The sequence below is a fragment of the Peromyscus maniculatus genome, chromosome 4 (genome assembly GCF_049852395.1).
Source record: "Peromyscus maniculatus bairdii isolate BWxNUB_F1_BW_parent chromosome 4, HU_Pman_BW_mat_3.1, whole genome shotgun sequence".
NCBI lineage: Eukaryota > Metazoa > Chordata > Mammalia > Rodentia > Cricetidae > Peromyscus > Peromyscus maniculatus.
Window position 1 is genome coordinate 137,529,576 of NC_134855.1, and position 134,565 is coordinate 137,664,140.

The following is a 134,565-nucleotide window of genomic DNA, read 5'->3' on the forward strand; positions in this document are numbered from 1 at the left end:
AGTCTCTGATGATGCACTTAGCCCTTGGGAGGAAGCTGGGGGTCTGTTAGTCACAAGGGGGTCAGCTCAGAGACAGAGGTAGGCAGAGAACAGCTATGAAGGAGCTAGAAATAGCCCAAGATAACTTGGCTCCAGACCAGCAACATTCCAACTCTGCACAACCATGTAGGTTCTAGCTAGTCAATGAGCCTTGTAGAGTCTCTAACGGTAACACAGCCAGTGAATGGCCTGTGCACACACATTTTCTTGGACCGGTGTACTGTCCAGGAAACCTTGAAGGAGCTTGTACCAATTACATACCGGTCTTCCATATTGTCAACACGGTCTCAAATCACAGATGTTTTAGGAGGTGGGAATTATGCCTGGAGACTGGTCCAAGTCCTTCTTCATGGAGCAGATGTGACAACCGAGGCTCATGAAGAAGGGAGGAACACCCAAGGTCACTTATGGATGCGGCCAGTTTGGTTCCTACCTCTGGTGTCTCTGGTGTCCTCCAGAGAAGGGGGAACAGCATCTGGGGAGAATGAGAACACTGGGTGGGGTCCCCATGGGAGAAGATGAGTCCCATGGGCGCTCTGAGGTTTCTCTCTGCTGCACACCTGCGCCATGGGGGATGTGACAGCTTTTATATTTCCAGACGAAACTTCTGGCTTTTCTCTCCGCTCCCCTCCCTCTTCTTGCCCCCCACCTCCCATCTTTTCCCTTGGAAACAGCCTTAGATTCTGAAAGGTGCTTTCTTCACTTCTGAACCCTGTGTGGGAGGAAGCTGAGGACGTGGGGGTACTGATTGAGAGAGGAGGTTGAGACCTCGAGCTGGTGTGCAGGGAGATTGGCAAATTACCTAAGGACTGGAACCAGACGGGGTGGGGGTGGGGGGTGCAGGCAGCCATTCATCAGTGCCCGTTAACCCTTTCCTGCGGCAAGAACAGGCAGCCCTGGGTACCAGGCCAAGGCTGCTGTGAGGAACACTTCCACAAGATTTTGCTCAAGATTTTGAAGTGAGGAGGGTCTGCTCCCTCTTCCGGCTTTGCAGACAGGCTCTGGCTCAGAGTAAAACTGTAGGAAAAGGTAGCCGAGCTCCTAATGTCGGAGATGATTCCTGTGGGAAATCAGGCCGCTTTTCAGGCATGATTTGAAAAGCCGCCGCCTCCCCAAGTCAGCCGTGGCGGGGTGGGGGTGCCGGTGTGGGGAGAATGCCATTTGTAAAGCAATCAGCGCTTCGCCAGAGTCCCCCATCACTCAGAATTATTTTCTGAAATTTGGCCTCTGTTCCTCACTCTGGAGGAAAGGCAATCCAGGCTCTGGGCTTCCAATCAAGCGGATGAGGAGGAGCGGGGTGAGCCACACAAAGGGAGAGGGGTCCCTGCATTGTTCCGCACAGCTGGAGCTGAGGGAAATCATTTCCAGGGCTCCTCTCACTGCCCGGGATGGAGCCTGAGGAGGCCTCATCAGAGGCCCCATTCATCTCACTCGGTACTTTTAAACTTTAAAGCACATATTTATGTGCCTCAAGTCGCTCGTGAACCACCGCATGTCAAACAGTTCTGGGCTGATGGAAGAGGTACATGTCCTGGGACTTTTAGAAACACAGTTGCATTGCCGGCCTCTCTTTCTTCTCATTTCTTCCTACGCTGCCAGATGAATATTCCTAAAATGCTCTCAATACGTCCTGTTCAAGAACCTTCCGGGACGACCGGGTTGATCCCTCAAGGCTGGGACCAGAGGCTTGGCATTCAAAGCTCTCTGTAGGTGTGGCCTCGGCGTTTCCCCGTCCCCCTCACCACCCCCTCCCAGCAATGTGTTACTGACGGGCTGCAAACTCAGGGTGATAAATGGCTGTCATTTTCCTGCTCCCCACCTCGGCATCTGCAGGCAGCTAAACACAGCTCTTCCTTTAGAGGGAAACTGCACCGCACCCCAATCCTTCCTCACATGGTGGGGTGAGCTGACCTGGACTTGTGCCTCTAGGCCTGTCTGTGAAGATGTAGATCAGGGACTGTCAAATATGGCTGGGGGGGGGGGAGGAAAAGACAACTCATCTCCTTATTTTTACTAAGCCTTGAGCCAAAATGACTTCCCTATTTTCTAAAAGAACTATAGGGGCTAGAACAACAGGGTAGAGTGCTTGCCTTGTAAGCACAAGGACCCAAGTTCATTCCCCAGCACTGATGGAAAAGCCAGGCGTGCTAGTGCACGCTCCCTACCCCGGAGCCGGGGAGGTAGATCCCTGGGGCTCACTGTCCAGCCGGCCATGCTTGCTAGGGGAGCTCCAGGCCAGGTGAGGAGACCCTGTTTGAAAACAAAAGGGGTGGCTCCTAAGGAAGGACCCCACAGTTGACCTCTGTCCTCCACACCACCATACATATGTGCATGTACATGTACACCTGCACACACATGCTTTCCTCCCACACATATATGCACCCACACTTAACACACACACACACAGACACACACACACAAATTAACATTTTAAAAGGGTATTAAAAAAATCAAAGGTGAGCTGGGTGGTGGTGGTGGCGGCGGCGGCGGCGGCGGGGGGCGCACGCCTTTAATCCCAACTCTTGGGAGGCAGAGGCAGGTGGATTTCTGTGAGTTTGAGGCCAGCCTGGTCTATAGAGTGAGTTCCAGGACAGCCAGAGCTGTTACACAGAGAAACCCTGTCTCAACTACCACCCCCCCCAAAAAAAAGAAAAGGTGAAGAGTCTTCTGGCCTTATAGGCCCGAGGGCCTCATTGCCTTTACCTGGGTGGATCCCTGCCACCTACTGTAGGTGGCTGATGGCTGCTGTGGAGTAGGACACCCAACTAAACTGAGGAGCAGGAGCCCTGGGCTGCATCTGGCTCTGGCTGAAGGAGGTGGATGTGAAAGAATGGCCGCCTGAAACGGCTGCGGGTGGCCATCTCTGACTGGACAGAGGTTACAGGAGAATGAAGGTCACGCCAGGGAAACAGGAGTCCGAGGCTGGAGAAGGAACGTGGCCTAGTCTGGCCTCTTGGTGTCCATACTCCTGGACAAGTAGCATGGGTGCAGACACTGGCGGGGATGCCTAGGCCTGCAAGCATAGCTGTCCCCCTTCTGAGAAGTCCTCACATTTCCCAGGCCCTGGCTGGGACCTTTCCCCAGCCTTCCGCTTCAGCTTTCCTCTGTACAGAATCAAAAACAGCCGCCAGCAGCCTTCCCAGTTCAATGCACCCAGGGTATTGCATGTCTTCTTGCAGATCCGGCTGAAGTCCTGGTATTGGCACTCTTGAGTCAGTCTTTTGTCTAGCTCCAACCTGCAGTTCAAACGTGGCTCATGCTGAGGGCTGACCAGGGACTTTCTCAGCCAGAACTGCATAATAAGCCACGGGCAGCAAGTTGGACACTGGTGGAGGCTGAGTCACGGTCACTGACACTAGAGTTTACAGAGCCGATTCCTCCCCACACAGCTGCTGGAAGAGGGAAACTGCAGGAGTGATGGGAAATGAAACTCAAAAGTAACAATGACCAGTCCAAGGTCATACAGTCACTCAGAGGCAGAGGCAGGAATCCACCCCAGCTCCGATGTGCCTAAGCGTCCACATTCTTTCCACAACGTGGCACCTCCAGCCACCTTCACTGGATGCCCTACATCCAGATCTGTATTTCCCTGCCCTCTCCAGAACCTTCTACTCAAATTCTTTTCGTCTTTACCTACTCACTTTTCTTCATGTGTGTTCATGTGTGCAGGTGCAATGTGGAGGCCGGAAGTCAATCTCTGGTGTGTTCCCTCAGGAGCCATCCAGCTTTTTAAAAAATTAAAATTAAATAAATACTTTTGTGTGTTAAGTGTTTTGCCTGCATGTGTGTATGTGCACTATGTGACTCCCATGGGGGTCAAAGGACATGGGGGTCTGGAACTAGTTACCGGTGGTGGTGAGCTGCCACACGCGTCTTCTGCAAGAGAAACAAATGTCCTTCCGTGGTGAGCCTCCACTTCAGCCTCCACCTTGCTGTTTTTGAGACAGGCCTGGTGGAACTTACCTAGCAGGCCAGGCTGGCTGGCCTGTCGCCAACTCCACAGTGCCATCACACCTGGCTTCTCTGTGGGTTCTGGGGATTGAACTCAGGTCCTTACACTCCGAAGGCAAATGTCTTATTAGCTGAGCTGTCTACCCAATCTCTCATTCTCACCCTCCAGTTTATTGTTGTGTGAGTGTATGTGGAGGTGCCAGAGGACAACTCTGTGGTCTGTTCTCTCCTTTTATCTTTACACAAGATCTGGGATTGAATTTAAGTTGTTAGGCTTGTGTGGTGAGCACCTTTACCAGCTGGGCCACCTCACTACTCCTTTTCCTGTTTATTTATTTTATTTTATTTTATTTTATTTTAGATAGGGTCTTATGTGTCTAAAACCTCAGTGTAGCCAAGGATGACCTTGCACTCCTGATCCTGCCCCGCCCCCTGCCTCCTCAGCCCCCCTCCCCTGCGTCCCCTCCCCTGCCCGAAGCCTGGCATCACTCTGTCTGTGCACAGTGTCCCGGTGCTGATATACGATGAAGGAAATGAGCTCTTCCCACCCCAGCAAGCTGGAAGAGGGGAAGGACCACTGTTGGACAGCCATGCTAACAAGGACTACCCTGAGTCAGCTGGGCAGGTTCAAAATTAAAGTTGCCTGAATATACTAACAGCGGCACACTAATTAGTTTTTTTTTTTTAATCAAGTGTAACAATCTGCCCGCTGGAATCAGAAAGCAGCTCAGCCTATTTTAACTCTTTGTGGGGCAGGAGCGAGTTTGGAGCACAGTGCAATCCCTCCTGTGTTCCCTGTCACCCCCCCTGCCCCCCACATTAACAGCTATGTAATGCTCTGTAAGGCACGCCACCTTGCCAACCTGTTTTCTCATCTGCCAGAGGCTAGAGACTGAGTCAGCCAATGTTGCACTTTGTCCTGGCAGAGCTGGGGACAAAGCCATCCCAGAACTTCACGACTAGAAGAGAGACAAATGATACCATGTCCTGCCACGGACTCTTAGCTGCGGGTCCCAGGTGAAATCTCAGGAGTTGTACAGAGTTCTGTAACATCAGCTAAATAACATGTGAGATGATGCAGTCCCCCCCTCCCCCGGGTGGCAGGGGACGAGCAGGGGCTTATCGCTCAGAGCCTTCCTCTGGCCTGAGCCCTCCACCCTTGCGCTGGAGCACTGAGGCCAGAGAGGAAGCCCACGGGGACCCACCTAAAGAGTAGTGGCCATCAAGACCTGAGGGAGCTGGACATTCCACTGCCCTCGCAGAGCAGACAGTGACCAGGGGAACTAGCTGCAGTCCCTCAATCCGGTGTCCCCCTCATGCCAGTGAAGTGCTGGAGCTTGGGGATCATCCACATCATTCGGAGAGTTAGTTGGCTGGTGCCCAGAAGGGTATTTGTCAATCCAACCCCTGACCGCACACTCAAATAAATGTGTACTGTGCTAAATTCCTCAGCTAGGAAGAAAATCAAGCATTCCCCCCCCCCCCCCCCCCGCCTTTTCTAATAAATGGTAGCTGCAGCTACACATACCTGAGAAAGGGTGATTCCTGGCTCACAGATACCCCAGGCAAAGGCAAGTCTGCACGGGAGACTTAGCAAAGCAGCACTTGGCAACCTTAATGAGTGAGTGGTAAGAGGTGGGCACACCGACGGCCGCCGATACAGGGAAAGTTGTAGCTCCTGATTGAGGCACCTACAGGGGATAACGCTAAGCCAGGAATCTGGAAGGAAAACAAAATGCCACACCTGACCCAGGACTCTTGCTGTTTCCCAGTTTACAGAAATTCCAGAAGAGCTTGATGTATGGACGCAATTAGCAAATCCATTTAGCAGGACCAGGAGGCCAGGAATAGACAGCCTATATCCTTCCAGCAAACCTTCCAAGGAAAGAGAGGTGCAGGGGGCAGCTGTAAATTAGCAATATTAGAGTACCCCAATGTATACACTGATTCAAATGTGATGGGAAAATGAAGACACGGAACGGCTAACATCACAGGGTCCCTGCTGGGCTTTTTAGATGCAGCCACACAGGCATCACACTTACACACTGAAAAGCTTGTATAAGACACCTAGGATCTGCTTGAGAATAACCCCCAGGTCAGTGAACCAGACAAGTGGGCAGGGCGGAGTGTGGTGCTAGGATCAAACCCACGGCCTTGGACACGCTTCATGGCTCAGCCACACCTGTCTCAGCCTTTACAAGGGCTAGTATGCCGGCACCAACAGTAAAAATTAGGAAGTCAAGGTGATAGGGCTGGAGAGATGGCTCAGCAGGGAAGAGCACTTGGCTACTATTCCAGAGGACCCAGGTTTGGTTTGCAGTACCCACAGGGTGGCTTAAACTATCCATAACCCTGGTTCTAGGGGATCAGACACTTCTGACATCCTTTAGCACCCAGCACATACATGGTTATATACATACATACATACATACATGAGGCAAAATACTCACACACATCAAACAAACAAATAAATATGAAATTAAGCTGGGTGAGATGGTTCATGTCTGTAATCCCAGTACTCAGGAACTTGAGGAAGGAGAATTGTCATGAGTTCAAGGCCAGCCTGGGCTACCTAGTGAGTTCCAGAAGAGCCAAGGCTACAGTGTTACTCCGTGTCTTAAAGTGGGGTGGGGGAGCTGGGAAGACGGCTCAACAGGTAAAGGTCCATCTGCCAAGCCTGCTGACCTGAGTTTAACCCCTGGGAACCACACAGGAAGGAGAAGCGACTCCTGCAAGTTGTCCTCTGATGAGCGACATGACTGATATGACATGCCCCACATATCCCATAAAGAAATGTGAGGAATAAATCAATCTCTCATTAAAAATTTTTAAAAAAGATTTATTTATGAGTGTTTTGCTCACATGTGTGTCTATGCACCATGTGCAAGTCTGGTGCCAGTGGAGATGAGAAGAGGGTGTTGGATCCCTTGGAACTGGAGCACAGGGTATGTGTGTATGTGTGTGTGTGTGTGTGCGCGCGCGCGCGCGCGTGCGTGCGTGCGCGTGCGCGTGCGTGTGCATGTGTGTGTAGGGACCCGTGAGGCAGATGGGCTGTGCAGACTGTAGACTAAGGAGTTAAGCTCTTCGAGCCGCCAGACAATGTCATCTGAAACATGAAGAGTGAAATATAAACAACAGTCAGCTACTTTCCTTTAATCCAATTTCTAAGCAGTGTGTGATCGATCAATTTATACATCGATCGGCTGTCTAATCCACCTTCACCACCTCTGTGCTGCTGAAACCACCGCCATCGGGGTGCCGCAGCTCAGCTTCTGGCTGGCAGGATCCGTCAGGGTCACTGTAGCTGCTGGAGCAGGTGGAGCACATTGGTGGCATAGGGGTTCTGTTGCTCAGTGGCCCCCCGCAGCTGCACAGGGTGAAGGCTGGGGTGGGGGGCTGTGAACTGCTGCACAGGGCAGTACAGCTCATGCAGGAGAAGCCAGGTAGAGTCGGGGTCTACTTTCGCCAGGTGGAGGAAGACACTGTGGAGAGAGAATGGCATCAGTGGGGAGATGGAGGGGAGGAGGAAGGAGGGTGGGCTACTGCTCATCCCAGAGGCTGTTACTGGGCTCTCGGAGAAGGAACTGATCACAGTATCAAGTCACTTCAAAAAGCAGAGGGAACCCACTTAGATCCTAAGACAGGGCCATTAGGACGGTCCAAAGCCTAACAGAAAGAGCGGAGAACAGCTTCCGATCCATTGACATGAAGCAAAACAGTAATTAGTCCAAGGGAAGCAATATTGACACAAAGAAGCTCTTCTGTGTAGCTGGAGTCTGAAGGGATGCCAGGCCTACCCCTGCATCACCAGCTATGCGGGGGACCTGGGCAAGCCCCTTAACGTCTGTTTTTCTAGGTCCTCCTGTGCCCCTGGATGGACCCACTCTGGCCACTCAGAGCCATGGCTTCTTAGAGGCCCGAGCACAAGGCCAACAGACTAAGTGCTCATTGAAGGCTAGCCCAGGGCTCTAATGTCCTGTACAAACACAACCTGGAGCTCAAGGGCCACGGCCACAGTGTTACCAGGAATGAAATCCTTCACCTTGACCCCAACTTTGACTATTTTATCTGTTCAACTCCTATTTCTGAACCACCAGTCATGTGCCCAGGGCCACCAGACTAGACAGTCCCGTGTCAACCTCCCACACCTGGCTGTTCACTCCCAGGGTAACTGATGCCCTCCCGTCAGCCCACCACTGCATCCCCTGCTGGAGACCGCTTTCCCACTCTGTCCAAGTGGTCCCCCGTCTCCCCCTCTCAGGACTCTCTCTGCACTTAGCCCTCTCACAGTGGCGTGGACTGCGGCTGCTGGGTTTCCCTCGGCTCAGCACACTGTAAGTAGTCAGTGAACTGACCAACAGGCTCCCAACTGACTAAGGACTTTGAGGGATACCCCTTCCTGGAGTCTTTACATTTTAGAAAGGGTCTGGGAAAGGTTACGAGGTCATCATCAAGGAAGAACAGGAACAGGGTGAACAAAATGTGTTATCAATTATCACTAGCTATGGAGCCGTGGAAACTATACACATGGTTTGGCCTCAGTTTCCCCACTGCTCCCCCCCTCCTTTTTTCTTTGAGACAGGGTCTCATGTAACCAGACTGGTTTCAAATTTGCTATATAGCCAAGGTTGCCTTGAACTCTTGATTTTCCTGCCTCTACTTACCAAGTGCTGGTGAATTCCTTTAGTACAACCACACCTGTTTTTCAGTTTTCTCATTTTACAGGTTTTGGCCCAGGTTTAAAACACTGATCAGTCCTTACTAACTCCATTTAAACTTAAATAACAAAAACACAAACACTAATTTACTGTGTGTGTGTTGGACATGGGCACGCCATGTGTGGAGGCAAGGGACAACGTGCAGGTGTAGGTTCTCGGTTTCTACCATGTGGGTCCTGGGATGGGACTCGGCATCAGGCCACAGCAAGTGCCTTTACTGTCTATCTCACCAGCCCCCATGTATATTTTAAATTTATTTTTGAAGTTAGCATACAAAGTAATGGGTTTTGTTACAATTTTCACACACGTGCCATTCTATGTTGTTCTTGCCCATCTCCAAGTGACAACCCCCCCCCATTTACCAGCTAAAAATACCATCAGACCCCAGGATTAGTGGATGAAGTAAAACACTTGGAAGCCAGATTCCACTTGTCCTGAACCTAACACAGGCTTTCCCCTGTCATCACAGTGTAACCAGCACTCAGGGTTTACACCAGGTAAGGTGATCACCACGTGCCCACGTTGTGCAGACATGCTGTCATTTCACAAAGGGACTGGTACCTATGAGGCCTGGAGCCAATCCCTCCTGCGTACCGAGGAACAACTATATAGATAAGAACAAATATCTCAAATATTCTTGCCAATTATTTCTAGGAGCCTCTAGCATACTTTTGAGTGTCAAATGGGAATAAAAGGATTGCTAAATAAAACTTAATTTTTGGTTTTTAATTTCATTAATCTGAAAAACCTGTGTCCTTGGGGGAGCTGGGCCTTATCCTATGAAGCCAGTTTTGCTTTCTTCCTTGTGTGTGATAGACATATCCTGGGGGTGGGAGACTGTGTGTGCGTGCGTGCGTGCGTGCGTGCGTGCGTGCGTGTGTGTGCATCTGTGACTGTGTGTGCATGTGTGTGTGTGCATCTGTGACTGTGTGTGATAGTCATATCCTGGGGGTAGGAGACTGTGTGTGCGTGTGTGTGTTTGTGTGCATCTGTGACTGTGTGTGATAGACATATCCTGGGGGTGGGAGACTGTGTGTGTGTGTGTGTGTGCATGTGTGTGTGTTAGAATAATCTTGTTTATAACCTACACAGTGGTTGCTGAAGAAGTGATTATACTATTCTAATTCATCGTTTCCACTTCACTGCAGAAAAGAGATGGGGCCTGCGTGGGAGACAATTTTTGTTTAAAAACAAAAATATCTTTGATAATTAGAGTGGTGAGGGAAATGATAAAAAACATACCAAAAAAAAAAAAAATACCCGGGAAGCACATTTCTGTTTACACGTGACACTGCTGACAGTTTCCCTTGGTGCCAAAGACTGTTAGAATGCAAATGATTTCATTTGATTTTTTTTCCCCTCTACTTTAAGAACTGGAACAATTTCTCAAGTTGCAGCTGCTCTTCCTTCAAGGAATATTTTTATTTGGGCAGCAGTCAGCAGAAGGTGCCGAGGTCCAGCTCAGCCACAGCTCTGCTCTGCTCACAGGTTGGGAGCACAGCAACACTCATTTCCTGAGACCCCTTTAGCAGGCTGAATAGGATGCTGCACTGACCCTCCAGGATCTCCAAATAATATGCTAACAGGGAAGCAAAGAAAGCATGTGCAGAGTTCACCCGCTTTTATTAAGCAGAGCCAAGCTCTAAGAAATCATTTTAGACGTCGGTGCTTTGCTCCTGAAAGGGTAGATGCTCAAGCAAGCAAGTTCCTCCTCCTGCCTCAGCTGCTGGAAGCAAAGATCCTGCCTCTAGAGCCTGCTTCCACTCCTCCCGAGGATGGTCACAGGCAGTCTAGCCTCCCCAAGCATTGTTCTCAGGGGAAGAGACAGGAGGGGAGGGGCAGGGAAGTACCAAGTGCCTAATGAAAGCACTGTTCCAGAGACAGAGAGAGAGAGAGATACAGAGAGAGATGAGAAGGGTGGTGGTGGTGGGAGACAGAAGGAGGAAGAGAGAGAGAGGCAGACAAAAAGAGAGGGAGAGAAACACGGGGGGTGGGGTGGGAACCATGAGCCTGAGGAATGATTATTACCACCACCTCTAGCAGCATCACCTGCTATGGATAATGCTCAGTCTGAAAAGGGCAAAACATCTGTCTTTTGTCTCATGCAACTCCACAGTGCCTTGGTGGGGCCCAATTCTCAGCCACAGGGCTCTAATTTTGTCTGTTATTTTAGGGACAGCAGAATGCAGTGTATTTCACTGTCTGCATGCCTGAGGTTGGGACTGAACCTGCACCATGAAGGCAGGTGGCTGGCAGGAGCAGCTTCACACTTGCTGGGCAGGAGGCATGCGGTCTGCTGAACCCTAAACACTGACCAATTCTTCGGGGGCCCTGTTGGCTTGGCCCTGCTGGCTGAGCCTGAGGTCTGGCAGGCTGGGTTCCCAGGGCTCCAGAGGCCTGGCTTTGACTCTACTCGGAGCACTTTGCTTGGGGCCACTTCTGGCCCAGCCTTTCTGCATAATCAAGCCAGAAGACAAAGGTAAGTCCTCTGCTTTGAGTGACCAGGGCAGCTGCCTGCAACATGTCCCCAGTCTATCTCCAGACACGGCAGGGATGGTTGTTGAACATGCCAAATGGCCAGTTTCATCTTTTTTCAAACCCAAAGAGAACGTACACTATTTAACTTCTGAACAAAAACTCCTTTCTCCTTCCCCCAGGCCCAAATTGGTGGCTCCGGGGAGCACAGTTATCAAGAGATGACCTGGTCCCCAGAGCACAGGAGGCACTCAGCTGTGTCTCGTGCCTCCACATGTCCCGAGGCAGGTGATTATCTCTCAATAACCTGTAGGGCCGTGTAGCTTAAATGATAACTTGACTTTAAAAAATTTAGAACTCGCCGTTAGGCAGTTTCTAAGCAACCTCTGTTTCCATGGCAAAGAAGCCTGGTGTTTATACTGATTTTTCACTTAAAATGCGGTTTTATTGAATTTCACTTCATGCAGGCAGCCATTTCCCTGCACTTCAGCCCTATCTACAGTTGACGGGTATCAGTAAGTACCTAATAAACTCCAGAGGCCAAACCAACAGGAGAGCATTCCTTCAGGATCAGTGCTGGGCTGCTCCAATGAGCCAGATGGGGTGTGGTGGCCTGGGGAGACAAGAAGTGTGCTAACGGAATCTAGCTAGCAGAATCAGGGCCTCATCTTTGTGGTTCAGACACTCACAAGCGTCCAGTCAGTGCAGACACTGTGCTGGGTCTCTGAGATGCTGCAAAGGTGGTTGATGAAGGCTATGGTTTAGGGACTCATCTGCTGGAAAAGGCAGATATCATAGTGTAGTATGGCTAGGCCGTCCTAGAGGCCCTTTGCGGGTGGTGCAGTCAGGATTCCCAAGGAGTGCGCACGGCCAGTGGAGACTCCAGGGGCAGACAGATGGTTCCAAGGTGCTGTCTGGCTTCCACAGGCTCTGCAGCATGAGCACGGATTAACCCCCACCCCCCACCCCTCCCAGTGGCAAAACCAAAACAAGAGCCCTGTGTTGAAGGAGCAGAGTATGTCTTCACCACCTCTGTCTAGACAGCATCTGCTCAAAGGCCACTCTAGAAAACTCTAAACCAATCAGGGTCTAGCATTGCTAAATAAACTGTAACTGAAGTGCAAGGCTCCCAGCTCTCCTGGGTGACAGGCTATTCTTTTTCTGTCAATTACTTGCTTGAGGGATCTGGTGTTCCTTGTCTCTTTCTGGATTTATAAAATGCTCCCAGGAGCTGTCAGGGCAAATGCCAGAGGTAAAGAACTTGTGTCTTTGTGATCTGTTTGTCTATTTGGAGCATCTAAAGAAGTGGTTCTGGGGTATCTCCCTAGGAGCATGGCACACCCTCTTTCCACAGGGGCCTGAGCAAATGTAACTGAAGGCACATCACTTACTGGGAAGCAGGCCTGTTCCCCTCTCTGGCAGAACAGCCTCCACACACACCCCTTTCTCTGGTTATCTCTCCCTCCATTACTCCGTGCATGCCAATACTGCAAATGAGGCTGTGTGCTGCCTTTTAAACAAATGGATGCCCAGGGTGTTGACTTGTCCCAGCCAGCAAGCAGTGGGGCTATGTTTCCACACTTGGTAATTTACTCTAATGGGTCTCGGTTCATTGGGTGACCAGTATTTCAAGCCTGTCCTTTCTTGCTATTCAATTTAGCTATCTTCCTATGCACTGAGGCTGTTTTTTTGTTTCTAAATGTTGGGAATGGGGGATTATGACTGGAAGCAACAATTTACTCTCCAAATACATGCTACCAATTACCTTTGCTGCTACACTTACTTGTTAGACCTAACTATATTTACCTGTTCAAAACCATTCATCCATCGATCGACCTCCAACATGCACACTCAGACTCGCATTAAAAATATTTAAATGCAGAGAGGACAGGATTTAAAACCATAAACACCAGTAGCAGCGTATGATGCTAATCATGCCCCTAAAGTACCACAAGATAGAGTATCATAAATGCAGTAGAATGCCTCCATTGCTTCATGCATATTTAAAAGGACATGACACGGAGAGGCCCAATCTGTTAGAGATAATTCAAAAGGAAGCCAGAACCTAGCAGGCTGAAGTCCTACTGGGTGGGTTTTAACCGCAGCCCCTTCCATCTGGCTAGCTCTTCTACTTCCAGGCCCCTAGGCTAGGGCTCCATGACAGTGCTGCCTGCCACTGGCTTCAAAGTAGCCTCTGGCCTCGGTGCCGGCTGGTATACTAAGAGGCCATGTGCAGTGCTTCCTGCCCCTACAAGGAAGATGACACTTGTGTGACAATCTAAGTGTCTTGCCCTCTCCTACTCAAAGTCTCTTTCTGTGACCCATGCTTTGGCACTAAGCCAGCAGCTCCCATGATGGGTGCAGTGAGAAGTGTTTCTTAGAAATGTCCTTCTGCTGGGGTATGATGGTGCGTGCTTTTGATCTTGGCAGTTGGCCTCTGCATGCACATGTATAGACAAGCTTACCCCGCCCCCATACACACACCAGCTGCAAACTCTAGCAGGTTAGCAATCCCACAACACACTACAGCCTCAGGAAAATACTGGCAACACATGGTTTAAGTAGTGCCGAGATCTCTGCCTTCATATCCGAAACCCAGAACCTGCTCTGTTTATAATCTGCATGGCAGATGTCTCTTATCTCTGACACCACGAAATCATGCCTCGATGTGCACAGTGAACAGCTTCAGATCTGAGTGTATTTTTAGAACAATGGGCCTTGAAAAGAAAGCAGCAGTGCCTGTCAAAAGATGGATAATAGGAAAGCTAACTACTTGGGTCTGGATTTGTCAACTATTAATCAAATGTCAGAAGGGAAAAGGGGAGGAGTGCCCTCATTTCCACATCAGGTGCAACCCAGGGGAAACAGCTTTGCATCCAGGCCTCAAGCGTGCTGCCCACCCCATTCAGGGGACGGGCTATTCATTCTGAGCTAGCTGAACTAGTGGATCACCTCAGTGGCTCCTGATCTGTTCAAACAGGCAGGCCAGTGGGTGGCGCAGAGAGGAGCCGGGCTCTGGTGGGGATGAAATGAAGGAGCCTGTGCTAGTCTGTGTTGCCCAGGGTTTGAAGGCACCAGCTGGTTCTTTGATGGGCTGGGATCCTACTGCTAGAAAGAGAGCTGGGAAGTCAGTCAATAAATGAACCTTCAAACCTGCTCCTGACTTCCCCCACAAATGGAGATGAAAAGGGGTGCTCCAATTAACATGAAAAAAAAAAAAAAAACCTTTTGAGAAGAAAGCCCTGTTCAGATTTCAGTAACAAGAAGATTTAGAAGGAAGGCTGCATCCAGGTGTCTATACGTATGACAACACATCATTCGGTTAGTGTATGCACACATGCATTTCCTAATGTGTACATACATATAGAAACACATGCACTGTGAGGGCAGAGGCTTCTGTCTTCTCTTCTATTTTCAGTACCCAGAACAGTGCTTGGCACATGGGAGTTCACCACACAATTTTCAGAGTTGACTTTCTGATCACATAAAAACAACTCATCTGTACAAAGACCTTTTGGGGAAGGCATCACCACCATCTCCTCATAGAGGGAGGAACTGAAAAGCAATGGATCTCATGTGGCCACATACCACAGGATGTAGGACCTAAACCTAGTTTGTCCGACTGGTGCTACTTGCTTTTACACAATATCAGGTGAAGGGAGGTAAATGAGACTGTGTGCCCTCAACCCCCCACCTCCAAGACTAAGCAATAACAGCATCAGGACCTGCATGGCCAGAAGGTATGCTAGCTGGTGGCTACCTGCATCCCTAGCTAGGTTCTGGGGTTGGCTGGGGGCAGGAGTTGATAAGAGACCAAGCAGCTTTGGAGCTCTGTTTTTTTTTTTTTTTTCCGAGACAGGGTTTCTCTGTGTAGCTTTGCGCCTTTCCTGGAACTCACTTGGTAGCCCAGGCTGGCCTCGAACTCACAGAGATCCGCCTGGCTCTGCCTCCCGAGTGCTGGGATTAAAGGCATGCGCCACCACCGCCCGGCCTGGATCTCTGTTTTATCATGAAACTCCTTGGGGATGGACTTCATGTTTTACCAGGAGATATTGCCTAGTTTTTATTTGCTTTTGGCCCAGAGTGAAGATGCATATGATAGAAGACCTTGCTGGAGGACAAGCCTCAGAGGCTAGCTGGAGATTGGCCCACTGAGTGCTCGTATTCAAGGAAAAAGGAAATTGGGATGGGGCTACAAGAGTCGGGGAGTTGTTCTCCTCTGGAATTTTTTTCAGGCATGAAATGGCAAGGCCTCAATGGTCAGAAGGGCACAGAACCACATGCTGGGAGATACCCTGGAGGCTCCTGGGTCCCGTGGGAATTGAAACCGTTACACTTGCCTCTGCCTCTGGCTTAGGTGGGCAGGGCTGAGTCAAGGCTTACTGCCTTCTTTGTAGCCCTGGTTTGTTGGCCACTCTTCCCACACCCTGAATATGATTTACTTATCTGTCATCCATTAAAGTTACTTAAATACATGGGATTTGAAGGAGCTCCCCCTGCCCCCATAACCAGTTAACAGTGACACCTTGTGGTAAAAAGCAGCAAGGTTATCTCCTACCCCCACCGCTCCCCCCAAGTTATAAGATTTATCCCCCTCCTCACAAGGCACATTGACCAGATAAAAGCATTAAACTGGAATGGCAGCTCCACTCTTAGCATTTACAGCCTTGGTTATATCAACCACCCCCTGATCAATTTCCATTTCCAGAGTTTACAATCTGGATGTAAAAGCCTACCACGAAGGCTATATTTAACTGGACAAATTAAAAAAGCAAACAGAGGCTTGGACAGTCTTTGGAGCCCGGAAAGGCAAATGGGGGAACGGAATAGCCACGGTGTGGACGAAAGGGATGCTCACCAATTGCCAGCGTTGCCTGTGTTTCACATCATGATGGCTCCGAGGCCCACAGAAGCACCTACTCCCTGGGCATGAGGCTCCCCATCTTGCAGAAAGAAGGCAGGGCCTCGGAGTAGCCCCTGGCCCTCAAAGCTTCCCTTACCAGCTCTCTGGCAGACAGAGGAGCAGGGTGGGGGGAGCTTACCTGCTCTGAAGGGAGCTGGGCCATCTGTGGGCCCTTCTGACTTTCCCAGTTACTTTTGGAGATTATGCTAAGGTTTGTCTTTTGTTTGTTTGTTTTTGAGACAGGATTTCTGTGTAGTTTTGGTGCCAGTCCTAGATCTTGCTCTGTAGACGAGGCTGGCCTTGAACTCACAGAGATCCGCCTGGCTCTGCCTCCCAAGTGCTGGGATTAAAGGCATGCACTGCCACGCCTGGTGAGGTCTGTTTTTTTTTTTTTTTGGTTTTTCAAGACAGGGTTTCTCTGTGTAGCTTTGCGTCTTTCCTGGAGCTCACTTGGTAGCCCAGGCTGGACTCGAACTCACAGAGATCCACCTGCCTCTGCTTCCCAAGTGCTGGGATTAAAGGCGTGAGCCACCACCGCCTGGCCAAGGTCTTTTTTTTTTTTTTTTTATAAAACCTGCTACAAACTTTCCAAACATAAGAGCTTTCCTGTCTCCCATGAGTGTGTGCTGTGTTACTCGGGCTATGTGGTGAATCCTCGGGGGCAGAGGTGGAGGCAGTAGCTGGTACAGAGGCTTCTGTGGTGGCTCATGGGTTACGGTAGCTTGACTATTGGTACTTGGAATGGAAGAGGAGCAGATAATCTTCCAAGTGGCAGATAGGCCTTTTCTTAGGAAGGGATCCAGGGGTTAAGAAAGAGAACTAAGGACAAACAGGCTGGGCCTGGGCCCTGTTCTCTCCTCAGGACTACCATGACTGCTTCAAGGCAATCAGCCTCACCAGGGCCCTCACTCCATGTGGTGGCTCAGGACACCAGGCCCGTCTATTGTCTTGGGTGACTCCTCCCGTTTAGAGAGCTCATTAATTTCTGAATCAAGATGCTAAATCAGCTCCTGATCAAGGACAACACTGATTTCCAACCCCTACCTCTTCCAAATGAGTTTGCAGATGAGGTGTGGGTGAAGCAATCAGCTTTGTACTTCCCCTGGCTCCCTCCCACAAGGCAGACAGTCACGTGACTCAACCCTCTGGTGGAAGGGAAGGTACTGGGGGGCAAAGCAGGGAGCCACAGCCAAGTGGTCTGACTACGCTCTCCTCCCAGCCACCTTCCACACCAACTTAAGATTCAGCAAGGTCCAATTCCGGGCTTAATTACTTTCAGTGGCAACAAAGAATTAGAAATGAAAAGATAAATGTATTGTGACTATTAGCTTGATGGTTCTAAATGTGAAGGATGGGATGCAGTGAATTTAAGAAAAGCAGACTGGGATAGGAAGTGTGAAAATCAGATTTTTATAACTCAAAAGAATTTATCCTAAGATAAAGTCATCATGTCCTTGGGTTGCACCTTAAGTCACAGCACAACCAGCTATAGTTTGGCCCAGGAAGGACCACTTTCACCTTTTGCTGGTTCTTTAAGGAACAGGAATGCCTGAGGATAAGAAGCTCTTTGGGATGTACCCCTGTGCTCCAGAAACCAGGACTGATTTCGGGTCTAAGAGATTTGACAGGAAAGGGACAGAAGGAAACAAAGCTACGAAGGAAATTGAGAGCAAAGAATTGCAAAGACAATAAATCAATTCCAAAAGATATTCCCCTCACTTGTAGGGAATGGGTAAGAGAGCATGTTGCTCTCCTCATTCCACAGTCAGAGCAGCCTTCCCAGCTCCTAGGGGGAATGAGGAGTCGCCTGACTCCCACCCCAGGAAGGATGATGAGGGCTAACTCCAGATGCCCGAGGAGGAGGGGCTATGCCTACAGGAAGTTGGCAGGCCAGGCAGCAGGTGTCCAGGGGCAGGCAGCTGCAGAGTGCTGGGGAAAGGAGGCCAGGGTGCACTCTGGGTCTCAAGTTAAGGATGCTGCTGTGCTCAGTTTCAGCTTATGAGAAAAATCACTCAGTCCTTGTGGAACCGAAATAGCTTGTGTTAGAGGCACAGCTATTTTCTAACAGGCATGGCCAAAACCCTGGGAAATTAGGCTCATGTAATTTTGGAATCAAAAGGTCTATCAAGTTGCTCTTTGGGTCAGCTTACTGCCAGAAGCAGTTGAGTGGCATGAACACTAGAGACAGGCACACATCTGTCTGCACTGCACCCAGTTCTGCACAGAGTCTTCTTCCATCTATGACTTTCTGTAGTTAGTCATGGCACACCTGGTGCTATCCTCTGGCTTCACTATGGAGGGAGCAGAGGCACAGAAAGGTGCCGGATCACTGATCACAAGGAACAGAATAGAGATGGAAACCCTCCAGCCAGGGAGGCTTGGGTTCCCTCCAGCACCCAGTCTTTTCTGCTTTGTGGCCCTCTGGAATTGTTGCTGACATTGCAGCACAGGAAAAGGTCACGTGCAAAAAGCATCTAGTCAAAATACCATCTTTGGAGTTGGCACAGCTAAAGAAATCATCTTAACCTGGCAAGGAGAGAGAAAAGAGAGCAGAGATTGCCTCAACTCTGCTCGCCATTAGCAAATCATCTATAATTTAGAACAAACGTAAAGAGATGCGGGTGATGAAGCAGACGTACCTCCTGGCAGCCTCTTGTAATTTCACGGGCTGTTTGGTGCTGAGGTAAATCAAGCAGGCATCAGCCACTTTATTCAGGTCACCCTCACCTGCAGGGCAGAAAAACAAAACAAGCCTCAGGCCCTCAGACTGCATTTGGGACAAGCAATAACCAATCACTGTCTGGGGACCTAAGATTAGCCATGCAAGATTCCCTGGGTGCTTTACTCTGTCCAGCAAGCCAGGACTACCAAAGGTAAAGATGAGGGAGCCAGGGTAGATTGAAGGAAGTATATAAGAAGGGAGGTGAGGGATGCAAGCACTACTAGGCAGAGGATGCAAAGTAGGGGGCATCAAGTCCCGTGCCAGCTCTGAGGCCAGAAGACCCATGTGATACCTACCTAAGTCCAGACTCTCACAGAGGGGACCCAGGCCCTGCAAAACAGCCAGCTGCAGCTTGAAGGCCAGTGTGTGAGAATAAATTGGTCCAGCCCGGGCACTGATGGGGGCCTGGGTGATTAAGGAGCTGGCCAATTTTGGCAGGACATCTTTGCAGAACCGGCTCCGGAGAAAATCGCCACATCTGCTTCCAAGTGTCTGTAAAACCTGCAGAAACAGCCCCCAGCCTGGTGAATGCACACTGTTAAAGCAGCAAGAAGGCTGGGGCATGGTTGCTAATTCAATTCTATCTAGGGCTCGACTTAGAAAAAAGAATGGAATTATTGCTGTTAATTCCTTGCCCATGGTTTGTGATTCTGACAGTTATGAATTTGGAGGTCTCTGCTTCCAAGGCATGGATGCTTCTATCCATAAATACAGATTACATGGAGAGTAATTCAGAGGGAGCTCGAGTTGGAGGAATAATATGATTAATACCTTGATTTCCTTTCCTGTTTTTGATGAGAGAGAGAGAGAGAGAGAGAGAGAGAGAGAGAGAGAGAGAGAGAGAGAGAGAGAGCTTGAAGCAGTTTACATAGATCATCTCTGGAATCTTTCTAATATCCCTTGAGAAGACTTGGGCTTTTAACTCTTGCTAGCTGAGCAAACACAAACTCTGGGCTCAGCAGCTTCCATGTACAGGTATCAGGATGGTGACCAGGCGATGGTCCCTGGCTAAGCTAAGGCTGGTCCCTGTGGCTGGAGTCATATCTGCATTCCGTCTGTTCGACTGTATAATCTCTCATGTACATCACCCTTCTTCTATCTTTCACAACAGGCAGTCTCTTTGCATGTGTCGTTTCAACTTTCTGCAGCAGAACATATTGAAATGTTTTGCCCCGCTGCACAAGACTGAGTGAACAGGATAGGAATTTCTTTAAGAATTGGTAAGCAAGGCATAATGGGCACACAGTGTCTGTCCGCTCTGCAGAGTAAGGTTCTCATCTCAAGGGCCCTTAGCTGTATCACATGACCTCAGGTAAAGCACTATTAATGTGTCTGCATGTGGAAAAAGCAGCCCCACTTCCAGCTTAAATATCTTAGTATGTTTTCATTTTTCTATACTGGCTGGCTGTCATTTCAAATAACCTATTAATTTTCATAAAGGGAAACAGTACATCTGAATAAGATTTAGTAATACGGCCTTCCCTCTCTGCCTCCCCCCAGGCTCTCTCCTCTTTCTCTATACACATACCTTCTCTCTCTCCTCCTTCCCTCTTAACACACACACACACACACACACACACACACACACACACACACACACACACACACCCATTTCATGCATTTTGCTTTGGAATTAACATTAACAATTATGTCCTTCAAATAAGCTGGTATTCTGGCTTAGTATCTACTGGAGAATCTTTCAGGAAACAAGACTACTTCTCCCAGGCATACTGACTGCATTTCCAGCTCCCATCTGCCACCCCTCCACATCTCTTCCCTCTGCTTCATCTTGCTCATCCACTTCTAATTTATGCTGTCTTGCATGGCAAACGTATCTCTGTAGGACACCGTTAAGTGCTTTTTAGAACAAGGAAGGATATAAATAAATAAGTGAAAATTCATGTGCTAATATAAGCCAAACTAACCAGGGAGAATGACATCTCTACAGGGCTGTAGCTTTTCAAAGGCCTTCACCAGAGTTCTAGTTCATCCTTGACAAAACTGTACCTAAATCCCCCCTGAAAATGGATGACTGTGGGCTTCAGCTGGGCAGAAGTGGCTATCATCTGGACTCTCATATGGTTCACTAAGCGTGAGTCTGACCTGGGTTCTATCCCTTACTAGCTGTAGAGTTTTAAGGTATGTTATCATCTCTGTTTCCTTCTTGGCCAAAACTGGAGGTAAAAAGCACCTTGCAGGTTACTATGACATGAACTTCCATGTGGACAATGTCAAGCTTATTGCCTGGCACACAAGAGATGCTCAGTGAATATTGGTGGCCTTTGCTTTATGAGATCACTCAGCTTTAAATTCTGAAGAAAGTGTCGTTTAGTCTCTTCTGTGATTTTCTTTTTCTTTTTCTGAGACAGGGTTTCTCTGTGTAGCTCTGGCTGTTCTAGAGCTAGCTCTGTAGACCAGGCTGGCCTCGAACTCACAGAGATCTGCCTGCTACTGCCTCCCAAGTGCTGGGATTAAAGGCATGGGCCACCATCACCCGGCTTTTTTCTGTTCTTTTATTTTTCTTTACTTTCTTCAAAGTCTGTGCCCAGAGGTCAGATAATGAGAAGTAATTCAAAAGACTGAGGGGTCAGTACCTTGAAGGCTCTGAGTACTGCCAGAGGGTCATCACAAGTGAGTCGTTGTACAAGTGAAGGCCAGGCCCGATGAGCCAGGGGGAGGAGCTGGTTCTTATGGAATTGTAGAACCACCACACACAAACCCAGCACATCCAAGACCTGAAAGAAAAGACAGAACTTCAATAGGCAGTAGGGGCTTAAAATCAGATGCCTGGGACCAAGTCCTTGTTCAACAGAGTGAGCCTGAGACATACATTAAGATAGTAATAGAAGCCGGGTGGTGGTGGCGGTGGCGGCGGCGGCGGCGGCGGCGGCGGCGGCGGCGGCGGCGCACGCCTTTAATCCCAGCACTCGGGAGGCAGAGCCAGGCGGATCTCTGTGAGTTTGAGGCCAGCCTGGGCTACCAAGTGAGTTCCAGGAAAGGCGCAAAGCTACACAGAGAAACCCTGTCTTGAAAAACCAAAAAAAAAAAAAAGATAGTAATAGAAACTTGATATACCTTTTGGTTCCAAAATAACATTAACCTAATTTCCTGGAGATTTGGCCATTCCTGTTGACTTTCAGTCCACGCCAGGTACTAAGGGCACACAAACACACAAGGACAAAATATATATACTTCCTTGCCTTTATGGAGTACAGGATCATACCACTCAATAGAGAAAAGAATAGTCACTGTGCCAAGAAAGACCGTAAAGTATGTAATGCAAAGAAATGAGACATCTCTAAAGCACAGACTTGGGAAGGTGTCTCTCAAGAATGGCTTCTAAAAGGAGACACAAACCATGAGCAGGCACTAGTTCAGTGCACAGTGAGGGTTCCTACAGCTGGATCACAACAAAGAAGACCCTGAAGCTGAGATGGATCTTGGGGGTAGAGTGCTTGCTGAGCATGTGCAATGTCCTGGGTTCGATCCCTAGCATCAAAAACACCCAAACCAAAACTAAAAAGACCCACAGCTTGCCCTGTTTAAGAAATGAGAGCAGCCAAAATAGCAGACTGAGATGGAGATGGACCATAAAAGGTCATATTAAGAATCTTCCATTTTGCGCTATGTATAATACTGGGGCATTTCCAAGTGTTTTAGCAGGGAAATGACAGGACATATCCATGTTTTTTGAAGGTCATCCTAGTTGCTGAGTGAAGAAGGCATTTGAAGGAGGTTGGGAAGAAGTGATAAGGCCCTTAGGAGTCCACAGCAAAGACATGTGATCACATGATCTCGGAGAAACCATGAAAAGATTTGAACCCTGTCTGACTTCAGCAGGACTGTGTGACTTCAACAGAGCTGCTCAGAGTCAGGTGTTGGAAATCAGCAGCAGTGCCACTGAAGGAAACAGAAAGCAGGGAGGAGGAGCAGGCTGAGAAGTTGGTGGGGTTGAGTCTTATTGCTGCTATCAGGAGAAGCAGGCAGGGAGTTGAGGGCCAGTCAATCTTACCAGCAAGGTTTGGGCTAGCCTAGATGCACAATGACCTTTTACACTACTACTGAACACTGACAGCCTGCATAGGTAGTGGTCAGTACAGCAGCCTACATGGGCTTTGCAAGGACGAGTGCCCCCCAAAGGTCAGGAAGGCAGAGTGAAGCTGGCCAATGGGAGTCTTACTAGGAGTCTTCTACAAGCAGCTGACCCCACACCAAAGGCACAGAATAGCAGAGGCCACACCTCCGGAGAACACAGTCAGCAGGTGGGAAAGAAAGCTTAGTGAGGCAGAAGAGAGCAAGAGCGCAGCACCAACGGCTGTGGTGTCACTGTCTGGACAAGCTGCATCTCATTGCATGGACTCAAAAATACCATTTCCCCTCTCTGCCTGGAAAGTTCTCTTCGCCTTGGCCCCTTTGCATAGCCAGCTCTTCAACCTTTAGAGATGCTGTCACCTCAGCTGGCTAGCTGGAATCAGAAAGCAAGCTCTGCTTCGTGCATGGATTACCCTTCTCTATCATGGTCCCTGTTCATCATCTCGCTAGAACCTCCAAACTTGGATGTGTATATTGCTCCCTCCTCACAATAGAAAGCTCCAGAGAGACAGGGCTCACATCTGTACCACTGTCTTCTGTATGCCCTACACAAGGGCTCAATGAGGGAGGGAATGAATGAATTATACACCATATGCCAGGCTCTTGTATTTTTATATGAATGATCCTGTGAGGGTGACATCCTTGTCCCCATTTTCCTCATGCTGATGTAAAGGCTCAAAGCTGTGAATTAACTCACTCAAGGTCACATGGCCAGTAAAGGGCAGAGGCATCACCTTAACTCGGCTATGTGCGTTCTACACACCAAAAAAAATTATTTAGGGGCTAGAGAGATGGCTCAGTGGTTAAGAGCACTGACTTTTCTTCCAGAGGACCCAGGTTCAATTCCTAGCACCCATATGGCAGCTCACAACTGTCTGTAATTCCAGTTCCAGGGGACCTGACACCCATGGCAAAACACCAATGCACATAAAATAAAAATAAATTTTAAAAAAAGGAAAAAAAAAAGGATTTATTTATTAATATAATGTGTATGGCATGCCTGTGTGTGCATCTGCGTACCAGAGTATGTGTGCATTACTGTAGAGGTCCTGAGAGCTGGTTCTAATGTGTGGCAAGTTTTACCTGCTGAGCCATCTTGCTAGCCCAACTGACACACACACACACACACACACACACACACACACACACACACACACACACACACACACACACACACGTATGTGTGTATATGGCTGTCACAAAGATGAAGAATATTCAGAAGGCTGCCCAATAGTGACTAGGCACTAAACTGAAGCCTTGCATGTCACATGTACCCTCTTCCCCAATGCTGGTGGAATGTGTAATGGGCAGATGTCTCAGAAAGACAGAAAAAGCTCTAAACACAGACTGGGGATAACTTGCAGATCAGGGTTCCCATTCTTTAACAAGGCTACTGATGTGGAACAACTAAGGCAATTGTTCTCCTTCCTGCTTGAGGTGTGGAGAAGTGATGCTTCTCTTTGGCTTAAGAACTTTTTTGGAGTGATTATGAGATCCCCCTCCCCATGATCCTTCTACTGAGTTACTCATGTGGCTCAGTCCTTGTGATGGGGCCTTGCCTGGGAACTGTTGACATATGAGGAGGTGAAATTATAGAAAGTGTTAGATTTTTCTATGATGAAAATAGAAACAGAAACAAAGATAAGGGCTCAGAAGAACCACCACCTTAAAGCATTAAAAGCTGCATCATGCATCAAGTTAGCACAAAAATGACAGCCTTTCAAAGCACATGGGAGTCCTTGTCTTGGAGACTCAGTGAACCCACAGAAAGACTCCTCTTAATGCTTCTTTCTCCTGGACATCACACATGGACCAGGTAAGGAAATCTGCTGGTTTATTCAGTTACCACTGACCACAACACATCTCCAATCTGCTGCTCTATGAATGAAGAAAAGGGCTGCACACTAACCTTCAGGCGGATTTTCAGATTTTTATCTGATGATAAATGAATGCAGCGTTCCATCACATCCTTGGCTATCTGGATGTGCACTGGCAGTGGTGGCTCCACATCTGGAGGGGTGTCATTCTCGTCCACTTTGGAGGGGGATGACTGCTCCTCTGAAAGAACAGAATTAGTTACAATGCTTTAGGAAAACCCAGTGTGACTGCAAGCTTCAGACTCCGCAATAGGACTGTGGTTTGAAAGAAAACAAACCCCATAGGCTCTTAGGGAATGGCACTATCAGGGGGTGTGGCCTTGTTGGAGTAGATATAGTCTTATTAGAGAAAGTGTGTCACTAGGGGCAGGCTTTGAGGTTTCAGATGCTCAAGCCAAGCCCAGTGTGATTCTGTCTTCCTGCTGCCGATCCAGATGTAGAACTCTCAGCTCCCTCTCCAGCACCGTGTCTGCCTGCATATTGCTATGCTTCTCATCATGATAACAGACAAACCTCTGAATTGTAAGCCAGCCCTAATTGTTTTCCTTTATAAGACCTGCCATGGTCATGGCATCTCTTCACAGCAATAGAACCCTAACTGAGACAAGGACTTAGAGGAAAATGTGCAGAGATGCATCATAAGGAATTTAGGCCAAAGTGCACAAGTCAGGAAGGTCACCAGGAGTGGTGGGGCGTGCCTCTAATCCTAGTGCTTGTGAGACAGGCAGGCAGAATTCAGAGTCTGAGGTCAGCCAAGGCTGCACAGTGAGTGGAACCCCGCTTCCCTTCCTGCTCCACTCCCCACATTTGCAGATGCAGCCCAGGCTCTATGGTAGGAATGTTTGCAGGGGAGGAAGAATAACAATGTATTGGGAAGGGTAGGTCATGGGATAATAGGCAACTTAAAACTGTTTTAGGGCACAGTTCGGATTTGGAGCCCCAGGCTGGGCAGTGCCCCGGGAGGCCTTTTCTGTTTTTTCTTCTTTCCTCTCTTTTTGATTCATCCCTTGACCACAGAAGGCCAATGCTTATCATCTCTACTAGCTTGTAAGATGTTGGATGGCCAACACCAAAAACTTCTTTATTGTTTGAGAGCTGACCTTCTAGGGCAGCCTGGTGCAATGCACAGAGGTAGGCCTTGGGCCAGGGAGCCTCTACAACCTGTTAACACCCCTCCCACTGTACACTATGTCACCTGCACCACAGGGATAAGGCATGTCATTTGCTGCTAGGAGAGGGAGTGAGGAGGATGACACAGCTCTCATCATCTCTCCCTGCCTAGGCTGCTTGAGAGGTAGAAAATGGAAACTGAACAACAAAAAGACTTGCCAGCCTCCTGAACCCCAGGCCTCCTCCCTGTCCTGAAGGGCTTTCTTGTCTACAGGCCCCACCCTGTTCAACTGTCCTATCACCAGCTGGGAGTGAGTATTTCTACTGAGCTGGGCACTGCTCCCATAACTTCTTGAGTCCAGATTCTTCTGTTGGAAAACCAGAACCTTATATTATAAGGGGCTGTACTAGTCTCTACTAGATGCTGAGAGGATGAAGGGAGAGGTATTTGCGGAATGTTTGACTTTCTCACAGAAAGGGACCTTGGATGTATAGGTGCCTTTACATAGTTAAACAGAACACTCATGCCAAACCTGTATGAAGCCAAATCATCTTTATCAAGTCAGGGAAGTCAAATGCTCATAAAGAATGACAAATGCAAGAGCATCAGGGCTGGAGCTGCTTCTCCTCAGAGGGTCTGTTGTCTGGACCTGCGTGTTGTGGAGCGCTGTGACAGGGTGTGAGCTTCTGGTTTTGGAAGAAGGTTTGATGCATTCCATCTGATCCCAGCCCTTTCCACTAGAACCAGATCTTTGTGTGTTTGTGTAGATCTGTGTGGGTGTGCACACGTGTATGCATGCGCATATAAAAGCTAGAAGTCAAACTTGTGTTTGTTCCTCAAGCTATTCACCTTATTTTTTGAAACAGCGTTTCTCATTTGGTCTGGCGCTCACTGAGTAGGCTAGGCTGGCTGGCCAGAGATCTTGGGGACCTGTCCATCTTCACAACCTGAGTATTGGGATTACAAGCCTATGCTACCATGCCAGGCTTCTTACGTGACTTCTGGGGATCATACTTGAGTCCTTACGCTTGCACAGCAAGCACTTTATTGACTGAATTACCTCACTAGAACTAGAAGACCTTAGTCACAGAAGAGCAGATTTATTGGTGGGGTTTGGACCAGAGCGGCAACCTTGATCATGAAAGGCCAAGTCACCTGCCTCTTCAGAGGTGTAGGTTTGGGTAGAGTGTGGCTCACAGGAAGGTTTGGGCTGGCTCAGCAGAGAAACAGAAGCCAAAGCCTGAAGGTTATAGCCAGAGCACTGGCTGTGGGAACTGTACCTGCTCAACTCTGCAAGAGCCCTGTTTGGACCCGTGCTGCTTGCCATTGCTCACAAGGAAATCCGTTGCACTCACTGCAGCAAGCTATACTTTCCTGTTACCCTGGACGTGTTGGCTCCAGCAAACCAGAATGAGAGCACAGATGGGAAAAATGAAAACGGAAAAAAAAGAAATCTGCTCATTTCCAACCTAACAAACTAATTTGGGACTCAGTTCGATTTAGGATAGTTCTGGGACCACAAGCTCATTATGACTTGGCATTTTATATTTTCAGAGGCGATTCTAATAATTTATTAATTCTTCCATGACCTAAAGCTCCAGATTGAGTTTGTGAATAAAACAAGAGGCCAGAGCTGCTGTTGGCTTGAACTCTCTTTTTCCTCTATCATATAAATAGGTAAGAAAAACACTGCAATCGTTCTCTATCAGTAAAGAAACAGATGAAGCCCAGGAATAGACAATAAGCCTAAGGAAGAAAAAAAATGATAGGAAGAAGCATAAAGAAATATGTCCAACTTGGGCACTAATCAAAGACATGCAAAGTAAAATAATGAGCCATTTTTAACTTGTTAACATTGGAAAAAAGTGAGTAGGTAATTGTCATTGTTGGGAAGGTACAGATTGATACAACTGTCTGGAAAGCAATCTGGTCAGCACTAGACTTGGACAAGAAACCCTACTTGTGAGAATTTATAGAGATATACACGTAGGAAGAAAAGATCACACACACAGATATCATCCCTTGCCCATTGCATATCACAGCAAGGCTGCAGGCAACCTCAACTTCACATGGGGGATGGACACTTGGTAGCTGCCATTCCAACGAATGAGTCTGAAAACTTGGGGAGTCCTTTATAACTAAGCACAGAAAGTACGTGGTACATTTAGGCTTTGGAGCAGGAGGCACTAGGTATAGCCTAGTAGTAGTGAGTCCTAGTTCAATCTTCATCAGCACAAAACAAAAACTATGGCTGTAACCATGTAAAAACAGTTAAAAAAAAAATAAAAGGAATGGGTAAGTACACACACACACACACACACACACACACACACACACACACACACACACACACACACAGCTGTGAGCACATGAGGTGTTTGGGGCAACGTTTCTTCCACTTTGTGGAATGACATTTTGTTGTTTTCACAATGACCTGTTTGAAAAAGAAGGAACTAGTGAAACCAAATAGCAATTACCTTCCTCAGTTTCCAGGTCGGAAACATTGCCCTCTGCCACATCCTTCTCTTTGAGGTAGCTCAGCACGAACTGCTCGATGTCCTCAGCTGTGCTGCTAGCCCCGTGAGCAGTTGGTATTCGCCTCCCCTCCTCTTCTGCACTGCGCTGCTGGAGCTGCCCAGTAGAATCTGCATCTGGGAACCAGTGGGCTGTAGGAAAACATTATCATGATGACTGGTGATCAGTGAGGGACAGGCACCAGCGTTTTATAAGCAGAGCAAGCTCTTTGGCGAGGCTGGCACAGCCCTCTGAACCATCCAGACACTGTGTCCTGCAACCCTACCTCCTACCAGATGTCAGCTGCCTGGTAACTTGCCATCTTCCAGTGGCTCCAGTATGTGAGACATTTTTCTGCCTCAGAACTCTTACATATGCTGCTCTTGAATGTCCAGAATGCTTTTCCTACTTTACATCTGGTTAATTCCAAATTACTGCACATTTCAGAACAATCACTCTCCCAGTAAAGCCACCCCTTACACAGCACAATGCTCTTTCCTTTTGTATGTTCTGACCGAATTTAGTTTATGTGTACTGATTGGCATGTGAATCTTCATCGGGGAACTCTTCTTTAAAATTATTTTTTATTTGCATTGGTATTTTGCCTGCATGTATATCTGTGTAAGGGTGTCAGGTCTTGGGAGTTAGAGACAGTTGTTAGCTGCCATGTGGGTGCTGAGAGTTGAACCTGGGTCCTCTGGAAGAGCAGCCAGTGCCCTTACCCACTGAGCCATTTCTTCAGTACCAGGGAACTCCTGACTCTAATATGCCCGAAGCTGAGTATGCCATTTCTTCAGTGCTCCATTCCCAGATATGTATTAGGCTCTGGGTACACTCTAAGGTGCTGGTCCCCACATGGGTAAAGCCTAGCCCCAGCATTTCCACTGCTGGGAGTCCACACTGCAGATTATTTCTACATTCAAAGCTAGTGTCAGATTGGAAAATGTCTTTGCTCACAAATGGGTTTTAAACGTATGAAAAGAAGCTCAAACTTACTCTTAATGCAAATTACAACTATAATAAGGTGCGATTTTTCTCCCCTATTGGATTAGTAAAGATCAAAGGCTCAGTAATAAGACAGTATGGGCGAGGGTGTGGCAAAATTGGCACTTTTACATTGCTGATGGAGCTTAAATTGGTACAACCTCTTAGGAAAGCAATTTGATACTCTCAATCAAAAATTTAAATGTAAAACTCTTTGAACAAGCATTTCTGCCAGGAATTTATGCCACTGATATGTTGAAGGCAAAAGATAGTGTGGGAATTTTTAAATTTTTTGTGGTGGTAGCAAAGGATGAGAAAGGACTAAAATGTCAAGCAAGAAAGGTCTGGTTAAAATCAGTGCCGTGACACAGTGGATGTGATGCAGCTTTAAGATCACAGCCCTGTGTGCATGGGGCATACTCCCCCAGTGTGGAGTGTGACAGGACGACTTCCTGCAATTTTCCTTGTGACCAACAATTGGTCAATCAGTGGTTGGTGCTGAGCAGTGATGTGCCTGGTGGTTCTGCCCTCAGTGGGCACCTGTTGCTTCTTGGTCAATGCATATGAAGCATGCATCTTTGGTTAACTTAGTGCCCTAAAACATGTATCTGGTTCTTTCAAGACTTTTCAGAATTTCCTTGAAGGCAAACTTCCACTCTCATCTTGATTTGTCTGGTGTTTTTGATTTTGTTTTGTTTTTTTTTTTTTTTTTGGTTTTTCAAGACAGGGTTTCTCTGTGTTGCTTTGCGCCTTTCCTGGAACTCACTCTGTAGACCAGGCTGGCCTCGAACTCACAGAGATCCGCCTGGCTCTGCCTCCCGAGTGCTGGGATTAAAGGCGTGCGCCACCACCGCCTGGCCGTGTTAGGCAATTTGATGACAACAGAAGGCCAGCTTGAGTGCTGATCTGTGAGTGACCACTAATTTCATTAGTTACTGTTCAAAATGCAATTATACACTGGGTTGTTTCAGAACTTGTGGAAAATCTGTTTCCAGTTTTGCTTTACTTTCCCCACCCCATGTTCCAGTCAGTCTTAATCATCCTTATTTTCCTTTTTGCAATGGCGACTCCACTCCTCTACTTCAGTATTAAAAAGTGGTATGTAGGATGTTTCCTCCTTCAGATGACCAAAGACATCAGAAATCTAAGGAAACTCAATTTTCAAAATCTGAATCAGCTATCTCCTGAAAAGACACGTCTCCTACACATCAATACATTATTTTATGTGTATGAGTGTTGTACAAGTCTTGCATGTATGTGTCTGTGCACCATGTGTGTACCTGGTGCCTGCATTACTCAGAAGAGGGCACTGGATACCCTGGGACTGGAGTTACAGATGTTTGTGACCCACCCTGTTGGTGCTGGGAATTGAAACTGGGCCCCCTGCAGAACAAGTGCTCTTAATCATTGAGCCATCACTCCAGCTCCCTAGGTCTTCTCATAAAATGTTCAAATTTCAAGCTGAAATATAATCTAGTTCCCCAGTATAGCAGAGGTGGGACATCTGGCCACAGAAGCTGGTCCCAGTCTGCAATGTCTAAGCACTTAGCTGTCTTAGTAGGAGGTCCAGGTCAGGCCTGGGTGGGTTTTGTTCACAGCTGCTTTTCCAGCGACTATTAACCACAGATAGGGGTTATGGTTAGGATCTGAAATGCCTCCCAAAGGCCATGTCCCTTAGCTGGTGGTGACTCAAAGAGCTGGGACCTGGGTGGAAGAGGTAATCACTGTAGGTATACCCAGGGTGTATTTTGTTACTTAACCCCTTTTCTCTCTGCCTCTGTGTCCTGACTGCCATGACACGAAAAGCTTTTCTACTTCTTCCCTTGACCTATATGCCCATAAGGATCTGTCCTATTTCCTCATTATTCCTGTTTTACACTCTCTACATTTTTTCCAAACACTTCACTCCCGTTGTGCCCTTGGGGTATTTACACCACTATTCCCTCTGCTGATAGTGCTCTTCCAATCACAGAACAGTGCCACAGCCCTGTACGCTGGCAGCCAGCCTCCTGCTTCTCCTTCCGGTCTCAGCCTTAGTTGAATTTCCCAGAGGGGTCTTCCCTGACAGTGCAACTTTGGGAAGCCTATCCCTGTTTCTCCCTAGCAAGAGGTTTTCACTTCCTTCCAAGGGCTTATCAGTGGCTCCCTGAGCTTGCTTAATGCTCTTGTTACTTGTCTGTCATTTCTCTCTCAGCAGCAGGAACGCTCCCCGAGTTTATCTTGTTCACTGCTGTATCCTCACCACTTAGTGTAGCGTCTGACATACAGCAGGTACTCTTTATGAGTGAAGAAATATTCACGCTGTATGTGAATGGTCATGAAAGAATGAGTGAACACTGCAAGGGTCACCTCAGAGCAGGGCACAGTCCCTGCCCCAGTCTCCTCTCCCGAGAAAGTTTCTCACAGAGTCTTGGCCTTTTCACCTGACAGAACGAGGCCAAGGACCTTTTCCTCTGCCTCAGAGGCTACTGGCAGCACTGGAGAGATATGCTCTTTGGATAAAGGCTCCAAGATATAACTCACTGTTTTTCATTCAATGACTAACTGTTCAGTTTAGGGATTTATTTATTTATTTATTAGACACAGTCTTGCTATGTAGCTCAGACTGGCCTTGAACTCATGTTCCTCCTGCTTGAGTTTCCCAGCAACTGGGATTACAGGTATAATCCTACCAAGCCTGGCTTTTTTTCATAGTACAAAATCGTGCCATGCTAATGGTGGCTAACATCCCTAGCAGGCACCCAACAGGATCAAAATATAAATGAGACAATTAAGTCAACTGGTACAATTGAAAGGTTAAAAGGAAGGGCTGGAGAGATGGCTCAGTGGTTAAGAACACTGGCTGCTCTTCCAGGGGATCGGGGTTCAATTCCCAGCACCGACACAGCAGCTAACAGGTATTTGTAATTCCAGTTGCAGGGGATCTGACACCCTCTTCTGGCCTCCAAGGGCACTGAATGCATGTGGTGCACAGACACACGAGCAGGCACAACGCCATACACATAAAACAAATAAATAAATCTAAAAAAATAAAAGGTTAAAAGGAAGAGCAAGGGGCTGGAGAGATGGTACAGTAGTTAAGAACACTGGTTGTTCTTTCAGAAGGCCCAGTTCTAATTCCCAGTACCCATAAAATGGTGGCTCATAACGAACTGTAACTCCAGTGCTGGGAGATATAGTGCCTTCTTCTGGCCTTTGCAGGCACCAGGCATACACATGTAGGCATATACATGCATACAGGCAAAACACTCATACACATAAAACAAAAATAAGTGTTCTTAAGCTTCTAGATTGCTGCTGTGTATTAGCCAGTATGGTCTATATGGCTAAAGTATGAAACAAAATTAAAACTTCAATTTCCTGCTGGACATAATGGTTCACATCTGTAATCTCAGCACTTGGGAGGCTAAGGCAGAAGGAAGGCTGCAAGTTCAAAGTTTAGGCTATATAGTAAGTTCCAGGGCAGTCTGGGTTACAGAGTGAGACCGTCTCTTAAAAAACAAAACCAAAAAAGCCCCAAACCAAAAAATTCAATTCCCCAGTAGTTTTAGCCACACAGGGCTACTGGCTATTGCACTGGGCAAGACACACACACACACAGAGTATTACTATCATCAGGAAACTCTAGAGGGTTGAGGATGTAGTTCAGAGGTAGAATACCTTAGCATATGTAGGCCTGAGTTCAATTCCCAGAGCCAACCCCAATCAAACAAAGAAAGGTTCTATCTACTGCTCCAGCTCTCTGTGGCCGAGCACTTCCTCTGCTCCAGCTCTCTGTGGCTGAGCACTTCCTCTGCTCCAGCTCTCTGTGGCTGAGCACTTCCTCTGCTCCAGCTCTCTGTGGCTGAGCACTTCCTCTGCTCCAGCTCTCTGTGGCTGAGCATTTCCTGCTGCTCCAGCTCTCTGTGGCTGAGCACTTCCTGCTGCTCCAGCTCTCTGTGGCTGAGCACTTCCTCTGCTCCAGCTCTCTGTGGCTGAGCACTTCCTATTGCTCCAGCTCTCTGTGGCTGAGCACTTCCTCTGCTCCAGCTCTCTGTGGCTGAGCACTTCCTCTGCTCCAGCTCTCTGTGGCTGAGCACTTCTGCTGCTCCTGCTCTCTCCCAGCACAGATACTGCTAGCTCTAGGAAGCACCGGTAACAGCATATTATATTGGGAAGAATAAACTAGCCACAAATCCAACTTTATCCCTTATTAATAGTGTGACCCTGGCTGAGCAGGATATCACTAAGCCTTGGTTTTTCTTATTTGTAAAATAAAAAATGCTGTTTCTACCTAGTCTGTGTGGTTTATATCCCTGCCATAGAGCAGGGCTCAATAAATTGCAGAGATATTTAAAGTATAAAAAATAAACACTGGAGCCTGACAATCCCGTGGGGTTGGAGAGACCACCTTTCCAATGTCCTCCACAGCACATTCCTGAACACGGAATAAAATGAGACTAGGCAGACCGGGATCCTGGCTCCTATCTCCTCAACTAGCATCAAAACAGGCTTTCAATGTACCTAATGCTGCCAGCAGAGCATGCAAAACGCTGACAAAGGAAGCAGCTCTTTTATCATAAAATTGGTCCAGCGTGGCTAAGACATCTTGAACCACATCTGCTACCAAAGGAAGTAGGCTAGCATCTGAGTTCCGAAGCATGACTTCCAAGACTTTTGGGGTATGAGGGTGCAGAGCGAGGTGACGCAGATTTAAAGAGATGCCATTCACCAAATAGTCTGAATTTTGATTGATGAGGTGCTGAACAGAGTCATAGCCACAAGCATGGCAAATGTCTACCATGGTGCTAGTAGCCACTTGACTAATGAGCAAGGTTTGGTCTCCAGCCTTCTCCAGTACTGGATAGAGAGCTGACATCAAAAGCAAGCAAAAGTCTTTTCCTAATGCATAAGCAAACTGGCCAATCCCTTCCAACTGAATGCATATCTGCCAGATGTTACTGTTCATGGAGCAGATAGTGGGGCTCGGCTTTGCCAAGGCTGGAAAAGATACATCGTGGCAGGTGTGTGCACCAGATGTGATGGCCTGGAGGCCATGCTGTTTCACTGTCATCTCCTCTCCCTCCTCAGCTTCAATACAGGTAATCAAGTACCAGTTTTCTTGGCTTGTGTATTCCTCCAGTATAGATTTCACAATCTCTCTCAGTTCCTCTGGGCCTATGCTTGTATGTTTGTTATGAATATCTTCTACATCCAGACCCGCAGCCCCTACAATCAGTTCATTAAGGATCATGGCAGCTTGCTTTCGGTAAACTACAGATGCGTGGTACAGTTCCATAAAGTGATCCACAAGCAAATACAGGTCCCCATAGTAACCAAGGAGCTGACAGATCTGCCGTAGGAGCAGGAAGACCCTCTCATCAGTGAAGCAGCGGAAATATCTCCTCTGGACTCGGTTCCACGGTCGTGCATCGGAGGCCTCTGGAGAAGCACTCAGGGTGTCCGAGTTCCAGCGCCGCTCCTCTACCATCTTGACGTCAGTCACCTCTAGCTCTAGTACTTGGACAAGTGCTCTGGAAAGGCGCTGCACATGGGCCACAGAATTGAGAATCACATGCACTTTGGGGCCCAAAAGTTTTAGATACCCCAATAACAAGGAAAGAGTAGAGAACTTGCCCTGGTCGTCTTGTGTGTTCATTAGGCGGGGAAGAGATGTGGCAAGTGCATGCAGGCTTTCTGACAAGATGTCAGCCAAGGCTCTGCTGCCCACCACTACTTTCTGATCTGCAAAACGCCTTAGCACCGTATTGCACTGCGTCTGGACTTCAGGACTTTCGTCGTTTACTAGGCCAACTAACACCTTCAGGAGGGGTCCTGTACATTCCAGCAGGGACTGACTGCACTTCAGAAGCAGGACCTCCACAAGCTCTATCAGTTCCAGCCTCACCTTCCAGTGCGGGTGAACAGAGACACACTCGATTATCTTTTTAATAAGGATTGCCAACTTGTCACCAGTGCTTTTGACCCAGTCTGCTTCCCTGTGAATCATCAGGGCTGCCACTCTGTGCTCAACTGCAGGCTTTGCTCGGGCCTTTGGGATCCTCGTGAGCTGTTCATCAGCCATGATGAAGCCCACCGTCTTGTAAAAGACCTTTAGGGAACACACAACAATGCTGTGACCCTGTTTAAAGTCTCCTGTGATGACTCTGGTCAGTGCAGTTGAGATTCCAGGTAAGAAAGAGGCCAACAAGTCCCCCAGCTGCTGCTGCTGCTCCAGTTCAGCCACAGGCCTCGGATGGTCCTGACAATCGCACTGAAGGAGGAGAACCTGTAGACACTGTAAGGCAGCAATTTTAATCTGTTTTGACTTCTCCTGCTCTGCCAAGCCCAACAGTAAAGACACAGCAAATCCTAAACGAGGCAGAATGGAGGGCTCATAAAAAGTCAGAATGATGTCCCTGTAAGCTGAGTGCATTAAGGTGCTAAGTCCCTGGATCACAGCCAATTTCAACTCCTCTGACAAAGCTGCAGGTTTTTGGGAGTTGGGAGAATACAGACAGGCTGAAAGTTCTGAGAAGAGTTCCTGGAGAAGCTCTTGCTCTCTCACACATGTTGAAGAGAGGACAAAGGTGAGGCACTCCACCACACTCTGGATCAGGCGCTCTCTTTTGGGCCCTGGGGTCTTCAGGGCAAATCGCAAGGGAAAGAGGACGTACTGCTGTAGTTCCTGAAGGGCAGCATCACTCACGGCCTGTAACTGTGTCTGCAGATGTTCCACATTCTCCACTGTCTGGGCCTTTGTGAGCTGAACACAGATTGGACGTAAGACGCCAAAGGCCGCCTCAGGAGTGTCAAACACTGCCATTGCACAACTGCCTTCCCCTCACCGAGGAGACATCCTGCAGGCTGGAAGAGGGAAGCTTCTCAGTAAAGAGGGTCAAGCTCAAAGCAAATACAAAGTGAAGGTCCGTCCATCCATCCATCCGTCAGTCCGTCCATCCAACATTATGGGGCCCTAAGAGGAGCAAGAAAACTGCAAAGAACTGGCTCCTGTTCTTGGAGTTTCCTCAGTTTGGTGAGGGATGTAAGCACACACCACAGTCTCTAGGTTTTAGGATAGACCTAAGCTTAGGTTCTAAGTGAGCAGGGAGGAGTCGCATCCCTAGGAAAGCCAGAATTGAGTTTCCCAATAACATGCCTGAACCATTACCTAGGGGCAATGCATAAGGTTCTGGGCTAGGCTAGAGTTCAGGTTCTAACTCTTGACTGAGCTGCTAAAAGCAGAGGGACATACAGAGGAAAACAGTCTTGGTGTACAGGTCAGTGAGTTCTCACATAGGTACAGACCTGCATAAGCACTACCCAAAGCAAGACAGAAAATGTTTCTAGCACCCGAGAAGGCTCTCTCATGTTCTTTACAATTGATTCTTCTTCCCCTATAATTCTGACTTCTCGCTCATGATTCCTTTTGCCTGTTCTTGTGGGGGGGTTGGGGGGTTGGGAGGCTATGATCTTTATGTGGATGGTAATATGGAGGAAAGATCAGAGCTGGGTAAGACTGACAGAAACAAAAGGCAGAAGGGTATGCCCAGAGATAGAAAACCAGGAGTGTATACTGCCACAGACATCATGGGGGAAGAGATTTCAGCAGCACAGAAAGCTGGATGGCAGGCAGGAAAACAAAGGAGACAGGTTTAGAGGGAACGAAGAGGCTGAGCAGCTTAATACCTGAAAGCCTTTCTCTTCTGTGAGGAGAAATTCAAACTCAGAGACTGACAGTGAACAAAAAAAGATAAACACAGAGCTTGAGGAGAGAAATAAAGTCTCAAACATTCCCTTTAGGAAAATAGAGTATGCTGGGAAGACACAAAACTGTGGCCTAAGGGCACTGAGGACTGAGTCAAAGCTGGAGATGTAAATGTGTAACATTGTAAAATGCTGGCATTGGATGGAGTGCTCACCCATGGCTGGATTAGTGATCATCCAGTCTGGTGGGCTCGCACTTTTCCTCCTCAGCTGTCCATCTCTATCTCACTGAGTGAGAATTCCTAAATCCAGTGGCCACAGGGCTGGTAGGTCAGAGGAGCCTAGTGTGTGTATGGACCAAGACCTGGCCATTCCAGAGAGTTGTGTTGGATTGTGCCTGCGAACCAAAAGAGGGCTCCAGTGCACAAAAAGATACCCTAGAGAGAGTTTGGCCTCCGGAGCTCCACAGACCCTGTGAGGAAGGGTATTGCTGGCATCTATGGCCCTCAGGAGGCCAAGGAAAGGATTCTAAGCCTCCTCATCTAGGCTAGGAAAAGGCCAAGTGTGAATGGCATAAGCTTGACTGAGGATGAATACTGGGTACTGGTTCACACACTGGCTATCTGTGGCATCTCCTGCCTCAGGTAATGGTTGCTAGATTAATGAATAGGGAAGAAAGCTAACCGGGACCCCACAGTCAGAGGCAGGAAATGTATTTCAGACTCCTGGAGGTGGTGAATCTTACCTGCAGCAGAAGTACTACTAGAGGCAGATGAGAATCAGAATCAAAGAAGTTCAAGTACACAATGAAAGATATTTCTCAGCATTAAAAACGTGACTTTCCATGCCCCCAAAGTCTACTTGATGATGTAATAATGAGTGGATGATGGCTAACTGCTGAGACCAGTGAGTGGCCTGAAAGGTCAAGCAGAGCTAGCTTAAACCTGAGCAAGGGGTTCTGTTGGTAAGGTGCTTGCTGTACAACCACAATGACCTCAGTTCAATCTTCTCTGAGAACCCACATGAAAAAAGCCAGGTGGCATACACTTGGGGTAGTAGTGTATGCCTGGGACTGGCTGACTAGTCAGTCTAGCCTAATCAGTGAGCTTCAGGTCCTAGTGAGAGCTTCTGTTGAAAGCAACAAAACAAGGTAGATGGTTCCTGAGGAACAATACCCAAGGCTACAACCTCTGCCTCCATGCACACGCATGAGCATATATACACAATCTACATGTATACAACATGTTTACATGTATACCCTATACCCATGTATACTCTATCCATGTACACACAATCACAAAACATATATGCACATATAAAAACAAACAAACAAAAAACACAATAGAGACCTATAAGACAGGAAGAGGAGTAAAAGAAAACAATGGCATTTCTTTTTCTTTTAGTGTGGAAAACTTTCTTCAAATAGAACGCTTAAGTTGATGACTAGTATATAACACATAAAACTCAGAAAAGGCTGAGGTGAGGGCAACTGCCTGGGACTTCTGCATCTCTCTTATTCACCTTAGGAATTTCATGAAAATAACTAGGGAGCTGGGAGTCCCTCACAGTAGCAGCTCCAAAGCTCAGATTGTGTATGGACACAGGCTTAATGAAACAGAGGACATGGCGTGTCCAGAATGGCTTTCCTTTGTTCTTTATGACCCTCACTCAGGCTAGAAGCCTTGAGATCTCTGTTTTCTTTCATTTTCCTCTTAATCCTAGACCATTCCTTTAATTTCACCACTCCACTCTATCAATGCCTCCCTAAACCAAGGAAGATGCTCACAAACTTCATGTTGTACCAGTTATAACAGCCCCCCACCCCTTGTCCTGTGTGCTGGCCCTTCTTGAATCCACATTTCAAACTGACACTAAAGCAATCTTTCAAAAACAAAATCTCACCCCTCTTCTCATTGTTTAAAGTTCTCTCACTGTTTTCCACAGCCACCTAAGCTTCTACTAAGTCTTGCAGAGTCCTTCCTAGGCATCTGCTCATTGTATCAACCTCATTGTTCAATGTTGTAACCATACACATTTATACAATTTACACAATTTATACAATTATAAATCTTGCTCCTTCCTAGCTGGGAGGTGGTAGTGCACATCTTTAATTCCAACATTTGGGAGGCAGAAGCAGATGGATCTCTGTGAGTTTGAGGCTAGCTTAGTCTACAGAGTGAATTCCAGGACAGCCAGGTCTACAGAGAAATCCTGTCTCAAAAAGCCAAAAAACGAAAACTTGCAATCTTCTAAACAGATGTATTACTTCATATTTCTCTCCCCTTTCCTACACCTCCAGCACATCCTTCAACTACAGTACCAAAAAGCTACATTTGAACATGTATATCTAACTACTTTAGACCAGGCCTCTGAGAGGGCAGAAGCCATTCTGGACATGCCATGTCCTCTGTTTCATTAAGCCTGTGTCCATACACAATCTGAGCTTTGGAGCTGCTACTGTGAGGGACTCCCAGCTCCCTAGTTATTTTCATGAAATTCCTAAGGTGAATAAGAGAGATGCAGAAGTCCCAGGCAGTTGCCCTCACCTCAGCCTTTTCTGAGTTTTATGTGTTATATACTAGTCATCAACTTAAGCGTTCTATTTGAAGAAAGTTTTCCACACTAAAAGAAAAAGAAATGCCATTGTTTTCTTCTTTTACTCCTCTGCCCTCTCTTTTCTTACTTCTGTACCTAGAAGTAAGAAAAGCCTCTGGTAGACATTCACCATTTCCACAGATCCTTATAAATCCTGCTCTCAAGCAACGTAGAGAAAGAAAGGGCATAAAACAAAGCAAGACTGAAGTATCCAAAACAAAGAAATCAACCATAGACTCAAGAAACTCAGCAAATCCCAAGCTGACTAAGGCGAGAGAGAGGCATACACAAATGTATCACAGTCATTCTGCTAAAAACCAAAGGCAAATAGAGAGAAACTTTTTCTTGTAGTGGGGTGGGGACAAGAGACAGTCTCCCTGTAGAGATTAGTCTGGCCTCAAACTTGTGATACTCCTGCTTCTTCCTCCTAGTGCTGATGTCATACCACTATGCCTAGTCAACGAGGAAAATCTTAAAAGCAGTAGAATCAGATTGACAGATGGTTTCTCAACACCATGACAAAAACTAGAAGTGACTGGGGGCAACCTCTTTTTTTTTTTTTTTTTTCTTTTTTGGTTTTTCGAGACAGGGTTTCTCTGTGTAGCTTTGCGCCTTTCCTGGAGCTCACTTGGTAGCCCAGGCTGGCCTCGAACTCACAGAGATCCGCCTGCCTCTGCCTCCCGAGTGCTGGGATTAAAGGCGTGCGCCACCAACGCCCGGCTGGGGGCAACCTCTTTAATGGGCCAGAAGACAACTACCAACCTTGAATTTTATGCATACAAAAAATGTTTTTAAAAATGAAGGTATGGTTTGGGGTTTAGCTCAGTGGCAGAGTACCTGCTAGGCAGGCTCAAGGCCCTGAGTTTTAGAGCAAAAACTGAGGGAATTAATTGCTGTCAGGGATGCACTAAAGGAAAAAGTAGAGTAAGAACATTAACCTACAAAGAAGCATGGAAAGTAGGTAGAATCTACAAGAGCCAGGAAGTGGTAGATCATTTGTATCAGATGAACTGTATCAAGATGTCAAATGCATGTTAAAATGTGGATGATGTATTCTTTTTTTGGGTGGGGGGGAGGGAAGGGGAAGGGTTTCTCTGTGTAGCTTTGTTTGGAGCCTGTCCTGGAACTTGCTCTGTAGACCAGGCTGGCCTTGAACTCAGAAATCCGCCTGGCTCTGCCTTTCGAGGGCTGGGATTAAAGTCGTGCGCCACCGTCACCTGGCTGGAATGATGTATTCTTCTTTTTTTAATTTTTCCAGAGTTGAGGACAGAACCCAGGGCCTTGAGCTTGCTAGGCAAGTGCTCTACCACTGAGCTAAATCCCCAACAAACCCCTGGATGATGTATTCTTAAAAGAATTGTAAACAAAGATCCTTACAAGGTCAGTAGAAATGGGATAATACATATTTTTGATTAATCTAAAAGAAGGTGAAAATGAAAAAAACAAAAACAAAACAAAACAAAACAAAACCTGACCAATGTACCACTTAGAAAACAAATAGTAAGATGGCAGACAAGGCCAAGACAAGCAGTGCACACTAATTCAGAATGTGAATTTCTTACAGCAGTGCTACCAACATTTTAGCTAGATGATAATTCGTTGATGGAGGGCTGCCCTGAGCATTGCTGGGTACTCAGCAGTTTTCTTGGCCTTTTGATTTAAGATGCCATTAGCATTCTCATTGCTATGACAACCAAAAATGTCTCTAGCTATTGCCAACTGTCCTGTGGAGGCCAAAAAAAAAAAAAATTACGCTTGGATGAGAACCACTGAGAAAGTCCACATGATTCCAATCAAAACTCCAACAGAACTTCTCTTTTTTCTTTTTATTTTTTTAAAGATTTATTTATTTATTATGTATACAGTGTTCTGCTTGCATGTATCCCTTTAGGCCAGAAGAGGGAGCCAGAACTCATTAGAGATGGTTGTGAGCCACCATGTGGTTGCTGGGAATTGAACTCAGGACCTCTGGAAGAACAGCCAATGCTCTTAACCTCTGAGTCATCTCTCTAGCCACTTCCAACAGAACTTTTCTAGAAAGTAATGTCAGTCATGGGGGTGCATGCCTGAATCTGTGTACTAGAGAGGCTGAGGCAACAGTATTTTGAGTTTGAGGCTAGCTTGGATTACACAGTGAGACTCTGCCTTAAAGCAAGTAAACAAACATACACGACCAAACAAGAAAGGAACATGCTTCTAAAATGGCTACAGGAATGCAAAAGACCTAGACTATCAAAGACAATACTGAAGAATGAAACTGGAGAACTCATCTGATTCAAGATAAATGTATCTGGAATGGTACAATTGCTGCATAATGGCATAAAGAAAGACACACACACACACACCTGGAATGGTACAATCTCTGCATAATGGCATAAGACAGACAGACACAGACACAGACACAGACACAGACACACACACACACACACTTGGAAATGAAGTTCAGAATTAGTATCTATATCTTAGGTAGAACACTGCCCAAATTTAGCTATAAATACAAAGGTGATAGTGAAATGCAGTGGAAGAATGATCTTTTCTTTGTTTTTTATTTTTGTTTTTTTCCTTTTTCTTTTCTTTGAAGCTGGGTTTGTGTGTAGCCCTGGCTGTCCTGGAACTTGCTTTGTAGACCAGGCTGGCCTCAAACTCAGAGATCTGCCTGCCTCTGTCTCCCTAGTGCTTAAGAGTGCTGAGGCGCCGGGCGGTGGTGGCGGCGCACGCCTTTAATCCCAGCACTTGGGAGGCAGAGCCAGGCGGATCTCTGTGAGTTCAAGGCCAGCCTGGTCTCCAAAGCGAGTTCCAGGAAAGGCGCAAAGCTACACAGAGAAACCCTGTCTCGAAAAACCAAAAAAAAAAAAAAAAAAAGAGTGCTGAGGCATCACCATGCTTGGCTCAAGAATGGCCTTTTCAATTAAAGATGCCACATCACTTGGCTCTACATATGAAAAAAAAAGTATAGTCATTTCCACTTATCTATGGGGAATTTGTTGTAAGACCCCAATAGGTTCCTAAGACCAAACTTTTACCAAATTCTATACATACTCTGCTTTTTCCTACAAGTATTTACTCTCAGGTTTAATTAGTAAAGTAGGAAAAAAACACCCAAAACCAGATTAATAACAGTAATAATAAAAATGAGAATGTAGTCTATAATAAGTGACTAAGTCTATGAATAAGTGTTCTCTTGTCAAGATCACATTTGTGATCACCAATTTAACACTACCTAGAACCTGGGTAAAGTCTCAACAAGAGATGTTTAGATCAAGTTGGCCTATAGTGTAGGAATGTCTGTGGGGGACAGTCTTGATTGTCTTAAGTGATGTGAGAAAACACAGCCTACAAGTCGGTAGCATAATTCCCTGGTTTTGGGCTCTGGACTTTTTGTTTTTGTTTTTCTAAGACAAGGTTTCCTTATATCCTGCCTCTGAGTGCTAGGATTAAAGGCATGTACCACCACAGTCTAGCTGGGCCCTGAACTTGTTAAGAGTAGAGAGAGCTGGCCGAGCACTAAGTATGCATACATTCATTTAATTTCTACCTGTTCTTTTTTGACTGGAGATGTGATGTGACTAGCTGCTTTAAGTTCCTGCCTCTGTGACTTCTCTGTAGTGATGGACTATAATGTGGAATTGTGAGCTGGAATAAACTCTTTTTTCCCTAAATTGCTTTTTGTCAGGGTATTTTATTGGCAACACAAATGAAACTAAGACATATTTTTGAACCACGGAAGTCAGAACAATACATGAGGGGCTTCCTCCCTCTCATACTAATTTAAATGTAGAATGTAAAACAAGGAAAACTCTCCAAAGACCAACACTTCTGTGACTTTGCAGTGGGTAAACAATGGGGACTCCAACTCTTCCTTACTTACTATGTAGCCTGAACTGGCTTTAGTCTCCCTTTCTCAGCTTCTCGAGTGCTGGGATTATAGGCACAACACCCAACTAGCAAAAATTTCTTAAACAATACCTAAAAGCCTAACATGGTGGCTCACATTTATAATCCCAGTACTTGGGAGGCTGAGGCAGGAAGACTGCACCAAGCTCAATGCCAGTATGAGCTCAATAGTGAGTTTAAGGCTGGCCTGGGCTACAGCATTAAGACAGTCAGTCATATAACAAACAGAACAAGGTGATTCCCCAAACACCAGAATATAAAAGATACATAAAAGAAAAACAAAGCAAAACACCCTGATGTGTTGACCATTACAAGTAAGAAATATTCATCAAGAGATACTATTAAAAGCTGGGAGGTTGGGGAGATAGTGCAGCTTTTGCAAAGGACCTGGGTTCAAGTCCTAGTACCAAATGGTGGTTACCAACCACCTGTAACTCCAGTTCTAGCAACATGCAGTTGAAACTCTCATACACATACCATAAAATGAATAACAATAAAAACTGCTTGAGGTAGTGTACATCTTTAATCCCAGTACTCAGGAGACAGAGGAGAGAATCTCCATGAGTTTGAGGCTAACCTGGTCTACAAAGCAAATTCCAGGCCAGCCAGAACTACACAGTGAGACTGTCTTAAATAACCACAACTACCATTATCACTGCACATCCATCAGGAAAGGAAAATACTAGATGCTGGCAAGGATAGGAAGCAACACAATTACTCAGGAAAACTCTTTGGCCGTAGCTAATTCTGCAGGAGAGCAGGTGTGCTCCATGATCTAGATATTCCACACTGATATACACCCAGCAGAAATGCACATATGTGTTCAGGAATATACCACCCACTGTCATCCTGGCATGGAAGCTACCCAAATGTCCACCTATGGATAAACGGTGTTATCATCTCTCAATGGAATACCATCCGATTAAAGTTTATCACAGCTAGACATCTCAAGAATGGGCTAAGGATCAGAAATATAAAGCACATTTTTGTAAGGAAGATAGTATAACACATTGCTACTTTGATATGACTATAAAAGGCAATCATATAGCTTTATGGGGTGGCCATGAAATTGTGCTTGTGTGACAATATGTCAATTACAGAAGGAATTGTTTAGAGACTTAGAGCCGTAGAGTCCTGGCTTCTACTCCTTTAAACCACAGCCCTGATTATTTAATGTAGTGCTGCTGCTGCAGTTTACATAACAGGGGCCCAAAAAGTGACACTGAGATGGATGGGGCAAGCAGAACAAGTGAACAATAAGGATTCAGATAGTAGCTAATAAACGTAAGCAGGAGTGGACAGCCATGACTGCTAGAGGCCATCTAAAGCTTTCCTAGCTAATGTGTCCTGTGTGGTCTTAGAAGGACCACTGTAGAGGTGGCAGAAGATTTGCAGCTGGAGAGCGTGAATCATGTCCTCCCTCTGCAAGCTTTTCTGCCTCATCTCAGAGATGTGCCATACCAACAGTGGGTGAATCCAAAGGCGCCCTCTGTACAGGATGCCCTGTTATCTTGTTTGTTTGTTTGGTTTTTTTTTTTTTTTTGGTTTTTTGAGACAGGGTTTCTCTGTGTAGCTTTGCACCTTTCCTAGAACTCACTTTGGAGACCAGGCTGGCCTCGAACTCACAGAGATCTGCCTGCCTCTGCCTCCCGAGTGCTGGGATTAAAGGCGTGCGCCACCACCACCCGGCTTGTTTGTTTTGAGACAGGGTCTCTCTACATAGCTCTTGCTGTCCCAGAACCCACTATGTGGACCAGACTGTCCTCAAACTCACAGAGATCCACCTGCCTCTGCCTCCCAAGCACTGGTTAAAGGCGTGCGCCACCACGCCCAGCTTCTTTACTAACACAGGAAGGGTAAGAGGGCAGATCACAAGGCAAGCATTTCCTGTATTATTACAGTAAAGCAAACAATGAAAAGAGAGAGGAAAGCAGGCAAAAGGAACTCAGAAACTGGATGCCAACAGAGAAGTGCTCACAGAGGGGATTTATATTGAGAAGGAGGACCATACCTAAAAATCCTGTCACGAGAACAGACCAGATGGCAGCAGAGACGAACACCTAACAAGAGGCCACAGTGGTGTATGCCAGGCTTCACCCTGTGGTGACACTGATGAGATCACATGCTTAGGCTTTCCACTGACTGTCCCTGAATATGTTACAGCTTGCTCCATCTTGGCCTCTTCCAGGCCTCTGCTAGATGTGACTTCTGAGTGAGGGCTTCTCATTAACCCATCTGAAACTGCAACTCATCCTTACTCCTCAACTTGGTCCTCACAACCTCCTTTCTCTGTCTTTAGTTTTCCTTCACAGCACTTAGCACCACCTGTCAAACCAGATTACCTACCTACTTGTTTACTGTAGTTTTGGATCATACCCAGGATCATCTCCATTCACTCAAATGTAGGTTCTAAGAATTGTGATCTTTGCCCAGCTTGTTTCTCACTCCTGGCACTAAGTAAGTATTTAATGCTGTCAATGGCTGTAACCCAAGGTCTGGTTCTTGCATTGGTGAAATTCTGATGAAGCTGTATGTGAACTAGATTCTGGATAAGAATCATCATATTCTTCTCTTGGGAGGAGTTATCCCTCTAGGCAGTTGATCTTATTAACCCCAGATGACCTTGCTGTACCTGTTTATTTGAGGCAGCCAGTTTTAGATTGTGTCTGTATCTTAGACCACTTTTGGACTTTAAGCCCAAACAGGGCTTTTCTGATGTGGGTTTCAGTCCTGATTCTCCCAGTCCTGGCTATATGGTTTCCATAAGTTTAGCCTACTTAAAAAAAATTAAAGTTTGATGGGTAATATGGTCTGTAACACTTCAATCTCTAATAATTGCTGTTGGAAAGGAAGACTAGGTTTGGACCAAGAGATGGGAGTTCAAACATCAGAAGTTCCAGGCCGGGCGGTGGTGGCTCACGCCTTTATTCCCAGCACTCGGGAGGCAGAGGCAGGTGGATCTCTGTGAGTTCGAGGCCAGCCTGGGCTACCAAGTGAGTTCCAGGAAAGGCGCAAAGCTACACAGAGAAACCCTGTCTCGAAAAACCAAAAAAAAAAAAAAAAAAAAAAAAAAAAAAAAAAGTTCCAATACAATTCCTGAAGAAGAAGAAAATTAGTAGTGTGGTTTTTTTTTTTTTTTTTTTTTTTGAGATTGTCATCATATGGGGACTGGATTAAGTCCTCATTGTTCAAGAGTGCTTGCTGCTCTTGCAGTGGATCTGGGTGTGAGATGCTACATGGTGGCTCACAATATGTGGGACTTTAGTTCCAGGGGATCTGATGCCTTCTTCTGACCTTCACAGGCACTAGACATGCATATGGTACACAGACATACACACAGGCAAACACTCATATCAATAAAAAGAAATAATCTTAAAAAAAAAAAAACCCAACAACCAAAACCTACCCTATGCTAGGCACTGTACTAGGCATTTGTCTGTTGGACTTATAGTGTGGATGTGTACATGTTTATGTGGATGAAGGCCAGAGATCAACATCAGATGTCTTTCCTTAACTGCATTCACTTTTATTTTTTGAAATAGGGCCTCTCACTGTATCTGAAGCTCACCGACTCTGCTACACTGGATGGGCAATGAGTCTGAGGAACCCCTTAGTCTCTCCCCACCCTCACTCAAATTCAGGCTTTAGAAAGTTTGATTTTTGCCTAGCTTGTTTCTTATTCTCGGCACCAAGTGGTTATTTTATGCTGCTGATGGCCACAATCCAAGGCAGGAAGGTAATCTGGTTTGACAGGTGGTGCTAAGTGCTGTGAAAGAAAACAAAATACTCCCAGTGCTAGGACCATAGGTACACACCACTGTTACTGGGTTTTCACGTGGGTGATGGGGATTGGAACCCAGGTCCCTATGCTTCTGTAGCGTGCATCTTACCTACTTAGCCATTTCCCTAGCCCCTATGCTAGGTTTGTTTGCTTGTTTGTTTGAGAAAGGGTCTCACTATGTAGTATGGCTGGCCTAGAACTTACTACGTAGACCAGGCTGGCTTCAATCTCACAGAAATCCACTTGCCTCTGGCTCTCGAGTGCTGGGATTAAAGGCGTGCACCTTTGTACCTGGCCATGCTAGATCCTTTATGTCCATAAATTCCTCATCCACAAACTAAGGAGCCCAAGCTTCAGAAAGATGAAGTGAGGTCCACGCAGGGAACAGGATTTGTCTAAAGACTGATTCCAAAGGCTAGTATATTCTTTGTACTATACTAGGGCTTGCCAGTCTGGCTGCCCATCAGAATTAAGGGGCTACAGTTTAAGTTCAACTTCCTGGGCTCCACACCAGATCTACTGAATTGCAATCTATTCTGAGGGGACTAGAATGCTTAGGAATCTATGGCTTTAAGAGTTCACAAAGTCAGCCAAGAGGAGGAACCCTGCAACATGTAGTCTATGCAGGCTCTCCTGAAAAACAGGAGTTCTGCAATGATAGAGGTTCAACACTCCATTGACAGTCATATTCAAGGTGTTTGGAGGAAGGCTGTGTAGTGGGTAGCTATTCTAGCTATGACCTTGAAGCACCGCCCCTAGTGAGATAACAGGTAACTGTTACATCTACCTATGACCTTGAAGTACATGTCCCTAGTGTGTGGCTGCTGGGGACCCTTAAGACCTGGGATTCACGTATGTGGCTCTCTCTTTGCCTCTTTGTGGTATTGGATGCTTAGATCTTGGACCAGGCAATCACCGTGGGACATAGTTCTGCTTTCCCAGAACCCTTTGATAAATCTCCCATGGTAGTGAGTTCACCCCCAAATAAATTCCTTTGCTCATTAAACAGACTCTGTGGATTTCTCCCATTATCACTGTCTTGAGTTCAAACAACAGCATATTTGTCTGTCTCCCCAGTAAAGGATGTACTCATTTAGAGTTGCAGCTTTGCCTGTGGTCCCTTCACTCAATAAATGAGCAAAAGAAGATAGATATCAAACTCTCAGCACACTGGAGTTCTATTGCTTCCTGCTTGGCCTTCCTCCTACCTGGAACTGGTAAATTACAAACCTATAAGGTACAATAACCATTGAAAAGGATACACACACAGATATAAAAACATCATAAGTAAATCAAATGGAATTCTAAGAGTTTATTCAAGCAACCAGTGGAAAGGATGAAAAAAGATAACAGAAATAAAAAAGAACCAAAGGCATGCTTGAGCTCTTCCATATCAATAATTATGCTAAATGTAAAGGGCCTAAATATACTAATTAAAAGGTAGAGACTGCCAGAATGGATTTAAAATCATGATCTAATTACAAGACTGTTCACAAGAAATTCACTTAATGTAACAATCAGGTAGGATGAGAGTCAAAGGACAGAGACTATATTACCATGCAAATGTTAATTAAAGCAATAGGAGCTGTACTATGTTACCTGACACAGAGAGGAACATCATATAATAGTTAAGGAGTAACTCTACTAAGAAAAAATACTTCCAAATTACATACATAAAACAACAGCTGACAAATGTGTGAAAAATAAAAAGCTACAAAGTAGACAAATCCATAAGCATAGGTGGAGGTATCTCCACACCTCAGTTAACGACTAAAAACCAGGCAGAAAATCGACAAAGACACGGAAGAAGTCACACCACCACCACCCTCAAGATCTGTGCTCTGTATACAACACTCCACCCCACAACAGCATACTATACATTCTTTTCAAGAGCCCACGGAACAATACTAAGATAGGTCATGGGGCTACAGAGAAGCTTTAGCAGTTAAAAGCACTTGTTACTCTTGCAGAGGACCTATGTTCAGTTCCCTGAATCCATATGGTGATTGAGAACCAACCGCAATTCCAGTTTCAAGAAATTCAACACCCTCTTCTGACCTCTGTGGGTACCAGGCACACATGTGATACACATACATACATACATATACGCAGGCAAAACATTCATTCGCATAAAAGTTGAATGGGTGCTTGAGGCAAATCTTTTGTCTAACACCTGTTCTCTGTGTGGGCCTCACTTCATCTTTCTGAGGCTTGGGCTCATTTTGTGGATGAGGAATTTATGGAGTTCAGTGCTGGGAACTGAACTCAGGCCTTCCCCAAGAGCAGTACATCCTATTAGCCACAGAGCCATCTGTCCCGCCTCCAATCTCAACAAATTTAAAAGAACTGAAATCATACAGAGAATGTTCTCCAATCATAATGGAATCAAGTTTGAACTCACTAAGAGGGGTATTGGAAAAATCGTCACAGATGTGACAAGTAAAGAACACATGGAACAAAAGATAAACAAAACCAAAGAAATGCAAGAAACAAAAATATACTATCTTTTTTTTCTTTTCTGGGTGATGACATATGGTTGTAACTCAGCATTTAACAGGCTGAAGCACCTGGGAATGACAGTGAACATTTTTAATTTCTGTACTGAAGAGGCAGATATCTGTGAGTTCCAGACCACCCCAGGCTACATAGTTGCAGCTCAATGGTAGAGTACAAAGGTTCAATTCCAGTACCATGGGGGGAAAAAACCAAACTAGAGAGAGAGAACGAGAACCCAGTTAATAAAAATGAAAATAATACCTATAACCAATGAGAGGTAATTATTTATTTATGTATTTTTGTGGGGCTGGAGAATGAATTCAAGGCTTCACACATGCTAGACAAGTACTCTGCCACTGAACTATATATTCCCACCCCAGAGGTAAATTTATAATACTGTTATATATTAGAAGAAAAGGAAAGGTTTCAAACAACAACAACAAATTTAAACTCTCGTTTCCCAAGAACCTGGGGTGGGGGGTAAAAGTAAACTAACCTTAAAACAAGCAGAAAGAAGAAAACCATAAAGATTCAAAACAAAAACTAATGAGAAGAAAAGAAAATCAACAAAGACTGGTTCTTTGAAAAGATCAACAAAACAAACTTCTAGCAAGACCAAAAGGTAGGACAGTGAGAAAAGGAGAGAGGAACATCACATTAATAATAATGATGAAATGAATAGCAGGGCAGGTGTTGCAGACATCACAAGAATACCACAAGAACACCGAAAATAACTTTTCAAATTAATCAGAATAATTCAGACGGTATTTGTCTGATTTTTGTTACTATAACAAAATCTCAGAAGGCAAAAAACAAAAAAACAAAACAAAAAACAAAAACAAAAAACAACAACAACAAAAAAAAAACCCTCCCAGCTGCAGTTCCAATGAGGCTGTCATCCATGATGGGGTCACCCAGGCTCCTTACCACTGAAGGTTGGCTTTCACCAACACTCTTTACAGAAAGACCTTCTGGAGTCAACAATCCACACAGGTTTGCTCACTGTGGGTCCTGTGCTACCTATGCTTAGGAACAAATGACTCTGACTATCACTAGGGGTGTTCTATCCCTCTCTCACTGTGCACTTTCCAGTGTGGACAGATACAGGGCACCTCTGTATGACCTTCATATTGACAGAGAATTTTGCAGAGAGCTATGGAAGATGGACATGTCTGACATATCCCTGAAGACAAATGATCACAGTACTGGAATTCATTGACCTTATCCATGGGTACCCATAAGGATACATTTACTATGATTTTTGTGCCAGCTGGAGGTTGAACATGGAAAACTCTTATCCAATAGCTAACAGATTCCAGTAATCTCTCCAAACTTTTCCTCTCTCCCTCCCTCTCTTTTTCTCCCCCTCCCCTCCTCCTTCTGTCTGTGTCTGTCTCTCTCTTTCTCTCCTGGGTTTCTGCCCTTGGGGGCCAAGATTCTATTATAGTTACTATGACGAATCCCAGACCCACCCCACGCCCGAACTTACAAAAGTAAAATGGGAGTATTAGAAACAATTTGAATCTGTATCTTTTAGTAATTATTTGAAGAAATACTGTAATACTGTAGGAGGAAGACATCTCACTGGGGCATTCATAGTAAACACTTTCACAGAAGAATGCATGAGTGTAAGTCCCGTTGAGCCAGTGTAGAACCTGGCAAGACAGGACAGTGAGCAATGCAGCCAGAGCACTCAGGGCTCAATGAAGCCCCAATCCTCAGAGATGCCCCTTCAGACTCATTTTCTGTCCAAGGTCCCAGCCCAGCCTTTACCAAGATGATAGTTTGGGTCTGGGGAAAAGCTCAGCCTAATAGAACTCTCTTCTTTTTCAGCCAGTACAGCCCTCTTTAATTTCAACTCATTAAAATGTCACATAGTTTGGGACAGTGGAAGGAAGGCTGGCATAAAAACGTTTTAATTAAAAAAGACAGTGAAGACTGGAGAGATAGTTCAGAAGTTAAGAGCACTTGCTGTTCTTGCAGAGGACCTGAGTTCAGTTCCCAGCACCCACATCAGAGAGCTCCCAAACACCTCTAACTCCAGCTCCAGGGGAGTCAACATTTCTAGCTTCTGCAGACACCTGCACTTATGTATGTATCTCCCCCCTCTCCCAAATACACAGAAAAAAAAATCTCTTTTAAAAAGGTAATAATGTAAAGGTTCAGTCACAGCAGACAGTTTTTTTTTTTCTAATAGTAACTCAGAAAGCATTTACCACACCATAAATTTGTACTCTTTTCAGACTTGTGTACATAAATTCCACTTTCAGGAAAGTTGTGAAAATTGTACACAGACAAAAACAGGCAGAAGCTTTTAAAGAGAAACTGCATTAAGAACAGGGAGACGGCTCCATGAGTAAGGCACTTACTGTGCAAACATGAGACCCTGAGTTTGACTCTCCAGCAGCCATGTAAAGCAGGGTACAGTAGCAGCATCTGTATGTAATCTCAGTACTCCTACAGGGAGACAGGAGGCAGGGACAGGAGACTCTCTGGAACTCTCAGGCCAGCTAGCCTGGTCCATACAGTGGCAAACAACAGACCCTGCTGCAAACCACAAGAGACTCCCATCTCAAGGTGGAAGACAAAGGCTGTCACGTGAGGTGGTCCTCTGACTTCCACATGCATGCTGTGGCACCTGACACCCAAGTTCATTCACAGGTACATCCATATACATCATACACAAAGATTAAAAATTGCATTTATAAATGAACTGTATTAAAATACGGCAAGTCTGCAGTTATAGACAATTAACCATTCATGTTGTTCTACAGAACACACACACACACATACACACAGAGGCAGACTACGTTGCTCTGGCTCATAGTTCTAGAGGTAGAAGGTCTAAGGGCTGTGTTAGGTGATGGTCTTCTTGTTAGAAGAGTCCCTGAAGTGGCACAGGGCATCATATGTGAAGAGACAGGGAGTGCATGTGTGCACTTGTCTGGTATTCTCCTTATCATGTAAAGCTTCTTCAATCAGGGGAGCTCCACTTCAACATCCTTAATTGTTAATCCCAGTTGCTTCCCAAGGGCCATACCTCTCAATGCCAAAGTGCCCACTCTCTCAATGCTCCACAATGGAGATTAACTTTCAATACACGGAGCACTAGAGGACCCTCAAACCATGTCCCAACCACAGCAGAGACAAAGTGGTTTAAATCAAATCACTGCAATTACATATTAGGAAAGATTGCTGAAGAAGCTTTGCAACTTTTGTGGAAAACAAGTTTGTTACTAAAAAATTCACCAAAAGAGGAAAAGAATTCACTGGCAAATTCTAACCAACATTTAGAGATGAATGAACACCAATTCTGCACAATACAGAAAGAGAGGAGAAAGAATCTCCATTTTCTGAAGTCAGTAGGACGCTGGCACACAATTAAAGACTAAGGCCAGGGCCAGGCTTTAATCCCAGTACTTGGGAGGCAGAGGTAGGAGGATTTCTGTGAATCTGAGGCCAGTCTGGTCTACAGAGTGAATTCTGGGACAGCCAAGATTATGTTTCCTCCCTTCCCCCAAAAAAGACTAGAAATGGTAAGACGGCTCAGCAGGCAAAAGCACTTCTGTCAAGCCTGAACACGAGTTCAATCCCTCAGCCCCACATGGTGGAAGGAGCAAGCTTACTCTGAAAAGCTGTCTTCTGACCTCAACATGGACATGCACGTACACACACATACCCATGAACACACAAAATAAACAAACGCTAACAAAAACATTTTAAGGTGTTTAAAGGGGGAGGGGTACTGAAGAGATGGCTCGGTGGGTAAAGGTGCTTACCACCAAGTCTGACAACCTGAATTCCAGCCAGGACCCACACGGTAGAAGGAGAACCAACTCCTGCAAACTGTCCTGACATCGACAGGACTAGGCATGCATGTGTGAACGCGCACACACATACAACTAATTAATGTAAACAACAAAAACCTAAAGACTGATTTCCTTCATGTCTACCAACAAACAAATTCTAAACTAAATAACAGGACATCCACTTTAGCAGTATGTAAAAAGCTATAGGATACAACAAAGTAAAGTTGTTCCGGAGATTCAAGGCTGGCTCAGGACTTGAAAACCCCTCAAATTAATATTAAAAGATTGAAGAGGCTAAATTGCATAATCAAATCACCCCCATCTTCCAGACCTCTCAAAGGTAACATGTCCTAAGCCTCAGCCTCTTTCTGCACCTTCTCCCTTAGGACTCTAACATTTTTAGCTGTAGCCTGGAACTTGCCCTTGAACTCCAGACTGATAAGACCAATTGCCTATGTATTTGTATAGGTTGCCCTCTGTACCTGTGAGCCCTAAACTAGGAATTCAACCAAGCAGACCAAAAATATTTGGTAAAAAAGCCTATGATTGTATTGAACATGTACTCTGCTCCTTAGTGCTATTCATTCTTTAAAAAAAAACTCTGTAATAACTTTTTTGTTTGTTTTTCGAGACAGGGTTTCTCTGTGTAGCTCTGGTTGTCCTGGAACTCACTCTGTAGATCAGGCTGGCATCAAACTCAAAGTTCCACCTGCCTCTGCCTCCCGAGTGTTGCCACCTAGGCCTGTGTAACAACTTTTACAAATCATTTACACTGTACTACATATGAATTAGAGATGATGTGGCACCTGAGTGATGGTGCATGTATCAAAGAGCCAACTCTCCAGACACTGAGTAGTGATTGGTGACTGTTCCTAGATAAGCATTTTCAATCAAACATGTCTACCCTGTAATGTTCAGTCCCCAAAACTGCTTCTCTTTCTCTCTTAAGCTCAGTAAACAGAAATCTCATCCTTCTAGTTGCTTAGGTCAGTATTCCTGGGGCCACCTGGACCCCCTTGTCTTCTTTCCTATCTAAACCCAGCCTATCAGCAAATCCTGTTATCTCTTCCTTTAAAACATCTCCATATTCCATCCTTTTCCTCCTTCTTCCATTGGTACAATCTTGGTCTGAGTCATCCTTTTACCTGGGTTATTGTAACAGCTGACAAGCTGGTCTTCCTGTCTTCCTTGTACTGTGACTGTTTGCTACATAACAGCCTTGCTTATGTAAGCAAATCCTCTATCCAAATGTAATGACAGCACAGTGCAATAAGAATAAAATGCTCTGCCTTCAATTGCTACTGTCCATTCAGAGAAACGATAAATCCTGACTTGTGCCTACATGTGCCCATGGGACATGGTCCCTCCATACTTTTCTGGCTTCATGTCTAGCTACTCTTCTGATTTTTATCACTTTGGTTATACCATCTTTTCTACTCCTCAAAACTGCAAACAAGGGTTTAAAGTTGGTTTTCTCTCTACCTGGAAAGACAGCTTATGGTTAGTTAGTTCTTTGCAAACTGACCAAATATTTACTTATCCTTTCTGAAGGGCATATATAACAGACTCCTATGAGACTAACATAGATTTCTCAACTACCATGGGGTCTCTACTCCCCTTGGCTTCCTGGATTTTTATGCAAAGCCCTGGTCATTGACTCATGTTATACCTGCATGCCTGATTTCCTGTCTTCTCTAGCAGAAGGCAAGCTCTCAAGGACATGGGTGTTTTGTTTGCCTAGGAACAGTGCTTCATACACAGGTGCTCAAAAATTATTCACTGAATGAAAGAATCTTTGGCTAATGTGAAGAATTTGGGATGAGGTGACCATGACTGAATTCTAGTTTTGCCATTTTCTTGCTATGCCCGAGCAACTTCAGATAGGTTACTTACCCACGTTTTATGTGCTCTCATTACCAAATGGTGATGGCAATCCCCACTCCAGAGTAACGTTGTCAAGGATTGAGATTTAGAGTAGTAGTAATGTGCTGGATACATAGACTCAGTACAAGGGTACTTAGTACATGACAGTTTCTAGATACTTAGCCATTGTTTAGATGAGATCTCAAAAGCCCTAGGCCCCCTTTTTTTTTTTTTTTTTTTAAAGGCAGGGTCTCACTTTGTAGTTCTAGCTGGACTGGAACTCACTCTATAGACCAGGCTGGCCTCAAACTCCCAGAGGCAAAGCCAGGCAGATCTCTGGGAGTTCGAGGCCAGCCTGGGCTACAGAGTGAGTTCCAGGAAAACTGCAAAGCTACACAGAGAAACCCTGTCTAGGAAAACAGACAAACAAACAAACAAACAAAAATGCAGACCTAGCTCAAAAGCTCCAACTTATGATTATGAGTAGGTGCTGACTTTTATGTTAACTCAATCAGCTATGACTTCAGCTTTGATCTCAGATGCTGGGACACACTAAGATATACTCTCTTCATGCAGGACTCAGCTATGTGATCTTGAAACTTATGTGATCCTTATACTTCTCTAACCTTCTGTTTCCTCATTTGTGAAACCATGAGACTGTAATAACCTACTTCACAGCTTTGAAAAGTAGCAATTTCTCACCGTGCTAGCTATGATCATGATGTACTCCAAGTGAAGGGTCAAAGATGTGTACGAAGAACAGAACAGTTAAGAAAACCAGGCATCAACTATAGGAATGTCTTCTAGGCTGGGATGGATGGGCCTACAACTAAGAAGTTCAACAACAATCAGGAAAGTTGTAGGTGTGTGTGCACGCGCGCGCGCGTGCGCACGTAAGGCCAGAGGAGAATGTCAGGTGTCCTGCTCACTCTCCATCGTATTCCTTTGACACTGGGTCTTTCACTGAACCTGGAGTTAAGCTGGCAACTAGAAAACTCCAGCGATCCGCCTGCCTCAGCCCCACAGCACCGGAGTTACAGACCTGGCCCACCGACTCGGGCTTTTTGAGGGCTGGGATGGGAACGCAGGCCCTCGTTCTTGCAGGGCAAGCGCTCTAACCCTGAGCCACTTCACACCCCTCAAAAAAAAAAAAAAAAGTCACTACCACAGAGGACGTAACTCCATGATTTAAGCAAGCAACTGAGTCAGAGTCCAGCGCACAAAGCCGAGCTTCGGGAGGTGAAGCCCTGGACGTGAAAAGGTGGTCCTGGGAGGCTGAGCAGTTCCACCACGGGAGGGAAGGGACGTCACTTCTGAAGGCAGAACAAGAGCCAAGGTGTGCAGGCCTTCGAAGGGTACGCGTCTTGATGGACCCCGAGGAGGGCGGGGTGGGGGAGGGTGTGTGTGAGCCCCAGGCACCGAGGGGCAGTGCGGCCTGGGCCGGCCACCTGAGCGACGCGGCCCTTCCCACACCCAGGCCCCGCGCTTGCCGCCTCCGCGCCCCCTCATCTGCTTCGGGACGCTCCTAGGCGGCCGGACGCCCTCTCGCTCCCGCCACTCTTACCTCGTCTTCCAGTCTTTTCCCTCACTCTCCCGCCTCCTGCACCCAGCCGGAAGTGACGAACAAGCAGCGCGCCGCGCCGCGCCAGAAAAGTCCTGCCGGAGCGGGAGAAAGGGTCTCGGTGAGGCTCACTGCGCCGGCGCGCGGGCGCGAGCGGTTAAAGCGCCTTTCGGGGGCCGAGGACCTGGGATTGTTCCTTCGGCCTGCCCCGTTCGAAGTCCCCCTGAGCGAGGCCCGAAGAGGCTGCCGCCTCCCACGGATCGTTTCCCTCCGGCTCCGAGGCCTCCCGGCGCCCGGCTCTGGCCCTTGCCCTTTGACCCCGTGGCGGCGGGGTGAGAGGTCGGGTGGCCATCTTGTGGCGGCGGCGCGGGCGGCTGTTACTGCGGAGACCTGTCCCCTCCCCCAGCCTGGTACCCCTGGCCGTCTGTCAGTCGGCGGAGAGCCCTGCATCCTGTCAGGGGAGGCCTGGGCCGAGTGCGGTCGCCCTCTCCGTCTCACCGGGCGGCCCAGGCCGCTCCTCGCCGTCGCCACCATGTCCTCCTTCTCAGAGTCGGCGCTGGAAAAGAAGCTTTCAGAGCTGAGCAACTCTCAGCAGAGCGTGCAGACCCTGTCCCTGTGGCTCATCCACCACCGCAAGCATGCAGGACCCATCGTCTCCGTGTGGCACCGCGAGCTCCGCAAAGGTGATCACCCCCACCCCCGGGCTCTCCCCTGGGTCTGTCCCCGGGCCCCTCTACCTTCTTAACTAAGCCTTCCTTTGCGGGCCTGGGTCTCTGATGGAGCTTCTACCTTTCTCAGAGAGGGAAACTGAGGCCCAGGGAGGCATACGATGTTCATCTGAGGTTCCAAGGGCTCAGATGCCCAGACGTGGAGTTATTAAGCTGCTGTCCTCCTCAGACTCCCCCTCACACTTGGCGACAGTTGTTGGTTTGTTTTGCTTTTAAATCTTGCCTGTGCTGGGAGCTGTAAGCATTATGCACCAGACCCTGTTTGGGGCATTTGGAGTAAGATCCAGCGGTCCCTGGCCAGACACTCTGCATTGAGACCTGGTGCAATCACTTCCTAGCTAAGTAATATTGGGCATGATTCTTCATATCCCTGTGTCTGTGTATTCTTATCTATCTATAAGACCGACACAAAGTTAGCTGTACTTACAAACTTTACTCCATGTCGGTCACTGTTCATAGACTTCAGAACAGCCCTGTCAGATGGGTAGCCTTCTGCACTTGCCATAAATTCAGACTCTCAGAATCTGACTCATTGAGCCCTGCCTGTTACTTTTCAAGCCCTGTGTTGGACACTTAATAGCAAGTTGTCTCTGGCGTCTGTGTGGAAGTGAAGCCTGTCTTTGCCACTTACCTCAGCAGCTTAACCTCTGTGTCGTTTGTGTTTCCTTGTAGAGAAAATGGAGATGGTGCCAGGCGGTGGTGGCACACGCCTTTAATCCCAGCACTCGGGAGGCAGAGGCAGGTGGATCTCTGTGAGTTCAAGGCCAGCCTGGGCTACAGAGCGAGATCCAGGATAGGCACCAAAAACTATATAGAGAAACCCTGTCTCGAGAAAACAAAAAACAAAAGCAAAACCCAAACAAACAAAAAGAAAATGGAGATGGTGATAACTTATATTGCCTTGGCTTTATCGTGTGTCACTATAGGTAGGTTGCTTTTGTTTTTGTTTTAGGACAGGGCCTCACTATTTAGCTAGCCCTGGCCTGGAACTCCCTCTGTAGCCCAGGCTGGCCTCAGAGAGCCACCTGCTGCTGCCTCCCGAATACTGGGACTAACAGCAGGTGCCACCGTGTTGTTTTGTTTTTATAATTCTCAGAGCCTTTTGAAGTAGGAACTTTGCAGATGGGGGAAACCCAGGGTTCCACGAAGCCGACTGTGGTCAGAAGCCAGGACAGTCCAGTCAACATTTTAGTGTGCTGTAGGCACAGTGCAGCCTTGAGGAGAAGTGGTAAGGTAGGCCTGTTGATTGCCCAGTGTGTGGCTTGGTTTTTGCCTTCAGGCTGCTACACTTGGTGTGGAGCTGTGGGCAGGACACATACAGTGCCAGCTCACACTGTGCTGGGTTCCTTAGCAGAAGGCTGAAGAATTGAAGCGTAGTGGAAAGTAACTCCACGTGTGTCTTGACTCTCTGAGGTATCACCCTTTGTTGTAGATGAGGAAAGTGACGTGGATAATGGTATGTTTGATGTCTTTGAACTGGTGAGGCTATGCAGGCACCAAATTCCAGGAGAGAGAGAGAGATTCTTTTTTTTCAGGAGACTGTACTCTAGGCTTCTCGCAGAGCCTCCCATTTATGATTTGCTGTGCTTCGATAGGAATCCCTTCAGCCCTCTGGGACAGTTAGGTAGAGCCTGGGGTTCCCAGTCTGCTGTGCCAGTCAAATATCTACAACATCTGTGGAGACAAGAGAAAACTGCCAGTGACCTGCTGAATCTACCTGTTTGGTAGAATCTCTTGATCATCTTGAAATTGTCAGCCCGTCTCACACTTCTTTTGTGACACCTTCTCAATTCCTTACCATACCCTATTTGGGTTATGCTAGAGAATAGCAGTGGAGAGGATGCTTTCATGGCTGGAGCTCCCTTATCTCTGATCTTAGCTGATAGAGTCTTATGTAGCAAGTAGGCTGGCATTCTTATCCCCATTTTACAGATACAGCAAGGTCAGTGGCTTGCTCAGGGGGTCCCTAGCTAGGACACGGGCCCAGGGAGGACTGATCTCCAAGACTTGTGCTTTTTCAAGTGCCTCGTGCCTCGGTGATCTTCACCAGTGGAGGTGTGGTCTGAGTGCAGCTGGCTGTCCTCGACTGAATGGTCTCCCCATCCCATCACTCTCAGTAGGTCTTCTTCACTAGGTGTGTTTTGACCAGGGCCCTCTAATGAGCTTAGAATTGTGTCTGTTACCTAGTTAAAAATTAGTTTAGCAGTTTGGTTGTGCTTCTGATAATGTTTTCATGTTTGAGTCAAGATCTATACAGCACTGGCTCAGTTGTCTGCGGCAGTCTCGGGGTTGTGCTGTGTTGTCCACAGGGCAGCCACTTACTCCATGTCACTGCTGGCGATTTAAAATGGTGACAAAGGAACTACACTTTTGAATAAATATGAGTGAAGATTCAGTTCTCCAGTTTTATTAGCTTAGTCACGTGTTGACTGGCCACCCGTGGCTGATGGCTACCGGATTGGATCTTGTAGAGCTAGAGTTCTTCCCCAAGCATTGAGGTGTGTGTTCATCTGCTAGCCAGTTTCTCTTGTGAACTGAAAGTGGCCCCATATTACAGCAGAAAAGGGTTTGTGCTCTGATGTTGAAACCGACTAGCTCCTGGTGTTCTAGCTCCCCCTGAGCCTTTACAAATGGCCGTTTGGGTTTATGGATTGTTTTTCCCGTCTAAGACATTGCCACCATCTTTGAGTTGTCATCAAAGTACCTGTGAGCATTACAAAAATGATTTCCTCTTGCTTAGGAATTGCTTTTGTTTTTAATGTTATTTCCACTTTCTAGGAATTACGAATTGGTCCTTTTAGATTGTAGGTAGAACTTCTCTCCTTTATGGAATATTTTGTCATTATGAGGCTATTTGATGATTTTGGTTTTTTGTTTTATGTTTTTTTTGAGACAGAAAAAAATTATTTTTTTCTCTCTTACTATGTATGTAGCCTTGGCTGGCCTGGAACATGCCATGTGGACCAGGCTGGCTTCAAACTCCCAAAGACCTGCCTGTCTTTGCCTCCCAAGTGCTAGGATTAAAGGTGTGTGTGCTACCACACCTGCCTAAGATGAATTATTTTTATGTTGGTTTTTTTTTTTAATTGTGGCCACAATGTAGGTAAGTAGTTCCTTTTTTCTAGAATACTTTGTAACCTTTCTCTATACATAAAAAATTTTTTGATTAGCCAGTCCTTTAAACTTGACTCAGCAACTAGTTCTACTGGTTTTTAATGGGCTTTGGTAGGAGGTGGGAAGATACATTTTGTCATATTGTCACCTAGAGTTGGAGTAGTGAGATGTGTGTACTGTGTGTTTTGCTGTGTCACAGTGCTGCTACACACAGGGTACTTGTCTTTTAGGGTGGCCCAATGTGATTAAGGCTGAAAGAGGCATTGGGTCCCCTGGAACTGTAGTTATAGGCAGTTTGACCTGCCATGTGGGTTCTGAGAACCAAACTTGGGCCCTCTGGAAGAGTAGTGAGTCTGCCTTTTTTTTTTGAGATGAGGTCTTACTATGTAGCCCTGGCTGCCTAGGAACTTACAGAGATCTGTCTTTCTCTGTCTCTCAGGTGCTATGATCAAAGGCAAAAGTCATACACAGCTTGATTTTTCCCCTTAAATCAAAATAATAGTTTGTTATTATTTCTTAAAACATTATAAAAGGAAAGCTGTGCTAACCCTGATCTGAGTGACCAAAGCATAGATACTGAGTTTTGGGTTATAGAATTAGATGCTTATCAGAACTGAGAACTTCAATATGTTTGAGTAGAGTGTTATATTCCTCTTTTCTATTTTCACTCTTGACTTTATTTTGTTTAACTTATGTGACATTTTAATTGCATCATTTTTTTTTTGTTTTTGTTTTTGTTTTTGTTTTTCGAGACAGGGTTTCTCTGTGTAGCTTTGCGCCTTTCCTGGGACTCACTTGGTAGCCCAGGCTGGCCTGGAACTCACAGAGATCCTCCTGCCTCTGCCTCCCGAGTGCTGGGATTAAAGGCGTGCACCAACACCGCCCGGCCTAATTGCATCATTTTTAAGATTAGTTTTTTTTAATGAGGTTATAATATAATCACATCATTTTCCCCTTCCCTTTCCTCCCTCCAAACCTTCCCACATACCCCTTGCTCTCTCAAATTTATAGCCTCTTTTTTTTTTTTTTTTTTTTTTTTTTGAGACAGGGTTTCTCTGTGTAACAGCTCTGGCTTTCCTGGAACTCCCTTTATAGACTCAACTGGCCTTGAGCTCACAGAGATCCACCTGCATCTGTCTCCCAAGGGCTGGGTTTAAAGGAGTGCACCAGAACACTCACACAGCCTCTTTTTTCTTTTTCTTTCTTAAATTAATTGTTGTTACGTACTTACATGTATATACATATATATTTCTAAATATAACCAGCTCAGTCAGTATAATGTTACTCATATATGTGGTTTCAGGGCTGACTATTTGGTATTGGATAACCAGTTGCTATGTTGTTCACTGAGAAAGACTCTCTCTCCCTCTCAGCATTCCTTAGTTGCCTGTAGTTCTTTGTGTAGGGCTGAGGCCTCAGGGTCTTTCCTCTGTCCGTGTTAGCATGTCTGCTGTTGTCCTTGTTCAGCTCATAAGTTAAGTTTAGGCAGTCACGTTGGTGAGACTTTGTGGGTGTAGCCTCTGACTTGGAATATCTTTCTACCTCCTCTCCTGATCCCTGAGCCTTAGGTGCAGGTTTTTTGTTTTGTTTTGTTTTTTGTAGATGAGACTGGGCTCTGCAACTGCATTTTGATTGGTTGTGGTTTTCTGTCATGGTCTCCATCTATTGCAAAGAAGAGTTTCTTTGATGGGGATTAGGACTAGACTTAGGAGGCCCTGGAGAAGGATGTGCAGCTATAGGAGTGTTCTTAACTGCTGAGCTGTCTCTCCAGTCTTGCTGTAATCCCACCTTTGTATGTAGCAGCAGTGAGACACTGTATCAACTCTGGATACTTTTATCTTGACTTTTTTTTTTTTTTTTATAGTCTCAGTGTGTAGTTCTGACTACCTTGGAATTTGCTAACTCTAGGTAGTCTAGGCTGGCCTCAAACTTATGAAGATTTTTCTGCCTCTCTTTCCCCAGTATTGGGATTAAAGGCATGCACTACTCAATATGCCTGACTTGGCTTTGCTTTTGAATAATCATTATGACAGGTATAGGTTTCCTACAGTCTCCTCAGTTAATTATCTAAATTAGGTTATTACTGGATGGCTAATGTAGTTCAATATCTCCCTATCTAATTCTGTGAGCATTTTAGGATATAATTTAAACTTTAATGTGCAGCCAGGCATATTGAGACCCTGTCTTAAAATAAATAAGGGGCTGGAGAGATGGCTTGGCAGTTGAGAGCACTGGCTGCTCTTCCAGATGACCCAGGTTCAATTCCCAGCACCTCTATGGCAGCTCACGACTGTTTGTAACTCCAGGTTCAAGGTATCTGGCATCCTCACACAGACATACATGCAGGCAAAACACCAATGCACATAAAATAAAAATAAATTATTTTAAAAAAGAAAAAAAACAATCAGAACAACTATAATGTGCTTTTAAAACCCTGTTTTTAATTTACTTATTCTATAGCTGAGTTTTAAAATGTCAGTTCGGCCTACTGTGCTTTTCAGAAGTGTTCTTTGAGAGCACTGGAGTAATGGCTAGGAACACAGTTGTGTAAAAGTTGGCATAAATACTGCTAGAGTTTTCTCTCTAGCATTGAAGAAAACTGTTTTGAAACATCTTATTATATTCATATTTATTTCTTTTAAAAGAAAACCAGGACCAAAATTGGTAGTGATATAACTTTAGGGTTGAGAACTTATGTGCATAGAAGCCAGAAAATTCAGGAATGTTCCCCCAAGCAGCTGTAACTCAGGTGTATTGCATGAAGCTTTTATGGTTTAATATATGATTCCATATAGAGTAATAGAAAATAGTACATTTTGTATGTGTAACAGAGAAGAATTATGGTTTTCGTGGGAGTCATAATTTTGCATATTCAGATTTGAGATGTGTGTAAATTTTCAACAATAATACAGCATTTCTGCATGTTTGTGTTTGAGATTAACGTTCATTGGTGTATCTAGAGAATCTTCTGGACTGTAGAGTCAGTGTCATTGGCTGACTATGGTTATTGGCATCTCAGAAAAATTATCAGTTGAGAGCATCAATTACAAGATTATCTTTCAAAGTTGAGTCGTAACTCAGTGTTTCACTCTAGAACATTTGGTAATGAAGATTGTATTTGAAGTAGACATCCTCACAGTACAGTGAATGAACACCTTGGCTTAGCATTAAGATTGACAGCTTATCTTTAAGAATTTTCCTTGAATTATCTTTATTTTTGCTGCCAGTTAATTACCCTGGTTCAAGTAACACAAAAATGAAGCTGATGTTTTTCATTCTTCTCCCAAAATTGTATTCCCAGATGTGCATGTTAGAGACCTCAAGGGTATTTTATCCCATTGTTTTATCCACTTACTTGACTCTGAGAGGTAGAACTCACCTTAGTGTTTTTTGTATGTGCAGGTGTGTGTGTGTGTGTGTGTAGCCCAGAGGTTGATGTGTCCTCCTTAACCACTACCCACCTTATAGAGTAGAGTAGAATCTCTCACTTAAACCTGGAGCTCACCAATTGGCCTAGCTAGCTGCCAGCCCCAGAGAACCAACCTCCACCTGGCCTTTTATTTGGGTGCTGAGATCCAAATTCCAGTCCTCATGTTTGTGCCACAAGTGCCTTCCCTGGTGAACTATCTCCTCATTTGTAACGTTCTTTAGGAATAGCCTAACAATCATTAATTTGAATTTCTTTGGTATAAGTTAAATTGTCCTTTTTTTTCTTCTTTTTTTTTTCCAGCCAAATCAAATAGAAAGCTTACTTTTCTATACTTAGCAAATGATGTCATCCAGAACAGTAAAAGGAAAGGACCTGAGTTCACGAGAGAATTTGAATCTGTCCTTGTGGATGCTTTTTCTCACGTTGCCAGGTATGTTTTCTACTTGGGGGCTTTTAAATTTCGCACCTTTTTGTTCTATTTTTGTAATATCCTTTGTAAATTGGCAACTTTGTACTTTACAAAGTGTTTCGAAGGGCAAATTATGGTTTTATGTTTTTCTGGGCCCTTAACTATCATCTCAGACATATAAACATTTTGAAACACTGAAGAGATTCATTCTGGTACCAGAAACACATCTTTTCCCCTGAATTCACCTCCTGGATTTCTTTCTTGAGTATGTTTTCCATGGCTAAGTTGTCTCATTTGTTTATGATCAAAACCCAGAGGTAGCAGGATGAAAGAGCCTTTTAGTAATGTCTCTTCAATAGCAGAAATTGGCTCCTGAGACTTCTTTATTTCCTTCTCGATTTCTAGTTTGCTAAAAATAGTAGTCATTACTGTCACTACAAAACTAGTCATTCTAAGTGTGGAAAAGGAGATGCTTGAGCCGATTGTAGTGAGTCTGCTTCTGGAATTGCAGTGAGCGCGGGACTGTGGAGCACTCAGGCAGCTGGGAGGAAGCTCATACCGGTTAACACTTTACATCACTTGTGCTTATTTTCACATCTTGTTGTGGGTATGAGTTAGGTTCCCAGGAGGAAAATTGTGGGTTTTGTTTATTTGGTAGACTGTTGTGTTTGTAAGGGTGCACAAACAATATACAGATCTTTGCAAAAAGAAACCAAGAAGAGTGAAAATAAGACTAGTGGGTGAAACAAAAATGTTCTGGGGTCTAAGAAGGTGTGAGTAAAGGTCTTAAATGGGAATTTCAGTCTGTATTTCTTGAAGGATTTGAAATGTTCAGAGGAATAAAATTAGGAGTCCAGAAATTTAAAAACCACATCTAGCTTTCTAAATCTGGAAAGGATTTTTGCTTCTACCTGTGATGCTGGCTTCTGATGAATGTGGGCATGGAAGTAGCAGAACATCTTAGTAACTTGAAGAAAATTACCGAGTCTTGGAACAGCTGGTAGGCTTACCTTAGACCGCTGGAGCAGCTATCTGGAATTGGAGACAGGGATTTGTTTTGATAAGGTTTAGTTAGGTGCCTTAGATCCTGCTCTGTCTCAGACATCATGTGAGTGGCCTTGGGTATGTCAGTTAAGTTTCTGAGCTCAAGTTTCTTACCTAGTTAAAAGGCATGGAAACTTCTTATCTCTTAGTTACTGTGACTCCTAGTAGAGTGAGAAGTTCTGTGAAACCTGGTCCACATTTTACCCAACCGTTTTCATGCACTACACTCCCAGTAGGGAAGGACTGTTTCTTTTCCTAGCTCCCGGGCTGCACACTTTGTAGTACCTAGCCCACAGCCTCCAGTTCAGGGAATGCATTTACATAGCTTTTCACAGGGCTTTCCAAGACCTAGCAGCACTGGGGTCTGGCCTGGTGCTGAGCAGGGATTTAGTAAATATTCGTTGATTGAATTAGGATAATAGTGACTAATTGGGACAAGATCTGGTTTAAGGAATTACCCCACAAGGGTAGTAAATTAACATTTTTATTTTAAAATAATAATATTTTCTACTATTTTATTTTTTATTTTTTATTTTTTGGATTTCTCTGTGATGTTTTGGTACCTGTCCTGGAACTCACTCTGTAGACCAGGCTGGCCTCAAACTCACAGAGATCTGCCTGGCTCTGCCTCCTGAGTGCTGGGATTAAAGGCGTGCACCACCACCACCACCACCACCTGGCATTATTTTTACTGTCTTAAATAAGGAAAGGACAAGTAGAAAGGACTAGAAGGTGGGTACCAAGATTCAGAGGGCTTGTCTAGTGTGTGGACTCATCTAAAACTATATAGAAGCTAGGTATGGCAACACGTTCCTGTAATTCCAGCACTCAGAAGCCAGGCTGGACTATGTAGTGAGATCTTGTCACAAAGAAATGGAATCAGAAGGTGCTGGAAAAACATCCTGGTATATTCTACCTGACTTTTCCCAGCTCCTGTCTGCACTCCAGTCTGTTTAAGGTCCAGTTTGAACCATGTTTCTAGGCCTATCTCCTTTACCCCATTATTAGAACAGAAAGTACAATAGTTACTTTAGTACTAATGGACATTATCAACCAAAAGTAATTTAGTATGTGCTCATGGTGTGCTTTTGCTGTGGCCAGACGGTGAACAAAAGTGGCTGACCCATTAATCCTCAAATTGATTAGCAATCTTTTTTATGATGCTTCTATCCCTAAGCAAAAAAATATTTGAATTCAGAGAAAACACAGTGTTCATAGGGTAGATTTGATTTAAGTAGCAGTTTAATTAGCCAGACTATGAACATGTATGGTTACAAGTACCCTGTTTTCTTTAAGTTTGAAAGTAGTTACACATTCGTCATTTAACATATATGAGTGTTCTTTATATGTCACATGCTGATCCAGAGCCTGGGGAGTATCAGGGAAGAAGGCAGACAAGGACAGTGAAGAGAACAAAACATCTTGAAATGATATGGACACAGTTAAGTAGAATAGTGTTCTGGGGTGGGATCTCTTCTAGGCATTGTGGGTAAGGAAGTGACATTTGAGAACCTAAGGTAGAACTAATCATGGTATCTTAAAAGGAACAGGATGTAAGCCAGTGGATATGGTGAGCAAAGTGAGATGTAGCCCCAGATGAGATCAGAGAGAGGTAGAAAGGAACTAGTTAAATACTCCCTGAGAGTCTTTTCTGATAGGATGTCAGTCAAGATTTTAAGCCAGGGAATGAAACAATTCCCATAGACATTGTAAATTATCCTTCTTTTAAAAATCTTGTACTTATACACATATGTGTATAACAGCTAAAAAGAGGCTGTGAATTTGAAAGGGGGTTGGAATGGGTATATGGGAGGGTTTGGAGAGAGGGAAGGGAAAAGACGTAATTATCATTTCATAAAATATAAAAATAAGCCGGGCAGTGGTGGCGCACGCCTTTAATCCCAGCACTCGGGAGGCAGAGCCAGGTGGATCTCTGTGAGTTCGAGGCCAGCCTGGGCTACCAAGTGAGCTCCAGGAAAGGCGCAAAGCTACGCAGAGAAACCCTGTCTCGAAAAAACAAAAAACAAACAAACAAAAAAAAACAAAAAATAAAAAGGGGAAATATCTAAAGCCCTGGTAAAATTAAAGAGAAAAAGAAACCTAAGCATATATCTAGGATTTTTTTCCTGTCAATCCATTTGTTAATTGTGTTGCCATTAGTTCATGAAAAGTTTAACCATTTGTAACATAATGAGTAAGGACTTAAGGCAAAAGTTGTACCTAAAAAAATAAAGTTCAGTATACTAGGAGATTTCTCTCTTTTTATTCAGCTACTCATATGTTGATAAGGCATGTGTATACATCTCATTACAATGTAGAGAAAATTCTTTTAAATTTTTAAAGGCTTGTATTGTTTTGAATAGATGAGTCGGGGTAAAAGCCAGCCTAAGCTGAATTGGCAAGCTCTGGGTACAGTTGACCCCATCTCAATATGTAAAGTGGGGAACAATTGAGGGAAGCGCCTAATATCAACCTCAAGCCTCTACATGCGTGTACACACAGATGTGAACACACATACGCACTCAGATTGCTCGCACATGCATGCATGCACACTGTGTGTGTGTGCATGTGTGTATGTAAAAGGCTTGTGTGGAGAATGGGTTATGAAGGGCAAGAAAGCTTGAGTTTGGAAGGTATTGCTGTGGTGTTGGCTAAGGTGAGATCAGTTAAGGCATTTGCAATGAGAAGGCTGTCTCCATTTATTGAATGCTTATTCTGTAGATAGAGTCTTCTCTCCTGTAAAATTTGTACAATGTGTTGGAATTGGGTGGGAGCTGGTGGTGAGGAAAGAGAAAAATGTTTAGTGTAAGTGAATGGTTGATGGTACTGTTTACTGAAGAAGATTTGATGGAGGAAATGTTTTTTGTTTTATTTTGGCCATGTTAAGTTTGAAATGACTAGTTCGGTGTTCCAAGGGGGTAATTATGGATAGACACATGGGTAAAGTAGTTTAAAATTCATAGAGTTTTAAATTTTTTCTTATTTTATATATATGGGCATTTTGTCTTCATGCATGTCTGTGTGCCACATGTGTGCCTAGTACCCACACAGATCACACAGGGCATCATCAGCTCTCTGAAACTGGAGTTATAGGCAGTTGTGAGCTGCCATGTGGGTGCTGAGAATCAAATCTGGGTCCTCTGAAAGAGTAGCAAGTGCTGTTAACTGCTGAACTACTTCTTCAGTCCCATCCCCCCCCCCCCCCCGCCCCGTGCGCCTCCAATTTATTTTTTTTTTAAATTACATTTGTGTGTGTATGTGTATATATACTCATGTGTCTATGCGTGTGCTATAGCAAATGTGGAGGGCAGAGGACAACTTTCAGAAGTCAGTTCACTCCTTCCACTCAATCCCAGGGATTGGACTCCAGTTGTCAGGCTTGGTGGCACATACCTTTACCCACTGAGCCATCTTTTCTGATCCGAGACTTAATTTCTTGAGAGATAAATCAGTAGTTATTGCCAAATACATGAGACTTCTTTGTTGTTTGTGGGTCTCTGTACTTCTCCCAGGTGGGTAACTTCCTAGGAGGGCTCATGGCTCTGATTTACTACACCCAGGGATACAGACGATCAGCAAAGGGGGAAGGTGCATGGGTAATTGTGACAGCAGGTTTGGAATCCATTCTGATGGGGAGAGACTCAGCTGAGATATTGGAAGGCACCTCTTCCATTATTCCTGGAAGTACGCAGTCATTCATGTAGAACCATTTCGTTTACACAGTTGAGACACAAACCACTGAGATCATTAGGAAGTGGAGCATCGCCCTGAAGCCCCAGTCCCCAGGAGTACTCCTGTCTTAGCTTTCTGTCACTGTGGGAAAATGCCAGAGATAAGCATAAGGGACTAAGGATCCCTCTGGCCTCATGAAGTTTCAGTTCCTGCTGCCAGCTCCACTTCTTTTGGAATGGAGGGAGGAGGAACATCCCAGCAGGGAGTGTATGCTGGAGCCCTCAGGATGGCTAGGAAAGAGGGGGAGGGATTGGAGGGGCCCCTCTGAAGCATATCTCCTAATGGTCCAGTCAGCTGTGAACTCATTGATGATATAAGCACCTTCCTGGCCCTCCTTTATCCACAGCATCTGCATGGCCGGAGTCAGAGTCTTCAGTATTGGATACTTCTTGTGGGACCACTTTATACACAAATGATCAGCAGCCACCAGTTGACAGCAGGTCTTTCTAGGACACAGCATTTATATTAATTCTCATTCTCTCTCTCTCTTTCTGGGGGAGGAGCAGGTTTTGAGACAGGGTTTTTCTTCGTAGTTCTGGCTGTCCTGGAACTCACTTTGTAGACCAGAATGATCTTAAACTCAGAGATCCTCCTGCCTCTGCCTCCCAAGTGCTTAATTCTTTTTCTTCAGGTTTATTTTCAGTTTGTGTGTTTATGGGGGTGCATGTGCACATGAGTTCAGGTGCTTATGGAGGCCAGAAGCAACAGATTCTCCCTGGAGCTAGAGTTGGAGCTGGTTGTGACTATGCTCTTAACTGCTGATCCACCTCTCCAGCCCCATCAATTCTTTCTGAACAATTATGAAGGGGTTTTCTGTTCGAGCTTTGCATGAGGTATTGTGGGAAAAGCTGACATCTTAGAAGAAAGGATTCTACTTCTACTGGGTCTACCACAGACTTGTTATATATGGGTAAGACTGATGTACAAATTAAAAACGCATATAAAATACACATATGAAAAGTGTGTGTGCGTGTGTGCGTGTGCATGCGTGTGTGTGTGTGTGTGTGTGTGTGTGTGTGTGTGTGTGTGTGTGTGTGTGTGTTTCCTCAAAGAAATACCATGGAAGCACAGGAAGGAAAGTCCCTAAGGCTAGCTTGGCAAGGGCTTAGGATCCAGCTGACACTTGAAGAAACAGTGCTGTGTGTGTGCTACATACTATGACTTGGTTAGTTTTGGACATCTGTATTAGAAAAGTAAGCATAGGTTGAATTCATAATTAGAATTAAATATATACTAAACATTCAACATACATACTCAGTGTGTAAGTAATTATTTCTTTTTTTCCATAGTTCAATAGCACATATTTTTAAAATATTTTCACTTAGCTATTTCTCATATACAAATCATTTATTTGTTTTGTTTGGAGACAGGTCTTCATGTAGCCCAGGCTGGCCTCAGAGTATTTGTGTAGCCAGAGATGACTTTGAACTGATCCTCCTGCCTTCTCCCCTTGAGTTCTGGGGTTATAGGCACTCATCACCATGCCCAGTTTATGCAGGGGTGGGACTGAACTCAGGTCTTTGTCCATGGTAGGCAAGCAGTGCCAAATGAGCTACGTTTCCAGCCTCAAGAATTCTCAATTTAGAATGAAATCTGTGTAACTTGCAAAGGTAGTGCCCCTTTTTTTGTCAAGCTGCTTTTTTGCTCTAGCTCGATCTGATTCTGGGTGCTACAGTGACTTCTGTTTCGCTGGGATGACTTATTTCAAAACCGGTTAGTTCAGTTAATTTTTGACTTGAATGACTTTGCAGAAAAGTTGGAAATCACATGCTTTATATAGAATTCAAAAAAGGTTTTAAAATTTCAAAAAAGACTGATTCAGCCAATATGGTCCTTGGGCGGGGGGAGACACATACAACCCCCTCTGTCCAGAAATTGCATTTATACAGAACAAGTAAACAACTATTTTGTACAGCATGTGAGAGCTAATTGTATGGGACACAATGAAGGTGGGGCAAGCAGTGGAAGTCACTGGGGGACTAGGGAAGTGCTGCTGAAGAGGGGGGCGGGACTGAGAGCCACCTCAGGAGAGCTGGCTGCAGGGTCTAGGCCTGAGGACCAGAGTAGGTAGGCCAGGTTGAAAAGCCTCGAGGGCTTTGTGAGGACTCTGTCTGCTCTGAGGAGAGTGGAAAGAAACAAGAAGTGCCTTCCCCCAGCAGCTAGAATTACATTATTAAACCCTGAGTAGGCTGGAGGAGGACAAGGCTGGAGGCAGGAAGAGCGGTAATGAGGCTATCGGAGAAGGCCTGCTGGACGGAGATGGCTGCTGCTTGGGCCAGGTTGTTGGCAGAGGAAGGAAGCGGTGAGAGTAACTCTTTTCTGCATATATTTTGAAAATAGATGTCTCGGCATAAACACCAGAGAGCTTGCTTATAGTTGAGCTCTTTAAGATGTAGCAGAAGCATTTCCCTGTTTTCCTAGTGCTTACCTCTGAGTTGAAAAAAATTATAAAACATTATATGTTTCCTGACTTAGTACTTTGATCGCAGTTTAGTTGACTTGCTACTAGTAGTTTGTAAGTAGGCCATCCGACCAGACCAGGCTGAGCATTAGCATAGAGCATTAGCATAGCATCGCAGAAGTGCTGTCAGTGCTGAGGGTGGGTAGAGCTCCCATCTCAGTTGAATTTGGTGTTCTTGAGGTACTTAGTGAAGACAGTTGACTTTGTACCTAAGATGTGGAGGTCTTTTCCCCTCCCTGTTTTGGCATAGTTTCATATATCCGAGTCTGGCCTCAAACTCACTGTGTAGCTGAGGATGGATGGATGACCTTGAACTTCTGATCCTCTTGCCTTCCGCTCCCCAGTGCTGGGATCACAGACATTGCCAACCATGCCAATCAGCTTTTGCAGTGTTGGGTATTGAACCCACGGCTGGACAAGCATGTCAACTGAGCTACATCTCTAACTCAGGGTCTCCCTTTTTTAACAGTTACATTTTAATTAACTAATTAATTTAGAGAGAGGCATGACCCACTCATGAGAGACAAGAAAACTTGCCTGAATTGTTTCTCTTCTTTTAGTATGTAGTCCTGGGTATGGAAATCAGGCTGTCAGGCTTGGAGGCAAGCATACTTACTTGCTGAGCCATCTTGTGAGCCTTACGGTGACCCTTCTTACGGTGCTCAGTGTTAAGATGTGGCTTTTGTGCATTCTCACTGAACAGAGTGCACAGGAACCCAGCGGGCAGGCAGGGCCTGGGTCTTTTCAGAAAATCTCCTGCTTGTCTGCTGCCATCTCAGACGTTGAGTAGGTAAGAGGTTAACACTGTGTCAACATACCAGCAAAAATTACCTAACTTTTTCTTTCAGTTGTAAATTAAAAAGGACTACATTATTTCCAGTGTGTTCCAAGATTATTCACTAGATACATGAGTGTGGACACAGAACTCAGGGTCAGCCCAGTGTTAAAGTCATTATGACGTAGTTAAGGTTGAGATACTTTTAGCACATATGTGTATGTGTGTAGAGATGTTGCTGTGTTAATGTAAATTTAAACATTTGTGCTTTTAAAATCTTAAAAGTTTGGCTAATTTTAATTTCCAGTCTGTGTCTAGGATTTAATTTGAATTGATGTTTTCTGAAAAGGCAAGTTGCCACAATTGATATGGTCAGTTTTATTTTCTGTCTGTTAAAACCAGTCAAATAGGCTTTTTTCCTATTCTCTCTACCTTTCTAAGGGGAAAAAAAAGATTCCTTGGGTTATGGGATGCCTCTTCCCCATCACCATGGGAAGAATGCAGTTTCTGTCAAGATTTGGGAGTCCACGTAGCACAGGGTGTACCACATTCTTGTTTTAAGTATGTAAATCATTTTGGCCGTTGTTGATTTTTTTTTTTTAAGTAGATCTGTCCTAATTAAAAACAAAAACTTAAGCTTATATTTATATCTTTTCATCTTTTCTGGGCAGAGAGGCAGATGAAGGCTGTAAAAAACCTTTAGAAAGATTGCTGAACATCTGGCAAGAACGAAGTGTGTATGGCGGCGAGTTCATACAGCAGCTGAAGCTGTCTATGGAGGACTCCAAGAGCCCTCCCCCCAAAGGTAGACCCATCACCACATGTTTACAGCTCTTGGTCTTTGCTACTCCCAACCCTACATGAAAAGCTGCAGTGGGGGCTGCTGGGGCTGCTGGGATCCACCAGCCGCTTTCTGACTCTTCAGAGCGAGACGATCCTGAGCGATGGTGAGAATTCCTGCAGTGCTGGCCCTGGGCAGGCCTGGCCCTGTGTCCTGCTGCCATGCTTTCCCTCCTCACTCCCGTGTGTTCCTTTGGCCCGCCTTGCTCCTTCAGGAACTGCCCCCACACAGGGAAGGAACAACCACCTTCTTTAGAATTGTGGTTGACTAAGGACTACCTCGTCCTGGCCCTGACATTGTCCACAGCAGGGCCTCCTATAAGTCCCTTGCCCTTTTAGAACTTGGCTTTATTGATAATAAATCTGGTTTTGTATACTTTTATGATTGATAGTTTATTGTCTATGTTGATTTTGATCTTTACTGAGCCCAGGATATCCTTGGGAAGTATGTATGTAAATTTTGAAGTTCTTAAGAGTTTATAAGCTGGGCAGTGGTGGCGCACGCCTTTAATCCTAGCACTTGGGAGGCAGAGGCAGGTGGATCTCTGTGAGTTCAAGGCCAGCCTGGTCTCCAAAGTGAGTTCCAGGAAAGGTGCAAAGCTACACAGAGAAACCCTGTCTTGAAAAACCAAAAAAAAAAAAAAAAAAAAAAAAAAAAGAGTTTATGTTACTTCTTTCTCTAAAGAATAAATTCAGATGTTTGGGTTTTCAGTCTTTGGTTAGTTGTGGGTTACTTCTAGTTGGCATGACAAGCTCCTAAGCAGGAGTCACTCTGATCTGACTCCATTTAAGCTTGCTGCTGAGGGTCAAGTCCAAGTACTCACCACATTGAGGAGGTTTTCTGATGTGGACTGATCCACTTGCAGATTCTTCTTCCATGCCCTCACAGTGCTCCTGGTTCTTTGGGCAGACTGAGTTTCTGAGTGCCCTTTTAAGCTCTGTACCTGCTGCACTTTACAACACATCTTTCCACCCTTTCCCTGTGACAGTGCATTCTCCAGGAATGCCACCCTGGCTCCCATGCCACCATGGCTTCCTTGCTGTGGGCTATGTAGCCATCCCTCCTTGTTCTCTGGTGCCGTGCACACAGCTCTGCCAATGGCATGTGCTTTACAGTAAACTGAAAGAGGCTTTCTAAGAAAGGGCTTTCAGGCTTTGGGCCATTGTGAAAGGATTTACCTAGAACTGTTAAAAAGTGCTGCTGAAAAGCAAGGTGTTTGCTGCCTTGGGCTCCAGTAGTGACAGCATTGTGGCCTTTGGAAGTTTCACTCTAAAGTAGTTTGGGGAAAATATCCAGCGGTTTTTGCCTGTACCCTGCCTTACAGTTCATTCGGTAGATAGTGCCTGGGACAAGCAGGAGAGCTCTTGCCTTAAAGGAAGATTGAAGCCGATGTTGAAGTGGCCATTCAGGCCTGGCTGCACACACGTGTTGGGCTGTGCTAGGTGCTTTGGAAAGGAGTGCCGAGGAGTGAGAAACAATTGTACACCACAGGGAGCAGTCCCAGATGTGGCAGTGTTGGGAATTGTTTTACAGGCTAGCAGTGACAGGTGCTGGTTCATTGTCTGTATACGTTGGTTCCCCTTCTCCTTCATCCTTTAAAGACAGACACTCAGTAGGTTCCCTGGGTGTGTTGGTCATGGCAGCTCACTCTTGTGTTCCCAGGACCTGGATGATCAAAGTCATTTACTACCATCCTTTCAAAACCAAAACACTCCTGTCCTCCCTAGAGGCTCGTTTCCAAATTTGAATAGTTTGTTCATGATGAGTATTGATTCATGGGTAATTCATTATCTTCAGGCAACTTATACAGTTTGCCTTTACAATAAAAGATTTCTTTTGGAACTTTTTTAAAAAGGTTTTTATTGGTTTATTTTAATTATGTATATGTGAACTGGAGTTACAGCTGTGAGCTGCCATGTGGGTAAAGAGAACAGAACTTGGGTCCTCTGCAAGAACAGCCAATGCTCTTAACTACTGAGCCACCTCTTCAGTGCCAACACATTATAATTTTTCTTTTGATCTTATATTCATATTCTGGTGGCCACTCCTTTCACCTGACACTTTTATGCTGTGATGGCTGAGTGTGTGGAGGTCATACCACACTCCATACGTTAAGTAGTTACTGTGCATTGAGTACTATTGGGTATTTCATATGTAAACCATATGCTAGTGTATTTTCCACTTAACAGTGTATCAATCATTGCTTTGCAAGATGTAAACAGAGGCAGAGCTTTTCTGTCCTGACCACCTGGTCCCAGATAAATGCATAAAATCTTATATTAATTACAGAATGCTTGGCCGATAGTTCAGGCATTATTGTTAACTGGCTCTTACATTTAAATTAACCCATTTCTATTAATCTATGTATTGCCACATGACTCGTGGCTTTATCTGTCCTCTAGCATCTTGCTTCTTGGGCAGCTTGCTGGCATCTCCCCCAACTTCACCCTTCATCCCACTCCTCAGTTTGATTGTCCCACCTAACTTTATCCTGCCTTGCTATAGGCCAACCAGCTTTATTATTAACCAGTGAGAGTAATACATATTCATAGTGTACAGAAGGATTATCTTACAGCGGCAAGACTATAAAATGATCATGTAAATTGAAACTATGCAAAAAGAACTTTAATAATATGTGTAGAAAATCACAATTCTGTGCTTTTTTTTTTTTAAACACCGACTACAAATGTATAGTGAAAAGAAAAAGACAGTAGAACTAACAGTTGCTTTCGATAGGCACAGTGACACATTCCTACAGTCCCAGGACTCAGGAGACAGAGGCAGGAGGATTGCTAGTTTGAGACCAGCTTGAAGGCCAGCTTGAGCTGCATAACGAGATCCTGTCTCAGTAAACCATTGTCTAGGATAAAGCTGAACAACAGAGGGCCTGCCTCCAAGGCCAAGACCCTGAGTTCCGTTCCTAGAGCTAGAGAAACACAGAAAGCAGAAATATTGAAATAAAGTAACTTTCATTGTAACTAATGTGTCAAGAGTAGTTTGAACAGTCTTGCTTTCCGTATTTTAAGTGTTTTAAAACGGGGAGACATCCTTTTTAATTTTAATGTTTTTTGAAGGGTGGGGATTAGACAGAGGGCTTCATGTGTGTCGGGTAAGTGTCCTGCCAGTGAATTGATATCCTCTGCCCTTTTTACTTTATTTTGAGACAGGGTCTTGCTGTGTAGTCCTGGCCTTGAACTCTGAATCGATATCTCAGCCTCTATGTGGCTGAGATTGCAGGCATTTGTCACTAGATAGACTCTGAAAGATGCTTTAGTGTGACGTGTTTCTGTGGGGTTACTTCTTCCACCGTCATCCTCTTTCCTCACTTTTGCTGCTAACTTGGCATCACTAGGTCCTTCTGCAGCATTAGCCTCACAGCATCACTAGGTCCCTCTGCAGTGTTAGCCTCACAGCATCACTAGGCCCCTCTGCGGGGTAGAAGTAAGCACTTACTCAAGTGCTTACTTCTCAGCTCCTCTTAGTGCCATTCAGATTCAGTTCCACCATAGCTTTTGTTGCAGCTTCTTTGTTGTGCTTTCATTTTTGTTCTCTACTTATTATTTTTATGGAATGTGATATGGTATCTATCACTGAGAAATGGGATGACACAATTATCTACTCTCCTGTCCTTGTGGGCTGAGGAACCAGTGCGCAGTGACTGTCACTGACAGACATTGCAGAAAGGAAATGATTGGTTATTGATTGTGATTTGGCTGCTGAGCCATTAGAGAAATGACTTCATCCCAGGACTTAGAGACCCGAAGTGCAGTGCTGGGGACTGGTGTCATTTCACTAAACTGTGAGAGCCGTTCTCCATATACTATGCATTGTGTGAAACAGGCACAGCCTCTGTCATTACTGTGGCTGGTTATTTTCTCCCTTCCCTCCCACAAACAAAACTGTAAGAAAACAAAACAAAACAAAACAGTTGATGCTATTGACTGGCCTTCCTGCTAACATAGCCAATTCATGTATAAGATAGAAAACAGGAGCTGCATCCTTAGTTCCAGAAGAGACTTAAGTGGACATGTGCACACCTTCCTTGTGAGTTGCCCTGTACGTGCAACAAGTTCTGAGGCGGGTGCCTGTACTCCCTTTTTGACAGATAAAGGTGCTTGTGCTTAGTTGTTCGCATACAGTGGGAAGAGTATGGACTTGAGTGTTGCGCCAGGGAGTTGTTTAACCTCCCTAGGTCTTTTTCTGCTTGTAATGGAATGTTCTGTCAGAGTTGTTGGAAAGATGAAGGTAAAGAAACCATCGCAATGCTCTGCACATACTTGGTGTCCAATATTTCTTTTCTACGCAGATTTATCATTTAGACTTGTTTCCCCCAGTTGTTTGTGCTTATTTTGTGTTGCCCGATGTGATGCAATAGGAATGATTTTAGAATTAACACATCTATCATAATCATGTAAAAGCACAGGGGACAGATAATAAAGAATGTACCTTGCCAGCCTCAAAAGTAGTTAATTCTAGAATGAGAACTTAAGTAATTTCTTCCAGTAATATCAATCACGTTTCTCAGTAATGGTTGTTTTTTTATTGTACAGTAAAATTAGATTTATTCTGGTTTTAAAGAAAAATTTCAAAGAGTATTTGTACTTGAAATCTTTGACAGTTTTGTCCCTCCTATTTTTTTTCCAAAATGATCCTTGGAAAGAATAAAGCTGTTTAATATGCAGTGTGTTCTCTGTGCCCCTCATACATGTTGGTTTACTTCATTGTATTGCCTCATGCTTCGTACCATTTTACTGTTTACTTTTTTTAAAGAAAGGAAGGAAGGTTCTAACTATGGTAGCTTGGGACATACCAGTTTTAGATGCTTTCCAGTAGCATTTTCTTGGATTCAAAGAGTCAATCTTAGATGACAGACTGGGAACTTTTTGTCTCGTCAATAACGTAAGGAGTTACACCCATTTAAAATAACTATCAAGAAAGTTAGCATGAAGCCATCTCTGAAACTGCACACCCCACCCTCAATTTACCTGTGGTCATTGTACAGAACACTGGATGTTTGGGCAGGATGTGCAGCTCACATGTGTCACATTTTCCTAGCAGCAGAAGAGAAGAAGTCTCTGAAACGAACTTTTCAGCAGATACAAGAGGAAGAAGATGATGACTACCCCGGAAGTTACTCTCCCCAAGATCCTTCCGCAGGCCCCCTCTTGGTATGTGACTCCAGCACAAAGTGACTCCAGGTGACCTCTAAATGAAAGATCATGACCACGAGGTGGCGCTTGTTCCTAGTAGTGTGATTTGTCAAAGGGCTGCAGATACAATAGCCCACCCAGAGCTTCTCAGACATCAGACTTCACCCTGGCTTTCACACCACGACTTCACAATGGGTTTATGTTTGGAATTGGTTTTGTCTCCTAAAATGAAAAATATTCTTTAAAAGCAGATTTATGGGCATGATAAGATATTCTGAAGTACTTTGCTGTGCCTGTTGCTAATAGCATTCTTGTTTAAGCAGACAACTTATTACTATCTAAGGACAGTTTTGTAACTGCCAATAGTGAATTTACTGCATGATAACCTCTGTTATAAGAATTACAACAGGGAGTTAGCATTTAAGGATGCATTTGCCTTAGATAACCTCTCATGAAACAAGTTTGGTTTGGTTCATCTGTTTACCATCAAAGAAAATGAGCCACACAAAAGAGATTAAATAGCATTTAAGTAATTTGCCAAGTATCTTAATTTGAATTCAGATCTGTCACAATTTAGAGTCCATGCTTTTTTAAAGTTTGTTTTGTTTTTAATGTTTTGAGATAAGAGTTTTACTATGTAATGCCTGCTGGCCTTAAACTTGATATCTTCCTGTTATAGCACATTATATCTGTAATACTAGCCCTGAGGAGTCTGAGGCAGGAGGATCACAGGTTTAAGGTCAGCCTGGCTATATAATGAGACCCTATTTAAAAAAAAAAAACAATACTCCTGCCTCAGCTTCCTCAGTACTGGGATGACAAGTGCATGCCATCATACTTGGCTGTCCATGTCCTGTTTGTTGGATGAGACTGCCTCTTGTCATCCTCACTGTATTCTACGTGGATATGGTCAGGACGTGGTAACTAGGAAGTGTGTGTATATGTTGTGTAGTGTTAAAACGATGGATTAGACAGGATTAAGTAATAGCAATGTTAGGCCCTATCTTTGCATCTAAGACCTTTAAAGGGGAGGAATTTGAATTGTCAACTTTCAGGGTGATCTGACTGTCGCCACAGCTGGCTGTTCTTGGGTCACTGTGCTCTGCCACTTAGCAGCACTCTGTGCTTTCTCAGGGTTTGGTGAAGCCCCTTTGATAGACACAGAATATGCTTTTCTTGTTTTAACTCCTAATGAGTTAATTCATTTGACATTTAATATTAGTGGTGATCTTTTCTTTGTAAAGCAAACTCTAGAAAGAATTTAATCAACCAACACCCACCTGTTCAACATCTGGTATTTATGTCTTTTTTCTATATTATAGACTGTTTCATACTGTAACAGTGCTTCACTTGAAATTAAGCAGCATGAACTAGAGTCCATATTTTTAAGGTGCCAAAAATATGCCCTTTAATTAAAAAAAAATAGAGTTCTATAGAGATTTATTTATGTGTATAGACTTAGAACAATTAACTTTTTGTCCTTTAGAATCCATATCATTTCCATCCACAAAGTCCTGCTCCTAACAACAGTTGTTTGTGTGACTTTTGACCTGTTTTTAATATTAAGAATGGCTGTTTTTATAATTTGCCTCTAGCTAATTTTCTTTAACCCCATTATGTCTTAATGGATTATATATTTGTCTTTGCCTTTTATAGACTGAGGAGTTAATCAAAGCGTTGCAGGATCTGGAAAATGCTGCATCGGGGGATGCTACTGTTCGACAGAAGATTGCTTCCCTGCCCCAGGAAGTACAGGATGTGTCACTGCTGGAAAAAATAACAGGTAAGAAAGTTGTTAGGTGAAAGACAGGGAAGAAGGGGCCATTTGTAGTCATGCTCTATCCTAGGCGGAGAGAGACTTTCTGTGTGCTCTGCCATCTTGGCATGTGAAGACATTCAGCATGCTGAACAAGAAGGTTCTTGGAGGGGCTGGACAGGGAGCTCCACAGGAAGAGTCCTTCCTGCTCCTGCAGGGGACCTGGGTTCTATTTCAGACACCGACATTGGGCAGCTAACAAGACCTTCAACTCCAGCTCAGGGAATCTGATGTACTCTTTTGGCCTCCATGGACACTTACACACATATGACGTACTTACATGCACTCATACATATTAGTAAAAATAATACAAATAAATCTTGGGGCTGGAGAGATGGCTCAGTGGTTAAGAGCTCTTACTGCCCTTTCATAGGACCTGAGTATGGTTCCCAGCACCCACATGGTAGCACAACCACCCGTAACTCCAGTTCAGGGGCATCTGATGCTGTCTTCTGACCTCTTTGGGCATCAGACATACAAGTGATGTACTTACATGCATGTAGGCAAGCACTTACATGTAAGCATTTACAAATAAAAAACAAACAAAAATCTTAAATAAATGGATAAAAGTAAACCACAACAAAGGAAGCCTTTGAAACAGAATGAGTAGTGATCTGAATAGTTACAGCAGAAATGCTGGGGTGTCATAATCGGCCACCCTCTAAATAACACAATGTGGTGCAAATTGTATATGTATAGCACACTGGAGGCCAGGAAGGAATGAACCCTTTGCTAAGAGGAAAAAAGGTGTATGGTATACAGGTGTGTTGTTTACTGCACTGCACACTGACAAGCTTGAAGGTGATTCAGTGCTAAGAATTCTAGGTGTGCTGTTGAGCTCATCACAATCACCCTTGGTTAAATAGAGGAATGGACACTGTTCTTGCTTTCTGCATAAACAGTTGAAGAAGGGAGTCAAGTATGAGCAAATTTTTTAAAGAGCGTGTTCTGTGCCTGGCACTCTATGCCTCGTGATAGTCTTTGAAGAAGTGTATTCTCATATATAAGAAAGGATTGAGACGTTGCTAAGTTAGATATCTTGGCCAAGATCCCACATGCAGTGGATTTGGGGATTCCAACCTAGGCTGCATATTGAATGGTCTTCTCACTGCAAAAGCCCAATACTTTCATCCCATTCTCTCCAGGTCATTTTCCCTCCAGCCCCTTGAGCTGGCTACTTCTCTGGCTTTGTCCATGTTCATGTGAAGGAAGTCAAAGTTACTGAAGCCATAACTTCCTTCAGTTGGGATATCTTTGAGGTTCACTGTATAGCAGATGTTCCTGGTGTCAGATCCATAGCCTGTCAAGGATAAAATGTTAAGAAGGAGGAGACAGAGTTAGTGGGCAGTGAATCGCTGAAGGAGATAAAGGTGATCAGGGAAAGCTTTCTGCTATGGGAATCTTTGAGCCTCCCCTCTTTTGGGTCTGTATTTTCCTACCTCCTCTGTGAAGCCTCTCCCAAGCCCTTATTGAAAATGCTGGTCCTCTCACTCCCATTGCCCTACTCCTCTGTAGTTCTGATCTTCAGCTGATGAACAATACAGTACTGTGCATGACTTCCCTTCCTGTAGGAGCCCAGACTTGAAGGCAGAGAGTGTTTCTTGTCTTTTGTCCCCTGCTGTCTGAAAACCAAGGCACATGGGAGGAGCTCAGATATTTTCTAGGTGATTTGTAGTCAGACTTTGCTTTGGGCTGCCAGCTTACAAATAATGATCTGGAGACTTATTATTAGTTGTGAAAGTTCAGCCTTAGCTTAGGCTTGTCCCACTAGCTCTTATAACTTAAATTAACCCATTTATTTTAATCTACGTTCTGTTGCATGCCTTGTTACCTCTTCTCTCCATACTGTTAATGCTGCTTCCTCCAAGTCTCATTGTTGACTCCACCCTTCTTTTTCCCAGAGTCCTTTCTGTCTTCCGGGACTTCCGGAAGTCCCGCCTAACCTCTTCCTAGCTATCGACTGTTCAGCTTTTTATTACACCAATCACAGCAATCTATTTTCACACAGTGACTAGAAGGTTGTGCCCTGAGAATTTGGAAGGCTGATTGCTGATTGGGGTGAACTTGCTGACAAAGGAGAGAGGGACTACAGGGACTGTAAGGGCCTCTTGAGTTTGCTGTTGAGGAGAGCGGGGAAGTGAGGTAATAGCTCGTAGGGAGACAGCTACAGGTTCCCTCCTGTGCTGTTGGTGTGCTTAAGAAAGGAGAGAAATGGAGGAGACAGGGGGAACTTGGGGACTACCAGAAACTGAGTGTTTGAGTGAGTCACCCGGGAATGCAGGATTCCTGAGCCCAGGAGGAGGACTGGCCTCAGGTGGAGGACTGGCCTCAGGAGGAGGACTGGCCTCAGGAGGAGGACTGGCCTCAGGAGGAGGACTGGCCTCAGGAGGAGGACTGGCCTCAGGAGGAGGACTGACCTCAGGAGGAGGACTCCTCAGGAAGCTCACCACGGCATAGGGAGGGCGGGCCAGAGCACAGCCATAGTCAGCTCCAGGCAAGATCTGCTTCTGCATTTGGACTGCAGTTTTTGTGTAACACCCCCTGCCTTTTAATTGAAAATATTTTTTATGATATATTCTGATCACAGTTTCCCCTCTCTCACCCCTTCTCAGATCCTCCCCATTTCTCCACCCATCAATTCCACGCCTTCTTTTTCTCTTCAGAAAGCAAACAGGCAAATAAAAGAGCAAATAAACCACAATTTAAAAAAGAAAAAAGCCTAAGAAACACACATACACACATAAACAAAACATATAAAAACAGAAAATCAGAAACCATGAGCGTATATGTATATATGTATTCCAAACAAAGCATTACAGGACAAAACATCTAAAGTACCATTGCGTTCATCTTGTGTTAGCCTTCTGCTGCTGGGCATGAGTCCTGTCTTTAAATGTGGTTTGTATGTCCAGTGAGACTCTAATTGGAAAAAACTAATCTTTCCTTTTCAAGCATTTGACACTTGGAGATAGTTAGGAATGGGGGCTCCTGTCCACTTCCACTCTCAGCACTGAGACCCCATCTGGCTTGGACCTGTGCAGGTCCAGTGCATGCTACCACAGTCTCTGGGTTCATTTGTGCATCAGTCCTGTTGTGTTTGGAAGACACTGTTTCCTTGGTGTCCTCCATCACCACTGACTCTTATAACCTCAGGGTTCCCTGAGCCCTAAGAGAAGGGGTTTGATGAAGACATCCCATTTAGGCCTGGGTGTTCCAAAGCTCTCTCAGTACACTGTCCAGTTGTGGGTCTCTATTAGTTCTGCAGGAGGAAGCTTCACTGATGATGGTTGAGCAAGACACTGACCTGATTCCCAGCCAGTGTGCCTTTGTGTAACTCTTGAGTGATTAAAAAGCTGTTTCTGGGTTCCAGTTACTTGTGTAAATGACCTGCTTTTCTTATACAAGTTCTTGAGGGTGAGAATTGATTCTTTTTTATCTTAAATCTTAAAAATTAGTATTTCCTTGACATTTTTTGCCCCAGGCACTCTAGCAATTACTGTTGTAAAGCGATCAGTAGTCAAGGACTGACAGCGTCACGCAGTCACTCAGGCTTGTTCCTAGGCCGCATCTCCAGTCGAGACTGCGTTGGTCCCTGCTCTCTGTCGTAGGCCCTCTTCCCACTTGTTTTGCTCACTCTTTCCTAAGTATGTGTTCTCTAACCCAAGGAGGGAGGAAAGCCTGGTCTTGGCCATCAGACCCAGTTGGGGAGCCCTCAGCAGCTCGTTTCCTGGTGTTCACGGAGGCGAGTAAGACCAGATAGCTGTACTGTGCTAGAAATTCCTCAATTCCATTGCCTCGAAGAATGCCGAGAGCCCCAGATTTGTGTCACTGGGTTGTCTATGTAACTGCTGGCTGGCAGCTCTGGTGCCCTTTGCTTCAAAGCATCAACCTGCTATTTTCATCCAAAAGACCTTTTTGCTTTTATTTATTTTTAATATTTTTTATTTATGTGTATGTGTGTGCCTGCATGGATTTATGTGCACCATATATATACAGATGCCGAGATTGCTTTGGATCCTCCAGAAGTGGAGTTAGAGGTGATTGTGAGCTACTTGATATGGGTGTTGGGAACCAAATCAAGTTCTCTATGACAGCAATAAGTGCTCTTAACTACTGAGCCATTTCTCCAGCCCCCAAAAGACCTTTTAAAGCAAGATGCACATGTTTAAACTTATGCCCTCACCACACAGTTGCAGCAGTTCTTTGTGGATCTGAATCCTTTTGTCTCTGCTCATTTGCTACAGCAGCCTTTGTTTAGCACTACTCTCTAAGAATCCCCTTCCTTAGAATTCAGGGCTTACTCTTCTCTCCCCAAAGCATGGGTGACAGGCCATTATTAGGACATGAAATCATGGTCAATGATGACCCACACTTTAAAAATACAACACAAATTTTTTGCACATGTAAGAAAAAGATGTTTCCCTCTTCCTTCCCTTCCTTTTTCTTTTTTCTTTTAGAATCTTGCTGTGTAACCCAGCTTACTTGGAATTTCTTCCAGTCCTCCTACAAGTGTGACCTACCATACATGGCTTCTTATTTGTATTTTTATGAACTTTCCACTGAGGATCATGTTCAGATACATTCGAAAGGCCTTTCCTCCTTTTCAGACCCTGTATTTTGCAAGCGTAGGAGAAAAGCTCATTCTCAGGTGTCAGGCTCTTTCTCTAGTGAACAGAGGCCTGCAGATCAGCTTCTGAGACCACGTCCTGAGCCTCTCAGACAACTTCTGTTTTCTCTCAGTCTCTCCACACCCAAGACGTGAGTGCCTGCTTTGTCACTTCAAAGCAGTGGACAGAGTGTTCTTAATGCGGTAACAGAAGAAAAAGCACGTCGTCTCAGAGGCTAGGGAAATCATTTCACAGATGACCCTAAATACCTGTATGCTGGTTTGGTTTGGAGAGCTTCTCCTGGAAGCGCTTTTCAGGCTGCCAGCTTTCCTGCCCCATCCCGTTGCCTCACTTCAGGCAATTCAGAAATGTGTCTTGTTGACAGAGTTGGCACCTTTGGATTCTTGGCTAGCCAGCATTGTTGGTTCACAGGTTCTGGTTTATTTTTGGACTCTGTGAACCTTCTCTCAGGAATGTTTACAATCATACCTATGTGATTTGTATGTTGTCTGTTTCTGCTCTTATTTGTACTCAGACAAAGAGGCAGCTGAACGTCTTTCAAAAACAGTAGATGAAGCATGTCTGTTACTAGCGGAATATAACGGGCGCCTGGCAGCGGAACTGGAAGACCGGCGCCAGCTGGCTCGGATGCTGGTGGAGTACACCCAGAACCAGAAGGAGGTTTTGTCAGAAAAAGAGAAAAAGCTAGAAGTGAGTACATTGCAGAGCAGACCCCAACTGCCTGGATTGCCCTTCCTACAGCCCATTTTATTCCTGGATTAACCTTTTTTTTTTTTTTAATCTTTTGAAAATGAGATAGCAGCATCCATCAGATAACTGTAATTACTGGAGCCTAGTTAAGGGTTGAAGTCACGTTTTTACATGTCCAGGAAAGAAAAACTCACATTGTGAAAACAGTGGCCTCTGAGTCACAGCATTTAGGACCTTAAGGTTGCTTCAGTTTAGTGTTGCAGTTGAAAAATTGTAAGTTGAGCTGCAGAAGGGTCAGCAAAACTAAAGGGTATTTAATTGGTTTTATTTGGGAATCTGAGTTGTTTTCAAGGTTTATTTCTGACATATACACGTGCTTGCCAGTAAGTCACCTGCCTAGTAGCTCTTCCTGTACATATTCTACAAGTTCAGTCATGTTATGTAGCCTGATTCAGACTGTGGGCAGGAGCCCCTTTTTCCAGCACTGAGAGCATGTGTCTCAGTGTCTCTAGCAAGAAAGGATTTAGAATCATCCCCTCACCATCTGCTTCCTAACTCAGTTTATCTCCTTGTTCCTAGGGAGCTGAGACAGTGGTGTGGCTGTTGGGGTTCTGTCTGCCTTCCATTGTTAGATTTTGTTTCTTAGGAGTTTCTGCTCTCTGTGTTTCTAGGATGGGAATAGGGGTCTGAGTTAGAGAATAAGTCATAATGATCACAAGAAACACCTCACGAAGCCGCTCCGTAAATAAGGGAGTGGAAGACCTCCCTTCTTCCACTAGGGAGGGAGCACTGAGCTAGCTCTAATGATTGTCGCATTGATCATTCTCTGGTCAGCTGACTAGAGAGGGAATGCCCTGTCCTTACCTGCAATGATTATGGGAACTCTAATAGCTAGAGGTGCTGGGGACTTGAAAGGCCTAGCCAGCGTGAGTGGAAGGTAGGAGACAGCTGAGCAGTAGTGTGGCTTTCTTGTAGATTCAGCACTGACCAGAACTCCTTAAAGGCAACTCCATCAGCAATAGCAGACGGCCATTTATCTGAAGTGCTCATCTTTCACCGAGGAAGCATTTCAGCACTGTACCTTGGGACTAATAAGAGATTGTAATTAATGATTCTGGTTGTAAGTCATCATGCCATCTGTTGAACTGCCCCTTGGCGACACATTAAGGGCTTTCTCTGATCTGTCAGACATTGATTATCATGAGCAGCTGTTGTTGGGTGGAACGCGGCAAGCCACCATAGAGGACAGTCTTTGAGAGGAGACTGTTGGGAGAGCCTGTTAACTCTTTGTTGTCTCTTCCCCAGCTGCAGTTAGCTGTCTGTTTCATAGGGCCGTCTGCACAACAAGTAGCTTGCTGGATGCCCCAGGCGGTTATGAGGCACAGAAGGTCAGAGGTCAGGCCACTCTGGAGCTTTGCAGCCCCACTGTTGCTCTTTCAGAGTGGCCTGGCGTTGGGACCCAGCACTTGAGGAGGCAGTCGGAGGAACCCGGTGCTGTGCTGCAAGGCAGTCAGAACCAAGAGTTCTGTCCCAAACCATGTCAGCAAGCCAACTGGACAAGAACATTCACTGGGAAAATAAAATGAAGTTTGCTGCATTTTACAAAGCAGATGACTCGGTAAACTGTAGGAGGCTGATGGGTGGTGTTAGCTCTTTATTCGTGCTCGCTAAACACATCAACAGCCTGCTCTTCTGGATCTAGAGTTTTCTCTCACCCCTTGTAATAGGCAGATCTTCATTCTGTCCTGGTGGGGATGGTAATAGCCAGTGTGCAGCTGCAGCGAAGCCTCAGTGCTGCAGCCCCTCCACCTTCCTCTTGTATTGGTTGGTCCTCAACACTGCCAGACCAGAAGGCTGTTAAATCTTGTTTGGAAACCTTTCGTTGCCTTCAGTGTGTAAAGGCAGTTGATAGACTTGTGGGTGTATAGGTGTTTTCTTGGGAGTCTTTCCCCACAGCTCAAATTTGTTAACGCTTAAGGTTTTTTTTTTGTGTATGTTATTTGTTAATTTTGTATTTTCCTTTAGATAGCAAGCATCTTTCTTCTCTTTCATTGAGAACTTTATGGTGAGTGTCTAGTAGCTTCTGGGTCAGAGTCTAGAGGGGAGGAGGACCCATTCTGGCTCACAGAAGGAAATTGCATTTCAAGGAAATCAGTCTGGTGTCAGCAGCATAGGGAAACCAAATGAGTTAAGACAGTTGACAGTTCTGGTTGTGGTTTAAGATAATCCCTGGTAAGAAATAAAGCCTTTTTGTAAAAGGAAATGGTAATTAAAGGAAAGAAACACGTTTATAAAAAGGGAGCAGCCAGAGGCTTCTCAGGAGCAAAGGGTTTCCCTGATGTCCAGAAGCCTGCTTACTCTCCTCAATGACTTGCCCTCCCGCGAGAGAACTGTAGAAAGAAGCAAGGGGTTAAAGGGCAGTGTGAGAAAGCTTAGAGGAAGGAGAATCTTCCAGCTCATCACATCGCACTGAAACAGACCAAGAAAAATCTTGTTATGAATATTAATTCCATCAGATGTTTATTAAGGATGTACACAAAATATCAAATGCATGAGCTGTTTTGGAACACCAGACACCTCCAGCTGGTCTCCTGAAATCTGGTAGACACTATGTATGCTCTTTGGCTGCTGTCATGGCACTAGGGATATATTTGTTCTTCAGAAAGTGCTTGTTCTTTGACTCAGATTCCTCAGTGGAAGTCACCTTTTCCTAGAAAGAGACTTCTCGCTAGGTTCCGTTAAGTGGTTGACCAGATTTGATGTGCTGTCCAGCTGCAGAGAAATCTGGTAAAGGTGACTGGGGTAAAGAAGGCTGTGGAAGGAACCAGTGTTACTAACAGTTCAGAAGCCAAGCTACAGTGTGGAGCCTAAAGCTAGGCTGGCTCACAAAGGTGAGAGCCAAAGGCTCACCAGAACAGCTCTAGACATCACTTCTCAGAACAAAGGGGACTTTGTTTCTTGCTGACAGAGGTGACTCTTAGGCCAAGCAACGGCTTAAAGCTCCCAAGCTTTAGTCTGAACAGGTTGTTCAGCGTTCCTGTCTTGTCACTTGGGATGAAAAGTGGTGTGCATATGTTCATCAGAGCCACCAGGATAAGGAGGGAAGGAGGGAGAGGAGAGAAGCCACTGGTACAAGCTTTAAAGAAAGAGAAAAGGAAAGGGCCAGGTGCCTGCAGCCTCACCTCCTAGCACAGCAGCTTCGTGCACTGAGGCACGTGTGTGTCCGTGGTCTAGGCTGACAGAGGTGGCTATGGTACACAAAGACTGCCAAACAGGAGAGGGCTAGGTTTAAAAATGTGTGCCACCATTACCTGGTGTCAGCTGCTCCACTTTCTGCTGCCACCACTAATGCACAGGCCTCAGTTTCTCCACATCCTTGACAATACTTACCACTTCTTGCTTCTATCCAACCTAGAGAATGTGAGCTTGTACCTGTGGTGATTGATTTGTGTTTCCCAGAGGAGCAGTGGCAGTGAGCATCTTTCCTTGCTCCATGACCGTTTGTTGTCAGTGTTGGAAGTGTGTCTGTTCAGGTCCCTTTGTCCACTTTCAAGTTGGGCTGTTTGCACTTTGAGTCTCCAGAATTGTTTATGTATTTGGATAGCTGTGTTCTTACCAGATAAGATTTGCAAATATCTTCTCCTGTTCTGAAAGTTGTTTGTATTTAATGAGTTCCAATTGTACTCTTCATTTTTCCTTGTTGCTCTTGTTTTGGGTGTTGTATCTAAGAACTCATTGCCCATTGCTAAGACATGAAGGTTTCTCCTTTGGTTTTTAGGAGTTTTGGTGTCTTGAACTCTTACATTCAGGTTGTCATCAATTCTGAGTTAGTTATATATGTGGTGTGAGGTAGGGAACCAATTCCTGTTGCGTGTAGATGTCTATTTGCCCAGCAGCATTTATTGAAGTGACTGTTCCTTCCTGCAACTGAATGTGTGACACCCTTGTCAAAACACAATTGGCTGTAGATGAACTCTGTATGTCCCATGATGGTACCTCACTTTTGGCATGTAGCTCTGTAGGAAGTTTGAAAGTGAGAAGCATAAGTCTTCAGTCTGTTTTCTTTTCTTTCCTTCTTTCTTTCTTTTTTGGCTTTTTGAGACAGGGCTTCTCTGTGTAACAGTTCTGGCTGTCCTGGATCTCGCTTTGTAGACCAGACTGGCCTCTAACTCACAGAGATCCACCTGCCTCTGCCTCCCGAGTGCTAAGATTAGAGGCATGTGCCACCACGCCTGGCCTGTTTTCTTTTTTTTTCCCTGTGTTGTTTTGTGTAAAACCTCTTAAAATTCCATATGAATTTAAGAATTTCCCATCATAATTTCAACTTCTGCAAAAGAAAAAAAGAGCCATTTGAATTTTACTGTCAGCTGCATTTAATCCTTATTGGTGGTGGGACCTTGTTTTTTTGGTCTGTAAACAAGAGCTAGATGGCCTTGCATTAAGCCTGCTGTAATCTCTGCTGCAGAATTTTAATAAGCATACCAGAGTGTCACTTACTGATGTGGTTGGCACTTTGAAAGCCCTGTCTAGGCACCATAAGTCTCCTTGGCACACACTGAGGGTAGAAATGTCACTGCTCATCTCTAGAAGGCATGCATATGTATCCTCAGCAAAGCTCCCAGGGCTGTGGGTGTCTATTTAACAGGATGTGGTATGATTTCGAATTGGTGAAGAAACTCAGACCTGGAGGGAACTAGCCGCAGGGCAGGAATAGAACCCAGGACACACACATCTCATAACTTTCCATTCAGGTTTGTAATGCTTGGTTTTTGAGACTTCATTCCAAAAGAAAAACAGCAGGAAGACATCTTACTCTTCTCTAAGAGCAGCTAGAGTTGAGTCATTTAGACAATCTCCAAAGCATCTTGTTGTGGAGCAGTGATACCCTATGCAGGGGAGTGGCTGTGATGGCGGCAAGCATTCCCAGAGTGGTCTGTGAGTATTTGAGAATCACTCTGCTCCCTATGCACACCGTCTGGTGGCAGGGGAGAAATGAACTGCGGGTGTTACTGTTTCTCTACCTCTTCTGGCCTGTAATGAACCCTTAAGAATTTGACTTCAGACAACACAGCTAGGAGCACAGACTGTGTAGAATCCAGCACTGCCGTGTGACTCTTGTATTTCTGTGTACTACAGGTTTTAACAACTCGAGAAATTCCTTGGCTCCAGCCTAGGGGCTTCTGAACCACACTGATGGCCTGTTGGTTTTGGCAGCCTCTCTTCCTCCTCTTCAGGGTGCAGATGTTTAGAAACATTTGTTTCAACCATGGGACAAACAGTAGGTGGAGATAGAGAGCTCCCCTTTGTCAGCTTTGAAATACATTCTTCCTCCTTCCCACAGGATCAAAGTCACTATCTTATCTCACTGTCCCTTACAGTAAATGCAGGCAGTCTAATCCTTGTTTTTCATAAAAGAATTAAGCTTGAGGTTTATATGAGGAGCTCAAGGTCATAGTGTCAGTACATGATCTCCTGGTCCTAGTGAACGTGACTCGAGCTGGCCCACATGGAGCATGTCAGAATAGCCAAGTTGCCTGAGACAGACTCAAGCTGACCCCACCTGTCTGCCCTTGTAGCACACAGCTCTGTCCTCACTAGGCCAGCTTTATCGCCTCTAAGGGCAGTTAGAACAGTTACTGAAGGGTGATCACGGGGTCTAGTACCTAGATTCTTTCTGTAGTAGGCTGTGGCTTGCTCCCTGCCTTGTTAGGGGCCTTTCCCCCCCCCCCTCTCTTCATGGTTCCCTCCAATCTCTGTGGACTCCTGTTGAGTTGATATTTGGGGTTCCATGAGTGACATGGAACTAGACATTGGGGTATTGGATTCCTCTTAATCCTTTCACTTGGCTAGCCCTTATAGTATAGGCCAGATTTATATACAGAGCAGCTGTCTAGCAGGATGTGAGTGGTGTGTGTGTGAGTGCGAGTATATGTGTTGCTCGGAGTGAGCCCAGGACCTCACTTATGCTGGGCAAGTGCTGGGCCCTGAGCTGCACCCCCAGCCCATTGTTGGAGCTGCCTTCTGAGCAGCCTTGGTGAGTTTTTGCTGGTGTAGATGGCACATATGTGTGTGCAGGTGCAAACTGGCTCTGTCGCTCCCCCAATTCCTGTCTGGTACTCAGCCCTTCTTACACTCCAAATACTCTGTTTTTTCTTTCTTTTTTTTTTCTGATTGCAAAAATAGTAAATCAGAGGAAACAGATAATGCATGTAAAGAAAGAATCATAATTTCATTAGTTTATACTCTACAAAGAATTTGTGTTAATTTTTGTCTAGTTGCTTTATTTTTCTTTTTTTTGTGAAAGTTAAAATGGAGAGCCAAGCATGGTGGAACACACCTGTAATTCTAACAGTGAGAGAAGGTTGAGGCAGGAGAATCTTAAGTTGCAGGCCCGTGCCAGCCTGGGTTGTACGTGGGGAGGCATTTCTCCCTAAGAGAAACATTGGAAATAAGGGGTGATGTTTAGAGTTTTTTAATCTTGGTTTTTACTTTGCATAATTACTTTCCTTGCTAACAGAAGCTGTGAGCAGTTTGGATACCTGTGGTCCCTTGTGAGCACTGCTCTCAATGCCTCTTTATTTCAGCCTGCACCTTCTCTGCCGACTCAGTGTTGGGATGGTTGTCCTCTAGATTTCTAGAGGTGTCCGTGTGGTGTCTGTGCCTTTGTGCACACTGAAGAGGGTTTGTTTCAGTGTCTTCCCCAACTGCACTCCTGTCTTAGGAGCTCTCGCTCTCTTCCAAAACCTCCAGGTACAGCTCTCCCCAAGTAAGGGGAGTCTTTGTGAAGGAGTTTAATTAGACAAAGCGGGCTGTCTTCTGGCTTTTAAATGAACATGTTTACATTTGCGACAGCTGTGGGAAGATGACAGATACTTGTAACACTGACTTGAGTGAGCAGAATTGAAGAGCAGGGTTCAGATGGCAGACATTTGAGCTATGGAAGCTAACTGCTGCAGTAAGTGTGTGCTATTTTAGTCTTGGTGACTGTCCTGCTGCTGCTAAGCTGGGCCTCTACTCCCACTTCAGACTGGTGCTCTGGAGAGGGGAAAACTGGAGGATGGTTGTATGCTCTGCAGTCTCAGAAGTTACGTCTCTGTAATGACAAGTGTACGTGGCTAGAATACCAGCATTCAAAAGGCTGAGGCAGGAGGATTGTGATATGAGTTCAAGGCCAGCCTGCACTATATAATGATTTACCTTTTTTTTTAAGTAAGGGAAGGAATAGATGGCTCAGTGGTCAGAATGTGGACTGCCCTCGCAGAGGACCCAAGTTTGTGTCCCAGCACCTACATTGGGTGCTCAAAGCCACCTGTAAGTGGCTGGAGAGATGGCTCAGCAGTTAAGAACACTTCCTGTTCTTTGAGAGGACCCAAACAGGTCCTGGCAGCTCATAACTGTCTGTAATGCCAGTTCCAGCAGACACTCGGTCTAGCTTCCCAGGGCACCTGCACTCATGTGTACCCCCCCATATACATATAATTTAATAATTAAATTTAAAAATTAAAAAAATAACCTGCCTGTAGCTCCAGCTCCAGGGGATCTGACACCTTCTTTAGGCCTACTTGGCAACAGCATTCATATACATGTGCGCGTGCGCATACACACACACACACACACACACACACACACACACACACACACACTTTTAAAAATAAATAAACTAGTTCATAACAGAAGGTAGGGCTTAAAACAAAGTCAGAAACAGTCTTTTTGTGTAGGGCAACAACTTCCTGGTTACTCCAAGGAGTAAAAATGAAATTCAGGATGGTTTCGTGTACCATCAGGTACTAGCCAGGTCACTGTGGCTTTGTCTACCTCCTTGTTTGCTCATTTCCTCTTTTAGGTCCTTTATCTTAAAGCGCTCTTTGGAGAAAGTGTGGTTAGCTCTCTTTTCTTAGTTTAGCATGCACAGTAACTTTGTAAATTTCAACACAGCAAAATTACACAGCAAGGAAGGCCTCTGAGCGCCCTTGAGACCAGCACAGTGGTCATGAGTGAGCAGGTCCAGTTCTCCACACTGTCCCTGGTGGCTGCTTTCTTCACAGAGTTCACTTCTGCGGGGCAGAGTCTGGCTGGGAGCTGTTTCTGTAGAGACTCCGCCCGCCCCACTGTGCTCCTGTGCTGGGAGCTGCATGGCCTCTTCCAGGCCTTCCCTGGCTGGCTGTCTCCACCTCTGCTGTCACCTCCCTGCTGTGGCCTGACTTTCTGATTACTTGTTGTGGCCCTATAATCCGTTATTCAACCAGCAACCCTCCCATGTTTTCAAAATGCAGCTCTAAGCAGACCATTCCCTACCTAATCATTTAAGTGGCTTCTTGTTGCCTCTGAAATGATCCAAATCACAATTTCCCCCAACCCCTGCCATGGCCTGCCCTCTCCCCCCATCACTCATGGCTTGCCTTCCCCCTTCCCCACCAGCCTGATACTTGCCCATGCTGATCTCTCATCTCTGGCTTTCTGTAGCTTATTTCCTCCACCTGCTTGGGATACTTCTCCTTTACTTTGCACTATTTCCCCTTACCTGTTAGTCTCTGCTCATCATCTGTGGTAGTTTGAATGTCATTGGCTCCCATAAGCTCATAGGGAGTGGCACTATTAGAAGACGGAGCCTTGTTGGAAAAAGTGTGTTACTGTGGGGGTGGGCTTTGAGGTCTCCTATGCTCAAGCTACACCCAGTGTCAATTCACTTCCTGTCGCCTCTGGATCAGGATGTAGAATTTCAGCTCCTCTCCTGCACTATGTCTACCTGCATGCTGCCATGTCCCACCATGATGACAGTGAACTAACCCTCTGAACTGTAAGTCACCCCATTAAATGTTTTCCTTTATAAGAGCCACAGTGATCATGGTGTCTCTTCACAGCAATAGAACCCTGACTAAGACTTCATCTATCTGTACCTCATTGCCTCTTTGGTCAGCATGCCTTCAGACCCCACCCTGTAAAGCCAAGTGTCCTCCCTGTGCATGTTGCCTCTGCTTCCACCTTATCCTTCAGAGCTCTCCATCCCTTGTGGACTCGTAGTTATTCTCCTGTATGTCTAAATCCTGGCTGTATCACCATTCTCATACCTCTCGCCCCCTTTAGCTCAGCAATCAGGGCTAGTTACAGCTTGATGAATTTCTTAGAATTCTAAGCTTTGGCAGGGAACTTCCTCTATTCTTAGGGTGTTCCTATGAGGTCTGGGCTTACTTTGTAGACCAGTTCCTTCCTCTCTCCAGGCTTTTAGATGCATGGATCTGGGTGTGATGTCACTTAACTGAACCCCCCCCCCCCCAATTTTAGAGGCAGGCCTTTAGAGAAGAAAGGATGCCTCTGGTCAAATGGCCTTTCATACTCTCAAGGCAGTTCTGGTAAGTTTGCTTGACTGTAAGGACAGTTGAATGGTTTGTGAGAAGAGGATTTTGTATTTCATTAATAATTCTTTTTCTTCAAATCTACATGTCTCTTAACATATAAATCAGGAAGATTAAATATTGCTCATAAATGGAAACTAGGAGGGCTAGTTGTTCTTTTCTCCTCAGATCTGTTAATTCAGACTAGGTTTGTCCAAGCCTCCTAGCCACCCCCAGTTGCCATTCCTATTAAAGGCTTATAATCACATGAATTGGAAAATGGAGGCAGGAGCATCAGGAGTTCAAAGTCATCCTTAGATATATAGCAAGGGCTAGCCTGAGCTACATAAAACTCTATCTTCAAAAAAAACTTAGCATTTTGATTTTACTGATATTATATATTATGAAGGGTCCCATTGCACAATCGCCTGCATTTTGAAGGACCCAGGAGTCGTCAATATTTTTTACAGATTTCTATGAAGTTATTATAGTATGTGGGTTTTTTAACCTCTGAGGATTGAGTTTAAATGTGGGACCTTGAACATGAGGCACTCAGCCGTTGAGCTGTGTCTCCAGCCCTCTTTGTATGTTTTTAATTTTGAGACAGGGTTTTAGTAAGTTACTCAGACTGACCTTGAACTTAATTTGTAGTTCGAGCTAGCCTTGGATTTGTGATCCTCTTGTTTCAGCCTCCCAAGTATCTGGGATTAAAGGCCTGATACCACTAACTGTGACTTTAAATTGCGAATGTTTAGTTTTATCACCACATTAAAATTAGAAAGAATTGCCTTATCCTAAAATTAATTTTATTTTTGTCCTTTACAGTGTTCTTAATGTATGTATAGGCATATAACTTTGTATTCTTCCTTCATTCATGCAAATCCCTGTCAGACTTTTTTTTTTTTTCATTATTTTCTTTTTTATGGGTATGCATGTTTTGTCTGCATGTATATCTGTGCATCATGTGCATGCCTGGTGCCCACAGTGGCCAGAAGAGGGTGTCAGATTCTCTGAAATAGAGTTACAGATGGTTGTGAGCCACGATGTTGGTGCTAGGAATTGAATCCAGGTCCTCTGGAAGAGCAACAAGTGCTCTCACCTCCAAGCCTCTCTCTAGCCCTAAGACTGGGGGTTTTATGGTGATAGTAGAAACTTGAGGGTTGCCAGGGGAAAAGAAGCACCCAGACAAAGTTTGTATGTTCCAGTGTTTAAGAAACTCCCTGCCATGTGACAGAAAGATGCTCGGATGGATGGATGGATGGTGGATGGATGGATGGATGGATGGGGGTTCAAAGGCGTTCCTCTGGTGGCCATCTTGCCATTTGTCCTTTTGGAAGGTTTTGTGTGCACTTTTATCATTGGCTTTAGTAATGAAGCTGACCAGGCCCCAGGCGCGGGGGATGCAGCCACAATTTCTCCTTTTCCTTGTATCTTCCCCAGCATCTTACTCAGCAGCTCCAGCTCTGCTGTGGCTCCCAGAGTGTATCGTTTTGAAATGTGGTAACTGCCCTGGAGCTGGCTGGGAGAGAGGTACAGGTTAGTGATGATTTTTGTTCCACATGGATCTTTGACAGAAAATTTAAAGCAGCATTCTTATGTCGAATATAAAGACATACATGCATTCTCCTGGCCGGATGGATGGTTGAGTAGAGCTGCTTACTAAGGCTGTGATTGTAAGTGCAGGTCATGTGAGCCATAATGGAGGCTAAGCCTTCTGGTGCCATGGGAGGACATGGGTTAGGTTAAATCATATCCAGGTAAAAGTTTACTTCCTTTTTTCTTTTTCCATTTCCTGGTGCTGGGATTAGAGCCAAGGCTTTGTGCATGCTAGGCAAGTATTCTACCACAGAGCCTCAAAGGCCAGTTTCTCCTGTAACAGAGTGGCTCTTGGAGTTAAGCTTGGTCTGGTGCCTCATTTATTTAAAGCAAGGCCCTTCATCAACTGTGTTGTGCATGATACTCCTTCATGATTCTTACCTTGGAGGAACCGTGTCCTTCTGTTCCATAGCACAGCCAAATGTGATAAAGGAGACAGCCATGGGGCCTCATTGCTACTTTTCAGCAACTCAGGCCTGCCCAATCTTCATACTAATGTAAACAGTGCAGCCAGGGAGAGAATGAGCTTGAGAATGCTCGCATTCTGATCCGCATTTCTTACATGAGTTGCTAGAGGAAACACTTATAATTCTGTTTGTTTCAAAAATGGAATTCCTGTAGAAAGGTCACTGAGCTGTCAGCCCTGTCATTTTTAACCCCTTATCCCAGGGCTCATCTGCAGCATGTCAGGTCTGGCTTACTGCCCTGGCCATAAAAGGCAAAGAATGTGGAAAGCCCTGCTCCCTCAGCACTTCATCCCCTGTGCCATGTGCTCGAGTTCACAGTGTCAGCCAGGGATGTTAATGCCCTTTCTCCTGGAGTTTGTGGCTGTGAGGCAAGACTCCAAAGCTTTGTCAGGAGCATAAATCCTAGGCATTATCTCAGAACACACCTTAGGCTGCCTACATGTGAAACATTTCTTGGCAGCCACAGAAACCCTGGAAGCTTATCATAGCCCCTGGGTTTTGACTCAGGTGGTGGCTGTAGGTTAGGTGTGACTTGACTGATGTTTGGTGGGCAGGCTGGCCGCAATAGCTGGGGCTGAAGTGTGCCCGAGTGGGAGGACAGGGTAGGGCTTTGGAGTTTGCCTTGGCTTCTTGGGGGAGGGGGGTACATGTAAAGGAAGAGGGTAGCAAAGGCCTGGGAGTTGTGTCTAGGAGGAAGCTGCAGGAGAGAACACAGCTGTCAGGGCACTGCAGAAGCAGCATCCTGGGGTGTGCATGGTGTGGCTCCTAATTTCTCAATAGCCTAGACCAAGCAGGGAGGCATGGGTGGTAGGTCAGGCTCACACACAAGCACCGAGTCTCTAAACAACTAGCCTGTGCTTCCGTCCGCGCCCTGTTAGAGTGGCTCTTGTGCTAAAGAGAAGAGGAAAGCTCCACCTTCTGGAGTCATTTCACTTCAGTGGGCCTCTTCATAGGGAGCTGGTCTGAGTGCTGTCGGAGCCACTGTGCTGTGGCTGTGAAGAGACACCCTGACCACGGCAGCTCTTAAGAGAGAAAGCGTTAATTGGAGACTTGCTCACATTTTCAGAGGCTTAGTCCATTGTCATCTTATCAGGGAACATGGGGGCACATGACGCCGGAGCAGTAGCCGAGCGCTATCTCCTAATCCGCAGGCAGAGAGAGAACTGGGCATGGTGTGGGCTTTTTAAACCTCAAAGCCCACCCCAGTGACACACTTCCCCCACAAGGCCACACCTACTCCAACAAGACCACATTTCCTAGTCCTTCTCAAGTAGTGCCACTCCTTGGTGACCAAGCATTCAAATATATGAGCCTGTGGGGCCATTCTTATTCAAATCACCACAGGTGGCTTTGTGGAAGTGGGCAGGAGTTGCCAGGGGCACTTTTTTTCCAAGGGAGTCTTTTAGCAACAGCTTAAGGACCACACACTGCCAGGAGGAAAGGCTGGCTTGTACGCTGTGAAGTGAGATTCTTAGAGTTCCTGAGCACTTGTTGTCCCTGCTCAGAACCTGAGAAAACTGAGAAGGCAGCTAGTGGCGGGGGGTGGGGGGTGGGCGGCACTGTCCTGCCTGGGGAGCATCAGAACAGAATTGGAAGTGTGGGCTGAAGTTGCACTTGGGCTAGTTTTGCTTGGGCTTGTTCTTGAATGTTTTGTTAGTACATGATAGCATTTATAGTTGACTTTATTTGGAAAGCCCGACTCTTCACATCTGCTCAGTGACCTGTAAGACAACAGCTACAGCTTGACCTGGTCACCTGTCAGTCACTAAGCTGGATCCTTCTGTGGGGCCCTTATTCTAAGGCAGTCAGCAGTCTTGACTTGTGTTTGGGAACTCAGAGGCTATCCCTGCTCACCCTGTTGATTATTTAAACCTCTTGACCTGCTAGGTCTTTGATTTGTTCTGCTTTTGAGACAGGATCTCTCTGTTGCCCAGATTGGCCTTAAGTTTGTGATCCTCTTGCCTCAGCCTTCCAAGTGCTGTGATTAGTAAATGCATCATGTCCAGAAAAAGACCATTGGCTTGATGCCTTTGACAAATGTCACTTAAGTGTTGGTGCAAGCAAAGGGAGGGGACCTTGGCCTTGGAGAGCCCATGCTTGAAGGTAGCTTCCATTGCAGGAGTGAAAGTGCTACCTGAAGTCAAGTTTGAAGAAGATTTCTATACCCATGTTTGTTCTTTGTGAACTGTACTGGGCACTGTGGGGTGTGGTGGGTGTGGAGTGAGAGGCATATAGGTCCAGAGCTTTCCGGTTTGATGGAAGAGTCTTCATTAATAGTTGACGTAAGCCCTTAAGCTTGCCTCCCTAGTGTACCTAGGTATTTGGCATTGAAGATCTGAGAATTACTGCTGCCTGTGGTGATGCACGCTTTTAATCCCAGCACTCAGAAGGCAGAGGCAGGTGGATCTCTGAGTTTGAGGCTGGCCTGGTCTACACAGTGAGTTCCAGGAAAGCAAGAGCTATATAGTGAGACTCTGTCTTGAACTCACCTACCCCTGCCCCCCAAAGAACTGAGAATTAAAGGAAGAGCTTCGTGGTAAAGGCTATGTCTGCACTTTGGGAAGAAGGAAACATGTCTTAAACAGGATGGTACAGGCAAAAACATGCTAACCCCTGACCCCTGAGTCTTAACCAGTACTGTGTGTGAGGCTCCTCTAAGAAAGTCTTCAAGCAGCATGGGCCCGGCCTCAGGAACTTCCTTATTCTTAGAAAATGCATTGTGGGGGAAAAATAAGCCTCTAAGAGTCTCTAAGCCTCAGACCCCACATAGCCCAGTGGTTTCCCATATAGATGTATCAGAGGTATTTGTGAGTGGAGGACAGAAAAAACTGTCCTGTTTCTCTCACTGGGAATCATAGTGTACAGGACTGTGGAAGTCTGATGTGACTGAGGTGAGTGAACATGCAGCAGCTTCTGGGATCTGCTCACCCAGCATGGGAGGTCTGTAGAGCAAAGGTTTGGGGGGGGACGACACCTCTTCCCTAGGCACTAAGTAGATTTTCTGAGGCAGGTGGAGCTCAGCCAGTAGGTAGAGGGGCAGAAGCAGCCTTTGCTAGGACCAAGAGAAGCGGGGGCGGGGGGAGGGGGAGTCCTGAGGGAATAGACTATATGGACAGTGGTCTGTGCAGAGGGGCCAGGAAGGGGAGAATGAGTTTGGAATCAGTGACAATCAAATGCTTTGGGCACTGAGCAGTTGTGGGGATGGTGGGGCAGGCACATTGTACTGTAACTGGAAGCTTTTCTGTTTCCCGCCTGGCCCTACAGCAGCTTATAAAATAATCACTCAGAGGCTTAATATTAATTACAAACTGTTTGGCCTATGGCTCAGTCTTATTGCTAGCCAGCTATTACATCTTAAATTAACCCATTTCTATTCATCTGTGTGTCACCACATGTCTCGTGGCTTTTCCTGTGTTCCATTACATCTTGTTCCTCTGGCAGCTCACAGCGTCTCCCCTGACTCTGCCTTTCTTCTTTCTGTGTCTTTGCTTGGATTTCCCACCCGGCTATAACCTGTCTTGCCATAGGCCAAAGCAGCTTCTTCATTAACCAATAGTAGCAACACATATTCACAACATACAGAAAGACCATCCCACAGCATTGTACCTTATCAGTGGGAGGGTATGGGGGGACTAGACTCTGGAGGTAAGGCTGGCAGCATTCCTAGAGAAACTAGCACAGACTCCTAGGAGGCCCTTTCAAGGATTATGGCAGTAAAGGGGTCTTGGATCCAGGTGGTGACAGGTGGGTATTTTGATCATGTGGAGATCTTGTTTATGAGTGATCAGTCTGCTGTGATCTATAAGCTTTTAACACAAAAATTGTGTAATGTAAATATTTTATAATGATTTGTCTAGCTTTGTTGAGAGCAGTGGTTCTTAACCTTCCTAATGCTGTGATCCTTCAATGCGGTTGTGGTGACCTCCAACCATACAGTTATTTTCATTTCTGCTGTTAAGAATCTTAATGAAGGGCTGGAGAGATGGCTCAGCCATTAAAGGCTAGACTCACAACCAAAAATATAAGAATCTTAATGAAAATATTTTTGGAGATAGGAGTTGTAATCCACATGTTGAGAACCACTGGTGTAGATGAAGCCCTCAAAATCTCAAGAACATGTAAACACCTGTATTTTTATACAACTGTTGAGGACCAGTTAAGAGAATACAAATATGTCACTGCTTTTTACTTCCCAACTTCGTGTGCTGGGCTGGGTGTTCTTCCACAGGCTCTCAGCAGGTTGGCAAACTGGTTGTTTCTTTAAGAAGCTGGCCCTTTGGGTGGGTGGTAGCTGCAGTGTGGTGATAGACCGCAGGAGCAGGGCCTGTCTGTTTGGGGACTGCAGAGCAGTGGGTGGGACTGGCTGACTTGGCCTGTTGGCTAGCCCAGCCGCCTGCACAGTGTAACCCAGTGTCTCCCTTGTCTTCTAGGAGTATAAACAGAAGCTCGCACGAGTAACCCAGGTCCGCAAGGAACTCAAGTCCCACATTCAGAGTTTGCCAGACCTCTCGCTGCTGCCCAACGTCACAGGGGGCTTGGCACCTCTGCCCTCTGCCGGTGACCTCTTCTCAACTGACTAGGACAGGTGTCATGCTCCAGGTTCCCGTGTTTGCCAGAGAAAAGCAGCAAGTCACTGTTGGAGACAGCCGTTTGGCCCTGGCTCCATCTCTTCAGCCAGCATCCGCCTCAGGAATGAAGCAGGGAACCCTGACTTCTCACTCTCCGGCTCCCTCCTGAGCACAGTTCTGAACCGTGCAAATGGACTCAGTTTTGACTCGTGTTTGCTAAGAACACTGATTCTCCCTCCACTCATGTTCTCATGCCCCTGTTGCGTTTCCATTCTTAGCTCCCTCTTACACCCATAAGCCATGAAAATCATGTGTATTTCCGGAAGCTTTCAAGAGAATCTTGCCCCAAGTGACAGCACATGTCATGGAAGAGCCTCTTTCTGAGCTGGGCTTGGCCAGGTTCAGAACAGGCTCCCAGTGAGGGACTCAGGCTCAGGTTGGATCTCCTGGCTACCATCTGCCCACGAGGTTGGCAGCACAGCCGTTAGGCAGTTTGCCAAATTGCTGACCCTTCCTGACCCAACTACTAGAGAAGTGTTGTCAAGGTTAGGTGTGTTTGTTTTTCAAGCAATCTAGAGAATCTAGTAATAAGATTCAAAGCTGACCTGGGACATAAAGTCACAGTACAGGTACAGAGTGACAGGGATCACAAGTCATTTGCCTGGTTTTCCCCACAGCTTTCCCATGCCACACTTCTCAAGGGTCCCCAGTATCAGAACACCTCCCTAAAGCAGGGCCCTCTGGCCTCTGGTGCTGTGAAGGCAGCTGTCCGGGTTGGCATGCCCTCGCCGGTGGAGTCTGGGCTTTTACCCGTCTTTTGGGGACTGGAGTATACACTGACTCCACCATGTGGGCATTCATCCACTGTATGGTGACTAAACTTGATCAGCTTTGCAGATAGGACACTGAGCACACCAGGCACTTCATGCCACTCTGTGCGTCCATGTTCCCATGCAAGGAGAAGAGTATTCATACAAACAACTCACCTCCAGCAGAGGAAGGGAACATAGGGAGACTAATTTGGGGTTCTAATTCCATTATCATGCCAGCTGACATTATGACTGAATGATGTAGTTAGGATTTTTATCTTACGTCTAGTAAAGTTCAGGCATAGACCTGAAAAATCATTCTAATCTGGCAGGCTTATTTTTGACATTGGAAAGGGCAGAAGCCATTTTGCCCTACTAGTGTGATAGGAATTATAACCCGAAGCTGAAGTCCAAAGGCCATAAGAAGGAATTCAGTGAAGGGGGCCTGAGGAGCTTCATTGTTTGGAGTTGCTGTTTTCAGGATCACCCAAACAAGCACACTTTTTTTTACATGTTAAAACAAGCCTGTGTGTCACCAAGTCGGCAGCCAGCAGTCTGGGCAGCCCGCAGTCTGAGAAGCCGTCCCCTGCTGTAAGGTGACAGTGGTGGTACTGAGTTCCCGTTAGAGCCTGGTCTTGTTGGAGCCGTTGTTCTGAGTGCAGGCTGCCGTTCGTTCCCTCGCTCACTCTGCCCGTTGTTCTGTCCACATTGTTTTCCCCAAGGCTACAGGACAGCACTGACTCAGTGAAATCCCAGTCTCTGCTGTGGGACACCTCCCCACACGGGGTGCCACTGGAATGTCACGTGGCCACACCATTTCTCAACACCTTCCTCAGACACTGCTTCTTTCCCACAGCCCCAGACCACAAGAGCTGTAGCAGCTCTTCTCTTCTCACTAGGAGAAAAGACGAGAACATAATGGATTGAGCTCACGGCTGTGTTTTATCCTTCGGCATCTCTGACTAGCAATCAGTGCATAATTCTTACAGCAAGATCAAGAAGTGAACCTGTGGCAATTATGTACATGAATGTGTTGGCCTCCTAACACCTGCTCCAGCAGACTAACTGTGAGCAAGTTGGTTTCGTTTTAATGAAATGCTTCGGTTTTTAACCTTCCTTGTCGTACCCCACCCTCACCCCAGGTCTCCCAGCTGTGTGCTTACTTCCCTTGTTTAATTTAAATGAAACTTCTTGTCCCTGAGAGTTGATCTGGAGGGTGGGGTGGGTGACTTCTGGTTTTGTGTTTATTTAGGACATTCATAGGCCTCAAGGATCTTTCCTTTAGGGTCATATTCCTCAGAAAGTCTTCAGTCTTTCTTTGTTTTTGTTTTTCTTAAAGGATATTTTTAAAGCTTAAATTTGTATATTAATTTAGGACTTTATTTAGAAGTATAGGCTGCCATTGGTGACAGCAGTATATTCTGAAATGTCTCATAGATATATATTTTTGAATAAAGATGGTGTTGTTGAACAACATTATGTGATGTTTCTTCTCCCTGCCTTGTGTAGTGGTTAGTGATCATCCATGGAGAACGCTCTGTCTGCACAGACTCTCCCCCTTGGGGCTGTTAGTGGCACAAACATAAAATAATAAGATGAACTTCTTTTCAGTTCTTTCTTGGAACTTGATTGACCAGTTAGCAGTCCACACTGCAGAGAGAGCCAACTACATTTCATCCTTGTGCAGGAGTGGAGACTGGCAGAGAGCAGCTAGTGACTACCCCCAGCACACCGGCAGCTTGGGAGGTCCTTGGCTGCAGCATTTTCATTCACACTGCCAGGCCTCATGGGAGCTGTTTGATTTGCAGTATGGTGGAGCTGCTGTAGGAAACGTGCAAAATAATCAAAACACCATCTTTTTAAAAGGTTTTCATGGGTTTCCGTTCCAGTGTTGACACCCAGTGGAAGACCTGGTGACTGGGTATTATTGGTTAAAACTCAAAATAATAAAGAAGGCCTTGGAAACAGGGTGCCCTGAAGCAGCCGATGTGTTTGGAAGATGGTTATGATCTTCCTAAGTGATGGTGGTATTACCTCCCAGGTGTGGGCTTACGTTTCTGTCATGATGCAAGAGACTTTAGTAACTATGGTCCATCAAGACTAACTACAGCTAAAGTCCTATTCGTTGCCAGGAAAGTTGAGACTACATATTACCTGCAACCTTTTCCCCCCTTAGATTTTTTTTTTAATGTATGTGAATTTTGCTTACATGTATATATGTGCACCATGTGCATGCCTGGTGATTGTAGAGCCCAGAAGAAGGCATTGGATCCCTTGTGTGCTGGGGATCAAACCTGGGTCCTCTGCAAGAGCTCCAGCGACTCGACTGCCGGCCATCAGTCTAGCTCTTCGCCAATCCTCACCCTATGTTCTGTCTTAATAAAACCTGAGTGTAAAATGTGAATCTCAGTGGATAGGGTCTTCTGTGTCCCAGCTTTCACGATCTTGTTAATTCCTTCACTCCTTCCTATAAATAATATGTCCATAATTCTCTGTTGATTTTAATTAGTACTTGAGACTACAACATGGCTCTGGGTCCTCACAGCTGGAGATGGAGTTGACGAATCTGCCAAAACACTTACCTTGGGAGATTAGAGCCATTAAGTCCATGTGACCTCTCTGGGCTGGGTACCTTCCTCCCAGGGCCTCGGTTTTCTCATCTCTGAGCTGTATGGTACTAGATCGTTCCCAGGCTCTCTGCTCGCCCTGAAAGCGGAGAGTAGTTGTTGCCTGCATCACTTTTGAGAACTCTGGGTAGGATGTCCTGGGATGCCGGTAATAGAATGAAATAAGTGAGTAGAGTCCCAGACCTGCTAGACAGGCTTCCATGACAGACACCTTGGAGATTTGGGTCTACAGGAATGAGGACCAAATGACATTGCCAAGGCCAGGAAGGTGGGTGAGTGCTTGTGACTTGCCAGCTGTCAGCTGCATTGGGTTTATTTGGGTCTTTTAGAAAAAGCCATTTTCTGGCCTGGTTTTGCTCTTTCTCCTAGAATAATTTATCTGACTAAACTTATTTCTCTCCGCCTCTGTGAGGTTTTCCATTTAAAAATCATTCTTCCATTCTCAGGCACAGATTCAATTAAGAATCCATTATTCCCCTGCACAGTAGGTTGGATTCATACAGCTTTATGCAGTGTTGAAAGCCCAGTTTGTTCAATTTTTTAGACCAAAATAGTTATTTTGCATTAAAAATTCATTCCTACCACTGGTTTGATAAATATTAAAATTAGCATTATGAATCAATTCATCTTTTTTTTTTTTTAAACAAAGAGGTGGCTTTGAAAAGTGCTAACTATCTTGTCTCTCGCTGTGATGACCTTAGGTAGGTGTCCTAGTCACTTAGGCCCTTGGCTGCTTTTCACAGGAAACGAGTAGGTTGCCCAAGTAACTGCTAAGGTCCTTTCAAGGTCTGAAGTTATGCCTGGGCTTCCAGAGCATTTTTGCCTACTGAGAATCTTCCTAGTGAACTCAGTGCCTGCATAATGCCCTCCATAGGTTTTTAAATGCTGGTTATCTGCATGAGTTCTTAGTTATGAACTAGATAAGGCAGTTACAAACATACCTATTGATAACGTTAAACACAACGTCAAATGGGATTAGTGCCAGGGTCTGGGACACATGAGCTCAGTCACTGTGTAAAATGATACATGTAGGTATTTATATGCATGTGTGATGAGAGGTTACAAGTAAGGTGTGTTGGAAGGCTATATACCATAGGTGGTACTTATGGAGGAGGGGGTCAAAGCCCCATACCCCTTTAACCCCCCCTCCCAGGGGTGAGGCATTAGAACCAAAGGAGGATATCGGGGTGAGGATTCCTTCAAAGAGCACCGCTGGTCAGTGTGTGGAGTCTCCCACCAGGGAGCAGTGTGTGCCAACAGCCTCTCCCCCAAGACTGAGATATGAGGCCTCCATGAGCTGAGTGGGCCCTGTAGGGTGGCAGTCTAGTGGACTATGATGACTCCTGCCTGGCAAAAACTAAATTATATGGTGCTAGTAGCTAGCTGGTGTAGGAGGTTGTTTTTACTCTCTACTCTGGGGTGCTGCCACCTAGTTCCCAAATAAATCACACGGAGGCTTCTTCTTTTTTGTGAATGCCTGGTTTTAGCTTATCTTGTTTCTAGCCAGTTTTTCTAACTTAAATTATTCCATCTACCTCTTGCCTCTGGACTTTTATCTTTCTCTATTCTATATTCCTTTCTTCTTAGTCTGGCTGTTTGTGTAGCTGGGTGGCTAGCCCCTGATGTCCTCCTCTCCTCTTCTGGCTCCTTGATCTTCTCTTCCCAGCTTTCTCCTTCTATTCTCTCTGCCTGCCAGCCCCACCTATTCTTTCTCCTACCTGACTCTTTTCCATTCAGCTCTTTATTAGACCATCAGGTGTTTTAGACAGGCAAAGTAACACAGCTTCACAGAGTTGAACAAATGCAACATAAAAGAATGCAACACATTTTTGCATCATTAAACAAATGTTCCATGCATAAGTAAGTGTAACACATCTTCAACTAATATTCCACAACAGCCTAGGGGCACAGATGAGGATCAAAAAAAAAGATGTGCCCCAGCCTGGTGAGGCCTCCACTCCTGGGGTCTGTGAGGGTAAAGTGGAGGAGAGCAGTGGTCACAATCTAGCATGTTCTGTCAGGACATACTGGGTAAGGACCATGCATGAACTAAGAGCCAGGGAGAGGGTATCACTCTGAGAGAGGCTGCGGTGGGGTGAACATGGGGGACTGGGAGAAGAGTGTGAGAACACTCCAGAGAAAGTTGTGGAGCCTTGGCCAACCCAGGTCATGTCACAACCCCCCAGAAAGGGCTGTCTCTTGCTTCTCCCTCCCCTGACACCACTCGGTCCCTGGAAGGGTCTCCCTGCCCTATGCTAGTGTCTCACCTGCAGCAGACCTGGGGCAGCCTTGCCTCTTGCACTGCCCCTTAGCTCTGTGCATGTCAATAGCTGAGTTGGGACAGCTCACATCTTTGTTACTACTCCCCAATGAAGTGTGAGGCCTGAGTTTTCCTTTGGTTGGAGGCACTTGCCTGCTGTGGGATGGTCTCTCTGTATGCTATGAATATGTGTAGCTCTCATTGGTTGATAAATAAAGCTCTTTTGGCCAATAGCCAGGCAGAATAAGGTTAGGCTGTACATTCAAACTGAAGAGGGAGATGAAGAACGGTGGAGTCAAGAGATGCCATCCATCCATCCATCCATCCAAGGAATGAGATGCCAGAGAACTGGTAAGCCATGGACCATATGGCAATAAATAGATTATTAGAAATGGGTTAATTTAAATGTAAGAGCTAGCTAATAATAAGCCTGAACCATCATCCAAACATTTATAATTAATACAAGCCTCTGAGTGATTATTTGGAAGCGGCTGCAGAACGGGGGACAGAGGAAAGCCTCTGGTTACACTTGCCCACTCATTGGTTACAATGCCGCTGTCATTGGAATCCTACCAACCTTTTTTACCATGTTGGTGGTTTATTTTAGGGCCTTCAATTGTCCGTTCACTATTCTGTTTCTGTTACTCAATTTCATTTCCACAGCATTAAGCTGTTAGTAAGCTCAAAAACTACCCTTCTCTGTGTAAATGTGAGTACTTCTTTTAATTGTGTAAGATACACAAAGCATGATTAATCACCAGGCCCATTTTCAATGCTATTTGCTGCACTTGTGATGTTGTGCAGCCAGCCTCACTAGGCAGTTCCAGAACATTCTCACCCCACTTTAGGAAAGCAGATACCCATGAAGCATCCACTCCCACCATCCCTCAATCCCAGCCCCTGGCAAACAGCCTGCTTTCCATTTCTATGAAATGCCTTAATCTGGATACTTAAATAGAATTATACAAATGTGACCTTTTGTGTGGCTCTTTTCACTTGGCTCAGTACTTCCTGGTTGTTTTACTGCGTTCGTAGCAGGTGCCAGGTTTCATTCCCTTTCTAGAGTGGAGTGACATTCTGTTGTACAGACATGCCACATTGTTGTGGACCTTTGGGTTTTTGTTTTTCTTTTTTCTACTTCTTGGCTTTGTTGATTGAGCTGCTGTGAACTCATGTTTTGGTTTGCACACCTGTTCTCAATTCTTTAAGGTATGTGCCTCTGAGTGCAATGGCCAGGCCACAGGGTAATTGTTTGCTTAACTTCTTGTGGAATGTGTTAGTCGAGTTCTCTGAGGACTAGAATCTGTAAAAGTAGATTGGATGTAAAAGGAACCTTTTAAATTGGCTTACACAGTGGGAGGCTGGCTGGCCCGTGGCTATATATATGCTGGAAAGCCGGAAGACCCAGGATCTACTCACCCCAAGAAGCTGGAAGCCTCAGAAAAAGAGGGACCGAGTTGACATGGTCCCAGTAGGAAGCTGAAGATCCGGAGGCTCCCCAGAGTCACTGATTTGAATCACTTCAAAAGCTAAAGGAGTCAGACATCCATGGGTGATGTAGCCACAGTAGATGTGCTCGCTCAGAAAGAGTATAGTGCGCATGTGCAGCTTCCTTTCTACCGTTTTGGTCCCATCTGGGTCTGTTGAGTGGAACCATCCACATTCAAGCTGGGTCTTTACTCTTTGCTCGCCCTCACACAAGCCAGCGGTCTCTTGAAAGGCTCTCAGAATTGAGAATGCAGGCTGTTTCCAGCCAGTCAAGGTGACAAGATTAGTCAACTTGAGTAGCTTTCCACAGCACATGACCGTTTCCACCTGTACCAGCGATTTTCTGCAGTCACCCCGTTACATGTACAAGCCAATCCAAGAGCCTGAAGACTTACCTCTGTGTTCTCCTAAGATTTAATACCATCTTTATAAATAGTAAATGACCATTATAAATGCATATACATGTAAGATAGAGGAGAGAGGTGGCTGAAGGGGTGGCTTTTGTTTTTTAATACATGGTTCCTTCTTGTGCACAGAGACCATCAGTCCTTTGCTAAGGCCTGCAGTGGACTGTGTGAGGCCCACACCTATTTTGGAAGGCAGCCTACTCTACTTGCCCAAAGTCTGGTTTCAAGTATAATCTTAACTAAAAAATATCTTCACAGAACTATCCAGAACAGTGTCTAGGTATCAATACTGCAGCCTAACCAAGTTGACACATTTTTTAAAAGTTTCTAATATTTTATTTATGTATTTATTTATTTGTCTCGTTATGTTTATGAGTGCTTTGCCTGCATGTGTGTCTGTGCAGAACATGTGTGCCTGGTGCCCTCTGAGGTCAGAAGAGGGCATCAGACCTCCAGGAACAGGAACTACAGATGGTTGTGTAGGCTGCCTGTCTCCTAAGTGCAGGGGTTAAAGATGTGTGCCACCACTCCCAGCAATGTGAGTATATTCATGACCTCAAATATTGAGTGTGTGTGCGTGTGTGTGTGTGTGTGTGTGTGTGTGTGTGTGTGTGTGTGTGTTGGTTTTTCGAGACAGGGTTTCTCTGCGTAGCTTTGCGCCTTTCCTGGAGCTCACTTGGTAGCCCAGGCTGGCCTCGAACTCACAGAGATCTGCCTGGCTCTGCCTCTCAAGTGGTGGGATTAAAGGCGTGCGCCACCACCGCCCGGCATGTGTGTGTGTGTTTAAAACATTAAAAATCCTCTTCTAGCTAGTTTGAGGCATGCCATTAAATGTTGTCCATTATGGTCATCATATTATGACACGGAGCATGAGCCGTTATTCTCTGTTCTGACTGAGCTCCCAAACCTGTCAGTCATCTGTCTCCAGACCTCCTGCCACTATTCTGTTCTCTACATCTGTGAGATCAGTGGTTTGCCATCCACATATGAACGGGAACATGCAATGGTTGTTTTTTTCATGTGAACACATCATACACACACACACACACACACACACACACACACACACACATATTTCATCCATTTGTGATAGTTGTGAACCACCATGTGGATGCTAGGGATTGAACCCAGGTCCTTCAGACAAGTAGCCAATGCTCTTAACCACTAAGACATCGCTCCAGTCCCTTAGTTTCTTTTAAATAATTGTATTTATTGTTGTGTATGTGTGTATTGTGAGCAGCATGTGCAATGGTAGACGTGTGGAGGTCAGAAGGCAATTCTGTGAAATTGGTTCTCTGTGGGTTCTGGGACTTGAACTTGGATCTCCAGGCCTGTGTGGCAAGCACCCTTACATGCTGAGCTGTCTTGCCAGCCCTATCTTGAGAATCCTCCACGGTGTTTTCCATTATGAATGTCTTAATTTTTGTGTTCCCACCAACAGTGTATGAGAACTCCCCTTTCTCCACATCTTTGTCAGCATTTATTATGTTTTTCTCTTCTGTAAGAGACATTCTGACTGGGCAAAGTGGCATCTCATGGGTTTCATCTACAATACCCTGATGACACATGGTGTTGAATTTTTTTTTCATATATTTGTTAACTACTTTAGAGTCTGTTTTCTTTTTTGGTTTTGTTTTTTGAGAGATTTCTAGCCAGAACACTTGTCAAATTTTAATTGGATTATTACTGTTTTGTTGTTGAACTTGTTTGTTCTGGACACTAATCCCTTGCTGGATGAATAGTTTGCAAATATTTTTTCCCAATCTCTAGGCTGTCTTTTGTTGATTGTTTTTAAGTTTGATATAATCCCATTGGTCAATTTTTATTTTTGTTTCCTGGTCCTAGTGGTATTTGTGGAAGAGACTATTCTTTCCCCTTGAATGGTTTGGCTTTCTTGTCAAACTCTTGAACTTTTTTCTTAGAGCTATGCCCCACTATTGGACTCTGGAGACAAGGTCTTACTGTGTAGCCCAGGCTGGCCTCTAATTCTCTTGTCTTTGCCTTCTGAGTTCTAGAAGTATAGATGTGTACCACCACATCTGGTGCTAAAGTCTTAAACACTTTGAAGTGGAAATTTAAAAGTTTACTTGGTCATGTGATGATTTAGTCAACCCAGATTAATCTTAAAGATCAAAGATCTTCTTCCCAACTCAGTACTTCATAAAAATGTTCATGGAGCCTGGCTTCCTGGTATAATGTAAAACTCAAGAATATTCATGAACTAACTCCAAACACACTTTAAAAACTTACCTCTACCAACCTTCAGTAAGGGCGCTACCTATTAGTTAAATGACATTTTAAATAAAAATTAATAATGAAAAATAACTAATCAATTAAGGATTGACTGTTATGTGATACCCTAAACTCAATCATGTCAGTAATCACAGATACTGTAAGTAGTTTGAGCATCTCCAAGGACAGAAGCAAGACCCAACAACTATATGCTGCCTGGAAGAAACAAACTTTGACTATAAAGACACAAGTAGTTTCAAAGTAAAGAACAGGGACCAGGAATGTAAATAAGTAGGTAGATTGCTTACCTAGCATGTGTGAAGCCATGAGTTCAACCCCCACATGTCTATAGTCCCAGTACTGGGAAGACAGAGGCAGAAGAATCAGAAATTCAACATCATTCTCAGATGATTTCTTTCTTGTTCGACTGGTTGTTTTGTTTTGTTTTCTTGCTGAGTTCCAGGAAAGTTTGAGATCCATGAGACTGTCTTTTTCTGGTTGTTTTTAAAGGAGTAAGGATATATATCATGCTTATACTGAACAAATCTGGGTAATAACATTGGGAAAATGGCATCAAAGAAAAGAATATTACTATTGTTAGAACAGTTCATTTGTAATGGTAAAAAACTAAGGATAAAGGAGATGTAATCCTAAGCATTTGTGCATTTAATAACAGCTTGAAAATGGATAATGCAAAAGCTGATGAAATTGCAAATAGACGAATATACTATTATAATGGAGATGTCAATACCTACTCTCGGTGATTGATGGAATGAGTATGGAATACATATTTGTGTACTCATCCATCTCGCATGTTAAAACCTTGGTCCCCAGAGTGATGGTATCAGAAAATAAGGTCAGGGGAAGTGTGCGGCAACCCAAGCAGCTTGGGTCCTGGAACCCGGACTAGGGTCAGCTAGTGAATAAAGAAAGGACAGACACACAGCTAGGGGAATGAAGAAAGGACAGACACACAGACACAGTTACAGGGAAGCTGGGAGCAGGTGTCACTGCCCGGAACCTTAGCGTGTTTATTTGGTTGGTGCAGCATGGGGAGGGGCAGGAAGAGGGATGTGAGGGGGAGGGGAGGGAAGGGGCAGCTAGTCTCAGTGGGGTGTTTCTGGGGGGAGCAGTCTCAGCTGTAAACATCCTAGAGGAGGGAGCTGCAGTTACAGTCTTTGCACACACTCATCAATTTTTCACAAACACACACACTCAGACCCCCGCTCCCCCAGGAAATCTTGCTCCTCTTGAGCCCAGGCATGTGGGGAACCCATGGAACTGAGGCCTTGAAGTCTTCCGCATGGGTGTGCCCATGTCAACGATATACGTTTACTCAGAATTTTATTCTGCTCCCGACAGAGGCCATTAGCTCGTGGTGGGATTAATGACTTTGTAAGAAGCTGACCACAGTGTAGGGTAAGAGGGCCAAGAGAAAAACACCCTGGCCCTGACCTGACCCTGAGCTCAGAGACTTGGAAATCCCTGCCCCCATGACTCAGTGTAAGGGTCATCCATGGGAACGGTGACATCCATACCTTCTCATTCCCCCTTGGGATGCCTCCTAGAAAACCTCCAGCCTCTCCACCTGACACCCAACCTGAAAGGCCCTAAATTTACTCACCTTTGCAATCAACTTTGGCCTCAATATTCCTGAGATAGCCAATCCAAATGGCTGTCTAACGGCACCCTAGATCCCAATATTTGGGACCTGTACAACTACTGTGGGCAATCAGAGAAATGGAAAGAGTACCCTATGTCCAGGTTTTCTCTTATCTCCATTCCAAACCCTTTCTCTGTTCTCTCTGCTCCCCTACCCAGCTCCTCCTAGCCATGAAGCCTGAACCAGATGATTCCTCCACCACTTTCAATCCAGCTAACAAGCCTCCGTACTACCAGCCTCAACCCACAGCTCCTTCTCCTCCTTTGGTCCCTCTCCAGCGACAGGCCACCCTAATCACATTTCCCTGGCACCCACTTTCAGCCCCACTGGCAGCCCTTACTCCCCCCACTGCTCATTCCTGCCCCACCATGGAGCCCTCTCTACCTCCTCCTCCTGGCCTTAACCTGGCCATGGTTTTTCCTTTGCAGGAAGTTCCCCGGGTGGATGGCTTAGTCAAGGTGCATGTTCCCTTCTCATACCAAAGCAAACTCTCTCATATAGGAAAAGGATTGGGGTCCTACACTGCTAATTCTTCCATCTTTATTAAAGAATTCCAGTGTATAACCCAATCCTACAACCTCACCTTCCATGATGGTCATATGATTCTCACCAACAGCCTTCTACCTGAGGAGTGTTGACAAGTCTGGGAATATGCTAGGGTGCATGTAGATGAAATCCATCAAACTAGCATCACCTACCCAGCCAGGGCTGAGGCAGTCCCTGACCGGGATCCTGAATAGAATTACAATAACGGGAGGGGGGTGAGCAGTTCATAACTTGCCTCCTGGCTGGGCTCCATAAAGCTGTCCTAAAAGTGGTAAATTGTGAAAAAGTCCAAGAGGTCATCCAGGACAAACAAAAAAACCTGTCTCAATCCCTAGACCACCTTACAAAGACCCTCCTACAATATACCAATCTGGATGCCGAGACCGCAGATTGGAAACAATTGCTTATGACCTACTTCTTCTCCCAGAGTTTGCTTGACATTAAGACCAAACTTAAATGCCGAGACAGGGACTCCTGACCTCAAAGGCAGAAGCCTTAGCGGTAGCCTTCAAGGTGTATCATGGGAGAGATGAAAAAAACCCAAAACAAAAATATCTGATGTTGCCGGGCGGTGGTGTCGCACATCTTTAATCCCAGCACTCAGGAGGCAGAGCCAGGTGGATCTCGGTGAGTTTGAGGCCTGTAGCTAGAGTTTTCCTGCCTTGCCCACAGTCAGGACAAATCTTTGTCACCCGCCAGTCCCACAGCCGCTCAGACCCAATGAAGTAAACACAGGGACTTATATTGCTTACAAACTGTATGGCCTTGGCAGGCTTCTTGCTAACTGTTCTTATAGCTTAAATTAACCCATTTCCACAAATCTATACCCTGCCATGCGGCTCGTGGCTTACCAGCATCTTTTCATGCTGCTTGTCAGGGTGGCGGCTGGCAGTGACGCCTTCTGCCTTCCTGTTCTTTTATTTCTCCTCTCTGTTAGTCCCGCCTATACTTCCTGCCTAGCCACAGCCAGTCAGTGTTTTATTTATTGACCAATCAGAGCAATTTGACATACAGACCATCCCACAGCACAGCCAAGTGCAGACCATCTTAGACACCTGCACTCAGACCTAATCATCCTCTATGTGGACCTGCTGGGTAAAGCCATGAGGAACCCGAGAACGGGCTCCCACAGGACATACAGAACATCCCACAGCAGAGGCCAGTCTGGTCTACAGAGCGAGATCCAGGACAGGCACCAAAACTAAACAGAGAAACCCTGTCTTGAAAAAAAACAGAAAACAAAAACAAAAAAAACCCTGATGTTGGCTGAGGTCTTTCAGCGGCCCATAGCAACTGTCCAGGCTCCCTTTCCTCTCAAAGCACGAGAACCTCAGGGTCCCTGCTTCAAATGTAGTTGGGATGGGAGGTCACTAGGCCTGGTCCTGCCCAAGCCCTCACACCTCATCCATGTCCAAGATGCCATGATGTTGACTGCCCTCATGTCCCTCACAGTGCCGGGACATCAGGCCCAGATCGCCGTCTAGCCAACCTCTTAGGCCTGGGCATGGACAACTGAGGGGGCCTGGGCTCCCTTGGCCCAAACACTGCCAACTCCATGATGGCTAGTCATCGTGGTATCAGGGCAATGAATCTCCTTCCTTCTGGACACCGGGGCCACTTACTCCGTCCTAACGGAGTTTTGGGAGCCCACCTCCCCTTCTCGTTCCCCTATTATCAGGGTAGGGGGAACAGCTTTACCAACCTCACCAAACTCCACCACTCAGTTGTATCTTTAGGGGTATTCCCCTTACCAATTCCTCCCTGGTGGTACCATTCTGTCCCTTGCTGGGGAGAGACCTCCTAGCTCAAGTGGGAGCCTCTGTTTCCTTTGTTTCCCATTCTGCTTGACCCCAGGCTCACCAGCCATTCCCCTCCCCTTCTCCTCCAAATCACACAATCTGACACACCTTTTCCCTTGCTAGTCTCCCAGGTGTATCCCCAAGTATGAGACACCCCAAACCCCTCTATCGCCAAACATCCCCATCTCATCACCAACTACAAAACCCTTTCACTCCTGTCCAGGGAAAAAAGTGAGATGTCGTCCACCCACCCGGTCCTTGTTGCTTGGAAAGGTTCATCTGTCTGTTTCGTGTGTGCAGATGGGTCTGTTTTCCAGTGTGTCCATAAGCCTTGTGTTAAACATGAGAACCGAACATAAATGGGCCAGGCTCAGTTGAATGTATAAATGATGGTGGCTACAGCATGTTTTGTTTATGACTGGTCTTTTCTGCATGCGTGAGCTTTCTGTGTTTTGTGTTTTTTGTTTTTGTTACCAGTCACCACTGCTAATATTTTGCTTGCCTTGGCTGCTTTGAGGTCCAGGGCTCAGAATTTATCTCTGAGTTTTCTGGTCACTGGATTCAATTTAGCAGCGATTCGAATGCCTTTTAAGTGTGGATCATAGTAAAGTTGCTCTGCTTTATTGGAAAACTGGCTCTGGAGTTGGGTTGTCCCCCCCCCCCCCGTCCCCCCCCCCCCCCCCCCCCCCCCCGCCAGCTCTAGACCCAAGGTTTCCTCCACAATCTCTGTCCTGTGTCAGGTGAGCCACCTGACTGTGACAGAGAAAGAGAGCAGAACAAAACAGAAGGATTTAAAGGAGCTTGCTTTGCAGTGACTGCTCTCGGTCATAACTGTCCATGTCCCTGGTAAATGGTTAGACGGAGGATGTGAAAGATTAAGTAAACAATGATGGTCTAAGAAAGTGTTATAAGTGAGCAGTAGGGGCCTAAGAAAGTATAATAAAGGTCTGAGGATATAAAAGCTTAAATAAGCTCTCAGGGTCTGAGAATATATCTGAGGATGTGCAAGCCAGTGTTTTAAGGTATGTAATGCAAGTTGTAAAGATATTAGAAAGTGATCTAAGATAATGAAAAATGTTTCAGATTTCTGTCCCCCTCTGGTTTGAAGGTCCAGAGTTTTAATATTCATCAATTGAGTTCTGATAAGCTGATAAAACACTGACTATTATTAGTCACAAGCTCAAGATTATAAATTTCCTTTATTTGCTGTGGTAGTTTGAATGTAATTTGCCCCCATAGTCTCATTGGGAGTGGCACTATTAAGAGGTGTGGCTTGGTTGGAGTGGGTATGGCCTTGTTGGAGGAAGTGTGTTACTGAGGAGGAGGGCTTTGAGGTTTCCTATGCTCAGGATACCGCCCAGTGTCTCAGTCAACTTCCTGTTGCTTGGAAGATATAGGACTCTCAGCTACTACTCCAGCACCATGTCTGTGTGCATGCATGCTGCCTTGCTCTCTGCCATGATGATGATGGACTGAACCTCTGAAACTTTAAGCAAGCCATCCCAATTAAATGTTTTCATTTATAAGCTTTGCCATGGTCATGGTGTCTCTTCACAGCAATAAAAACCCTAACTAAGACAATTGCCTTCTAAGTATAGACTTAAAGATGCTTCTCATTTGGCTAAAAACATCTCTGTCCTATCTATATGTCCAGCCCTCTGGAAATTGTCAGTGCTTTTTTTTCCCCAAGACAGAGTTTCTCTGTGTAACAGCCCTGGCTGTCTTGGAACTCACTTTGTAGGCCAGGCTGGCCTTGAACTCACTGAGATCTGCCTGACTCTGCCTCCCAAGTGCCTGAATTAAAGGCATGCACCACCACCTAGCATATTCATGCTTTTTAAGTCAAAGCTTCTGTTATGACTTGAAGGTGTGCGTCTACTTCAGCTGTTTTACCAACACTTGTTGGCTGCTTTTCCTACAATGTGGGTTTTAATGCAGATTACAAACAGGGGCAATGCTAGTAAACAAAAAATTCACATAAGCTTCAGAGAATGGAGGGAGTCATGAGACTTGGATCCACTTCTCACAGATCAACTGGACAACAGATAAGTACAACCTAAGTTTCTCTATCAGCCTATTCCTGAGGGTGAGATCTCTCTCCCTGGTCTTGAGACTTCCCCTACCCCAACTATCAGTACTATGGGCCTGAAAGTTACAAATATATGATGATTTCCCTTTATGTTCTGTAGCTAGAGTTTTCCTGCCTTGCCCACAGTCAGGACAAATCTTTGTCACCCGCCAGTCCCACAGCCGCTCAGACCCAACCAAGTAAACACAGAGACTTACTTTGCTTACAAACTGTATGGCCATGGCAGGCTTCTTGCTAACTGTTCTTATAGCTTAAATTAACCCATTTCCACAAATCTATACCCTGCCATGCGGCTTGTGGCTTACCGGCATCTTTTCATACTGCTTGTCAGGGTGACAGCTGGCAGTGACCCCTTCTGCCTTCCTGTTCTTTCTTTTCCCCTCTCCATTAGTCCCGCCTATACTTCCTGCATAGCCACTGGCCAGTCAGTGTTTTATTTATTGACCAATCAGAGCAATTTGACATACAGACCATCCCACAGCACAGCCAAGTGCAGACCATCTCAGACACCTGCACTCAGGCCCGTGGTCCTAATCATCCTCTATGTGGACCTGCTGGGTAAAGCCACGAGGAACCCAAGAACGGGCTTCCACAGGACATACAGAACATCCCACAGCAATGTTCCTAAAGTTTAATTTCTGTCCCTAGTCTATATCTGTCTCAGCATATTTCCCCTTGGCTGGTAGACACCATCAGCTGTAGACTACAAACTGCTCCAAATGGCTGTGAGCCCTGAAGATGCTGGAAGCTGATATGAACCAGTCAAGCCAATGTGATTGTTCTGTCTCTTCAGCTACATCAGCTAACCAGATGCTTCTGATGAATGTCCCATTGCTTGAATCCCTTCCCAGCCTTTGACTAGCATTCCAGCCTTCCTCGGCCCTGACAACAACATCCTAGTTTCAGTAGGAAGTAGTTACAGAAGGAAATACATCATCCCTACCTATGGAATCAGAGGCCTACGACCCCCGATTATGCCCTGATATTGAAGATCAATCTTGCCCCAAGGACTTTGACATCCCCCATACAACAGGAAGTAGTCTAATGATAATGTTGCCCTCTTTCCTGATTTCTGATTAGTTATAAATAGTAAACAAAAAAGGGAGGGATGCAGGGTAAAGGGACCAAGAAAAAAACACTCTGCTCTTGGCTTGACTCAGAACTTCTGTGATTTGGAAATCCCTGCCCCCATGACTCAGCATTAATGGCCAAACAGTGTTTCAGAGTTAACAGCCAAGCACTATTTCCCCAATATGCTATACTTTCCCACTAGCTCCAAAAACCCTATAAAAGCCCTCCCCTTCGCCCAGTCCTTGGCTGCCTCTCTTCCCATCCAAAGGCAGCTGCTATTCCGTGTTTTCCCCCAATAAATCGCTTGTGTGAGGTTTGTTGCATCGTGTGACTTTGTTGCATTCCTTGGCTCCCGATTGCCAAGATACCCTTGTGCTGGAAAACACTTTTAAACAGAGTTTGTGTCCTCTCTTTGGCCTCCCAGGTGAGGGCCTAACACAAGGCACTATCTACAAGCCTAGCAGAGAGCTCTCTCCAGAACCCAGCCACACTGCAGCCCTGATGTTTAGATTTCCAGCCTCCAAAACTGAGAGTAATACATTTCTGTTGTTCAGGCCACACTGTCTATGGTGTTCACTACGGCACAAATGCAAGGAGGCAAACTGTATGTCTGACTCAGTGACATTTCTCCAGGGCTTTTGCCCAATAATTTGCAGAATACAAACTCTCAACGTAACAGTTAACGCCATAAAACAAATACAATTTTTTTGTTGGTTTGTTTGTTTTTGTTTTTTTGAGACAGGGTCTTACTATGTAGCTTTGAATATCCTGGAATTCACTATATAGACCTTGAACTCAGGGAGATCCACCTGCCTCTACTTTCTGAGTGCTGGGATTAAAGGTATGTATTGTTAAACCCTGAAATTTTAATAATATTTAAAAGCAATAGGAAGCATGTTCTCTTACCATTGGGGAATGTCTTAGGGTTTATTTTGCTGTGAAAAGCCACCATGACCATGGCACCTCCTATAAAGGAAACATTTAATTGGGGTGGCTCACTTGCAGTTTCAGAGGTTCAGTCCATTATCATCATGATGGGGAGCATGGCAGCATGATGCATATGTGGGGCTGGATTAGCAGTTGAGAGTCAGTCCTACATCTTGCAGGCAACAGGAAGCAGACTGTGACACTGAGTGAAGTTTAAGGAAAAACCTCAAAGCCCACCCCCACAGTGACACACTTTCTCCAACAAGGCCACACCCACTCCAACAAAGCCACACCTCCCAATAGTGTCACTCCCTCTGGAGGGCATTCTATTTCAGATCATCACATTCCACTCCCTGGCCCCCAAAGGCTTGTAGCCATATCATAATGCAAAAATCCATTCAGTCCAACTTCAAAAGTCCCCATAGTCTATAACAGTATCAAACTTGTTTCAAAGTCCAAAGTATTTTCTGAGATTCATGGCAATCTCTTAACTAATCTCCTGTAAAATTAAAATAAAAAAGCAGATCACATACTTCCAACATATAATGGCACAGGATATACATTACCATTCCAAACACAGGGAAGGGATCATAGTGAGGAAATACTGACCCAAAGCAAGACTGAAAACCAGCTGGGCAAACTCCAAACTCTGCATCTCCATGTCTGGTGTCAAAACCCTCTTCAGATCTCCAAGTCCGTTCAGCTTTGTTGACTGCAACACACTTCTCTCTCTTGGGCTGGTTCCACTCCCTGTTTGCAGCTCTCCTCAGGAGGTATCCCATGACTCTGGCATCTCTAACATCTTGGTTCTCCAAGGCAATCCAGGCTTCAACTTCACAGCTTCATGCAATGGCCTCTCTAGGCCTCCATTCAGGGACACCCCTGACACATGCCTGGCCTCAGCAGCTTTCTTTAGGTGCAGAGGCAAATTCCATAGCCCCTTTCTTCTATCCTTAACTCTAAAGCCAGAACCATGTGGCTGAAGCTGACAAGTTCTGCTGTTTGCTGGGACTGCATGGCTCCCTCAATCAATTACATCTTTACCAGCTCTGCCTTTCACAGCTTGGCTGTCCTGAAACTTGCTCCATAGACCAGATTGGCCTCAAACCCGGAGATTTACCAGCCTCTGCCTTCGCAGTGCTGAGATTAAAACCATACACCACCACACCAGCTCTAAGCTTTTCTTTAGTTCCTTTTCACAAGTTGGAAACTTAGCTGGGTGGCATCTTTCCCTGAGGTCACTACTCCCTTTATTCAATTCTTACTTCATTTATCTCCTTGATCAGAGGCTCTAGCTTCATTCCACTTCCTGTGCTCTTTTTCTCCTCAAAATTTACATTTTGTAATTTACCCTGCTTAGCTTGCTCCTTTTCATTATGAATCTTCATGAGAGTTACCACGAATAACCACACAGAGTCTATAGTAGGCTGTTTTGAGATTTCCTCTGCCAATGGAATTAATCCAAAACTCTTCACTTTAGTCTCATTCAGACTCTTCAGACAATGACCAAAAGCAGTTACTTTCTTCACCAAAATATCGTAAGACCAATCTCTAGGTCACATACTTAACATTCTTCTCTGAAACCCCTTGATCCCCATAGTTCATCAAATCACATTCAACACCATTGTCTTCCTGCACTTACTAGGATCACCCGCTAAGCAGTGCTTAGAGTATTCCATTGCTTTCCTTTCCCAAGTTCCCAAAGTCCATATTACTCCAAACAAAAATATGATCAGGTCTATCAAAGCAATGCCCCACTCTGGTACCATCTTTTATCTTAGTTAGGGTTTCTATTGCCGTGAAAAGACACCATGACCATGGCAAGTCTTATAAAGGAAACATTGAATTGGGGTAGCTTGCTTGCCATTTCAGAGGTTCATGGCAGGGAGCATGGCAGCATGCAGATGTGGTGCTGGAGTAGTAGCTGAGAGTCCAACATCTTGCTGGCAACAGGAAGTTGACTGTAACACAAAGCTTAAGCAAAAGACCTCAAAGCCCACCTCCACAGTGACACACTTCCTCCAACAAGGCTCTATGCCTACTTCAACAAAGCCACACCTCCCAATAGTGCCACTCCCTTTGGGGGCCATTTTCAAACCACCACGGGGATCTAAATTAGAAATTAACACTAAAAAGAAATTCCCCCTTCAGTATCTGGAAACACAGGCATTAAGAGGAAATCAAACGGGAAACTAGAAAGTATTTAGAGCACATGAAAATGAAAGCACAAGCTGTGGAACTCTCAGGAACATTCCACATTCTGTGAACAGAAAAGCAGGTCTCCAGCCTAAAAACCCACATCAGAAAATTTGAGGTACAGGCATGAGGACCTGAGCTCATATCCCCAAAACCCACATAAAAAAGCCTGTGATGCAGAAAGCCCAGTGCTGGGATGAGGTGGCTGGGGTTGGAAACAGGAGGATCACTGAAGCTCAGTGGCCAGCCCCGGCATGGCTGAATCAATGAACTCCAGGCTCAGTGAAGATCTGTCTCGGGAAGGAAAGGTAAAGAGTAACTGGAGGAGAAGATTAGGGATGAGACGAAGATGTCCTCTCTCATACGTACCAGTGTTGTACTGAACAATCTCGGGACAGAATCGAAATAAAAGGAAGTAAAAAAGTAAAACAATGAATACTTGTTGGTGACATGCATCAAAATCCTGGATAACCCACCAACTTCTCTGTAAGGCTTACTAACCAGGGGCCAGCAAGGTGGCTCAGCAGGAGAGGGTGGCCTGATCGTTGGAGTTCTATCTTTAGAACCTCCGCAAAGGTGAAAGGAGACAGCTGACATGCAAACTCGCCCCATACTAATAAAACATTTCAAAAAGTTAATAAACAATGACATCAGGGTAAACAACCATGCAGCACACAAATATCAGTGTGTTTTCATTGTTAGATAATGAACAATCTGAAAACAGCTCGGCTTAAAGAAGCATGAGGTAAAATAAATCCCACAGGAGCACAGAGCTTCTTCTCTGGAAATAACAAACACTGTCGCAAGAAAATGAATTGAAAGACATTGCTGTCCAGATGCCAGTACTTCCCAAAGTGACCCACGGATCCCATGGGCTCCTTATGGGGATCTCAGCTGGATTTGTAATTTTTTTTTAAGTAATTCTTTTTCAGTAACACTATCAAGTTACTTATTACTTATTTATTTGGTTGCTTTTTGTCTGTTTGTTTTTGAGTCAGGGTTCCTCTACATAGCTCTGACTGTCTTGGAACTTGCTCTGTAGACCAGGCTGGTCTCAAACTCACAGAGATCAGCATGCTTCTGCCTCCCCAGTGTTGAAATTAAAGGTATGCACCACCACAGCTGGCCACTCCCCAATTTATAACTTACTCCACAGTACTGTCATAGGTTTGATGGATCCTTTGGATCCCAAAGCTAACCTACACTTTGTGCTTTGTGATCAGTTGATTGGCAGCTACAGTGTCGGGACCACTGGATGGGAAAGCAGAGTTTCTTCAGCAAATACCTGGATATGCACAGGCCAAGGAGTGAAGTGAGAACTCTCCACACCACACACACACAAACTCACTCAGAACAGATGCAGAGCTAAACAGTTCAAACTATGAAACCATCAGTTTAAAAAAAATGTGAGTAAATCTTAGTGTCCTTGCTTCAGGTAAAGCCTTTCTAGATGTAAGGAGCGAAAGCAACAAAACCAAATAGAGACTGCTCGGACTCCGTCAAAATCACCAGTGCTGGGGAGGTAGTCAGTAAACAGCTTGCTGCGTAAGCATAGGGACCTAAGTTTGGACCCGCAGCACCCATGCAAAAGCCAGATGAGGCAGTGCATGCCTCTAACCCTAGCCCTGGGGGACAGTCAGGCTCCAGAGGCTCCGTGACAGCCCGTCTAGGCAGAACTGTGAGCTCCCGGTGAAGGACCCTGCCTCACCAACCAAGAGGGTGGCTGGGGAGCTGGCTCAGTGGGTGAGGCTCCTGCTGCTGAGATGGACACTCTGAACCCCGTCCCCAGAAACTACACGATGGAAGGAGAGAACCAAGCCCCACACATGTGCTGTGGCATGGGCATGCGTGCACACAAGTAAATAAAAACGTAGTAAAGAGATTTTAAAGGTGGAGAACAACAGAGAAGACATTCAACATTGACCTCTGGCCTCGACATGCATGTATATGGGCAAGCACACTGCACACACTGCACACACACACACACACACATACACACACACACATGCACCCCTATACACACACACACACACACACTGAAACACACACACTGAAACACACGCACACCTGTATACACACCTCTACTCTCACACGCACACACCTGTATACATACCTCTACTCACACACACATACCCCTTCACACGCGCACACACACATGCACCCCTATACACACACACACTGAAACACACATACACACCTGTATACACACCTCTACTTACACACACATATACCCCTACACACACACACACACACACACACACACACACACACACACACACACGAACTAACACACAAATGCCAACTATAACGTTCTCAAGAGACACCAGAAAGAAAGTGATCAGGCTTAAACGAGGCACAGATGAGTGCTGGGCACCTCTGCACTGGGGAGGTGGGTGTTGCAGTGATGGCACAACAGTCCCATTGTACAGATGGGGAAACAGAGGCCCTGAGAGGTCATCACTCACCCAAGAGTGTGAAGGATGGAATTCAGCACTCAGCCCTGCCTGTCTCCAGCTTTTCTTTTGTCGTACTCCGTAGATAGTTGGAGACCAGACTTGAAAACACACAGCCTTTTGTTTTACAGAAGGAAGAAGTGAGGTCCAAAGAAAAGAAATCTTTTTCTGAGTTCCTGTAGCTGATTCTTGCCTCCAGATTTATTGCCCTGTTGTTACAGCCAACTGGAGGTAAGCGGTGTGATAAAAAACACGACTTATCCAGTGTAATGTTAGTGTAACGTGGGTGACCACTGTTCTGAAAGAGATCATTGTATCAATGTTAGTGTTGTGAGGGAAGGGCCAGCTGCTGAGCAACACGGTGTGTGTGCATGTGTGTGTGCGCACACATATATGTATGTTTGTAGGGGTGTGCACATAGGTATAATTTTTGTGTGTAGATGTATGTGTGTGTGTGTGTGTGTGTGTGTGTGTGTGTGTGTGTACAAGTGTGTGTATGATGTAGGGATGTGTGTGTAGAGGTGTATGTATATGGGAATATGTGTGTATGTATGTGTGTGTAGGGGTGTATGTGTTTGTGTATGTGTTTGTATGTGTGTGCGAATGGGTATGTGAAGGGATGTATAGGTATGCACATGTGTGATATGTTAGTCACAGAACTCAGGGCCTCACTCTTGACAATCAAGTGCTGTGCCACTGAGGCACATCCCCAGCCCAGCTGGCAGTTATCAATCGATTCTGGGGCCTAGGTTATGTCTGGTGCCCTTGCTGGGCCCCCAGAGCCCTCGTCTCTCCCATGAAAGGGCTGTGACCTGCTCACTTCTCAAAGCAAGATCAGAGAGGCCAGGACACTTTCAAAATAGTGGAATGAGGTAGATGAAGACACGGTTTTATGGTAAGAGGGCTCAGGCTGTAATCCTCCTTTTGGTGCTGTGGTGTGTGGTATGGTGTGTTTGTGTGTGTGTGTGTGTGTGTGTGTGTGTGTGTGTGTGTGTGTGTGATGACTCTTAGCTTCATGGCAGTTATGGGTATTGCTGTGGAATTCCTCCAGGGTGGCCCAGCCCTGTGAGGCCTGACTTGTTCAGCGATGCCTTTTCCATAGCCCAGCACAGGGACCAGCTAGGCGCCCTCACCTGGCCCATCTGTGTGCTTACATGTGGCTACAGCTCTTTCGCCCTATGGGCTAGCTGGACTGTTGAAGCAGACACTGTATGGCCCACACACTCTAAAATACTTGGTCAAGTGTAAGAGTCCTGTTGCCACGTCCCATGGTGGATGACAGCAGTTAGCACTGTGTGTGCCATGAAGAACAGTGATCTGAGAATGTCAGCCTCTGCATGGATGCCAAGAAACAGACCCCACACAGTGTCTCAGTTAGGATTTTACTGCTGTGAAGAGACACCAGGGCCAAGGCAACTCTTAATAAGGAAAAGCATTTAACTATGGCTCGCTTACAGTTCAGAGGCTTAGTTCATTATCGTCATAGTGGGAAGCATGGCGGTATGCAGGCAGACATGGTGCTGGAGAGGTAGCTGAGAGTTCTACATCTGGATCCACATGCAGCAGAAAGTGAATGCTGCTAGACCTGGCTTGAGCTTCTGAGACCTCAAAGCCCACCCCCTAGTGATGCGCTTCCTCCAACAAAGCCATACCTACTCAAACAAGGCCACACCTCCCAATAGTGCCACTCCCTATGAGCCTATGGGGGCCATTTTTATTCAAACCACTACTGGAAGGTACTGGATGAAACAGTATTTTACAGGAGAACAGTCAGCTCAGCTTCTGTGGTGAACATTGCTCCCCTACTACCTTTTGGCTGGGACCAGTTCTGGGCAGTGAATTACAGCATGGCACAGTCCCCTCTGAAGGGGCCCTTCACAGGGCAGGCTTTGCAAACTCTGGCTTCAAGTGACATGCTCTTCAAGCCAGCAGAGACTCTGATGGTCCTGAATAATCTGCTATTAATTAATGAGGTCTTCATGTGTTTCCAACACGTGCACTTTCAGGCTCTCAGGTACTTGCAGCAGGCATGTCTCTGTTCTCTGGCTTAGGGACCTACTGTGTAAAGCAGTGGCCCAAGCATCTACTGTGTAAACAGCCTCTGGATATGCGCTGGGCTCAAAGCTAGGCTCAACTATAGTTCATTTCCCTAGAAAGGATCTCAGGAACATTGCCTCCCTGAGGGATTTGTTTTCACTTCACTTAAATCAGATTAGTCCACTCAGAATGCTTCAGGCTAAGGCAAAGAGCCTTAAACTTGGCCTCCAGTGGAAGTCACAACTGGATGACTCCAGAACTGATACTAAGTATTTTTCAGACCTCCCTGGAAGCCCTCTCTGGAGGTGAGCACCGTACATTGTGCAGAGAGGCAGTACACAGGGAGTTTTACAAGCAAGTGTTCACTCTAGATCCCAGTGGGTTCAAATCCAAACCTCATCATTTAACTGGCTTCTGTGTGGGTTTTGTTATCCAAACGAGAAAAATGATGATCGATTCAATCACATAGGTGTATGGGGCAGGGATCTGGGTTCACACTGCTCACCTAGGCTGAGCTACATAGATTTTGAGGAAACTATTTGCGGATACAGAATTCTGGGGCAGACTAGCCTGGGATGAGCTCTGGCTGGACGTAGCCTTTCCCCTCTGGAGAGACGGCTGCAAGAGCTCCATATTTTAAGGTCACAGCTGTTGTGACAAGATGCTGAAAGGGATCGCAGCCAGTCACTGGAGGGCGGCCAGACCTCCAAGGAAGGACTGGAGGACCTGGAAGGTCATAGCCTGCAGGGGAAGAGAAAGCAAGTGGGGTGTGATCAGGGGCTGTGCACGTGTGTATGTCACAGAGGGCAGGTGGTTCTTACCTGGAAGATAAAAATGGAACCAAGAGCTCAACTTCTAGGGAAAAGAGCTGCTGAGCCCTCAGCCAGGGCCTCTGACGGAGCCTCTTCTTCACAGAGAGTTAACAGACGGCAATACACCAGCCCCTTCCAGATCTAATAGCCCAGGTTCCTAACGATTCCGTTGAGATAGGGGTGACTGGTAAGCATGGTAGGGACAAAACCACTTCCATTTTAAAGGTAGATGCTCACCAAGAACTTGGTAAAGGGTGTCCACACAGATTTCCCAGGCTGCCCCCTGATGAAATGCTCAGTGCCCTGACATTGCTCAGGATCTGTCCATTTCTGGCAAGGTTGAGAATCAGCCCAGATCGGCACCATATGGGAAACTTGGTCATTGCTCAAGAATCCAAAGGAGGCCCTCCAAACACTTTTGATATTTGCCGAGGTTGCCTGCGGAACTTCAGAAGGGCCATCCAGACGTGGCCCTGGTGTATCCAGAGCGCAGCTGCATCTGGACTTCATTGTCATAGTCTAAGTCATTCCTGGTGCTGGCTTTCTTATCTACCTCAGTCTACATGCGCAAGAGACACCAGCCATGAGGCAATCAAAGTTTATGAGGCCTGGAACAATGACATTCCCTGTGACCTGTTTCAGATAAGCCAGGTTCTCCCTCCTTCCCCACACCCTCCAGTTATTACTATTATATGCAATTATATACACCATTACCAGGGGACAAAATGGTAATGACCTCCGTGTTCCTAGGGGCATCCACTGAAGCCAATGCAAACTCAAGAAGAAGGTTCAGAGGAAGAAAAAGTCTCAGCTGCGGTGGGAGAGAGGCTGTAAATGCCCTGGGGCCGGGGAAGCAAAGAGAGGATAAAGAATGGATGAGGAGAACGTGGTACTCGCACGCAATGGAGTTTATTCTGCCATAAAGAAAAACAAGATTATGGAACTTGCAGGGGAGTGGGTGTGCTCTTAGGTGAAACACACCCACTCCACAAAGAGTGTTTTCTCTCGTACATAGAATCTAGATGTCTGTGTATGCACGACAGAAGCAGAAGAGGGTCTGTTTCGGGGAGGAGGGAAAATGGGGTTGAGCAAGAATGGGTAATGGGAGTAGATATGAGCCAAGGAGCTGACGTGCCTGTGTGAGGGTGTCCTAACAAAACCCGTTACTTTGTATGAGCGTTTAAAAAACATCCATTTCCTCCATGATAATAAACAGACGAAAGAAGGAAGCAAGCAAGTTGGAGAACAGGAGAGCGTGTGGCTGCCTGGACAGCTAGGCATGCTCGGTTCAGCCAAGTGTCGGCAAGCCGGATTACATTTCAAGATGGTCTCATTTTTCTAAGGGAAGCTGGAACCCTGGGCTGCATGTGAAAATGCTTTCAGAATACTAGTTCTCCACTCTTACTAGAAGTGGGTCCCCTCGTCTGGGGGTCAGTGACAGAGATCCATACAACAGACTGTGCTCTGGGAAGGACTCTGTTCTAGGAACAAGCTGCTAGCCTTTAAGCAGAGCTGAGTCCCGTCCTGCCTGAATGCAAGGGGCCAGCCTTGGAGCGCAGCCCTGCTTTCAGAGCTCATGATTCCCTGTGGAGTTGGCCTAGAATATCCCAGGCCCCAACCAACTCTACAGATCTAGAACCTTCCTGGAGGGAACTCAAAGGGTGGCGTTTATAAATGTAGAGCTGGTTCTTGATTGGGGTAAAAACAACTGTTTCCTGATTGGTTGCATGTCTTTAGGTACTGCCAACACTACAGAGAGAATTTACCAGGAGGAGACTCTGTCAGTGGCTCGCTGAGATGTTGTGCCAGAGGCTGAAGGCTGACAGAGTGATCTGCTGGCATTTGTCAGCTGCCCACAGTGAAGGCTGGGGAGCAGTGGATACAGTGGGTATTGTGACATGGAAATTAACAGGGGAGCCGATCACACCAGTGGCCTGGCTTCTTGTCAAGAGCCTTAGTGACTGTGGCATTGGTGGCCCCATCCTGTCTCTGGGTCTGTGCCCTCTCCTAAACATGAAGAGATGGCCCGTTTCTGACTCCTTTCTTCACCCCAAAGTTGTGTCATTCTAGTGGACTTGTATCTTCCAAATTGTTCTTTGTCTTCAGAATGACTTCAACTGTGCATGTGTATAAGAGAGAGCATGTTAGTGGTGAGTATGCTTGCATGAATGGACGCACACTGATGTATGTGAAGGCCACAGGGTAGCCTCAGATGTCATTCCTCGGGTACTGTCCACCAGTTTTGTTTTGTTTTTTGAGACAAGGTCTCTCACTGGCTGGAGCTTTTCCAGAAGACTTAGTTGGCTGGCCACCGAGCTGCCGAGATCGGCCTGTTTTCTGCCTCCCTAGACCTGAGATTACGAGTGACCTACCAGCCTAGGGGTTAGAGTCAAGTCATTGTACTTGTAATACAAGAGTTTTAGCAACTGAGGTATCCTCTGGGCCTGTTTGATTTGTTTGTTTAAGTTTGTCTATTTGTCTGAGACAGTGTCTCCCTATGGAACCTACCTTGTGGCCCTTCCATTTCTGCTGTGGGATGTCTTTCTGTATGCTGTGAATGTGTTGCTCTGATTGGTTGATAAATAAAATGCTGATTGGCCAGTAGCCAGGCAGGAAGTATAGGTGGAATAAGCAGATAAGGAGAATTCTGGGAAGGAAAAACAGAACTAAGGAGGAGATGCCAGCCCGCCATCCAGAGAGCAGTACGTAATGGCACACAGGTAAAGCCACAGAACAGAAATGGGCTGAGTTTAAGTGTAAGAGCTAGTCAGTAGTTAGCCTGAGCTAATGGCCAAGCAGTTTTAATTAATATAAGTCTCTGTGTGTTTACTTGGGTCTGAGCAGCTGTGGGAATGACAGGTGAGAGAGATTTGTCCTGACTGACTGCCAGCCGGCCAGGACCCAGGAAAACTTCAGCTACACACTCCAGCTTCCCAAGTGAGGCAATTTCAGGCATGTGCTGCTGTACTAGTTTTTAAATAAAATTTATTGTCCATGTTTCTTAAACAACCACTAGGTAAGCAGCGTGATGGGTACAGTTAGCAAAACTAAACACAGTTGGAGTTGAGATGAGCAGTTAGCAGAGTGTTGCCTGGCACCCTGTAAACAGAAACTGGTGGTGCATGCCTAGAACCCCAGCACTCAGGAGGTAGAGGCAGAAGGATCGGAAGTTGAAGGTCATCCTTGGCTACATGGTAAGTTGAGCCTGGACTCCATGAAATCAAACAAGGAAAAACCCACGGTCCATGTTCATCTGGCATAAGCAGTCTTGTGGCAGATATGATGGCCAGTCTCCAAAACAAAGAGTGCTAGCCTGGCGTGGTGGTGCACGCCTTTAGACCCAGCACTTGGGAGGCAGAGGCAGGCAAATCTCTGAGTTCAAAGCCAGCCTGGTCTACAAAGGACAACCACGGACGGCTACATAGATAAACCCTGGAGAGAGGGGGTGGAGGGAGGGAAGGAGAGAACCAGAGGACAAAGGGAGACAAAAGAAAGAATACCTGCAGAAGGTTCTGTGACAAGAGAAAGATGTGTTCACAGGTAACTCAAAACTGGCTGGATAGGGACAGCAACTCCGAGGAAGTGACTCAAGCTCCCGTCCAAAGGGCAATTAGGGGTTGGGTAGGACAAGAAAAGCCATCCCAGAGGAGGAACAATGTGGGCAAGCCTGGATCAGGAGGGTACAAGGCTAAGGTAAGGTTCCAAAAGGCCATATTGTCTCACACAGTGGGAAAAAGCCATGCACTGTGAGGCCAGCAAGGTTTAGGGAGAGCTGGACCTGCAGATCTCGGGGTCTAATGCCTGGCTCTCTGGAGAGTGCCATGAAGGTGAATCTCTGTGACCCCGGTGACAGGTTCCAGCAGCAGCTTCCATGGCGTAGGCATCCTCTGAGGTGGCCCTGCGAACCCCATTTCCTGGTTTCCACACCCTTTGCTCGTTGCCTCCTCCAGAGCATGGTGGGTTCACTTGTTGACTGGAATCTAACCAACCAGAGGTACCACGTGGAGAGGTCAGTGTTGTGATGACAGGTGACAGGCTTGGACGCGGATCTTCTGAGGCTTTTCAGCACCTAGTGAGGAATTGTGGAACCTGATCTCACCCCAGGCAAGCCTTGAGGTGACTGTCGGTAAGGCTGATGCCTTGATTGCAGCCACCCAGAAACCCCAGTGAGTCAGAATCACTCAGCTAGGCCACATTCAGAACCCACCCTCAGAAACAGATGGAATTAGTTCATGGTTCTGGCAGCCATGTCCTGGGTGACCGATTAAACAGCAAGAGAAGACCATTGCAGCTCACCCCCCTCGGGCTGTGCCTGCCTCCACTGGCTGGGATGGAAGGGGTAACCCTTGAGCCTGCACTTGAAGGGAGGCAGCAGGGATTCACTGAGTGGGTAGGAGCATTTGGCACTGCTGCCAGCCAGTCCCAGCCCTCCCGGGGTGCTGGTCAGAGGAGGGGCACTTGTTGGGGAAAGGGACATTCTGAAAGCTGATATTTATTAGTGGCTTCTCCACTCTCCATCCGTGAGTAGAGCAGTGAAGCTGGCTCAGGTCCCCAACAGGCACCCACTCCATCCCCAGATCTTCTGTCTTAAGAGTCAGAAGAGGGACTTTAGGGTTACCCCTGGTCTCGCCCCAAAGTTGTCTCTGCCTCCACAGCCCCTCCCTGATGAGGATTATTAGTACTTTAGCAGTTTAGGGGAGCTACTTTGGGATAAGACGGGAGAGCTGTAGAGGCAGGAATCCTTACCCACTAATCCTGCTCTTAGGACACCAACTGGGCCATGCCATGTCATGGAAAGTTCCATTTGAATCAGCTACAAACCCCAAAGCCAAACCAGGCAGCATGGCTTTTCCAGAACATGTGGTCTGATCGGAGAATGTTCCAAGTCTCAAGTCTCCATGTTCTGTGTCACCTGGGAGCTGACGGAGGTTCCCAGCTCGTGGGGATTTATGATGGTCGGAACTCAGGGAAGTCAGACATGAAAAGCTGTAGGCACAGGGACTGGAGAGATGGCTCAGAGGTTAAGAGCACCGACTGCTCTTCCAGAGGTCCTGAGTTCAATTCCCAGCACCCACATGGTGGCTCATGGCCATCTGTAATGAGATCTGGCACCCTCTTCTGTGTACATAATAAATAAATAGATCTTTAAAAAAAAAAAGCTGTAAGCACAAAGCAAGGCACTGGGTGAATGCTTGGAAGGGCACTGTCATTTGTTTCGGGATCTGTAAGGGGGTGTCGTGTGGTGCACCACCAAGGGCATGCATTCTTGAGCTAGGAAGCAGACCTGGTGGGTGGGGTGGGGGAGGGAGGAGGAATGGTCTGCGGGTTTTTCCCTGAAACCAAAAGCCGATTAGACAGAGGCAGAGGAGGGATCGCTGCCACCACTTCCCGGAGCCATAAATCTTGGCTCATTTTATTGGCAGCACCAGGGAGATTAAGCGGACTCTGAGAGGAGCCAGAGGCAAGCAGAGGCTGCCTCCCAGGGCCTCTGAAGAGCTGAGGGCCTGTTTGGGGAAGGACCAACTTCTCACTCGGCACCCAAATCCATCTACACCAGCGTTGGAGGCAGCTGGTCCCGTCCCCGCCTGAACTCTTCCAGTAATGGTCGCTTGTTTGTGTGAGGAGTCATCTGTTTCCACAGGGGTCACCCAAAACGCACGAGAACTTCTTGCCTACGCCACATCCATGTTTTGCTATCAGCTTCCTTGAGTGTCTACCACATACCAGTGGGATAAAGAGGGAAGGTCTGGGCACTGAGCAAGAATGAGTCTGAATTCTCGGGAGGTAAAACAGCTTTCTTCAGTCTCCTACCTATCATGGCCGGACTTGGAATTTTCGGGCCCTGTGGTGGTGTGGAAACAGAACACATTCAGGAGACTGTAGTCTGGACTTGAGATTTTTTTATTTTGCGAACTAGTGATTTGAGGTGCAGTCTTCTCTTGAGATACAGGTTGGTGACAGGAGGACACAGCTCCAAATCACCCACACCATCATCAGGGAAGAAACGGACCCCACTGAGCTTCCATGGGTTAAGGATTGTCTTAGTTGTAGCAGGAATCTTAAAAGTTCTTATTAATAAAATCAAACCCAAGGCCAGTTATTGGGGTGAATACTGGAAGGTCAGAGAGACAGAACAAGCCACAGCTAACTTCACCTGGCCGACTTCTCAGCTGGTCTTGTCTCCTCAGACTGGAAGCCTCTGTGTCCTCATGTCCGAATGGCTCTCAGCTGAACTGTGCTGCTCAAAACCTAAAAGCTTAACCAGCCAAATGCTTCTAGTTTCTGGTCCTCACACCTTATATATCTTTCTGCTTTCTACCACCACTCTCTGGGATTAAAGGCTGGCTTTCTGGGCTGGCTTTTTGTCACCATGCTTGGCTGTTTCCAATGTTACCTTGAACTCAGAGATCCAGAGGGATTTCTGCCTCTGGAATGCTAGGATTAAAGGCGTGTGCTATCACTGCCTAACTAGTGGCTTTTCTGTTCTCTGACCCCAGATAAGTTTATTAAGGTACACAATATTTTGGGGAACACAATACCACCACACTTAGTTACTTTTCTATTGCCGTGATAAAAATGCAATGACCAAGGCAACTTCTAAAAGGAAGTATTTAATTTGGGGCTCACAGTTCCAGAGGGTTTGTGACTGTCATGGCAGGGAGGACGGCAGCAGGCGGGCATGGTGCTTACATCCTGATCCACAAGCCTGGGTCAGAGAGATAACCAGGAACGACACAGGCGTTTGAAACCTCAGAGCCAGCCCATCTCCACACACCTCCTGATGCTTCCCAAAGCAGTTCCACCAACTGCGGACCCCGCATTCGATGATATGATGAGCCCGTGGGGGGCCACTCTCATTCAAACCACCACAGGGATGTTCAGTGCGTTTTACTTAAAACGTTTTCACCCTCAGTGGTTTAAGCCGATTGCGACCCTGTCATAAACTGCAGGCAGCAAGTGCTGTGAGGGAGTTAGAAGGGGTGAGGACTGTACACACGGCTCCATTGCTGCAGAGATGAGTCAGTAAAGCGCAGGGATCTGGGTTCAGTCCTCAGCACCCTTGTAAAAAGCCAGGCACTGGGGCGCATGCTTGAAATCCCAGTGTTGGGAGTCCAAGACAGAAGGGAGGGTCCCTGAGGCTCGCTGGCAAGGTAGGCTAGCTGAATCAGTGAATTTCAACTTCAGTGAGAGACCATGTCTCGAAAAGTAGGGTTGGAGAGCAGTTAAGGAAGACATAAAGTGACCTCTGACTACCACATGAACACATGCACAAACGTGAACATTGTACACAATACAT

General features: G+C 45.7%; 2 protein-coding genes across 6 annotated transcripts; one reads left to right on the forward strand and one right to left on the reverse strand.

Moving 5' to 3' along the window:
• Window positions 1-6,808: 6,808 nt before the first annotated feature.
• Tti1 (TELO2 interacting protein 1) lies at window positions 6,809-57,121 on the reverse strand. The gene is made up of 8 exons (XM_006984134.4): window positions 57,075-57,121; window positions 33,890-36,232; window positions 28,366-28,554; window positions 24,810-24,958; window positions 21,403-21,543; window positions 19,105-19,309; window positions 18,726-18,813; window positions 6,809-7,472 (listed from the first exon to the last, which is right to left on the reverse strand). Exons 2-8 carry the CDS (start codon window positions 36,189-36,191, stop codon window positions 7,286-7,288), a joined length of 3,261 nt encoding a protein of 1,086 aa, XP_006984196.3. The 5' UTR covers window positions 36,192-36,232; window positions 57,075-57,121; the 3' UTR covers window positions 6,809-7,285.
• Rprd1b (regulation of nuclear pre-mRNA domain containing 1B) lies at window positions 56,774-104,135 on the forward strand. 5 transcript variants are annotated; one of them, XM_016002652.3, is made up of 8 exons: window positions 57,193-57,754; window positions 64,644-64,773; window positions 73,436-73,569; window positions 78,661-78,773; window positions 80,412-80,538; window positions 85,714-85,889; window positions 96,662-96,757; window positions 101,715-104,135. In XM_016002652.3, exons 1-7 carry the CDS (start codon window positions 57,604-57,606, stop codon window positions 96,713-96,715), a joined length of 885 nt encoding a protein of 294 aa, XP_015858138.1. In that variant the 5' UTR covers window positions 57,193-57,603; the 3' UTR covers window positions 96,716-96,757; window positions 101,715-104,135. The 5 variants fall into 5 exon arrangements, with proteins under 5 accessions (XP_006984194.1, XP_006984193.1, XP_015858138.1 ...); XM_076571083.1 differs by having other exon boundaries at window positions 78,664-78,773; XM_006984132.4 differs by lacking the exon at window positions 96,662-96,757 and having other exon boundaries at window positions 56,774-57,754; window positions 78,664-78,773.
• Window positions 104,136-134,565: the final 30,430 nt, after the last annotated feature.

Coding starts and splice junctions, on each gene's coding strand:
- Rprd1b (XM_006984131.4), top strand. CDS start 57,604: ATGTCCTCCTTCTCAGAGTCGGCGCTGGAAAAGAAGCTTTCAGAGCTG. Junction 64,774..73,435: donor GCTTTTTCTCACGTTGCCAG/GTATGTTTTCTA, acceptor TTTTCTGGGCAG/AGAGGCAGATGAAGGCTGTA. Junction 85,890..101,714: donor AAAAAGAGAAAAAGCTAGAA/GTGAGTACATTG, acceptor CTTGTCTTCTAG/GAGTATAAACAGAAGCTCGC.
- Tti1 (XM_006984134.4), bottom strand. CDS start 36,191: ATGGCAGTGTTTGACACTCCTGAGGCGGCCTTTGGCGTCTTACGTCCA. Junction 21,544..24,809: donor ATCTGAAAATCCGCCTGAAG/GTTAGTGTGCAG, acceptor CTTTTCTTTCAG/GTCTTGGATGTGCTGGGTTT. Junction 19,310..21,402: donor CAGTACTCAGAGCCTTCAAG/GTACTGACCCCT, acceptor CTGTTTCTGCAG/GTTTTACAGACACTTGGAAG.